We start from the raw sequence: 140,512 nt of genomic DNA on the forward strand, positions 1-140,512 counted from the left end.
CCGGCCCGGAGAGGAGGCCGCGACCCGCGGCCCTGCGCCGGCGGGCGAGGGGGGACGCTGCCCTCAGGGGCCGGGGCCTGCGGGGCGCCCGCAGCGGCCGCGCCGGGGGTGTCCGCCCCGCTGGCACCGGCGCGGGTCTGCCCTTGCGGGTGAGGGGGGGGGTGCTGTGTGTGTGCGTGAAGGCGCGGGCGGACTGTGAGGGCGAGGGGGGCTGCGCCCGCGGGGGCCTCACGGCGGGGCCGGGGCCGGCCCGTCCCCTCGGCGGGGCCGGGGCTGCGGCGGGAGCTGCCGCCGTCCCGCGCCGCCGCCTCACGTGTCCCCCTCCCCTCCCCGCCTCCCGCCTCCGCCCCTTCACCCGCCGCAGCACCGCCGCGGCGCCCTCCGACTTCCCGTAAAGAGTCCGCGCTCGCCGCCCGGCCCGCTGCCGCCGCCTCGCCGCCTCCCGCCGCATTTCCCGCCTTGGCTGACACCGCGGGGGGGTCCGAGAGGCGGCGGCGCCGATCGCCGCCCCCCTCCGCCCCGCCGCTCCTTTCCCCCGCCGGCCCGCTCCGGCCTTTCCCCCCACACCCCCCCCTTCTCCTCTCTCCGCGGATCCCTCCGCGCCGCGCTCCGCTCCCTCCGCCCCGCTCGCACTGTTTGGGAGCAACCGGCCGAGCCAGCGGCGCCCCGGCCCCGCCAGCGCAGCGAGGCCCCGCGGACCGGCCCTCGCCCAGCCCCGGCGCGCACCCCCGGCCCTCTCCCCTCTCTCGTCATGTCCCTCAAGCAAGCGGCGGCGGCGGCGCAGGCCGCCGGCAACAACCGCAAACCCCCCGGCAGCGGCGGCGGCGGCCCCGGCCTCCCGTCAGCCGCGGGCGGCGGGAGGCAGAACATGGGCAGGTGGGTGCGCGGCGGCGGCGGCGGGCCCGGTCCCAGCCTCGGCCCCGCCGCGGAGAGCCCGGCGCGGGCGCCGCTCCCCCTCCCCCGCCGCTTCCCCCCCCCCCTACCCCCTCCCTCCTCCTCCTCCTCCTCCTCCTCCTCCCTGCACCGGCCTCCATGGGCGGCGGCGGCGGCGCGGCCGGGCGGGGGAGCGGGGCCTGCTGCATGGCGGGGGACGCGGCCCGGCGCGGGGGGCTCCGCCCGGCGGGGCGGGAGCCGGCATGGCGGCGGGCGGGGCGCACGCAAGGCCCGCCGAGGGGCCCCCGCCGGTTCCGCAGTGCCGCCGGGGCGAGGCCGCGAGGCCAGGCCGCGGCCGGTTGCCCTTCAGGCGGCCGGGGACGGCGGAGGGCACGGCGGAACCTCCATTTTCCGCGGCGGGGCGACGGGCAAAGCCCCCCGCGGCCTGGCGGGGCCTGCGGCGGGGGCGAGGGGCGCCGCTTCCCCCGGGCCAACGTGACCCGCCTGCTGAGGAGGAGGAGGAGGGGGGGGCGGCGGGGGCGAGGCGCCGTAGCCGGCGGCCGCACGTGCGCGGGGGGACGGCGGCGGGAAGGTGCCGGCCGCGATGGCGGCGGCCTCGGGGCCGGGGGGCGGCGGGGTTGTCCCGGGCGGGGGAGGGGGCGGCCGGCCCGCCCCGGGGAAGTCTGCGGAGGCCCGCCTGCAGCGGAGCACCTTCAGCTTACCGGGGTTTATTTTTATTTTTTTTATATATATATATATTAAAAAAAAATTTAAATCGCAATAAAATTCTCGCGGGAAGGGAGGCCGCAGGAGCGCTCGCTGGCCTCGCCGGTGGATGGTGGTTCCAAGCACGGCTTCGCTTTTTTTCACGGATTTTTGGGGGCGAGGGAATCGGGGTTTTGCAGCAGGCTCATGCCCCTCCTCGCATCTCCCCCTCCCCACGCACGCTGCGGAGGCCCTGCTGTCTCATACTGCCTCGGGAAGACTGATCCTGCTCGGAGAGCGTTAGCTAGACAAATCCACACGTATTTCAGGGAGAGGAAGGGGGAAAAAAAAAAAACAAACAAAACACCCAAACTTTCTAGTGTTGTGAATTTTTCCACAGCTGTGGGGGTCATAACAAACAATCAAAGCAGGACAGTCACAGTTTTGAAGGTCATAGTCACTCAGAGCAGTTTCATTTCAAGTTTTATTAATCTTGCTCTTTAACTTGACTTTTATTCCTGCTCAGTTTTGTGCGCTGTCAATAAAACACAATTTATAGTGGTCCCATTGTTGGACATCACTGGAAAGAGGGTTTTATATTGTTAGCAGTCTGTGGAACTGGAAGCAGAAAAGCTTTGGTAGGGTTGAAAACGTCAAAATAAATAATAACAATAATACCTCAGCACTTCATCTCAATGATTAAATAGGTTTTGCATATGGCTGTTTAGGTTGAACATGATGTTTACTGTGTTTTGCTAAACAGTTATCCCTGCCAACACACAGTGGCACTGTGGAGGTTAACATGAAGGGCAACAAAACCTAGAGCATTTTAAAAAAAAAAATACCACTATGATGGTGAGCACTGTCTGTAGATCAGGGGGTGTGAGCTTCATTTTCTCCCAACTTCTAAGATTAAAGCCGCTGGATTTCTCTTACCAGTGTTGCCTTTCTAGTTTTGCTGGAGAAAATCCACTTCAAGAACTCCTTAGGGAGTCCTAGTGGGGCTGCTAAACAACTGACATGTTCCCTCAGAGGTATTCACACTCGCTTTTTTGTTAATCAATTTTTCGAGTTACCTCTGAATGGAGGGTCTGTAGAATGACAGTCCGTGGGCTGATGGAGCCCTGTGGAACACCTTCAGAGAACTTCTATTGCTGTCCTAAAGCAAAGTCTTGTCTTTTGGGGAGTACAAATTCAAAGATGGTTCATGCTGCAAATCTGTTCATGTAAATGAAAAGCTGAGTGGCTTTTCTGTTTGAAAAATCATTGGTTTTTAACTGGCCTGCATCTTGCTTTCAATTTGAAATATTATATTATTTGATAGAAAGTGAAACATCTCCAGTTCATGTCAAGCTTTCTTCCTAGTGCTCATTTCCCTGCAGCACTAATATTCTCTTTCTTATCTTCTTGAGATGCAAAAGAATTTACCTTTCATGGTTAAGTTGCTCTTAAAGGCTTAGTTTTGGGTAGAAAGCTCATTGATGGTTAACTGTCCTGGACCTAATTTTCTGCTGTGTGTTTATTTCTGTAAGATAATTGGGCTAAGCACCTGGTCCTGCTAGGACTGATAGTGAGTTGGAGGGTCAGCCCTGCTCCCTACGTTTGTTTCCATGGTTTCATAATGATGGGTAAATGTAATTTGTATTAGAAAAGGTAAAAATCTTGTGTGAACAAACAAGACGTTCCAGTATTTGTTTTCATTATATTATTAATTTGTTTTACATAAGGGGAAAAATCACAGGTGAAGGTATCTTTAAACAAAAAACAAACAGGAAGAATTGATACCTCTTTATATAAAGAGGCACTAAGTGAAATGCTGTGTGTGTTTAATCACAGCTGCATTTGCAATATGGCAGATGGGAAATGGGGCTGTAGGGGGGATGTCAATAGCAGGTTGAACTGTGATTGGAGAAAACGTAGACCTCATCCACAAACCTGCTCCTCTGTGCTAGTCAAAAACCCCATTATCTAATATCTACTCACTGTTTTAGTTCAGTTTTGCCCTTGTAGGAGCACAGGAAGGTTAGTTGTCCCGTGATTGAAAGTTGCATCTGTCCCAGTGTTCCTTCAAGCATGGCATCGTTTTTGGTTATCAATTTTTCCCTGTTGTTGTTTTGTCTGAAGGCAAAACACCTCAAACTCAGGTTTTGGATGGTAACATGTCTAGTTACAATTGTGGTAGAAGGTTTTTTTCCTTTTCATTTGGTAACTTTCTTGCCTAAGTGGACTTGGGAGTCCTTTAAGAATACTCTTAAGTTACCATCTTTTATAAATGGCTTTGTCCATGAAAAAGTTAAAACTGAGGTGATCCCATGTTGTGTCGCTTGCTTTTGAGACTTGACGCTTCTTGCCTGCTGTATTTTCCTTTTTCGTTGACATCCTTTCTCATTAGTCTAACTGAAGGCTTAGGGAAAGGGCAGAAGAGAGGTGTCCATCCTGTTCAGACAAGTGATGGTGGACCCTGAGTGCTGAGGTGCCCTGGTGTCACGGAAGGGACTGTTCTGGAGGTCTGATCACACGTGCCAGGCAGAGTTTTTCTAGTTTGTTCTAACATCTTTGTGTGTGTCGGTTTTAGCAACTGTGCTAAACTGCTGAGCAAAATGAATGGATAACCTGCAGGGCACTCTCCTTATCACTGATAATGCCCTTTAGTAGGATACTATATCCCTGCTTTTGAGTAAGTTTTAATTTAACAACTGATTCGTGGCAGCGTACACGAAGAGAGTTCCTCAATGACTAAGTCCATCAGCAGGTTGCAGATGTGCTCTGGGTCAGACTTGAGTCAGGTTACTTACATATTCAGACACTACAGGAGTTGTCATCTTGCAAGAAGACAGGAGTTGAGATGATTAATGTCAGTATTGGGGAAAAACTACAGAAAACAATGCTGCAGGACTTCTTGTATAATCTTAATTTGACAGCTTCGATTCATTTGACTTCTATAGACAAATACTGCACTTAAATAAAACTTTGTACTTCTGATTTCTCCCTTAGGAGAAAGCTTTACTAGCTCTCTGCACTTGTAATGAAAGTTCTTCAGAGTATCCTGTAAATTTGTTTTCAAAGCTCTAGTAATGTCAGCCGGTGCTCCAGAAACATCTACTCACTCTGTTAAATTCAACAGTCTTTGTAGTTGCACTTATGCTCTAGACATGAGTTGCAGTTTGTTTCTTAGTCTCAAGGTGAAGATGCTCCTGGATGGAAAGCCTGACACCTTTTCACATTCTGGAGAGACTTGGGTCCCTTGCATTAGTTTTCACTTAACTGGGAAAATATAAATGCGTGACCTTGTTTTTGCTTATACAGATGCTCTACTTGGCATGTAAACATTAGGGTGGGAGGTGAGGGATACTGAGGAATAGGATAGTAAATGCTCATAAAAATAGAAGAAAATTTGCAAGTTGCTGCAGATTTAAAATGTGCAGCATTTGGGATTAAGCCCTCATGGAGACTTTCACTCTTACGGTGTAACTGCTGGCCTGCCATGAGTTGGCCATGAGGTTTAATTGCTTGGTTATTACTTTGTCTGGTGCAACATTTTTCTGACTTTGTGACTTTGCTACCCCAAAGCAAAGGTTTTACAAGTTGGATTTGCCAGGCTGCTGTGCCTTCTCCCAGGCTTACCTTTAACCACATAGCTGCCGTACAAAATGTATTTTTTTAAAATTTACCATACTTACTGTGATCAAGATGTAGTTTTGGGTAGCAGTGCCAAATTGCTACTGACCTTTCTAATTTCCCTCACTCCAGTTTCTTAAGTGTTACTCTACCATTTTAAACTGTAAACTTCTGGCAAAGACCATCTACTTTCTGCTTTTGTAAAGGTCTTAGTTTTTTTTCATGCAATGCATCAAAGATGTGTCAAAGGATAGTTTGAACTTGAGTCTTCACCTGTTGGAATATAAACCTCAAGTTGATGGCCTTGGTTTTAGCAGAAGATGCAGAATTTTGATTGAATTGTAGCATTGGCAGAATTGGTGAATGTCTTGTCTTTTTTCTAATGGTTTGTGTTTAACAGTTGTAGCTGGAAAACAAGAGGTTGGGTCTATAAAGAGATCTGTTAGATCATAATAGCATATAGAATTTCTGCAGTTAGCTTACCTCTTGGTCTGATGTAGAAGTTAGGACCTCTTACCAGTGTGGATGCGCACAATCAGATTGTTTCTTAAAGAAATGTGGGTAGGAACAGTAATTTTGGAAATGTGGTAAGAGATGGATAATCTAGAACACCTAGCTTGATGCTTAGAGGGAATATTCCAAACTCTGACCAATCTGGCAACCCAGTTATTTTAAGTTCTAAGAATACTTGTAATTAAAATGGGACTGCTTTCTGTTTCAAAGACACCAAACTCTCACTTTTGGCCATTTCTGATGTAGAAAGGAGTATCTTCTAAAATCTTTGAGATCAACAGAGGGAACTGGTGAAATTGTTCAACCACCATCTTTGAAAGAATGTGTTGTTGACACTTTTAATTGTAATAAAGGGAAAAATTGGAACTGGCCTGTACCTCTCTTTGGGTGTTTCACATCTGGTGAAATGACTTTTGGAAAGAAGAGGATCATTCGTCTGAGTATTATGCAAAAATGATGTTCCAGGTTCACGAAGGGCTCCCTTCAGCACCCTGCTATAGGTAGCCATTTGACAACTGGCAGACTTAGGAAATGGTGAGACTTGCTTGTCTTCAGAGCAAGCTTGAAGTTGTGTAGCTGCCTTATGGGAAGTTAAGGCTGATAGGTAATTAAATAAAGGCTATTTGCGTTAGGGTTTTTTTTTGTGAGATTAGTACTCTGCAAGTACTCTAAAAAATGTCAGCTAGACATCCGAAATCTGCAGTTAGTGCCAATCAGCAAATGTCATCAGTGTGCGTGATGCTCTAGGAGACTACATTTCTGTTTCAGAAGCTTGTTTTCTTCAGCGAGTCAGGTGATAGTTTAGTGGTTTTTCATTTTCTCCTCATTAAGGCCTTTTATGGTTCTCTAATGGACTTGCTTATTTCTGCAGAATTTTTTTGAGGGGTATTTTTGGTCATTGGGAGAAGTTCCTTTGCTTTCTTGACTAACTCATGAGCCCTCTTTATAAAGGGATGTTGTTTTGAGAGCAAGGTTGTATTCAACCATGGCATAGTGTTTTCAAAAGCAGCTGAATGCAGTTGATGTTGAGTTGGATTTAGATTTCAATGTTGTTTGGGTATTCTGAAATGTAGACATGATTCTTCAGGTCTCTAATTAAATGGTTGCGCATCTGTAAGGTGAGTCTATTTAAAAAATGGATTTTTTTTTTTTTTAATAGAAGACTTCATTTTGCCTCTTGTTACAGTGTGCGCTCCTGAAGTCACCGTAATACAAATCTAAATCGCTATGACAAATATTTGAAACTAGGACTTCTTGATACAAGGAATGAACTTTGGAATAAGGCACACCAGTAGCATTGAAGAGCGGTGGCCATTGTGGACTTGGTAGCAGCAGGGATGCTGTGGGGACTCAAGTGTCTGAGGTGGAGGGCACAGAGTGTTACAGCTCAGTCATTTAAAAGCTTTTTGAAGTGTCCCGAGTGCTACACATTGACAGAGTCGCAATAGAAGTAGTTAGTGTTTTTGTGGGGATGGAGGGACTTAATTAGTTCCACTTGCTGGGTTGTGACAGTGGTTGTAAGCAACCTCTGTGTAGGGCCCTGCGGTCGGGGCTCCTCTGTAGCTTGAGCATGGGTCAGCTCTTTGGGTGGCCCTTAATCAGACGACAGTGATGATGTGCTGAGCCTCTAGTCTTAAAGAAGGGACCCTGTGCTAAGCAGGGATTAAAAGTGGGGTTTGATTTTGTGTGCCAGTAAGTTTTGGAATTTGCTTTAGTTACAGGATTCTGCTTAAGAGATAGTATTTTTGGATTTTTATAATGCCACAAGCTTAGTATTGTCTTAATTTTGTCCTTTAATTTATTGTAGGTAACCCTCTTGCCTACATACTGATGTTAACTTGCTCGTAGGCAAGTAGTTTGGAGGATAAAAGCTGTGGCCCCTGTAGGTGTCAAGTTCTGCTCTAGGGGAGTGCTGTTTTTCTCTGGTCCCATTCACAACACTAAATTAAGATGGGTTTTTGAATTCTTACTAGTTAAGAAGTGCACCAGTTTCAGCAGTACTTTTAACCATAACTCCTGTATGTATTTAATTTCAGAGGTCGCAGCAGTGGCAAAGGACCGCCTCAGCCTACAGTAAGTACACATTTTTTTCCTCATTGTACCACTTCTAGATACGAGGAATCAACTTACGTACACTGAACCCAAGTAAGAACGTAAGAATAGCAGATACTGGAGTATTCACTCATTTTTTTTCCTTTGGATACCGTGATGAATATTTTAGACCAAGATACGCTTCTCTAAAGGTGTAGCATCTTGCAATCATTTAAGTCTCCTGGGAGGGTGAAGGCAGGGGCTTACTTAAACTTTTGACTACACTAATATAAATCTTCTGCGTTTTCTTGCAATGATAGTTGTAGATACGGATAACATTCAACTTCACTCAGTGGTTTTGAATTAGTTCCTATCTGAAGATGATAACGTTGGTTTCTCCTTTAGACAGATGACAGTAAGACAGCATTTAGTTAAATAAAAATAACAATTCTGTTTAGCTTTACTATAAAATAGTAATTTTTTAGCTCTACTGTAAATTACTGTAAATAGTATTATCAGTAACCTGAATGTTTAGCTTTAGTTATTATCGAGGCTATATATTGAAGTGTGGGTGTGGCTTGACTTGTGGAACACAACTTTATCAAAGCTAAAGATGTGAATCTCGATTTAAAGACTGGATCTTTGAACTGCAGTAATCAAATATTTGCTAATTTGTTACTGGCCTGGTTTTCAAGGGTGACTAATTTTGGGGAATGGGACAGAAGTAGGAAGGTTTAAAAGGTCTACAGTTTACTTACGCAAATGTTTATTGAGGATATCAAGACTTCAGTAAAAATAAAGAAGCTTTGAGGAAGAGTGGTGAAAAAAAGTCATAGGCAAACACTACCATAAAGGTGTTAGTCTTTACATCCTCCGTAGTGAGTGTTGACCCTAGGAGCATCCTTAAACATGTCTTTTCAGACCGGGAAGGTGGCTAACATGCAGGAGTAAGCGGATTAAGTAGCTGACAGCGTAAAAGATACGTTGTCAGTTAAAAAGCTCAAAATATGGTGAAGTCCTTGCATGTTTCAGCATCTCTTTGTTTCACAAGCATGAGGTTGACAGAGAGAGATACCGGATGTTGCAACAAAACACAGACATCCTCACCACTTCGTGGATGCTTGGGCGAGCGTGTCATCTAGCAACCTGGGTGGTACTTGGTTGGCTCTTCTGGCATCTCTCCTAGGAATCACAGATTTTGATGCTGCAGTGAATTACTTCTGACTAATTTTATGATGGATTTTGTAACTCTTTGGTGTTCCACGATTTGATGACTTTAGCTTCTGCTAATGCCTGTAATCAGGTCTGTTAGATGAAAAGATGTAGTTCAGCAGGCCCTGAAAGCACCGTTTTAATTCTACAGCAGTTGAAACACCTTATCCTATTGATGGCTCCGAAACCAGAGAGGGATATTAGCAGGACTTTTTCAGTCAGGAGTCTGTGCATATGAGCTTCACCCAACCAGCAAGAGGATTTCCTTACTGAGTGGCATTAGGGCATTCTAACATCTCTCTCATTTGGAGGGGTGTTCAGATCTGTAATGATCAGAGAGAGGGGAAAGTGTCGTCTGGAAATCTTCGTGTGACCCAAGTTCTGTGTATATCAACCAAGTAAGGTTTCGGACCACTGTTTCTAGGAACTAGTATGTACTGCTGAAAGCCTGCATTATCTTTGGCACGCTGGCTTTTTGAATAGTTACAAGTCACAAATTCATGATGTCTTTTTTTTATTTTTCAGATTTCTTTCGATGGCATCTATGCAAACATGAGAATGGTTCACATACTTACATCAGTTGTTGTAAGTCTTCATATTTGGAAGGAGAGTCAACAGTTTCTATAGTGACAGAATTGTTACCTAGTCCACTCATTGTAATATAATGGAGTGAATATTAAACTCTAACAGTAGACATCTTTTGCCAAGGTGGAACTTTAAAGAATCACAGTAATAGCTATTCTGTATTTTTGGAAAGAATCAAATACAATTTGCAGATGTATAGCAAATCTGTTAGGTGCACTGGTCATCTTTTGAATTTTCTGTCTTTACAGACATTATGGATAAATATGAGTCTGTGTGCCTTTCCCCCTAGATTTTGAGGGAAGTCCTGACATGCCAAAATTAAGTAAGGCAGACTTGTCCCCCATCTGCTTGAGTCCAGGACAAGCCTTCACCCCTATTTCTACCCAAACATACACACAGATTTTGTTTTTGCCTGAAAACGTACTTGTGTGCATAACTGGTCAAGAGTTCTGTGAGTACCAAATATGTTTCTGGGAGTATCTTTAAATCCCTTTAGAGCAAATGTTGGTATACACCCAGCTGTTTGCACCTGCAGAACACAGTGGCATATTTATAAACGGGCAAATGTTGATTGAATAGATTTGACTAAAACCAGCTGTATTTTTACACATTGTACTTACGTAAAAAACAGAGCTTTGAGAAAATCACTCAGATGTCATTTGTCAGGCTGGTGGAAAGCTGTATTGTCATTTTTCTTGCATTCTAGGGATCCAAATGTGAAGTACAGGTGAAAAATGGTGGTATATATGAAGGAGTTTTTAAAACCTACAGTCCTAAGGTAATTTTTTTTCATTTTGACTCTTCCCTATTTTAAAAGATCCTAATGCTGAATAATCGATGTCTGATTAAAATCTGAATATTTACTTTGAATTATTGTGACTATTCATGTCTAGGTTTACACAAGCAGATTCATTTTTCTAAACTATTGTAAATGTTTTTTGCAAATATGAGAAGTTATTGAGAAGCTTATTGTGCATTAAGTTAGTGTATTCTTTTTATGTCTCTAATAGTGTGATTTAGTGCTTGATGCTGCTCATCGGAAAACTGCAGAATCCAGTTTGGGGCCAAAACGTGAAGACATACTAGAGAGTATCTTGTTCAAGTCTTCAGATTTTGTTATGGTGCATTTTAAGGATATGGATACCAATTATGCGAGAAGAGGTATACTTGTTTTTAAAGTTGTCTGTATCTTAGATCATAAGTCAGGATTTTCAAATTCTTTAGGATCCAAAAACTAAAGTTCGTGTTAAGACTCTTAATGAGTGTGGAACATCCAAATATCGCATTAAAGTCAATGGAAAGAGCAGGCTCTCAGCACCTCCTGAAATCAGAAATTTATCAAAATTTAAAAAATAAATTGAAGAACCTTTGTGAGGGTGCACTGTTTTAGGAAGCTGGTTTAGGTGTCTGGAAAGCAAATTCTTAATGGTGTTACAAAACATTTTACAGATTTTGTGGAAGGTTGGTTGGGGTTTTTTTAGTAAACGTCTTTCTAAATTAGTCTGTTAAAAGTTATATGAGAATCCGTGAGTATATAGATTCTTTATAAAAAGATAATTGTTCAGACTTTATGTATATGTAAGTCTATATTTAGTTAAGTAACTTTGGTCTCTAAACATGCATTCATATAAATACTCTTAAAATACTACTGCAAATGGAGCTAACAATTCGTAGAAAATCCACTGTTTGTGTTTTTAATTTTTGCTTTACTACTCGTAGATCTGTAGGTGAGGCTCTCCAAAACACAAAAGAACCTAGTGAAGTGGCAGGCAAGCGGGGTCTTAAAGTCTTGAAGAAATGTCTTGAAGAAATGGCTTGAAACTGTCAGAATTAAACAATTTTACAGGCAGTTAGGCAACCTTCTTACTTGTAAATCTGACCTCCAAGAAGCTAAATTTGTTGGAACCTCAGAGTTCTGACGTAAGTCAGATAGCTCTAGTTCTTTTGCAGATTTAGGGGGGTGGGGTGGGGGGCAGCAAATCTCAAGGTTTTTTTTGCTTCTGTGTTGATTTGCTGGGCTAAGGAATGAAAGCAAATACACAGCTTTCTGTGCCATGGAGTGAACTTGCAGATGTGTACGTTTTCAGGTTGATCAACAACTGTCACTGGGAGCTAAGTGGTTGTTGTAACACTCATGCTTTATTCGCATGTAGTAGTCCACCAGTCCCTACACATTTTTTCTAAGGATCTCATTTGATGGGATCTCTCTCTTTTCACCTTGTGTTTGTACATGCCTATGTTCTTGCCTGATTTAAAGCTGAAGAACGAGAGGCTTGTTGTTTCAAGGAATTTGCTTTTCCCAGAAGAAGATGCATAATGTCAGAGCAAATGTAGCATTGAAATGCAGATAAGTTCCAGGTTCTGGATGGGACTTTGAATTTAAATTACACGAGGGCTGGTTTATAATGGGTCTGCTATGAACATCACTTTAATGTAAATGCAAACTGGGCTCTCTGTTACTCAATCTTTATAGATTTTGAGCAGGCGGAATGAAGAATATACTACTACTTCTAGGAATAATTACTCAATGGAAGTTTTCTAGAAGAAAATGACTGCTTCACGTTGAACAGTCGCTCAGTTTGCTTTATTAGGTGGAATGTCTGAATCTAAATCTCCTGTCTGGAGAGGAGAGCTGAAATAAAGCGATAGAGACTTGAAGCAGCATAAACTGGAAGGCTGCAAAACTCAGTAACTCGTGGGTAAATTCATCTGCTTTCCATTTTGTCTCAGAAATGTATTATCTTGAAATGACATTTGAAAGTCTGTCAGTCTCTGATCACACCTGCAAATTAGAGCAATAAAGGGCTTTCTGCTTCTTGGGAATTAAATGTGAAGATTCAAAAGAATGGAAGTGTATGAACATGCATGCAGGAACTGCTGGCCTTTTGTTCTTATAAATAAACCCAAATCTTCATGGTACTGAGTCAGATAAGCCTGTGTGATTCACAGTAAAAGCTGAGTCTGAACTCGTAGGTGAGGAGATGGTGCTCCTTGCCACCTTTTTGTTGGGAATGGTTACTCTCTGGTGCCCAGAGAAGTTTCACAGTGTTGCATGTAGCCAGGAACAAATATTTTTAAATTGCCTAGCCCTCAATGTTTCTTGGCTTTCACAGAACAAGTTACTAGGCAATTTGAACATAGTTGGTTGGAAAGGCAGCTTGCTCTCACTTCTCTAAAAATGTAGTCAAACAAAAAGGCACTTCAGAAGCACTCTGTTGCCATAGGAGAGGCTTACCTGGAGTAGGGTTTGCTGTGGTCTCTGTATGTAGTTTCTTCTACCCCGTAGGAATCTACTAGACTTTTGAGGAGGCCTTGAAGTAAACTTAATTTCTAAAAAAGAAAGAATTTTCTGTTTCAGAAATTTTAGTGTATCCCAGTTTCCTGGTTCAGTGTAAGTATCTGGAGTTCTGTGGATTTTTATTCTGGGATTTGCTTCTCTGCCTAGCTGGAGGAGTGTGGACAAAGGGTGCTCCTGACTGTGGGTCTTGATCTTCTCACTTGCCCTCAGACTTGAATAGCAAAGATGTTAGCTGCGTTGTCTGCCTGTCTGACCGGGTCAGACAAGAGACTGGAAGAACACTGCAAAAGAGCAGCAGGTGGGGAGAAAGGGAACAGGATGGATTCTCCTTTCAGAAGAGTGAAAAATACAGTTGTGTGTGAAAGAACCATCTGCAACACTCTGCCAGGCACCTTTCATGGCTATCATGCTTGTGCAGCTTTGGGGCAGTGAGCTGATAATTCGTCCTGCAGCTCCATCAGTAGTCGAGTGCATGGGAGGTAACGACGGTAGAAGCTTGGGGTGGTGAAACCACCCTGTTTGGAAGCAGCAGTCTTAGATTTGCTTGTGCCAAGCATGACATTGCACCTTTAGACACACCAGTGGAGAAAATACGGTGCCTGCCCAGATTGTAGAAATTGGCGGGGTTGGGAGAAAAAATAGTAGGTCTGTGCAGATAGGGACGTTCTAACAGTTTATGTTTAAAAAATAAATCTGTCCGTACTTCCTGGGCTCTTATTTGCAACTCTGTCAGCCTGTGTGGAGCTTCGTGCTCGTGTAGATTCCTGTTAGGCTGCAGAAGGAATGGAAAGGAGTCACCTGAGGGGGTCTCGCTGTGGAATTAGGGCTTTCTGCAGTGCAGGCAGGCTGATGAATGAAACATGCATTGGAAAGCTCAGGTGAAGCCGGATTATATCCATCATCCCCCTTTCAAACTAGTCTGTCTGCATTTAAAGAGGGACAGGCACCCTCTTCTGCATGTGGCAGTGGCAATCGACTGCTAAAAATGGGCTCTGATGTGCAAGTTGAAATCCTTGGCTGTGCGTTAGCATGTAATGTCTTTCTGCTTCACCTTCGAGGCGAAGGTGAAGTGCCTGGATCTCGTAGTTGCTACATTACGTGGGCTGCATGATTGAAATATCTCCTGTGTTCTACAGAACGAGCTCCTAGGAGTGGTTCCTGTTGTCCTAAACACTGATCAGTCTGCAGTGCTGATTTGCATGTGATTCAAATTGGAGGAAGGCTTCAGAGTCGCCTTCTTGGCTTCTCTTAAAAGACAATTCACCATCCTAACTACTGTTAAAGTAAAAGGCTTCTACAGTGTTTGTATTGGTTTTTTTGGCACCGTTACTGCAGTCTGAGAAAAATATTACAAATCCAGTGAAAAAAAGGCAGAAGAGAATTGGCTATTTAAGTTTTTCCTTGAATTAGCACTGCGAGTGGCATCCTTCCAGAGAAAGTGTTGCAAGGGGAATGGCAGTGGGCATATTATGAACAAAGGAAGGAAACCTTGGCTCTGCAAAGCTGGTGGTAACTGGTTTTAATGTTTCAAATCAGTAGTAAGTAGTTACAAAACAATGAGAGTTTACTGTTGAAACCTTGGGAGAGATGAAACCTCAGTTTACTTTGGGCCACGCTAAACTTGATCAAAGCTTGCAGCGTGCGGCACAAACACCTTTGGCACAATATGCCAGTTGGTTTAACAGCATTTGAACTGCAGAGTTGCACTTAATTGTGTGTTTGTGCTCTTCACCATTAGTAGCTCAAAATATGTTTGTGAAAACAAGCATGTCGAACGCTGAAATTAGTTCAACCTGGACTCTTAATTGCTCTGTTCGGGCAGTTTTTTTCTCAAACTCATTTAATAGCACATACTTGAAGAATTTGCCCAGGCTGAGTTTTTTCTCAGAAGGTGTATATTTAATTTGCCTTTGCTTAATGTGAATTTCTGTTGCATAGAATTGTCTGTGGGATTAATTTTTTTTTTTTTTCTGGTTAGCAGGCTTTAAAACAAGAAGCAAGGTCTTTGATATCACACTTCTTTACTTCAGAGATGTCACATTAAGCAAGTACAGAGGCAGTGGGGGCTAATTGAGTGTTACAGCTTGAGCTCTTTGTTTGACCAGTTTTCATTTGATCTTTAACTTGAGTTTTACCATGTAGAAAAGGAATTGATTAAAAATTTGGCCATGTCAAGCTGTCATGTGAATTGCTCATTCAACAGCTCAGAGATACAAGACACCAGATAAGGGGGGGGGCTGAGCCTGAGCGGTCAGTATCTTGTCTGATTTTACTCTGCCAGTTGGCACTTGTATCAGTAGTTTATGTTTTAGCTTCTACTTGACTAATAACCTTAAGAGCAGTACTTTTCTTTTGGAAACAATTATTTGTAGAATTTATTTTTTTTTTTACATATGTTCTCAATTTTGTTGCTCATTAATTTTAGTAAAGTCTGGTTTGACTTGCTGCATTTTTAATCTTGGTGTCCCTTGTGCCTGCCTAGCTGTTTGTTCCAGGAAAATAGTGATCTGTGCCTTGAGGTACCGTTCTGCTACATTTAAACTTTGCCTGGATGCTCATGAGACCATATTGTCTGACTAGAAGTCTGCCTTTGTAGCTTGAATTTCTCCTAACTCTGGATTTTCTTTGAGTTGTAGAGGTTAAACTGATGTTACAGTCTCACTTCTGACTTTAATTCTAAAGTGAGAGAGAAATGAAGAGCAGTGAAGCTTCCTGTGCCCCTTGGTATACTGGATTCTGCTGGGAAACAGCACTGACTGTACATGTCTTACTCAGATCTGCAACATTCATTAGATAGTGGAGTTTTTGTTTTGACTTGGGTTTTGGTTTTCCCCCAGTTCATCTGTATCCTTACAATTTTTAACAGTACTCTGCTGAATGTTTATGTGGCTTTTTAAATAAGAAAATTAGTGGGTTGAGTAGATGAGTCTTGTTAAGCTAGTATTTTATTCACAGCATCCAAAATGGCACAGTTGTGTCTGGATTTTGTCTGAAGTAATTTAATAGAAATTAAGGAAACGCTCTTCTAAAATACAGAAGATTACCTCCATTGGTCCTCCCTAACTCATACTGATCTAATCCTATCGGAGAAGAGCTCTCTCTACTCCCAGTGGAGTCATGTAGAAGCAAATTTCAGTTTCCTAAGTGACATAAGCAGCCTCCAACTTGCATTTGGTGTACGATGTCCAATCTGAGAGAATCGGACATGGAACACAGATCTGATGATGGTCAGCACAGAAACAGCACTGGTCTGTCGGGGTTCTGGCAGCGTTAGCCACGGGGTATCCGTAAGGGCAACGCAGAGTTTCCAAATACAAGTGTCTTACTTCTGCCTCCCTGTTAAATGTGCTCTTTAGTTACTCCTTGACTGAGGAGTGAGGTAGCGCTGTGTTACTATGTAGTTTCAGATGACATTTAAACATATCTTCTGTTAGAGAATATTTTAAAGGCCGTTTCTGTGAAAGAAGACTGAGAGATGTTTTCTTTCAAGTTGGTATACCTTAGAAAATCTGTAGGCTATTCGCGGGGGGTTTTTTTTTTGAAGCAAAATGGGGAAATACATGGGGCTGTTAATAGGTGGGAACATTGCTGAGGTTTTACTGTGCAAATGATCTTTGCAATATAATCAGTTTGAATATGTCTGTGAGAGGGACTGAAAGAGTTTAGCTTTGCTTGAATTCAGCCATATAATGTGAAAAAATCCACCTGTATTTATGTCTGATGTCTTCCAATTTTTTCTCTCTCCATATCTGTTGTAGTTCCTTCAGAAACAGGTAACTTTTTTAGCAGTCACTCTGTCTCTGCATCTTGCCTTTCATAATGCTTTTGTTACCATAATATATAACAGAAACTTAATACCTTTGCTCGCACATTTATGGCACTATAAAACATGCATGCGTAACTTCACAGAATCATTTAGAGTATCTTCAGTTAGTTGATGCCTTCTATTCTCACCCTTGATTTTTACCTATTCTGAATGGCTGAAAATGCAACGATTGAAATTTTGGCATCAGCACGTAGGTAGTCCAACGAAACGATAACTGTTTCAGAACAGTTTACAAGTAATCCCAGAGCCTGCCTGCTCAAGGCATCGCAGTTAGTGACAAGCTAAAATATAATCTCACTTGAAAGTGTTAACCTCCAGCTGCGTTGGTGCTGTCACACAGACTGTGACATCTCGCCAGGTGATTGATGCAGGTTTTTTACAATTTGACGTGAGCCCTAACTGTGGTGTGCCACGTTAGGTGTCTTTCATTTGGCTTTCTTTTCTTATTTTACTGATTCTTTTCGATTTGAAACGAACGTGTAGCTAATAAACTCTTATTTTTCATACATCTTCTATAACATTTTGTTTCATGTAAGCTTATTAACAATGCTTAATTGCTTACCCATAGTTCCTTTGTGTATGAGTTGAGCGAGCATTTCATGAGATAGTGCTGAATGTTGCTAGACAGACTAAGCACCGTTAACTTTTACGACAGATCGTACCAATAGATGCGCAGAACTTCACTGTGAGATTGGGTAAAACCGGAATAATGTGTCGGCGTAATAACAGTCGTAACAGGAATAACGTCAACAGTCTCTAAAAAATCTCCAGTGATTGTTTAAAATCAGTGGCCAACTTCATATATTGTGAATTCTTTTAGTAATGCCTTTAAAGTTCATTTTTCTCAGTAAGATTTCAGATCTTGCCAAAAGTTAATTTAAGCCACATTCTTCCATATCTGGCACTGGCTGGTCGTTTGATTTCATCTTTTATAAAGTTCTGAAATGTTTGCTCCTTATTTTATCAGTAGAATGATAATAGGAAATTCTAGATTGAAGGCTTATTTATTTTAGGCTTATTTATTTATTTATAAGCTTATAACAAGCTTATTTTAATTTTTTAAAGTTCCTTCTGTTGAAGTATGGCAGCTCTGAGATCTAGTTGCTTCCAACTCTAAAAGCTTGGCTTCTTTGAATGGCTTTGAACATTTTTTTTTTTACAGCACTTTAACGTTGTAGTATTATTCCTTCTTAAGTCTGGCTTGAATGAAGGATGAACAAGTGAAAATAAAAACTCATGATCTTTATTTTTTTATGTAAGTTTTTATAATTTTTATAAAAACTAAACAGTAAGGGTCTGCTGTTGATTTTCATACGTTGTTGAGATCAAGAGGTAGAGGGCTTCTGAATCTTGCTGCGTGATTTGGGTTAGCTGTTGCTTGAAAAAACTCTTGCAGGAAACAAGATATCTCCGTTCATGTCAGAGCGAACGGATGCACCGAGCTAATGGATAATTGAGTTATGCTGCAAAGGGAGTAGAAGTGTGTGCATGCATGCTGGGGCGTTGAAGAGCTGTGGAAATAAAAGCAACTCTGATATTTGAAGGGAAACTCGTATTTTGCCCATTTAGGGAATGGGATTGGGTTGCAGTCATGCTTTTTTGATATTTGCATAATATGTTAGTGTGCAGTTGTGTGGGCTGTTTGGAAAAGTATATTATACAAGTCTTGGGTTTCCTAGAGGAATGGGGATCCTCAGGTAGTTTTGGTTTTGTTTTTTTTTTTCCAAAAAATATACATGTAGCTTGTATAAAATATTTTGAAATAACTAAAAGTAATCCCTGCTATTCTTTGATATATTAGAGTAACTGTAGAAGCACAGACTAATCCCTAAGTATGAAGCAGGCACCTTTCTAATGTAGTTCTATTGAACACAGCAGCTACAAGAGAAGGTGAATGATATTTAACGGGCCTGTGATTCAGCTGTGTTTGGTTGTTCCTCAGATAAACTAGTGTGTACGTCTTCCTGTACTTAACCAAATTGATTTCATCCTCATCCCTCCCCACTCCGTTGTAGATGCTTTTACTGACTCAGCCATCAGTGCTAAAGTAAATGGTGAACACAAGGAAAAGGATCTTGAACCATGGGATGGAGGAGAGACCACTGCTACTGAGGAGCTTGAGGCATTAGAGACAGATGTTGTAAGTAATGCTTTTTTATCATCTATGACAGCAAAAAATAAGCTATTTTTCTGGACATGTGTTGCAACAATTCCTTAATTTTATTCTAATAATGAACTTTTGACTAAAATTGCTGGCCCTGATTGTATGGGTGTATGTTCAGTCTTTGCTAGCAGCTGCCACGGTACTTTTTTACAATTTGAATAAGAATAACTGGATCTAAAATGCCACTTTTGGCAAATATTGACAAATGGCAGCTGCTGTGGTGAAGGATGTGTTTGACTCATGGGCTGGCTGAAAGAGGAGCTTTTATTAAGGACTCCATATTCAGCAATACACGGAAGTGATTTAGGTTTAATCAGAGCATTCCTGTTTGACTATCATTGCATTTGAAAATTACGGCAAAATTGTGCTTAGCTAACTGTCTCTGAGCTAAGATGAAGGAAATTGATGGAAGTTTGACCCATGACTTAATAAGCACAAATACAATCTCAGGAGATTATGCATCGTTAGATGAAGAATATGGTCTCAAATGATGTTTCTTTATATATCATAGCAATCAGCTTTTACTCAACCATGCACTCTTTTTAGTAAGGTATTCAGACTGCAATATGTTAAAGAAAGAAGGTAATATTTCTGATTAGAGGATAATCTAGTCATGTTACTGTGGAACATATTAACTTTGTCTGGGTAGAATAGTTATCCTGTCAGTTTTAGTGTACATATTGTACAGCTGAGATTTATTAGAATACTTAATACTGTCAATGCTTTTCTAAAACATTCAAAACATTTATCATTGTGCTTGAGGGCTGGAATACAAATTTTACTAAAATGGGGAAGTTGTAGAGATCAACAGGGGTCTTCTGCCTGTGGTGTGTGTGTCTCAGATAATTGCATTAGCAGTGCGTTTGAAAAGTTTCAGCACTTGCCACAGCAAGGGGCACTTTGATGTTCAGAAGTGTCAATTTGCACTTTTTGGAAAAGGCATTCATGTATGTATTTCTTGCTAGACAGTAATCTTCTAGTAGGGAGTGGGCCCGGTACTTAAAAAAAACCCTCATAAAAACAACTCGAATACACACAACGAACAAAAAAAACCTGGCTTTTGAAAATCAAATCTGTGCATCTGGTGAACAAAGTTCCCTGAAATAAACTGTGGCTTTAGTAACTTTGTTATCTGGACAGTGAATTCATAGGCCCAGGAAAAAGGGGCAAAAATTGTAACTTCTGCCAACAAGCCCTTAAATTTTAAGGGAATGTGTTTCCAGTGTCATTTTGAAAAACAAGCATCATTTTCTTCTAGTCTAATGGATGGGATCCCAATGACATGTTTCGTTACAATGAAGAAAATTATGGTGTAGTATCAACTTATGACAGCAGTTTATCTTCTTATACGTAAGTTCCAAAACATTTTGTTACTAGATTTGTATTTAATGTTCTCCCTGGTTTGACAAACTTTTATATTCTGAAGATAATTTTACATACTTTCTGAAGTTGTGAAATCAAGTAACTGAAAAAGTAATGAATGAATAGTGCTTAAGAAAGCTTGCCAGCATTCTGTGAAGAGTTAGATGTAGTAATTATTCTATATTCCCTTAAATGGGCACAGTTCATTCCCGTTGCAACATCTTTTCCGAATTTAGGCATGCAATAATGCTTATTTCTTACAAAAACTTTTTATCAGTAGGGTGGAAAATAGGAATTTGTGAAACTGTCTTTACATAGCTGCTATACATACAGTTTGTGTTTAAACTAGAAGAACAATTTGACTAAATCCTGATTTTACCAAGACAATTGTTCTGGTAGATATCGGAATGTTGAACTGTTGCTGATAACTAAGCGGGGGGGTGTGGGGGGTGTGTGTGTGTGTGTGTGTGCTGCAGATAGATGACTTGTTTAGCAGACTTGTCCAAATCTAAACTAAAGTTTTAGTTATAATATAGTAACAACTTGAATATAGAAGTAGCATAAAGCCTGCTCTGGCTACTTTGGCAGCGTGGACCTGTTCCCAATAGTCTGCAGCCATAATGTTAACTGCAAAGCAAATCAGTTGCAGATGTTCAACAGCCATTGTGAAATGTCTTTAATGTTTTCCCACTCTTTGAATGTCAAGGAACTGCAGTGAGCATTTTGATTTTTGTGTGTAGAATTGGAGCACTTGTCTACGGGTCTCTGGTTCAACTATTTTATGATTTTGTTTAAAACAGACCTGTAACGTGGTGATAATCAAAGTGTCTTAATCGGCTTACATTTGAATCCTGGGGAAGCTGTTCTTTCGTATACTTGACTGCTCTAAGTACTTTTTGTACTTTTGAACTTTAGTCTTCCATCTTTCTGCTTTATGGATATTAATGGAAACAGATTAAAAACATGAAGGTGGCTTTAACTTGCCACAGACAAATTCTGTTGTTTCCTAGTCAAGCAACTAGCTTTGCTTCTCAGTCTGCTAAACTGGGAAACTCTCTTCCTGGTTTTCCCAAGTATGTGATGAGCAGCAGTGTAGCAAAGTGCTTATATGTGCAACCGAAGGATTGTAAAGGATTTATTGTTTGATTGTTTTCTCTTCCTGGAGCTAAGCATTAGCAGGTATAGTTTATCAAACTGCATAAAGGTGCAAGTCTACTGCATTAGTATGTTGGTCACCTGCTGTTCGTGCTTCTCTCATCACCAGGTTCTGAACAGTTGTCATCTTGTTCATCCCCTTTGGTTCATCTTTCATGGCCTTTTCCCTGTTAGAAAATGTAAAATCATTCTTTTGCTTGTTTAGGTTGCTATCAGTGCTACTGCATACATCCCTTCATTTTTTTTCATTTTAAATAAATGAGGATGTATTGAGTGTTCTCCCTTCTTGTGTGTACGCTTTTAATACACAGGGTAAGCAAGGCCCGTGACTTCAGGTTTGTATGCATTGTGTTTGTGTGTATCTTAAGCCAAAGCTTTATGCTGAAGGGTAAGGTTTTTATTTAACATTCTTGCAGTTACCGTTGATAAGGCCAGTAGATGACTGGCCAAAAATATGTGTGTGGGGAAAAACTTGTGATGCAGTAGCTGAGTGCTGGCTTGGAATTTGGCAAAGCCACTTGTTTTCCTAGTTCTGCCACCAACACTTGAGTAATCTTGCATATATTGTTTCATGCTTGGGTTGTATCTCCACCTACTTTCTTCATTCTTCTTTTTTATATTATTCAAAATATGTGCAGTAGTGATTATATAATGCCCAGCATAGCATGGTCCAAGCCTCAACTGTGTCCTGTATTTGTATGTAGTTCATTCTAAAGTAAGGTTGGATGAAACAACTTTTGGAACTCAAAAATTGAAATCAGGGATGAAGCGCAAAGTTGTTCTATAAAACCTGATACTTTAACAAAAATCAGAGTAGATAAAAACCAAAGCCATGGGTGGACAGAAGGACGTGCCAGGTATGATGTCCATCTCTAGTATTTCAGTATTCCATTGCTCGTGTATTGAATTCCTCCTTGGTGGCTTTCCTAAGGGAGCTACATATGCTTTTTGCAGTATGCTGTTACTTAATATAGATACATGGAATGAATGGTTTCGAGGTCCTAGGACACAGCAAATGAGTCATGGGTTTCTGGTCCCGTGCTCTAATGTATTGCATTCATCTTTTCTACAGTTATTTATAACAGGAAGAGCTGAAATTCTATGGCTGGAATTATCAAAGGATTAAGCACGTAACTCTTTAATTTCAGTAGGACTGGGGATTCTTGTGTCTGTTGGGAATGTGTAAATAGCTAAAGAAATTCAAATTTGGTTTCTTATGGTAGGTTCCTATCTAAACAACAGACAGACTAAAGCTTTTTATTACTAATGTACTCAACTGTGTTAAAAGTTGGAGCCTTTGCATAGCTTTAGGGACTGGGGATTTTGCAAATCACATGGAAAAGCTCTGCAGCCTGACCTCAGCTTTCTAGCCAGGTAAAAGACACTGAATTTGCACATAATATCAAACTAGGCCAGGAATACTGGCATATTTGTACTGAAAAAGACAGCGTTTACTGCCTTAAAAGCAAATTTTCTTACTCTGACTTGGTTAGAATTAACGCTATGTAATTTTTGTAGCTCCTTTGTGCTTTTGAATGCAGTTGAGAGATTCTTTTCCTTTTCATTGTCTTTTAGGGTGCCATTAGAAAGAGATAATTCAGAAGAGTTTTTAAAACGGGAAGCCAGAGCAACTCAATTAGCAGAGGAAATTGAATCAAGTGCCCAATACAAAGCTCGGGTTGCCTTGGAAAATGATGAAAGAACAGAAGAAGAAAAATATACTGCTGTTCAGAGAAATGCTAATGAACGAGAAGGTCATGGTGTGAACACTAGGTACTTGCATACACTGTGAATAGTATTTTTATTTAAATGATGTACATATTTTGGTACAGTAGCAATTTACTCACTGAGACTGTGCTTTTTTCAGCAGGGCTGATTGGGTTAAGAACCTTGTGTAAACAATCCTGTGCTGTTTTTGGCACTTATGCTAACTTGTACACCTATGCCTGGCCCTGTATTATCTCTGTAGTGGAACAGACTTCCCTGTTTTGATGTGTCACTGGTGAATTCATACCAAATTACAGGGAAGGGCAGTGGTTTCGGTATGTCATGGAGAATTTCAGGCATTAGTACTAAATCATGCAGTGTCTGTGGGCTCATAGAAAGTGGACTGTGTGGTCAGTATCAAAAGCCAATTCATGAGGTGAATGTTAGGTCAACATCTGATAGTATTTAGAATTTTCCTTTAGCTTTACTTGAGAAAGATAGAAAACATCAGCAGAGCACTTGCAGCAGGTACTTCTCATTGTCTTTCAGTTCTGTCTTCACACTGATAGAAATTTGCTGTGTTTCAGAGAAAATAAATACATTCCACCTGGACAGAGGAACAGAGATGTCATGTCCTGGGGAAGTGGAAGACAAAACTCACCAAGGATGGGCCAGTCTGGATCAGGCCCACCAATATCGAGGTCTGGATCCCATACTTCAGAATTCAGTCCTAACTCTGGAGGAGATCAAAGAGTAGTTAACGGAGGCAAGTATCTGAAGTCTAAACGAGTGTGCCTTTATAAAATTGCAGTCAATTATCTAATTATGTTGAAACCGCATGTGGTGTGGTCGTAGGATATGTATTTCATAAGCTGGGTTAGCATTCATCATTTAACACAGAGGTTGTGTTTGATTCGGGTTTAACTTACAGAACATGGATTTGTCTGCACTGTACGTAGCCTTGCAGAGCAGAAATGTCACTTGTTTTTCTTCTCAAAACACCTTTGTCTTAGATGATGGTGCAGTATGCGGTTTTAAAGCTTAAAAATCGCTTTATGTATGAACTGCTGCTAAGCTCTGTGTGGAGGAATAGCAGTGCTGACACCTAGTGAAAGGGAGGTGGCAGCCGAGGAAGCATCACTCTTCCTTTCTGGTGCATGGATCAATTCTGTTTCCCATGAAAAAGAATAAAGCAACTGACTGACTTTGGAAAAAGAATAAATTGTTGGGAAAGTTAAGAGAAGTGTTAGGGGGAAAGGAACCAAAAGCCTTCTCTCCAGATAGCTATTTGAGTATTTTCTGCTATACACATGGGTTATATTTATAAGCAGACATCACTAGGCACTGTAGGAATCGGTGTTTCATAAATCAGACACCCATTTTTTGAGATGGATTTCAGCAGTAGCCTATCCTTGAGGCATTATTTTTATAAGTTAAAAATGCTATTGTATGAGATGGCTGTGAATAAATGAAAAACGTATAATACTCAAGTGCCTCTATCTGGAGAGGAAGTCTGAGAAACACCTAAAGGTAAGTGAGACTTCCTTTTTGAATAGAGTCAGCTGTATAAAGGATGTATACAGCTGAGTCTTGCCCCAACAGTGCTAACCTTGAAATTTATTTGTAGTATTTGTGGTTTCTGTCATCCCTATTACTCTGCTGAATGAACATCATATACCTAAAACATTCAGAATGGCTTGTGAATTCAGTTTCTTTGTTTTGGAAACAACCAAACCCTATATTCTAGATTAAAATACTACATTAATACTTCAGATAACTGATAAAGGCATAAATGTCAGGATTCAGACACTGAACACCGCTGTTTTTTGTAAAGATACAGTTCCTAGAATTGATAATTGCTCATCATTTGGTTTGAAAGTAGCAGTTTGTATAGTCAATACTATATGTGAAACGCTGTTTGAGAACCGCTGGTAGCTATTGAAGGACCTTGTCAAGAGTGATGCATACTGTAGAACATATATATGATAGGCTAACAGATCAAACTTTACTGTCTATTCCTTAGTAGTATTTGTAGATCCTAATTAACCCTTTGGGGAGTTTGTGACATTCAGATGTTAAATTTGACCTCAAGTGGAGGAGAGAACCTTGCAGAGACGATTTTATTGATTGCAGAAATAAACTAATCTATCCCCAAAGGGTTAAACATGAAAAATCATTTTGTCATATTTTACTTTTTTTTTCTGTTGACCTTTTTCCCCATAATTTTTCTTTAGTTTTTATACTTTCCTTCATATCATTTGTTCTGTCAGGTGTTCCCTGGCCATCGCCTTGCCCATCTCCTTCCTCTCGCCCACCTTCTCGCTACCAGTCAGGTCCCAACTCTCTTCCACCTCGGGCAGCCACCCCTACACGGCCGCCCTCCAGGCCCCCCTCGCGGCCCTCCAGGCCCCCGTCTCACCCCTCTGCTCATGGTTCTCCAGCTCCTGTCTCTACTATGCCTAAACGCATGTCTTCAGAAGGTACAATACCACGATTTGTTCATGTTTTTGTTTGTCTTTGTTTAACTCCTTTGTGAGTTTAATTACAAAATTGTTTTTCCTCTTCATTACTTAACCTATAATTTGTGTTTAACTTTAGTTTATCAGACTATTTCTATTAACCTTTTTATTTGAAGAACTTTACAAAAAAACAAAATAAAGCTGTGACATTTCCCAAGTTGGTATGAAATAAACTCAGCTTTGTAAACGCTGCTCAGTGTCTTAACCAACAACATCATGCAGGACCTGATCACTTTCGAGGGCATTTTTAGGAATATAAATTTATATAAAATATCAACTCTTTTAATACAGTTGTTCCACAAAAAGATGTTTTAAATTTAACTAATTCATTGGATTATCTTTTGTAAAAAAACAGTAACAGTAATAATAATACTACTACATTATGGGAAGTGCACTGTGGAAGGGGATAGAATAAGCTGCTTCAAAGGCAAATCTGTAGAAGACTTTAGATCTGTTTGCATTGAGGCAGAAAAACAAGTCAGCCCCCTAGAAGTCAATAATATGCAGAGAAAGGTTAACCCATGAGTCTTCGGTAACTGCATGCAGAAGTATCTGAACTAAATTTGTTTGACCTCTCGAGGGTACAGTAAGGAACACATTTTCAAATTCTTCTTTTATTTAAGTGCACTTAAAAACTAGCCTGCACAACACGATCTAGCAAGCCTGGAAAAATGCAAACTGGTTAGAATAAACTCACGGGAAACTTGCAGTCTCTGCCGTAGCTGGCTCCACTGGAGCCACGGGAGAGAGAACAGTCGTCCCACTAATGGAATCAGTAACACTGTTCTACAGCTCGCCTGATAAATGCTCAAGATGGTCCATAACCAGAAAGTGAATGGTAGTGGGCATGTCTGTATGGTGTGCTACTGTCAGTTTTATCAGTGTGAGCTTTTTTCATGTAGTGAGATACTGCGAATCCACATGTAATTTCAGTTATTTTTTAGCACTTGCCATTGATTTGTCAGGCATGCAGTGAACTGCTGCTTACCACAACATTTAATTTCTGCTACTAGGATTGCTGGAAAGTGTGTATTCTTTAAAATACTTGCCTGTATTTAATTCGGATTGAAGTCTCCTTTAGGTTCATGGTTAAAATAGAGACTGACATGTAATGATTTATGTAACCAGAAAGAGGTACTTGATATTTTAGAACTTTTATCTGAAACCAGAAAGCCATTATCTGAACTTTTCTTTATTATTGACCTACGTTAAAACCAAACTGTAATCAGCCAGATTTGTCTTCTGCTCATACAGTTTTTTCCTTTTGAAGTATAACAGTTGAGTCTGATCTAAACAAAATGTTTGTTAAGATGTAGAAACTTTATTGGTGCTTAGACTTGAGCATAACTATTCTGTGGCAGCTGTATAAGCTGTTCAGAATTCCTGTATTCACTTATGACTTTAGCTTCTGGCGTTAAACATGCATGACTTGAACCTTGGGATAACAATAACTTGTTTAGTTGTAATTTTGCTGACTTGTAAATGAATTGTGACCTGCTGCAGGCAATTTAGCCTCGGTGCAGAATGCTCTGCTGAAATTCCCCAAGAGCATTGGTCAGCCAGTGGCGACTACTCTGTAAATAAATGTTTGGTATCACTGACCACCTGAAAAAAGTGATGGAAATTTTTTTTCTTTTCTGGAGAATGTTTGATAGCCTGGAACTGTGCTTATCCAGAGGGAGCTGGGCCACTAACCTTTTTGGCTTGTCTTGCAGTAAGCAATATTGGATACTTGGATTCCAATATTTTAAATCCAGGACTTGCGTACCTGTTTCAATTCTGATAAAGCTTCTAAATATCAATGAACTTGAGCTGTCATAGCAAGGTGATGAGTGTGTTGGTAGTCTGGCTGGACCAATGGCTTGGCCTTTTTAGTCTCGTGGATCCCCGGTTCTAGTCGATGTCAGTGTAAATTGCTTGACTGTACTACTGCATTATTGAGAGTTAGATTAAATCCAGTTTTAAAAACAGATAGTATGTTTGGGTACTCTTAGTGATGGACGTTAAGTACTTATTGTGTGGGGTTGTCTTCTTTTTCTCAGGGCCTCCACGGATGTCTCCTAAGGCACAACGGCACCCTCGAGGTCACAGAGTCTCTACTGGTAGGGGTACAATTTCAAGTGGCTTAGAATTTGTATCTCATAATGCACCAGGGGAAGCATCTACTACTGCAGTGGCACGAGGCAGCCCTTCAGGTGGGACGTGGTCATCAGTTGTCAGTGGGGGTAGGTAAAGCTTGGCTTATTGCAGATGGCTTGCCAGGGGTACTTTAGAGTTTGAATGCAAAGCAGAACACTGCGTTTCTAGACAACTCAGGCTCTGAATAAACATTGGTCTGCTAACTTAGCTTGCTTAGATGAAGTGGGAGAAGGATATTCCCAGTTGGCTTAGTAAAATAGTTGGTGAGTCGGTCCTCCAAGTGCAATATTGTTCTAACTGTAGAGAGGTTAAGTCAGGTGCTGTGTGAAGAGAAAAGAGAGAAAAATGTGGGAATAAGTTGCTGAAAGAAGCAGTTTTCAGGGGAGTATTGAAGGAGGCACGAAAAGTTATATATGTTCCATTGCATCACTGCATTTGGTTAATGGCAATGTAACTGGGTTGTGGTTTACAAATGAAGGTTTACAGATGTTTGGATAGAGGAAAGCTGGTGTTAAAAGAGAAGATGAAATGATACTCAAGTTGGATATATTTTTTTCTTTTAAAATCATGCAGGTTTTAAGTGGTCATTTTGTGTTTGTCTAAGTACTGTAGTAGCAGATAGAGTCAGTGTCTTTTCCGAATCAGTTAAGACATTTTTTTAATATTTGACTTCAAATTTAAAGCTCAGTTTTGTGACACAGGCCCTAGTCTTGAGCTCTTGTAGTTGAGGCCGTGTTCTAGTGAGTTGTCAGCAGCTGGGCGCTTTCTTGAATCGAAAGGCAAGTGAGTGACAGTTGGAAGTCTGGTAACTTTTAGCAGTGCTAGAATTCTAGAGGAGTGTAGTGGGAATGGATTTTTTTAGAAAGAAGGTATGAATTAGACCCCCTTTAGACATGTTGCCTTGTGGAAAAGATTTAAACTCTTCTGTTCTGGCATTATCTCTGATTCATCTTCCCACCCTTCACTTTATATATTATTAACATGCAAGTAGGACTGTTAAACGACTTAATCTTTCTTTCTCCTCGCTCATTTGAAGTTAATATGTGACGTAAAGCAACTAACTAGCCACAGTGGGATGAGCAGGAAGCAGGAGGTACAACTTAGAGTTTAAAGAATATACAACTTTCCTTGCTGCTTTAACACAGGGGCAAAAATATACATCAAATAATCTTCTTTCAATAGGATATGTTGTTTTTTTTCCAGCTGGCAAACCTCCAAAAGAGGACGCTGTAAAATGGATGTGTTTTTTCAGCCCTTTAAAAAATGTTTTACATCTGTTTGTATGGAGACCTTGACCATCTTTTCAGTTCTACCTGAAACTGTGTTAATGTGAGCTGTTGTAGCTGTGCTGCTGGGGGGCTGGGGAGCATATTGCAGTTTCGTGGTGGGTCTACAGGGCAGTGATATATATTAGGGGACAATCCGCAGAAAAATGGCACCACTTATCTGAAATGCTGCGTTGTAAAGAACTAGGAGATGTACCTGAAAGGTAAACAGGTTTTCAATTACTATATAAAGTTCCACTAAGTATTTTAAAGCATGTGTTTAGTCATTTTAAAAATAAGCAAACTGCCGAGCAGATGAGGAAACTTATCCTATAACTATTTTTTCCTGTTTGTTTCTAGTTCCGAGATTATCCCCTAAAACACACAGGCCTAGGTCTCCAAGGCAGAGCAGCACTCCCACAGGACCAGCTCTGCCTTCTCCTCAGCCTGGTACTATTCCCACTGAGTCTGTGGCCATGCCTGTTCCAGCTGCCTCTCCTACACCTGCCAGCCCTGCCTCCAACAGAGCAGTTACCCCTTCCAGCGAAGGTAAGTTACCCTCACTAGCTTGCCAGTGCTCCCTTTCCCTGACAACGAATACACCTGTACAAGAGCAAAGCTGCTTTCTAAATGATGGGAAAACTTCTGATGTGTTTAATTTGACTGTGTAGCCAGCTCTGCTTTTCCCATGAAGCTAGTTTTAAACTAAGGTCAGAGAGAGGCTTTTGGATAAGTCTGTATGCTTAATTTCTTCTGCTCTGTAAGGAGTATGGGCTTATAGATGTTTGACTTCATTGTGGATTTTTTTGTTTTCAAACTGAGTTCCTGGCTGGTTTCTAATTCAAAGAAACATAAGCCACTGATTTCAAATAATATTTTGAGCATAGTGAAAGGAAGGGGGTGGGGGGAAAAAGCCATCAAGAGCACAGTCAGATGTCTTGAGAACTCTCAGATCTTTGTAGTATTCTGTATGAAGAGCTTGGACTGTTGAAAATAATTTGCTGACTTTATCGTTTTTTCAGCCTAGTGAAGGTTCTGTATATGATGAGGGATGTGTTTGGAACTTTTTCATTTGTCTTAAAGACAGTAGGGTGTGGAAGGGGAGAGGATAAATCCTCCAGGCCCTAACTAGGTAGCAAAAAATGTGTAACTTAAGGTTTTTCTTTTGTAAGCTAAACATGGTTAAATTTCTCTTGTGTTTCTGTCTTGCCATCTCTCTCTGGTCAGTTTGAGCTGTGTCTAAGAGAATAACTTTGGCAATTTCTTTCCTAGCTAAAGATACTAGACTTCAGGACCAGAGGCAGAATTCTGCAGCTGGGAACAAGGAGAATATAAAGCCAAGTGAGACTTCTCCTAGTTTTCCTAAACCTGAAAACAAAGGTTTGTATCAAAAGCTTTTCTATATACTTGAGTAACGTAGGAATTCCAAGCACTAAACCTCCTGTATTGACTGCTTTAGTTAGCATTTTGTGGAAGACTTGGAAGTGTTCTGGCTTCGGGTGTTCTACAGTGAAAATCTGGTCATGCAGTTGTGAAGTGGCAGGCCTACAATTTTAAATGTTGTTCTTGACTCATTTCATCAACACGAAATGTAGAGATGCTCATGTGGATGGTGTGATTTCTTTTTACTTGTTTTCTTCTTTCTTTTTTTCCTTTTTTTTTTTTTTTTTTTTTCCCTGGTTCACAAAGCTGTTTTTTAGCTCTCTTTGGACCGAGTGAGTGTTTCTGCTCTATGTTCACAATACTTCTGAGCATTGTGGTCAGCATAGTTTTTCATCACTGTACTTCTTCCTATTATGCCTTAAACTTGGCTTTCTCTGCAGCATCGCTTGTTCATTCAGTTCTCAAAAAAATCTTCCACGTTGTTGAACTTAATCAGCGTTTCACCTTTAATTGCTATGTCTTGAGACACTGGCATGTTATGTTTTGAGAGTTTTATTGGATGATTGTTTGTGTTCAGCTGGGTTCTGCAGTCCCTGCACCTCAGGGCTTCTGTCTTGGTGTGATGCATTAGAACTATAGATATGTTAGTTATGTAATGCCATGGTTTCACAGAGTATTTTTGTGTGCTTATTATACACATAACTCATGGAATTTTACCAAATGACAGATACAATAATATCACTGTATTTCATTTTTAGGTACATAAAAATTATCTTTATGCAAATTTAGAAATGTAAGGGTTGTATACAAAAATTACATTAGAAATGCTTGGACAGTGTTGGTCTTCTGTTTGGCAGGTGTATCTCCAATTGTTTCAGAACATAGAAAACAGATTGATGATTTAAAGAAATTTAAGAATGACTTTAGGGTAAGTTTCTCTGTATGTGCATTCCAGATTATTTTAGTGAATTGAATATATTGCATGTGTTAACAGGAAAACAGGTCCTTACTACTCGTGTTTAATTTATGAAAGTATCTATAAGAATTCATGCTAGATATTATAAAATCAATGCTGACTCTTGCTAACACAATTGCCTAATACATGTAAATGTGCATATTGACTGTACACTGAAAATAGTACTTGAAAACTGATCATTAAGTACAAATAATTATCACATTTATGCTCCATATGGAAGAGCTGTTCCAAAGTTAAATAAAGGGTTTTGCTGAGGAAAATTGAGGAATTCATACTACTTATTTCCTGGTTATAATGGTTTATTAAATCAGGTTAGCTTTTCAAGTGTTACTGTTAAATCACACAGGGGGATGAGTCCAGAGGGTCATCTTAAGCTTTTCTGTCACTTCCTAATCAACATATAGGTCACTTGAGTCACTGAATAGCTTCTTTCACAGTGTAGGCTTAAAACATTGTCAATGTTCATAGATTTCTTTTCCAGTAGAAATGGAAATGTATGTTTTTAAAGGTCATTTCCAGATGATTGAGGCCTGTGGGACTGTATTTTGCTCTGTGAATGTGATAGCGTTAGGTTGTCTCTTCCTCATTCTGTATATCAATTCACTGAATATATTCTTTGGGTTTTTTTCAGTTACAGTCAAGTTCCTCTTCAGATGCAGTGGATCAGCTGCTAAACAAAGCCCGAGAAGGTGAAAAATCAAGAGATGTAGTTAAAGAAAAGACTGAATCAACCCCTAAAGAATCTATCATAGAAACTGGCAGTAATACTAACTCTAATGGTGGCAGTAGCAAACCTAATAGTCCAAGTATTTCTCCTTCAATAAGTAATAGTTCTGAGCAAAAGCGAGGGCCTGAGGTAACTTCACAAGGTGTACAGACATCTGGGCCTGGAAGTAAACAAGATAAAGAGGATAAAGAGGAGAAGAAAGATACTTCTGAGTGAGTAATTATGCCTTTTAGAATAAGCACATCTGTTATTAGCGTTTAACCATTTGTAGAAAAAGCTGTTCTGAATGTGTGGTATCTTATTGTTTATACGGCTGATGTAAGTGCTCTGTTGTACAGAGAAAACAGGTGAAGTAACTGTACTGAAAGTCATCTCATGAGTCAGTGGCAGAGCTGCATGTAGAACTCTAGTCCTGTTGATGCCTAATTGACATCTAAATGCTTATTTAAATGTTTTCCTGGCTCATGTGAGCTGTAGTATCAACAGCAGGAAAACTTTTATGGATAAGTATAGTAAGAGTACTGTCAGTAAGTGGCTTTTTGCATGCCACGTGTTGTTTGAGTTCTCAGAAATCTGACTCACAGATGGAAATGAGGTATTTCATCTCTGTAAATTTTTAATTGCTAGGCAGTTCTGCGGATATGCCTGTAAAAGAATAATGCTGAATATCATCTTCTGTTCTTTATGTTTAGGCAAGTTAGAAAATCAACACTTAATCCTAATGCAAAAGAGTTCAACCCTCGATCTTTTGCTCAAGTAAGTTGTTTGATACTGTTTAACGTTGCCTTTGAGTAGATCTTTATAAACAAACCTTTTACTTGAAGGATGATCAAGCTAATCTTCCGTATGCGTTATTGAACTCTTGTTTATAGCCGAAACCTTCTACTACACCAACCTCCCCTCGTCCGCAAGCTCAACCTAGCCCCTCCATGGTGGGTCATCAGCAGCCAACCCCAGTGTACACTCAACCTGTTTGTTTTGCACCAAATATGATGTACCCGGTTCCAGTGAGTCCAGGCGTGCAGGTAAAGCACAGCACATGCTGCAAACTTGTTAATACTTTTCAGGTGATTGTCAGCGAGTTGAGAAGACTTAGGAGACCTAAGTTAAAACAGTGAAATCTATTACCCTTGTAAATAGGGGCACAGTTGCATTGTTGTTAAGTTTTAGCTGTGTAAATAGTGACTTTCCCCAGTGGTCCCTCAACCTAGATATTCTAGTAGTCTCAAACACTTGTAAATACCAGCAGCTCTTACTGCCATTTATTATCAGTCTCTGCAGATTTCCTCCAAGCATAGTCTTTTAAGTTTTAAGCTATTGTTTCTTCATCCTTGGCTTCCAGCTGTGTCCCACTAGTTTCTGGTCATTTTAGGGATTACTAGGATTTCAGATCTTAACTGTTGGAAAACTTGAGGTTGTACTGCTTGAGGTAGCAGTAGCAGCATTTACTTGACTGGTTGTCACAAACCACGTGGCCTTAGTTGTTTGTACATGCACTTAATCCCAGTGATCCAAGAAAATATCGTAGATCAGGCAGAGTTCACTAAACCATGTCCCTTAACAGAGTAAAACACCTCAAAACTGAGCGGGACCCTGTACTGAGGCAAACCACCACAGGCCCCCACACAGACACACACTCACTTTTAAAAGGAGTATCATCACTTCAACTTCTCCTTCTCTTTCAGCCTTTGTATCCTATTCCCATGACGCCCATGCCAGTGAACCAAGCCAAGACATATAGAGCAGGTAAAGGTGAGAATAATACTGCCTGTTTGGTTCTTAGTCTGCATGCAGCATGAATAAATTACAAATGTTTGTGTATTTTCTAGTCCATGTTAGTTCATTTTTGATTGATATTTTAAATGCCATTTTTAATAAAGGGAAGCAAGTGGGAATAGTAACGCATTTCTAGGCAAACTAATTCAGCCAGAATATGATAAGTTTGAGTAATGGGAAGTTGCTTGGTTTGGAATCTGATTTGACAAATGGGAAAACGTCTCTGTTACTTGCAGTGTTTGGGTAAGCTGGTCATCTCCTGTATTTCATAAATGTTACTGGTTTTTTTCAAGGGAACTTTCTGTACTAGTTTTCTGTACTGGTTTACAGCAGAACTCTGAATGGTGCTTTAATGAAGGGGGGGTTTTTTGTCAACAAGCAAAATTGCTATATCTTCAGAAAGAGTATGCCATGCTGCTCTTCTGGAAAGAGCTTACTGCTGGTTCCAGTTGGTTCTTTCCCATTCCTTCTGCCCCAGTAACTGAACAGCTGGACTAACAATACCATGTTTTTAACAAGTGACACCTGTGGCTGTGGAGACGAGAACATGTGTGGCGAGATGCGCTCTCTTCTGTGCAGTGCAGCGAAGGAGCAGAAAAATGATGGTCTTGTTTTTCTAGTCACGTTTCAGATAATGCTCTAATTCTACACAGTGCATGCTTTCTTGCAGTTTTATACAGTGGTTCATGATGATGGGTTCCAGTGCTGCAGCTCCAGTCACTGGAGGAGGAAATTGTTGAAAAGAGCAGTTCTGCTGTTTAGAAATAAACAAGTAGCCTTTATGAATGTAGGGAAGACAAAAACCTGCAATGTATTTCTGGTTTAAAGCACACTAACTTTACTGTGGCCTGACCCGTGAAATCTTTTGGTTGGTAGCACTGATTGTTTTAATCAGAAATATATTGCTGTGTACCCACATGCTGTGTGAGGCTGTTGTCCTGTTCCAAATTCCTTTTTTAAGTGTCATTATTTTCTGCATATCCATTCTGTGTGCAGCATAGTCCCGAAGGAGCTGTGTGGGTTAAAGTTCAGTGCCTTTTACGCCGTTCCAGTTGCTTTTTCATATTGTTGATTTGCGGTGTAAATACAATCATCACTGAGTGAATTTACTGACATCTTCAACGTTTCCCTCCTTTCCTCTCCCTCAAGGGCTCTGTCTGCATTGCACACTGCAGTGGAGTTTACAGGTGCTTGAGTTAGCGTAGTTCCTAGCTGCAGCCTCACAGCAGCAAGCTGGAGCTCGCCTTGAACTCTCATGCCCTGTTGCTTAGTAGGCTCAGTTAGTTTATTCTGAGTGCCTTGCTGCTGTGGTTTGGTTGGTCGTCTTACTAGGATAGCTCAGTCCCACACTGCAGTGCTCTGCTCCCTTAATCTTTCTTCCCTCTAATTATTCCTACTCCTCTTCTTCTTATAGGTTGACTTGTCCCCTTCAGTGTTGACTGTGACCTAAAAGTTGCTTTCTGCTATCCTGAGGGGGGTAGCACAGAGCTTAAAAGATGTGAATACCTCAGACTGCGGCTGCGTGGAGACCTTTATTCTGCTCTCCTCAGCCATAAGCACAAGTAATTTTAACAGACTCAGCTTTCCAGTTGATGGAACAGTTGCTGAGTAGTTCCCATAGAGGGTGAATTAAGCCTTTTGAAGGGGACAGGATCAAAATTGCTTAATGCAGGTATCCTGATACAACCTTTCTCTTCTGCTACTGATTCTTGCCAGCCTTTCTCTCCCTCCACCTTTCCTCCTCCTTCACAAAAAAAAAAAAGCAGGCCTGGGTTTGTGGCCATATACATGTCTCAAAGGCAGTGATGAAAATCAAGTGTTTCTTGGAGGAACTCCTTTTCATGCTGTTCCTTTTTGATAGAGCTCTAATATGTGGTTAAAGGTGAGGGGTGAGGATATTCCACTTGGTCACAGTGACATTGTAACGTAAAACCTTTCAGGGAGATCATCATTCTTCAACCTGTGTTTCTAACATGAGGCACTCTTTGCTTTGTAGTACCAAATATGCCGCAGCAACGGCAAGACCAACATCATCAGAGCACCATGATGCATCCTGCCTCAGCAGCAGGCCCTCCAATTGTAGCTACGCCACCTGCTTATTCAACACAATATGTTGCATATAGTCCCCAACAGTTTCCTAATCAGCCTCTTGTGCAGCATGTGCCACACTACCAATCTCAGGTAAGAGTCCTTTTAGTCCACGCGCTAAGTCAAACCAGAAATAATTAAGTGGCTCAGTGCTGAATACCCTCTTGTCTCCAGTCGTCACAAGTCACTCTGAACAGTTTCTGTGTTCTGGAGCGTACTTGGGGGTGCTGTAACGTGCTTCAAAGCCTGTAACAAATTTTAAGGTCAGTTTAGAAGTTGGCATTTACTGTCGATTTTGTAGCATTTTGAAGAATTCCTTTCAGGTCGTGGCCAGGCCTGGCTCCCTAGTTATGTGTTCTAAAAATAAAACCCATGCGGTGTACTCTTACTTCAGAGGCTTTTAAATATACATGTGTAATTGGATAAATATATAATTACATACATAAGCTTACTACATTATTAAGAGTAGCAAAAATGAGATATGCCAGTGTTTTTTGTCAGTTTCTGCAGAAAATATCCGTAAATTTTTAGAAACAAATGGGATAATTGTGATAGCATGAAATCTGTAGTTTGCTCTGTGTTTTAGCAAGGCCAAGCTATGACAGAGTTTCGAAGTACGTGATTATTGTTTAGCTGACGCTAGTTTCTTTGTAATAGTCCTCCAATTAACTGTCTGTTTTCTTATTTCTGTTGAATGCAGCATCCTCATGTTTATAGCCCTGTAATACAGGGCAACGCTAGAATGATGGCACCACCAACACACGCACAGCCTGGTTTAGTATCTTCTTCTGCAACACAGTATGGTGCGCATGAACAGACGCATGCTATGTATGGTAGGAAACGTTTTGTGTTATATGTAACTTTTTAAGTTCTTATGTTGTGCAGGGATGTATTTAATCTCAAGCTTCAAACGTGGGTATCATTCAGATTACACCAGTAGATGTGGTTTATATTTCATAAGATGATGAGCAGAGAATTGAAAACTGAGCCACCTGGTTAAAAATGAAAACTCAAGTATGCTGATTTCAGTAGGATGCCAGTGACCAAGATGAAATTTCAACCTGGGAGCTGCTAAAGAATATCTGCTGAAAGAAGTTTGCTCAAGTTCTCTTGATGCTCTTGACACAACATCCCTTGATTGTTTCTTGATTATAATTAGGACTTGTTTTATTGCAAGGCTATCACCTCAGTTTCAAAACTTGACTTTAGTTCTGACAACTAGTGAAATGCTGTCTTTATGATACTACTAGCATTATTAACAGTATGAACACTGCTGTTTAAGCAAAATAAAACATGTGTTGCTTACCTTTCTTTTTTGGTAAGTCAAGAATAAGTATATGAAACAGCTCATGTATTGCTCTGACTTTGACAATTAGTCTCCAGCATTACCAGATGGGCATATTTCACTTACAGTGAAGTGCTGAAAATGTGGGTTACCTTGTTAACAAAGTAAAATGTGAAAGAACTTCTAAAGCGTTATAAATGTATGATAAATCAATGCCCAATTCAGAGGAAAAACAAACTCACTGCAAAACATGCTATTGAAAGAGGTAGAATCAAGGTTGCTAGAAGACTTGGAAATTGTCATAAAATGTCAAAACAGCAGATGGTCTCTTGAAAACGTGGCATTTCAATACTTGTTATAGCATCTGAGGAAGACTTTTATTGGGTCACATATATTATTGACTTAGATTCTAATAAAAGATTTTCTGTACCTTTAGACATCTTTGTATGTTTTCCGGTGCTTAGTTTTACACTGCTACTTAATGGAAGTCCATGTTGTGTCATGAAAATTTAAAAGGCTAAGAATCTAAAGTTTAGTGTGAAATTAATTCTGATTTTAAAAAGTCTGTGTCTTACCCATCTGAAAACATCCTGTCAGATCTCTGCAGTGGTATGGTAACATAGCTAAGAAACAAAAATAATAGAGGGAAACCTTTTTTGACACTTGGAGGAAGAATGTTTCGGCTCATTTGTGCTGAAGCTGAAATGGAAGTTACTTGTAGAGGTTAAGTCTTTCTCTCACAGGTCCTTGCTAATTGTATTACTTTGATCTTTCCAACTCTTGTGCTTGGAGGTGTCCATGTAAACAGATCTTCTGTTTGCTTTTTCATTAGATTAAATAGAATTCTGATAAAGTGAATGATCAAAGGCTTTCAGACCTTTATTGGTGAAAACTCTCCTCTCAAATCCTAATTAAAATAAAACCAAACATGAGATAATCTGAGATTTGATTCAGAATGGTTGCATGTGACTTCCTAGCAATTTCCCATTGTGCACCATCCTTATCTTCTGTAACCAGTGGGTTCTACAGCACTGAAGTACAAGCCCATTCCCTTGGTTGGCTTTGATGTCTGTATAGCTTTTTCACTGATACGCTAACTTACAACTGCTAGATCTCATTTTGCGTTGGTTTTGCAGCTTGTCTGCTCTAGGTATGTGCTTACCTACCAGTGCAAACAACTAAGTGGGGTCAAACTTGAGAATTCTTTGGTATTTCCTGCCATGTAATTAAATACTACTTTTCTAAGAGCACCTAATTTAACAGAAATTGCATGTCCTCCTGTGTTCTTTCAAGTAGCTACTTGGTGACTCTTCTAAATATTCTCCCGCCTTCCCAGTAAATGACCAAACGCTTGAAATTCTTGTTATTGAAACCATTCAATCCAGCTGGATCATGAACTCCATATGAGACACTTTTTTTAAAGAGTATGTTCTTGCCGTGTGCAGACGTTTTTATTGCCTAGTGAACCCGAATTGGCTCAAATGTAACCCTTAACTTACAGAGTTTACAGTTAGCTACACATGAAATGACTTCTGATGTAGCGCAGCACTGTCTCAATTCAGATTTTTGCAAGTCTTCCATGTGCTGAGTACTTGAAGACCTTGCCTAGACGGCTTGTGGTTCCTCAGAATGTGTCCATCTGTAACATATTGACTTCAGCTTCCATTTATCGATACGTGAATGCTTGGGAAAAATGTAGAAATGCCTAAGGTGATAAATATAAGCTGCTTATGGAGTACATTGCTAAAGAACAACGTGCTGGAATCATTCACATCTGATTGAGTGACTATAAGAAAGTATCCATAACTCACGTTCTGTATTTTGGGAATCTTAAGTTTACCTACATTATCTTTGAACTAAATATACCAATGCACTTTGATTCTGGTCCTCTCTTAAAACTAACTTGAAAGTACAGAATAACAACTTCCTGAGAAACAACAACCACTGCTGCTTTTGATTTCTGGAGCACTTGCTCAAACAAGTTCTCAGATTTTTTCCTTTTGGCTCTTTAAAATTGCTATCCGATTTTTTTAAAAAAACCCACACTATTTATTTTTAAATTTATTTTTTTCTCCCATTGGTATCAGGATTCAGTGGGCTATACTGCCCTTTTATCCTTCAAGGTACTAGTGCTTTCTTTGAGATAATTCTTGCAAAATTCACTCAAATTTTTTTTCCTGCGTATGTGGTAGAGAGAAGATGTCTGCAAGGACAACCGTGCTGAGACGTGGGGGTTGGGGGGCACTGCTTATGAAGTGTTCTTAAGGTGTGAAATGTTTTCTGGTGAGATCTGAAAACTCCATCTTCACTAATGGTTTGGGACAAGTTGAAAATCTGTGGCAAGTAGTAACCACCTGCCAGCGAAGAGAAATGCCTGTTGATCCGTTAAGCGAACTGCCCTCACTGCCCAAAACTTGGGGTTTTGTTTTCCTTCCCGTCTCGTGAAGAGATAGCTGAATCCAAAGTACATACAGTGACCTACACTTGTCGATAAGTACTCTTCCATTTTAAAGAAAAGTATTTTTGTCTAATGCTGTTTAATGGGATATTTCTGCACTTCTGGGATTTCCTTGCCAGTCGTTACAGTGTCCTGCTTCTGTTTCCCAACCCGCTGTTGACAAGAGCTCAAGAGAAGCAGAGCAGCTGAGCTGTGTGGTCACCCGTAGACCCACCTAAACATATGAACGGAGACGTGTTTAAATCATTGGGTTTTCCCCCCCTCAAAAAACAATTGGGAAGGACAATGTTCAAGCGACTATCTTTCTGCCCGTCTACCAGCCAGACGATAAAAAACCTCTATTACACACTTCAGCTCGTAACTTCTGGAGACGTGAGCCACTTAGATGTCCTTGCCAAGGAGAGAGTTTGCCGTGCAGGCGCTGCTGAAGCAGAGCAGCACCCACACCTTTACCTGCCACACGCACATGCCTGAATGCGGAGCTGTCGTTCTTACCCTGCTAAACTGCACCCTGCTTTCAGAACCTACTGTCTGTCTCAAGTGGTGGCTCTGTGTGATCTCCCTGATGGCGCTGGGCTGGCAGAGTTTGCTGGCCAGGGTTTGCAGTTTGACTGCTTGGGCTGTGGCGCACAAAGACCCAAACTTGTCTTGTGCTGTTAGTAGAAAATTTGGTTATCCAAGTAGAGGGTGGATATATTCATTCCTGTGACAATGAACTTGTGTTAGTTTTACCATGTAGCTGAATTGCCTGTGTTTTCGGGTAACTGGAGTCCTCTGAAAAACTTAACTTTGGTGTTTAAAAACACTTGTGTAAAACCAGACCTTGGTTTTATACAGATGCATTTCCTGTTTTTTGTGCTCTCATTCCTGTCCCCATTCTCCCTTCCCCTTTCCCCTTCTGCATATGTTTTACTGGTCTGGTGTTGTCTCTAACTTTATCTGGTTTCTGTCTCAGCAGTAGAGTAAATTCTATTACCCTGATAGTACAATGGTGGATATAATATAAACTTCAGAGGATTCTCCAGGGACTAAGAGTGAACCAGTCACCAAAGGTGTCTTGGAACTGTTAAGAATGACAGTGATATAGCTGAAAAAGCAAGGGGCCAATTTCTGTTCTAGTGTAATTTCATTTTAACCTTCTTATTACAGTGGACTTGTAATAGACCATTAATTGACGTAAAGTTTGTTTTTGTGTTAAATGAGAACTGAAGACCTCAGTGTCACAGTTAAGAAGGAAGGCTTACTTGAGACTTGTGTTGTTTCATCTCCACTCATTTGTAAAATTAAGTATCCAGCTCTAATAGCACCTAAGTAAATAAAATTATCTGCATGGTTCTACAATCTTCAAAAAAAAAAAAAAAATTAAAAAAAAATGACGCTGACCTTTCCAGAAGACGGGAAGTATGCACGTGGCAAGAGGCTAATTTACCTTTCTATTTCCCAAATTCAGCATGTCCCAAAATACCATACAGCAAGGAGACAGGCCCTTCTTTCTACTTTGCCAGTGAGTTGGGTTTTTTGTACTAATTTTGATTGTACAGAAAAGCACTTTCTAAAGAACAGATGTTAAAGGAATGGGACGTGTTGAGGGAACAAGTTTCCTTGCACCAAACCAGTATGTGGAAAACGCAGGAAGGTTCCTTTCAGTGGATGGGGGGATGAAGCTGTTGAGCAGATTTATATGACCACAGGAAGCTGATTTGTCCATTTTTTAAAATGTATTTTGCATGTCGAGTAATCTCCAACTTCAATACTCAGTCTTTTCATCTGCAACCAGAAGCGAGCACTGCTTATGGATAACCTCTACTTAAAACCTGGGTGAACTGCCTCGCTCTCTTTCTTTCACAGCCCAAATGGGATTTTTTTTTAAAAAAACTTGGCAAGTTAATCGGCTTCCTAAAAGGAGAAGTATTTTGTGCCTCCTCTCCTTAAAAAGCTGTGGCTCAAGTGCTGAGCCCTTCGGAGGAAATAACTTGAGATGCAACTGAGGTGAAGGGAGCTCGCTGTAGAGTTACTTTGGTCCTCTGAAGGAGTGCTGTGAACAGTGTCCTTGTTCGTTATTGTAACAAGAAGTGAGGGCTCCTTGCCGGTGCGTAGCATCGGGTGCTTCCTCCTTGGCAGGTGAACATTTCCACTTACGTTCCCGGGCTCCGGTGCTCCTGTGTGGTGTTGCTGGTGACCTACGTCGGTGTAAGCAACGGGAGAGGGACTCTTCTCCAGGCTCTACACAACAGCTAATACAGGCTTCAGTCATGTACGTGTACTGGGAGAGGCAGATAACTAAAAAAATACTGCCTTGTATGTTGGCGTTCATCATAGCGCTCTGAGGAAGCTGAGGTTTGGGGCGGTGTGGTTGCAGGATGAACTGTAGCTGTCACCCAAGACATGGGAAAAGAGGACTTGCAGTTCCAGGGTATTTTCCTACTTGCTCCTGTCCTGCAGTGAGACTTGTTGCTATGTCTGTCTGCAAGTCCATGCAGCCAGTGCCAGGCACTCTGCTGGGATTTTTTTGAGTTAGCTCATGCAAGAGGGATGTGAGAAATACCACTCGTTCTCCAAAAATCTCTTCTGAAACAGACTTCCTGTGTTTCTTGTACAGAAATGGTTCTGCATGAACTAGTGTTGTAGGATGCTGACCTGTCCTGTTTTCATGCGTCTTGGTTTGGTGCACTGAAATAACTTTTAATAAGCTCGTTCCTTTCGTGGATAATCTTTTAAGTGAAGTCCACTCTACCTGTGTAAAATGACTTCTTTAAATGTTTGTATTATGAAAGAAACATTTGCTATTTCTTTGCTTCCTACCATTCAGGTCTTTTAAATGTAGTTATCCTCACCATCTTACTGGGTCTGGCAATAGTTTTGAAGTTTGTTCACTGGTCAGTTCTTGAAAATAGGCTCTTCAGTGCATCTTTGGACGATGACCAACGATGACCAGCATTGGCAGCATTGAAATTCCTACCAGGGAAAATAGGAAATTACATTATATGGTTTTTGCATATACCCTTGTAGCTGGGAGTTCTGCTTGATTTCTGCTGCTCTGACCTCTTTTGATTTCAGCTCCTTCTGTGGGTTTGATGGCTGACTACTGCTTGTTTGCCTCTCAGAAAAACGAGTTGCACTTTTGTAGAGTTGAATTCAGTAATTCAATCCATCTGATGGTTTTGCTCGCTTCATTACTGAATTGCTTGCCTTCACTGTGTATCCCTGCAAGGTTAGTGCAGTTAAATCTTTCACGTTAGGAACCAGCTTGATCAAAAAGATGCTGAAGTGAGGCAGGTTAGCCCAGGGAGTATTTCTGGGGAACTTAAGGCACAAAGGGTGAGGAAAACCAGTGTATTTCTGCTGGCACGAGCTGAGGTTACTTGCAGCAAGGAGATATGCAGAACTGTTTTGTCCTTCCCTAGAGCTTTCTCAGCACTTTCTTGGATGCTAGATGGCCATTTGGAAAATCTCCAAAGTACTGACAATTGGGGGAAAATGTTGGATAATTGGTGATTATTTTTTCTTTTCTGTTTTTCACCTGTCTTATCTTGTTTGCTATTTGATACGTGTAGTGAGCTGTTTTGATGAACAGGCAAAAATTCTTGAAAAAAGTCACAGTGGAAGTGCTTTAGTTACTGCTAAGGGAGTGAATTCCTCATGACTGTTTTGCAAGACCTCTTTCACAGGCTTGCCAGTCTTACAGATTTCGTTGGCTTGTCATGGACTTTTAATTGCACTAGCTAAACGTGGAAAACCTGTTACATTTCTAGAGTTGAAGTTTGAACTCTGGTTTTGAACTAACAAAGATCTGTGCACGTATTTTGGACTTGCTGCCACTTGTCCTGAACCATTTTTGATCTCTATGCAGTATCTGTACAGGATTTAGATAAGTGTCCAAATAACGTTTTTTGAAAGGCACTTTAATATTACTATTAAAACATAATTTGCAGCAGCATCTGAAATAGTTTTAACCGAACTTGTAGAGCTTATTAGAGTAATTTGCTAAAGAGAAAATGGGGGAGAGGAGAAGCTAGGCAAATAAAAATTCTTCAGTATAAAAAAATCTGGTACTTTAAATGCAAAGCTATGGATAAAAGATATTAGACAGTTAAGGAAGAGCTACTGCTATGACGAATACTTGATCCTCCCCTCACTTCTATGTCTATTCTTTAGGGTACTATTCCTCAGTTTAACTGGTTTCTTAAGAGAGAAATTCTTCATTGTGAAGTTTTATTGTATAATGTATCTGCTGCAGAATAACTTAGTTTATTATTCTCTCGGCTATAAAGAACTGAAAGATGAATTGCACAAATGGTTTAAGGGAATACCACATTATTTCGGGGGCTCTTAACAAGTAATGTGGCAGGATGTGGGAAGCCTTGAATATCTTACAACTTGGAATTAATTTTCATATACATTTTAAAACCTCGTGAATGGAGTTGAAGTTAATTTGTAGTCAGGCATGCCAGCTCTGTGGCTGAGGCAGTGGGATGAGAGCTGAAGAAGATTTCTGGTAGCATGCCCTTTGGCAAGCAAGTCAATCCCTCTGCATTTATTTCTATTGCTTTGACAGAGATAATAACTTTGGGCTTTCTTCTGAGTGTGTATAATAAGGAGGTTGAGAAATTTTCCTACTGTAGAAAGCCTGTAAAAATGATCAGTACAATCATACTGTAAAAATGATCAGTGTTTCCACTGATAATTTTCACATAGTCGTAAGGAGGAGTGATGTTTGAAAGTTAAATAGAAGCACGGTGGGGATGCTGCTGCAAAAGAGATTTTAGTAGTGATACGGAAAAAAAAAAAAAAATTCCATTTGAGTGTATCAAAGTGCTATGGCAGAAGACACTGATAATTTTGACAGTGTATATAGGAAATATTGAGGTGTTTTCAAAACTCCTCTCAATCCAAACTGCTCATAGTGTATCGATGTGCTTGTACTCTCCTGCTCACACATTAGGATCAACTCCAGACTGCAGGAATTTAGGGTTAGAACTGTATATGAAGTTCATCTGCATTAGTAGCCCGAAACTGTAGTGCACATCACTGTTAGACCATTTGCTCAGTGAAGATTTAGTAGAGCTTTCAAAACAGCAGGGTGGGATTAAATTAGATCTGGTAGGAAGTTATTTTCTAAAGGAGAGACCTTCATAGTAGCCTGCACAGGGGAGAAAAAAAATCTCTGTTAGGCAAAAAGATACTGTCTATATGCCATTCTAGTGAGTTGGAATATGTTAGAACTAGTATTTGTAAGCTCCGTAGCAAGCCTGACTGGAGGAAACGCAAGTATTTGCACAGGGTTGTAGTGTGTCAGGGCTGGTTACCAGAGCACGGTTGCTGTCTTTTTGAGATTTGCCTTTGCTGAATATCGTTGTGCTTTCAGATGCAGCTACATTTTTGTCCCTTTTCTCCACCCATCTTGTCTTTCATCTTTTATATACATTCAGGCAGTTCTTTGTGTTCGTGAACTTAGAGCCCAGCCCAGCAAAACTCTTCAGAAGCTGCAGCAGAGAGTTACTTGCAGGAGTGAGATAACACCTCACTAGCCATGGATGCATGGGGCAGGTGGTTGCGGAGTAACAGTTGCACTCAGAGTTTCTCCCTGTGCCCTGCTTTGCAGGCTTGTTTACCAGGGCAAGAAAACCCATCACTTCTGCACAGGTACGCTGCAGACAGGCACTTCGTTGGCCATCAAGTTCTCATAGAATACAAACCCCAGTAAAAAAGGTGTAAGCCGATAGTAAGCAGTAATTAACTTCAGTCAGAACGACAAAAAGATCCCAAAACAAATAAGGAACACTTGCAGGGAAAACTCAGGAGCAGGTTGATAGTTTGCTTTGACTGTTTTTGTCTTTTAGCACTATTGTCAGCAAAATAGGCTCTGTCTTGGCAAGCTGTAATACTGGAGAGAGTAGTGTGTGTTGTCACCCGCGGAAGCGTAGCTGTGAACTGTGGACTGGTTGTTGCACAAGATCTAAAAGCAGTAGAGGGGAGTAGGCAAAGCATCTTCATTTTCTTAGGGTCTGGCTTTCCGGTTGCATGCTTTGTGTTTAAAGGAAGGCTTGCTGTCATTATGGCCTTTTGTACTTTCTTAGAATCCCTCAGAAGTAAAAAAAAAAAAAAAAAAATAAATTTAGTGTGGCCCATTTTGGAGCAGAGCAGGACCCCTCAAGGCAAGACTTGTTGATACTAGTTTGTTGTTGGAGACTGGTATGGCTGTAGCAACAGATGTGGTTTCACTGTGGAAGTTTTATGTTGTTTTTTCCTTTTTTGGAATTTTGTACCTTATTTGCTACCGTTTCAAGGGATTAAGAAGTACATGGCAATGTTGAGAAGCTCACAGAATGGTGGTGATCCAGAACAGATTCTGTAATTGGCCTTGAGGGGAGAGGCAAGATAATGTTATTTTAGTAAAAGATACTGGCTTCAGCAAAAATTTGATGCTCAAGCAGCCTCAGTTTTCTCAGCTGTTACATATATGTATATACTGTGTGTCCCTATAGCTCTTAGGCACACATGCGGTGTATAAACTTTACACTGACTGTACTGTGAGCAATTTCCAGAAGAGTAGCATGGTGAGGTTAGCCAGGTATAAGGCCAAAGAATTTTTTGGATGGTGGAAATAAAAATGGCTTGTAACACCTTTGAAAAGTATATTTCAGGAAAAACTAAATTGTGTGAAAATTATAAATTTGATATTTTAAACTGGTCTGTTTGACAAAAAAAAAAAAAAAAAAAGGAAATACTGCTTTTTTCTATGTAGTATCTGTTACGTTGTCAAACTAGGGAAGATGAACTGTCTAATTATGGTTATTTATAGACTTTCCTGCAAAACCAAACTACACAAAAGCAAGGTAAGATACTCAGCTATTTGCAAGATAAATTTTTTTTTTTTTTTTTAGAAGGGGGAGGGAGTATATTTACAGTATGTTTTGAGATTATAGTGAAATCTTCAAGTGCAGATGGTGACTTGATGAGATGCCTGTTCTGTATCTGTTGTTAAATATTCTTCTTTTTCATCCTAGTTTCCACTGGCTCACTTGCTCAGCAGTATGCCCACCCTAATGCTACCCTGCATCCGCATCCTCCGCATCCTCAGCCTTCTGCCACACCAACTGGCCAGCAGCAAAGCCAACATGCTGGAAGCCACCCTGCTCCTAGCCCCGTGCAGGTAACAGCACTCAAGGCAGTGAATGTCTTTAAATTGTATTTAACAGGCTCTACTGGAAGGTGTTGCATCTGTCTGATGCTTGACGTCGATATATTGATTTCCTTGAGAGGAAACATGGTAGGATGGAGCAGTTGCACAGACACACTGCATGTGACACATCTCATGCAGGACTTGTCTGGATTCCCCCCTGTTTTCTGGAAGGAAGGGAGCAGAGCTATATAATTTAATTTTTCTCTGCTTGGGGTGTCTAGGACTTTAAGGTGGTAGGCTCATGACATAGTTTGTTAGATAAGCTAGCAGGGAAACTTGTGATGATCCCTTTTCCTTAGTAAGGACCGATATCAGAGTCCAGGCATTCATTTCTCTCTCTTCACAGGGTATGAGCGTGTTTCTGTGTCACAATTAAGGAAGGATCATAATTTTGTCAGAGCTTTAATACAAGTGGAGTTACGAGCAGAAATAGCAGATAAATGCTGAGAAGCATTTGGTTGTATTTTGTCAACAACAAGCAGCTGAAAACAAAACAGACCCCATGGTAGTGCTGCATGCCTTATTACCTACTGGTGATAACTCTGGGCTCCAAGGTGCAACTGTGAAGTATGTCAAGCTGCATGGTTGCAGGTTCTCCTTGTTTTTACCTGGCAGTCTAGGTTCTGTTTTCCAGATTCCTGCTCATACCAAGTTTCTAGTGCAAGGAGAAAATGAGCCCAGTGGAATTGAAATGAGTTTCCTCACAAACACAGGGATTGGTGATCCTTAGGTTTTCCCCTTAAAAGATTCACTGTTTAGAGCAGTTTCGCAAACCTTTCTCAATGCTAGCTTACAGAATAAACATCTCGCCTCTAGACCATAATCTGAATGATCTTCTGTCTTTTTTTGCAGCATCATCAGCACCAGGCTGCTCAGGCACTCCACCTGGCAAACCCACAACAGCAGTCGGCAATTTACCACGCAGGTCTAGCTCCAACCCCACCTTCCATGACGCCAGGCTCCAATACGCAGTCTCCACAAAATAGTTTTCCTACAGCACAACAAACAGTCTTCACCATTCATCCCTCCCATGTTCAACCTGCATATACCAATCCGCCACACATGGCCCATGTCCCCCAGGTAAACACAGTTTAACAACCTTCAAGACTAAATGTCTTAATGCCACAAAGTTAGGACAGTCGGGCCTGCTGAAGTGATTTCCATTCTGTCACCTCTCAGCACAGACTACCTGTTGTGTTATTTAGGTTTCTGTCTGTACATTGCCTTTATTTAGAATTTTACAAGATATTTGGACCTCAGCTTCCAACACCCAGTGCATCTACAACTGTAGTTTAATGAAGACATCTTAAGCTGGCACTGCTACTGAAAGAAATTGAGCTCTCTTCCCAGTTCCCGGCTCCCATCCTTGTCCTGCCCCACCATTCTGCTCACAGAACTGTTTGGCCATGCAGCAAACCAGACTGGGGACATGATTCAGCTGAAGTGGGCCTCCCCTACCCCCATTTTAGGCTATTTCTCAGTCAAATCAGTTCACTGCTCAGGTTCACTGCATGATCACAGCAAGAGCTGGCATACGGAAAGGTTGGAGGGGAGAGCTGAGTGGAGGAAGGCTGAATTGCTGCTTTCGGTGGCAGTTTTAGGCTCTGCATTGTAGTCAAACTTAAACAAGTACATCCAGTAAAGGATATTCCACAGGATGACTAGGGAGTAGCGTGTGCGTGTGTGTCTGTGTCTGTGTGTGGTTCTAAATGGACTGCTCATGCAGAAGATCCCCGATGATTGTTGGGCAACTAAACAACAGTCCTTGCTTCAGGGTCAGAAACCCACTTCTCTTAACTGCTCTCTTGTGGTCAACTCAAAAAAAAAAAAAAAAAAAAAAAAAGGATTTTGGGAAGGGAAGCACATGACTGATTAATCAAGAGCTCTGCGTAAAGCAGTGTTACAAAGGTTTTCTGAGGTTTGCTAAATCTCATGGATTTAGCGTGCTTTGTCAAGGAATGGACAGTTAATCAGTAATTTGCCTGCACAATTTCTTCTTCAGACTAAGTACTTGGTGTCTGGCTTATGCCTTCTCATACAGGTTAACCATAGTTTGGGATAGCATGACTAACTGCAGTTAGGGAGGTTAGTCTAATAGGTGTCCAGTCTCTTGCAGAATTCTGATAAAATCTTTGCTTTGGTCCCTGGGACAGTCAGTTAAGCCAATGAGTTAATAGTTATTTAGGAATTGTTTTACTGATGTTGAGTTTTTTTAGCTTTTTAATTCCATTAGGCTTTTAATTTCTTTGCTTTTGTACTGTGGGAGGATAAGGAGAGGATGCCCAGACTTGACAACTGCTCTGACGTCGGGCCGTGTCCTCCCAGGCTCTGGTTTAGGCCAGAAACAAGATCCTTGCTCTGCTCTGGTGGGATGACACTGGTGTGAATGCCCAGGTTGTAGAGCTGCTGGGGTTGCCTTGCCTGCAGCCCTTGGGAAGGGTCTTGCTGCAAGCTCCTGGGTTAGTGGCATGTTCGGTGCCGTGCCTTGGAACACGCGACGTTTCAAGGTCAGCTTAAAGGTAAAATTGTGCTGGACACGTCAGGGCCAGGCGCGTGCCTGCGCCGTGGGATGCGACCGTTGCCTTCCTTTCTGTGTGCCAAGCACTTACTAAGCAAACCTCGCTAAAGCAAATCAGATGCAACTTTTAGTCAGAACTGACTGCTCAGTCAGGAATTTTCAGCAATCACAGGCAAAGCCTGCTTTATCCTTGATTTTTTGACTTACGCAGTCTCTGCTGTAATTTTTTTGAGGATGAAAACTACAATCTGTAATCCATGATACTTACACCAAACTAACTGACTTTTCAAACTGAAGTAGTTCCCACAATAATCTCAAAGGGAGGAATAACTACAGTTCTGTAAGAAATTTTAAATGCATGTAATTATTCCATTGTGGGGAAACTAATCACTGGATTTAACAGTTTCTTAGCAGCCTCATTTCCAACTTCTGAACACAATTCTGAAATGCCATGCAGTAGGAATTTCAGTTCAGCTAACACAGGCAATCAATTGAATTTCCCTTTAGGTTATCAGATGAATCTCAAGCTGTTAGATATCTCACTGGAGAAACAGTACTTTAAAATTCATTACAGAGTACTGTCAGCTGCCAGTTTGCAAAGCGTTTGAGCCACAGCAGAAAATTTTTATCCGATGTGTGTATTGAATACAGCTGCTATATGAATAGCTGCTTTATAATGATGGCTGTGTAATAGCTTGTTTGTCAAAGTAAAAATGGTGCTGATCCTGAAAGGTATTTCTGTTTCACAGCCTTATCTTCTAAGCCTTTTTTAGAGCAAGAGTGAGATTTGAATTGCAGTTCCTGCCTGTAAAGGCTTCTCGAGTGCTACTAATACAGTGCAAGTCTGATAAAAGAGTTTGAGGAATGTCTGTGATGAGTCAAGTAACCCTTTTGTCTTTAAGAAATAAAATTGTAGCCACTATCTGCTATTTGTCTTTACTGGCCTTGTGAAACTTGTGAGGCTGCAGTTATTGCACCATAGCGCTCTGTTCGTGGGATGTGGTAGACGGACAAAACAAACAAGATACAAATGCTTTGCTTTTTTTTTTTTTTTTTTTTTTTTCCTTCCTTCAAGAGAAACCCAATCGAGAGCTCTAAGAGTTCCTTAAAGTTTTGTGCTTTTAAGAAACTAGTGTTTACTAGCTTTTTAAACCAAAAAAAATTGATGACCTCTAGAGTCACGAACTGCTCGGAGCTTAAGAAGCCACCTGACAAGTTACTGAACTTGTTTGCCAGAAGGTGATCAGCCATCATAAAGATTAATCTCCTTTTTCCGCTGAGACTTAACTCTGATTGCTTAGATTACACAAGGACCTTAACTGTGATGAGTTTAACTGGAAACAGAACAAAGCTGACCCAACAGTATAAAGGGATGAAATCACCCATCGTAGAATGACTGCTTAGATGGGCACAGGTCACTGGAGAGAGTGGTTTCCAGGGCAGGGAGCGTGGAAGAATGTGGAGTTGTGCAATGAGCAGCCAAGGAAGGGACGCCAGACTCCCAGTGCGTGTGAAGTTCCTATCTGTACCCGGTGCATTCTCCGCATAGGAAGTGCTTTGATCTAGGTTACTAACAGTAATGTTTTGAAGATTTGTTGCTGAGCTGTTTTTTTTTAAAAAAAAAAAATAAAATAAAACAATCCAACTGTTTAATGCTGGCAGTTTCTCCCAGCGCTCACTATCCAAATGGCTAAAATTGAGAATGTGACTCAGAGCCAGCAGTAAGGATTTGAGCCCTTTTTTTTTTTTTTAATTATTATTAATTTTTAATTTTTTTTAGTTATTATTTTTGTGTTAAGATCTCTGACTTAATCCCTATAGCTAATCTAGTTAAAATGGAGTAAATCTCTGGATTTACTGGTACAGCTGGAAAAAAAACAAAAAACAAACTTGACAAGTCATGTGGCCAGGAGTGATGCCTCCTTGTGACCATTATACTAAAGAGCTCTTTGTTTCAGGCTCATGTACAGTCAGGAATGGTTCCTTCTCACCCAACTGCCCATGCTCCAATGATGCTAATGACGACACAGCCACCTGGTGGTCCCCAAGCCGCCATCGCTCAAAGTGCACTACAGCCCATTCCAGTCTCGACAACAACACATTTCCCCTATATGACGCACCCTTCAGGTGAGGAGTGTGTGCCCGGGAGACCTGCACCGTAACTGAGCCAGGTCGTGGGAGCGAGGAGAACTGTTATGAACCAGATTTGGGGAAAAGAACAAACAAAACAAAACAAAAACCAAACAAAAAACAACCTTAAGATGTCCTTGTAGAGTGGCAGGCTGCCGAAGGCAGAGCCTTTCTGCATTTCGCATTTATACTTTGCCAGCCCGAATGTGAGCCTAGATAAGCGTGCAAGACTTAGCTAATTCAGCAAAGACTTTGCTTCTCTCTAGCTGAAGTAGAGAAACAGATAACTGTGCAGACACTGGCACTGTGGGACTGTGTTCTTCCAGGTTTTGCCGTGGTTTTGCCGTGGGGGATGGACTGTGTTAGCCTGTTATAATGATCTGGGGGTTTTATTAAATTTAAAGCGATCGGTCTTGAGGATAGGAGTGAAAATGTTGCTTGGGGGTAGGGCTCTTAGACTTCTAATGACTGAAGTAAAGTGACGCTTGAAGTCTAATCTTTAATTCAGAGTAACATTCTGCAGCTTTACTTTTTTGGGGAAAGTAGGTGCTGTATGACTTCTTTCCGTTTTAAATTTAACCTTACCTAGGTTTCTTTATTATTCATTTCCAAACAGCCTCTAAACTTTTGTAGTGAACTAGTTACCTGATTCTTGTTTCTTGGGGAATGTGTGAGCAGAACAAAGCTGCTATCTGAGGGTTTAGGTAGGGAAAAAAAAACCATCCAAAGGACATCTTGATATGCAGGGTTTTGTTTTGTTCTCTAAAAATTGAAAAAAAAAAAGAAAAAGAAAAAAGAAAAAATTAAAAGTTCAGCTCAGTAGTTGTCCTGTGACCACTTTACTAGCAAACTGTTGTGTGGCTTGCCAATTTATTATTTACATTTGAACTTTTTTTTTACAGTACAAGCCCACCACCAACAGCAGTTGTAAGGCTCATCTGGAATAACTGAAAGGCTGGATACCTTTTGTAGGCCAAATACCCTCCTTCTACTGCTTCTGCCAACTGGAAGCACAGAAAACTAGAATTTCATTTTATTTTGTTTAAAAAAAAAAAAAAAATTGATTTCTTGTAACATCCACTAGGAATGCTAACAGTTCATCTTGCAGTGGGAGAGATTCGGACTGAGTAGAGGCATTTAGGAACTTGTGGGCTATTCCATAATTCCATGCACTGTATCTGAGTCCTGCAAGTGCCCCAACTCTGCTTGCTGAAAACTGGAAGTTATTTATTTTTTAATGACCCTTCAAAGTTATGAACTCATCAGCTAGCAAAAGAAGTAACAAGAGTGATTCTTGCTGCTATTATCACTAAAAATCAAGACTTGGAGATCCCTTTTACTTCTAACTAAACTTGAAACAGGTTCAGTAAAAAAAAAAAAATTCTAATCGTCAAACTGATGAATTATTATTTATAAATCACGTTTGATGAGAATCACTATCGTGAGACAGTGATGTAACTTTTAAGTTAAGAAAACTTTTACTTTGTAGATAATATAAAATAAAAACTTAAAAAAAAATTAAAAAATAAAAAAAGTTTTAAAAACTGACCTATTTAGTGTTTGTGTCTTGTTTTACCAAGTATCTTTCTTTCATGTACTCTCCAGCTTTCGATCCAAATGGGAGAAAATGTTTTATTTAGCGTCAGGTAAGCTCTGCCGTGTGTGTCTGTCGTGTGCTGCTGCCCTGTCGTGTGCGTGCCCCCCACCATGAAACCAAATCCGTCGTATTTGCCTTGCAGGGCCGTGGTCAAAATAAGCAAAAGGTTTCAAGATGAGAAGTTTGGTCTGTAGGTTTTTAACAGTTCCTCGTTAGGAACCATTCCCTCGTGCCTCAGCCTTACGCTGCTCTGGCTGGAGTCACAGATGTCACAACTGGGCCTCGATGATAAAACAAGTCGGTGGTGGTGCTGGAGAAGGGAAGGAAGGAATCGGGGTAAGCACACCTTAAAATGACTGGTAAAAAGATGGGGAAAAGGGTGGGAGAAAGCAGTTGGCTCCTTCGGTCGCCTCCTTACGCTGCTTGTGGCCTTCCTAAGTGCGGCGCGGGCGTCCTGCCTTTAACCAGAAGATGATGCTGCTTAAACTGGGTTATGCAGTTGCACTTCAGCGGCAGAAGTCAAGTGTAGCAGCTGGCGTGGGCAGCAGCTAATGGCACGTCATGGCTTGACGAAAGACGTGTCGGGGAGCAGAAATCCTGCAGCAGCTTCTGTCTTTGCTCCTTCCAGCAGCGCAGAAAAACGTAACGAATCCGTGTTCGGGAGGGCAGCAGGGGGCACGAGACCGTCACACACAGTGATGGGGACTCGGGGCAGGACTCCTTAAGCCGAGTCTTTGGAGGAGGAACAGCTTGCTCAAGCAGGCTTTGGGCTTGTGTTTCATCTCTAAGGGAGCGTTTCTGTCCTATAGCATCCAATATCTGTTAAAAATGGTATCCAGGCACCTAGAGAGAATCAGACTAAAGACTAAAAGTGAGAAACAAGTTCTAAAAACAGTTTATTAAGAGCAGATTTTTTTTTTTTTTTTTTTTTTTAATATTATGGTAAAACTGCATTATTCAAGAAATAAGTTACTTGTACAGTACATACAGAAACAATATATAGAAAAAACCTACTATACAAGAACAACTCTTCCGTGCAGGTGAAAAGTAGAACTTTCAAATCAATACACTTTTCGTCCAACAAACTGTTGGCTTTAATCATCCTGCTAGAGAACGCACAGTTGCCTCCCCACCTCTGGTAGTTGCTGGCGAAGGTTGGGTCTGTTCGCATCGAACGAGCTTAAATTAAAATTTGGAATACTGTACTCAAACCTGTTAGTCAAGATTTTAAGGCTTTATATGTTTGTTAGAGTAAAACTGCATTGGTTGGATGACAGCAGTGTTCTGTGGTCCGGAGACTAGAAGAAACCAGAAGCTTTGGCCTCACCCCAGACCTGGAAGAAGCTTTGCCCCGAAATAATTCCGAAGTGAAGACAGACGGGTGAGGCAGTGGCGATGTCAGTGTTTGGTAACCTGCTCTGGCTTGCTGGTGCCGTTCCTCAGAGCTGGGATGCAGGAGGGAGGGATGGATGTAGAGATTAAATAATGCTTTGTGTCACCAACTTCTTCAGAACCTGCCACACGTAAGGACACGCAGAAGCCACTGACGGGGTGTGGGGGAACTGTCAGCAAACAGCAAGTGGGTTCCCAAAGCCTAAGATGGAGATGAGGAGGAGAAGGTCGGGCTGGTCCCAACTCTCAGATTACATGCTAAGCCTCATCTCTGCTGTCAGAGAGCGAAGGCGCTGCCTGTTCAGCATCTGTATTACCAAGACCAAACTGGTTTTAGTGGGAATGGGGCTTCCCTCCCCAGGCGGCTGCCGGGCAGCTGTCGGACAAGGGCTCCAGCCCCAGGCTCACCGCTTGGTTCCCTTGGATCCAAACTTGGGTTGCACGTGCCCATCTCCAGGGCCAGAGCGCACGCCAGTGGTCACATCTGACTTTTATTTCAGCTCTAGAAAACGCTTTCTCCTCTGTGGGAGCCCGGGAGGTGGCTGTACCTGTCGGGGGGGCTCTTCCCTTGGTTTCTCCCCCTCCCAAAACTCAATGCTGATACTTCATAAAGGCCAATAAAAGCCCACACGGGCTGGGGAACTAAACCTGCCAAGTCCTAGGCTCTTTACCCAAGTTACTAGCAGAATCTAAAAATTACTTTGAGTTGCTTATATTCCAGAGAACGGAATGGCTTAACGCTCTTTGCCCGCCACTACGATCGTACCTTACGGGCTGGATTAATTAGCTGAGTGTGCTGGCAGGAGCAGAGGTAGGGCTGCGTGTCAGGCTCTGACCTGTGTCACAAGCTTTCTAGGAGAAACAGAATTTCAAACTCAGTCCTCAAAGAGCTGAGGAAAGAGCCCAGAAAAGCCCTCAGGTCCTGGTGCAGCTGGGGTCAGGACCACAGCAGGTCTGAGCTGTGGCAGAGCAGCCTAAGGTGAGGAGATGGTGCAGCTGGGTGCCTGCACAGCACCTGCCTGCCTTGTTGGGGAGGTTTGAGGTGGAAATAACTCTATAAAATAATCAGAGCGACTTTCCCACTGCTCACTAGTGGGGAGAACGGGAGTTCGCATCCACTGGAGTTTGCTTGTGCAGGGGAAGTGGCTGATGGGGCGATAATGAACTCAATGTATATTTTTGCTAATCAAGCGCAGCAATTTCCATTTAAACTACGGAGAAACCCCTCGCAATTAAACTGCAGGTTAAAAATACCACATGCGTGTGCATGTTTAGTTGTTGGCGCTCGAACAATAAGCCCTGGCGTGCCAAAACAACCCATCCCAGCAGCAGCAGCATCTGATTTATCTGGCAAGGGCTGCACCGGCTGTGAACAGCAATCCCTTTTCCCAGCCCGTTCCTGCTTGCAGATGCTCTGAGCGTAGGATGATGCGGGTGAGACTACCTCATCTTTTTGGGGCTGCCTGGAGCTCAGCAGGACTAAAAAAAAAAAAAAATCAGCTCTATGAACCTGAGATTGAGCATGTGCAAGTGTTCTCTGAGGCGTGCATGAGCCGGGAACCAGGCACCAAGCAGGCAAAGGAGCCGACAAACTTGGGCTGTGCTTCATCCCCTTCCCCTCTTCATCCCTATAAACGCAACACCATGGGGAGTCAGTTATTAGCAATGAAGGGCTCTGACTTGCCTGGCACAAACCAGCCCTGGCTCTACGCTCCTGCCATTCGGTGCAGCCTTTGTGCTGGTTCAGGGAGGAAAACGGGCCGCGGATACGGGCGAGGAGCTCCAGCCGAGGACAGGGCTGCCTTTGTCTCCCCGGCAGCCTCGTCAGGTTTGGCAGCGCTGGAGGGGCGACCGGCCAGTGCAATTTGCTCTTAATGCTCCAGTTTTAAAGAGTGAGTGTGTGCTGAGCACCGGGAAACACCAATCCCCACCGAAATACAGGATTGCTCCCTGTGCGCCCATTTTCAAGTTGTTTTAAACAGAGGAAGGAGGAGGGGTGGGGTGGGGGGAAAGACCTTCCCTGCTCTGAATGTACAAAGACAGCCCGGGAGAGGGCTGGGGCAAGAGGTTAGGGGAGGCACAAAATGTAAATCCTAAGTGGTTTCTCAAGATGATGGGATCCAGTTTCTCCCAGCCTTCATCCTTTGACTAATAAAACCAGATTTGCTCTTGCAGCAGCTCCCTGAGCTGCGTTTGGCCCTGGCTATTTTGGCCCTGCCCGGTCCTGGCTCCTGCCTGTGCTGTATCTGCCCTTTCTGGCCCAGCCCATCACAACAACGCCGTGAACTCTCCCTTCAGTTCCTGACCTTGAGCAGAGCCCAAGGAGCTTCGCCTACCAACAAGAATTAACGGCAAAACCCTGCCTAGAGGCTGGATTTTTTTTTTTTATTTGCAAAACTCCCTAACTCAGCCCCACAAGGCTTTTTGTCTGCTTGCTTTCAAACTAATTCCTAACTGTTAACGCTCCTGAGGGCTCCCACTTCTATTGGAATTTCAAGAAAAAAATAAAAACAAGAGGCTGCCCTGGAAGGCTATTTCAAGGCAAGTTTTGAATCAGAAATCCTGGGGAGCACTGCACAGGCTGCACTGAGAAATCTGCAAGTTGACCGCTGCGAACATCCCCTCCTGCATGTCGCAACGACTCCAGCCCCTTCCTTATTCTTAAAATAACGGCAGCTTCTGAGAAGCGGTTCCTCTCTCGGCGCGGCCACGCCGGCTGCCCCAGGTAAAGCTGCACCAGGGCCTGACCACGGCAGCGGGGATGGGGGCACGGCCACGCTCCGGAGCTGCTCTCCTTGTGCGGGCGCCTCGGCCGGGGCTGGGGGGACATCGAGCCCCCGGAGTTTGCTGGATGCATGGTTGTTCCCGCGGGAGTTCCGGCAGCGCCAGCGTCTTGCTTGGCCGTGCGACTCCCGGGTTGAAGTGCCCGCTCTGAGTGACCTTACAGCCAGCAAAATGCCGACCCAAGGCACGTCGAGGGGTGCAGCCCCTCTGCGCGCTGGCTGGGAGAGGCTTTTCCATCAGGCATATGCCAAAGGGACCCCCCCCCACACTCCCCCCGCGCCTGCAAGAGGCCATTGCATAGCTTTAAATACCACCAAACTCTTGGTGATAGTGTTTTAGGCGGGGGGGGGGGGTGAAAAAAGGCAAGCAAGAGCAGGGTGGGCAGCCATCTGTGCTGGCGAGGTGAAAAAATGTTTTTTGGGAAAAAAACCCTCACTTTTGATTTGTGCCTAAAATGTTTCCATCACTAGGCTAAAACGCCTCCATCACTGGGATAAAACACCTCCATCACCAGGAGGAGTGGTTTGCTGTCAGTCTCCGTGTTAGTTCTCAGCTAGTGACATTATTAACGATGGAGCAGTTAGTGTTCACTTCTTAATTAGTGAGGCTAATGGTGTTAAGTATTTGGCTGGTGCAGGGAGTGACTGCCACTGTGCTGGGTTAAAAAAGAAGAGCGAGAAAAGCCAGTTTTTGCCTTATCTAAGAAATAAAGCCTAAACTCTGATCGTGATCAACATCTTTGCCCAACACGGGAGCTCAGCTCCGGCAGGTCGGGCTTTGCTGGAGGGTTTGGGAGCGGCAGCACGTGCCGGGGCGGGAGGATGGGGCTCGTCTTTGCCTGCACGGCCTGGAGCAGCAACTGGTCAATGAATTTATAATCTCTTTTTTTTTTCCTTTCTTCCTTTCTCCAATTATATGGGTGTAATGCAAGACCCCGGATCCTTCACTGGGCGCTGTCATGTCAGGGACAGGTGGGAGGCCGAGCCCGATGGCGTGATGCTCGGCACACAGGGACGCAGGCACGAGCGGCGTGTGTAAACAGTAACGAGAAAGCTTTGATAATAACAACAAGAAATAAAAAAGGCCCTTTAACAGGCCGAAGAGAGGGAGCGCACCCGTACTGGAGTGAAAAATTACCCCCTTCCTTGCAAAAATATAATAATCATCCCTAACCAGAAGGAAGAAATTAGTACATTCTTTCGATGGGATACTCGGAAGGTCTCTAGGATTCCTCCACCCGAAAGTGCATCCCAGTGCCGGCGTGGCGCCCATCACAGTGGTGTGTACTGGTTGTCGATGGCGCGGACGTGGCCCCGGCCCGGAGCCTCCACCTCGTAGTCCGAATCACGGGGCCGGGGGCCGGGGGCCGTGGCTGCCCTGCTGGGGCGCAGGCTCTGCGCCAACTCGGCCGGCGGTGGCACCAGGTGGAAGATCTGCTCCGGTGGGGGACCCGGGGGGGTCTCGTCGGGGCCACGGGGGCAGGAGGAGGCGATGGGGCCGAGGCTGAAGTCGGGGCTCCAGCCAGGGATGGGCAGGGGGAGATGGACCGTGGTGCCGGAGCCGGGAGCTGCAGGTGGAGGGGAGAGAGGTGGGTCGGTGGGATGCTCCTGCTGCCGGGTATTGGGAGGGGGGGCTGCAGGGAGCATCCCGCACGCCCCGGCCACAGCGGGGAGTGGCTGGTGGCTTGGGGCAGCTTCTCCTTTCTCGAAAGAGGAAGCCGGGAGCTCGGGAGTCACCTTTTGTGCCGCTTCTCGGACACTTCCACTTCCCCCCCCCTCAACGTGCAGCCAAAGGGCCCAGCTCTGCCCATCCCTGGGGCACCCACACCCACCCCGGGGACCCTCCCGCCGAGCCAGGACCCCCCACCCCTGCGCCCCGTGGGAAAGTCCCCCTCCCTCCGTGCCCATGTACCTTGCGACTGGGGCAGGACGACGACGTAGCTGGACAGACGGACATCACAGGCTGTCCCGCACTCCAGCGGGATGGGGTAGCGATGGAAGTGGTGCAGCATCTCCACGATGGAGGAGAAGCGGAGGTGCTGGACGCGGCACTGGCCCCGCTCCGTCAGCGCCAGCCGCAGGTGCTGCGGGGAGGAGCACGGACCTGTTACCCTTCCAGCGGCTCCCATGCTGGAGGAGATGATGAGGCACACGGGGATATTTGGTGTGTGTAGGGGGGGGGATATGGCCTTAGCATGGTGGGCTCTGCTTGCTGCAGGGGGTTTTGGCCCCCACCAGGAGCGGGTGTGAGGGCAGGGACCAGGCAAGGCGAGCATCTCTATGGGGTGGGGTGTGATGGGGACCACGCTGCACCGAGGAGGCTGCACGAGGGGCTCCTGTAAGATTCCCCACCCCCCCGCCGGCCCCAGCCCCTCTCCCGCCCGTACCTTTGCTCTGCCCTGGAAGTTGAAGGTGAGCACGTACTCGCCGCGCCGTGTCTCGCTCTGCCGCACGAGGAAGACGCCGTGGCCCTCCAGCCCCCCCAGCTGCACCAGCTGAGCCGCCTTCACGCGGGAGATGGGCCCGTGGAACCAGGGGCAGGAGGAGAGGAACTGCTCCATCTTCGGCCCCGCCGCCTCCCCCGGGCCCCCCGGCGTCGCCCCTGCCAGCGCACAGGGATGAGCACCCCAGGGACACGGGAAACCTGGCCCATCGTTCCCGGCCCCCTCCCCTCTGGCTCTGTCCCCCTGCCACACCATTTGGGGATGCCCGATCAGCCTGGCCGGCCGTGGCCAGGACCCCCCTACCCCCCTGCAGCAAGGGAAGCCCCCAGCCCCTCTGCCCTGTCCCCAGGGTCCCCTGGGCTGCTCACCTTGGCTGAGGGTGTCGGTGCTGGGGTGGGGGCTGGCGGCCGCGGGGTCGGGGTGCCGGCACGCCAGGAGCTCGGGGTCACCCACATCAGACCTGCCGGGGACGGGAGAAGCCAGGCTGAGCACCGGCGGCGGGGGGGCGGGAACGGTGCTGGGGGGACACGGAGTGGCTGTCCCCTGTCCCCATCCCCAGGGACATCCACTGGGCGCTTACCCCCTGCGCACACACGCCCGGATCTCGGCTGTCCAGGAGTTCAGCTGCTGCTCGTCCCCCGCCTCGAACAGGACATCGGTGGCGTTGGTGACCTGGGGGACATCGGAGAGGGACATGGGGGCTTCAGAGAGAGAGAGATGAGCATCCCCCTCCCACCCACCCCGCTCTTGGGCACCAACCCTGACCCCAGCTGGGGCAGAGCATCCCCCACTCCCAGTGCTGCGCCCCCCCCCGTGCTCCCCCTCTCCGGCTGGGAAGAGGAACTGAAATTTGGCACAGGGAGCTTTTAGCAGCCACATGCACCCGGAGGGTGGGAAAGGCCTCGGGGGCTGGATGCGGACCCCCTTGGCCGGGCCCTACCTTGAGGACGAAGGTGTGGAGGTTATCGGGCATCTCGAGGCGCGTGCACCTCCGCACCTCCTGGACGGCGGAGCAGGCGGCGTGCAGCTTCGGCTTGGAGCCCTGCGGAGGGGAGCACAGGAGCTGACCCCCAACACCCCAAAACACCACCCCACATCCTACAGCAGCTTTCGGGGGGGCGGGGGGGCAGTGTTGAGCCTGCCAGGAGCCACCCAAGGCACAGCAGCCAGCAAGGAAATACCCTGCTCTGCAGGGAAATACCCCACCGGCAAGGAAATACCCCATGTGGCAAGGAAATACCCCACCCGGCACTGCCCGGCCAGTTGGGGCACCCTGGGGGGGGGGGGGGGGGGGGCCGAGTGGTGCCTGGAACTGGGGACCCAGCTCAGTGGCCCCAGGGACCCAGCAGAGGGATGGGTGGAAGGGACAAGGGGATTCCCAGCACAGCGTGTGCCGGGGAGACTGTGTTCACCCCCGGGGAAATCGGGGTGCGGGCAGGAAGCACCCTGGTTAGGGGTGCGGGGCGCTGGCAGAGGGCTCGGTGGTGGCGTGCCGAGAGCTCCCCGCAGCCACCTGGCTGGTTTGGCGCCGAGACAGGCACATGACAAAACGCTGAGCAAACACTTCCAGAAAAAGGCTAATAATACCCCTCCCAGCAGCTTTCGGTTCCTCTGCCGCCCAGCGCTCCAGCCTGCGGCACAGGATCGGGCTGTACCGGGGTGCTGGGGGCCCTCCTGGGTGCAAAATGCCCCTGGGGTACCCCCGCAGCGGTGCTGGGCGATGGAGCCAACCCCTGGGTGCTCATCCCAAGCACGGGGCTCCGTGAGTGAGCCACCCCGTGCAGCCCGGCACAGCCCAGCCAGCGCCGGGCTTGCTGCCAGCGCGGCGTGACAACATTTTGGCGGGTTGTGGTTCCCACAGCGGCTTCAGCATCTCACGGGCTGAGTCACCCGCACCCTGCGCCGGCTCCGGGGGCCCTCGCCGAGCCACGGCCACTGTCCCCCCGCAAGGGCACCAAGCTGTGGGCACTTCACCCCCCCCAGTGAAACCAAAGTGCCTGAATTTTGCTCTGAGTTCATGATGCTCGTGGCAAAGCCACCCCTGCCACATCCCCAGCCACCGACGTGACCCCACAGGGGGTCCCCACCGGCCGCTGGGCAACTCAGCACTCCCCATGGTCACCCAACCAAACCATGTTTGGTTGCTTTTTTTGTTGTGTTTTTTTTTTTTTTCCATCCCCTCCCTTCTTCCTCCCTCCCTCGACACTCTCAACTGAGGACTCGGTGTACTCTGGGGCCGGAAACACAGCGTGAGAGGGATCAGCCCTTATCAGCGCCGAGCTGCGCCGAAAAGAAAATTCTTAGAAGTCACTCGCCGAACAGCATCGTGCGATGGGGTTGGTGCCACCGCAGCTGCAATCACTGTCGCCGGCGGGGCTGGGGGGTGCCATGAGCCGCCGCGGTGGCGCCGGGGCTTTATCCCGAAGGAGTTTAATATTTTGCCATCCTTGGAAGAGAACTGCGTCCTGTGCAAAGTCCTGCAGGGAGAAAGCAAAGGGTTGCCCATCCTGGCTGCTTTCCCACACATGGGTTGTGACGCCCGGCACGTCCCGGAGTTTGCCGTCGTGGCGGGTTTTATCGGTACGGCTCCTGATGGCGGCGCCGGGGTCGGCCTCCTGCTTTCCTAAGAAGTGGGGAATTCCAGGAAAAGGGAGTTCGGCGAAGCCCCCCGCGTCCCTCCCTGGGGAGAGCGCAGCTGGGGGAGCGTGAAGGGAGAAGGAAATGATGCAGCAGAGAGATACGGCGCCTGAAAAACCAGTCTGGCTTCGGAGAAGTGCCTACCGCAGGCCCCGTGCCCCCGCCCCTCGAACCGCCGCACCTGACCGCAAGATGCCCTGCTCGATGGCGGCTGGTACCGAGAAAGGGATTTCTTGGTAATGAAAACTGCACACTCAACACACCGGGTGTTCGCCCAGCACCCACGGGCTCCTTCTTGGCAAGGGAGGTGCCACGGCAGCACGATGGGGCTGGGTACCCCTCCCCACGCCGCTGCCGGCCGGGCTCAGGATGCTCAGGATGCTCCGGAGGGGATGGGATGCTCAGGATATTGCCCCAGCTCAGTGCCCAGCCCAACCAGCATCAGCTCCCACCCCAGAGACTTCACCCCACTGCTCCCCAAGTGATCCCGTGCACATGGGGGAAACCCCAGCACAAGGCTGAGCACCCACCCCCCCAAAAAAAAATCACTTGGGACACACTGTCCTGTAAAGCTGCACTCTCAAGCCCCCAGGACACAGCGGCCACCGCGCCAGGTCGGAGGTACCCCCCGGTCCCACCACCTGGCACCTAAAACGGGCCATCCTGGGGTGTGACACCGGTGATCTCCAGCCCCGGGGGCTGATGGCAGCAGGATGCGGCCCGGCTCCCCCAAACCCCCTCCCTGCAGGGCTGACCGTGGCCGGGCGCTGCTGGGGACATTGGGCCACCGATGGGGACAAGGGTCCTGTCGGCTGGGGGTGGAGGGGGCTTCAGTTTAGTGCTTGAGAGCGGGGTCCTCCCACCTGCAGTCTGCTGACCCCCAGTATTTGTATTTTTGTTCTTCGCAGGGTTTTTTTTCCTAGCTGCTAAAAATACAAAATTTCAGCCAGGTCAGAGCTGTCCCCAGTGTCAGGGGACACGGGAAAAACTGGCAGATGGAGGAAAACACCCCCAGGGTGAAACCCCCTCCTGCTCCCTGCCCAGAGCATCCCACCGGAGCCTGGGGGTGGGCAGGTAGGGGGGCGGACGGACAACACCCCCCGTGTCCCCACATCCCCAACCCCTGGGGGGTTCCCGAAGGGTGTCACGGGGAGCACCAGCACGGCACCCACGGCCACCACGCACCTGGGGAGGGCAAGTGCTGAGGAGAAAGTGGGGTTTGCCGCCATCCGCCAAATATAGGAAGGAACCCGATGCCAGCTTGGGGCTGTGGTCGCGCAGGGAGCGCGACCTGAAGGTCAGGCCAAGGTCACAGCTGCGCCGGGGCGTTGCAGGAGCAGAGAGGAGCTGCTGCGTTTCCACCTTGCAACCCCCCGGTAACAGCTCTCCCCGCAGCTCCTGCGCCCATCACTTTCTTCACTACCTGTGTTGAGGCGGGGCGGACGAGCTGCCCGTGCTCCTTCCGCAGGGATCCTCCTTCCAGCAGCCTCCACGGGACATCTTCGTGCTTTCACGTGTGAGGGTGGTGAGGAAACCACTGCCTGGCACAGCAGGACCTCCCCATGCACCTCTCCAATATGGATTATTATTTTTTTCTTTTTTTGGAAGCAAAAACTCCTCCCAGCCTGCCCACACGTGCTGGGAAAGCTCTTGCTGTGATGCTCTGAGGTGCTGCCACGACGTGCACGGCTGCACGGGAGACGCTGCTGATGCTGGGGGAGGTTTTTCAGCGGTGGGAAGAGGATGGCAGGCGGCTTTCCAAGAATAAGCACGAAATCCCACTGCCATGCTGCCCACACCCAGGAGAGCTGCGGGTGCCCCGAGGTTTGACCGGCACTGCCCAGGCACCAGCAGGGTGCTGGCACCCACCCAGCGTCCCCGGGCTCTGCCTTTTTCCGCCAGGTCCCCAAAGTGCTGCCACCACCCACGATGCTGGTTTGCACAGGAGGGAGCTGGAGCCACCCGCCATTCCCCGTGGATTCGGCCAGTGGCAAAGGCGGCGGTGACAGTGGTGGCATGACAATGAGGCAGTGGCATGGTGACAATGGCAGTGGCACAGCGATGATGGCAGTGGCACAGTGGTGACAATTGTGGCATGACGATGACGACAGTGGCATGGTGACGATGGCCGTGGCACAACGATGACAGTGGTGGCATGATGATGACAGCAGTGGCATGATGATGGTGGCAGCAGCCTGGTGACGATGGTGGTGGCACAGTGACGACAGCGGTGGCATGACGGTGATGGCAGCGGCACGGTGACGACAGCAGTGGCACAGTGATGACGGTGGTGGCATGAGACCCATGGTGGTGGCACAGCCATGGTGGTGGCACCAGCTGGCCGAGCCTGCACGCAGCAAATCCTTCGAGAGCGGTGGGTGCTGCCGCCGGCCCCTCCACGCGCTGGGGACTTCCCCACGCCGGCTCTTTCGTTTCCACTCTGAGTCACGCCGCGGGAGGCGGGGAAGCGCCACGAGCCCTTGTGCAAGGTCCTTGACGGATACGGGTGAGATTTGTCACTTCTTGTAAATCACAGAGCCCGCCATGTGCCTCTTACGCAAGGGACAAACCTCAGCCGGAGCTGCAGCGTGCCCAGGCACGGCTCAGCCCCGCCGGGCTGCCGGTGGACGGACAGACGGACAGCCACTGCGAGCTGCAGCGGTGCAGGCGCCAGGTTATGCCAACGTAAAAACCACATCCCGTGCAAAGAGCCCCAGGGAGGTTTTGTGAAGTTTCCCAGGAGTGTGGAGACAGGAAGCCCTGTGCCGGGGGATGCCAGGCGAACTGGAGGGGAAACACATCCCCTCGCCACAGCGTAGGGCACTGGGGGGGCACCGGGGGGGGCTGGAGGGGGCATCAAGGGGTGCGCTGGAGGGTGTGAGGTACCTGCTGCACCAGCGATGGTCCTCGGGGGTTTCCACCGTGGGTAATTTCAGCCGTCGTCCTCGGGGATTTTGCACCACAGATAAACCCAGCACGTGTCCTTGGGTGCTTGCACGGCCCAGTTAATCCCAGTGTTCATCCTCAGGGATTTGCACCCCAGCTAATCCTGGCACTGATCCCCAGGGATTTGCACCCTGGCTAATCCTGGCATTGATCCCCAGGGATTTACGCCCTGGCTAAACCTGGCGCTCAGCCTCGCAGGTTTGCAGCACGCCTAATGCCAGCCTCTGTCCTCCGGTGGCTAATCCCAGCACTCCGGGGGGTTGGTAGCACAGCTAATCCCAACGCTCCTCCTCCGGCGTTTGCCCCACAGCTGATTCCCAAGGGGACGGGTCCACCCCGGGCAGCCCCGGGTCAATGCTGGTGTTGGGGACAGGCTCTGGGATCCCTGATTTGGGCCATTTCCCCGCACACTCGCAGCTTCTCACTGCAGAGCCCCCCCAGCTCAGCTCACACCCTCAAAGCTTGTTGGGGAGGACCCTGGGGTGGCACACTCTGGCCTTTCTGTTTGCATGCAGAGGCTGTTCACTCTGAAACCTACTGACAGCAGCAGGGAGCGCCGCCATTATGGAGTTCTTTGTTCTGGGCTTGCGGCACTGGGCATAGGAGCTTTCCTGCCTCTGTTAAGCAGAAAAACATGAGAGGTGAACCCTGCTTCAGGCTCGGGCCCCCCCACACCCTGGCCACCACCTCCCCAGAAACCCCTCTGTGCCCACTCCAAACCCCAGCCAGCATCCTCAACCCACCAAGAGCAGAGGGACAAAAGATCTTCCAAGAGACCCTGTCTCTGAGCATCCCCAAAGCTCACGGCAGGGGACAGAGCTGTCCCCGAGGGGAACCGGGCTCAGCGGTGACAAGAGGCACCGTTGTGCCAGCCTGAAGCGCTGGCTCGGGGGCGGCCGGGGCACAAAGCACCTTCTGTTCCCATCTCCAGTGGCTGCCGAGCGCCGGCGAACGGCGACGAGAGAAAACACAGCGCAGACCCCCATCAACCCACTGCGCCCCTATTTCTGATTAAATTAAACCCAGGGCGCTGTGAAACGCAACCCCAAGAGCTGCTGGGTAAATCCAGACCCACAGGGAGGGATTTGGGGGGAACCAGCTAGAAACCCCTGCCCCATCCTCGGGGCCGATCGCTCCTCTTTGTGCATTGATAAACATCCACCAAACGAGGCGGTGGCCGCCCGTTCCACGCAAATGAGTCAACGCTCCCTCCCCAAAACCCAGCAAACCACCCCAAAACCAGAGTCCTGCAGCTGACGTTCACAGCAGGCTTTAGGAAGATGGGGACTATAAACAGGATCTGTAAACAGGCGGCGTTCGCCAGCCCCTTTATATATTTATTTTTTTTTATTTTAAGCCAAACTCGCTTCCAGCGTGGGCTGCTTTAATAATTTCCTGGAATAAATAACAAGCGCGGAAAGTAAACAAGGTGTCTGCGTGCAAGTGGGAGCCGGCTGCAGCCGGGGACTGAGTCACCCCAAAGCCTGGTGGTCCCGGAGGGCTGGGGAACACGGGGTGTCCAGCACAGACCCCATAAAATCCCCACGGCCCCCAGGATTCCACATCGCCCGGAGGTTTGGTGTCACCCAGGGGTCTGACATCACCCAGGACAAGGCAAGAGCTTCCAGAGCCCGTGTGGGAGCATCTGAACCCCTCGGGTGGGTATTTCAGTCCCAAAGCAAGACCCACCCCTCGCTGGGTGCTGCATCCTGCCTGGCTGAAGGAGGAAAATCTTGCCCCAAATGCTTCATTTTTAATATAATCTCAAGATGATGCTGAACATTACGATGCTCATCACAGGCATCAGCCAGAGCTGGGACCGGCTGCCTGGCGGGGAGAAGCGGGGTCCGCCCCGGCAGAGCCCCCGCCGCCAGGATAAATCCTTCCAGACGCTGCCGCTGCCGGCTCAGCCTCTCATAAATATTTACCTTTGAAAGAAGCAGCATTCAGCCTTGAAACAACCACATCCTGGGCCATAGAAAAAAAAAAAAAAAAAAAAAGGAAAAAAAAAAAAAAAAGAATAAAAAGAGACAACCACCCAAGAGACAACCACGCAAAAAAACACCACCGGGCATCTCACACCAGCTGCCAGGGCTGAGCAGGACCCAGCATCCTCCCACACCCACCAGCACCCCACAGCCTCTCACACCCTCAGCTGGGGGAGGGTTGGGGGAAGCGGCGCAGTCCTCGAGTGCTTTCGCAGTCCTTTTTCTTGTGATTCACTTAATATCTCAATTTTTCACTCACTTCTTGGCTTGCAGGCGGTGCTTTCCTACCCGAGCAGCTCCCTGTGAGCGAGACGGCCCCGACCGTGAGCAGCCAAGTGCTGACAAGCATCACTGCTGTGAGCAGAGGGGTCACACTGACCGGGCATCCCCCAGCCCCAAGCAACAGCAGGGTGGATTTTAAAGGATGGGGATAAAAAGAAAGGAAACCCTCCGAGCCCCTCTTCTGCGAACCCCGGCAAACCCAGCGCTCGGGGAAGCGGCAGGTTGGGGATCCATCCCGCACCCTTCCCCTCACAACCCAATCAAGCCCCAGCGAGCTCCATCCCAGCAACACAGTTTCCAAAATAAGAAACTCTGCTCTTCAGCAATTAACGCCGGGGCTGTGGTTACGCTGCTAAAAGTGTTTTTTCCGTGCATGACCAAGGATGGAAAAAGTTGTGGTTAATAAATGACAAATAACCTTTTGTCTCATCGCCCTCCCCCTGCGTGCCCTCACTCTGCGATACCAAAAAAAACGGGGAGGGGGGGGGGGGGGGGAATAAAAAGAGAAAAAGTCACCACCAAAATCTCGAAAAGACGAAAGGATGCCTGGCTCTGCCTTCGAAGAACAGCGAGCGGTGCAGGGGACGCGCTGCCCGCCCTGCTCCCCGGTGAAAGTCTGCGGGCGGGTTTCGGTGCAGCTCCGGGTGCCTTTGGTGCAGCTTTGCTTCTCCCAAGGGACTCGCAGTGCACCCAAACCCCTCCGGCTCTTACCCCACGGCGGAGTTCCCAGCTCCCGCCCTGGGGATGCCGAGTGAGGGACACCAGGATGCAGCTCTCCAGCCACACGCTGGTCCAGCTGCCCAGGGACGATGCAACAAGGTCACTCTTGGCTGGAGGATCAAGGCAGCAACCCCCGCCAGCCTGGGATTGTTTAACATTTCTATTATAACAAAAAGAGAAAAAAAACACACGGCATGAGCCGGCTCGGCCCTGGGCGAACCGTAGGGACCAGGGCAGGAGCACACATGGTCCAGCCCGCTCCGGCTCGCAGGATGCAGGACACCAAATGAAATCCAGACTGACACAAGCGTGCTCTTCCCCAGGCCAGCGTGATGACGGGACACTGAGATGCTTCCCATCACTGGCAAACCCCTTCCCGTGGGCACCCGTTGCCTGTGGGCTCCAGCAAAACCCCCCTGGGGTGCCCTGCTCATGGTGGCCCTGGGAGGAAAAGACCATTTTGCATCGTTTTTTTGGCAGGAAGAGAGGAACAAAGGGAGCTCATGGGGCTGCAGCGGCAATAAGGGCATTTGTGCATCCAACTTGGTGCATCAAGTTTTTAAGCATAGTTATAGGTCACTAATAAGAGGAAACGTGCTTTGGATTTGAAGCAAAGCGTTGTGTTGCAAAAGAAGTCCCTGCCTGGGATAAAGATGCAAACACAGCTGCTGCTGCGGGCCAAGACTTCCCAAAATGTGGCCTCTCCATCCCTGCGGGCAGGAATGGGCAGCAGCTCCCCCTCCACTACTGCCTCTCTATATATCCTTAGGTGAGTCACTTAAGGCCACGTCTGAACAGTCCCAATTGCTCCTGGAGGTATAAAGCAGCTCCAGGAGGAGCCAAAATGGGGATGAAGACCACAACACTGAGATATCCCTCACCCCACGCCTGGCCAGCTGCCACACAGAGCCCCACGCACTGAAAATCAGAGCCCGGCAGCGTAAGACCTGCTTGTTCAGGAGGTGGCAGTTCTCAGAAACCAGCTTCAGGTGAAAGGAAGGGGAAAAAGAAAAAAAAAAAAAAAAAAAAAGAAAGAAAAAAGAAAAAAAAAAGGAAGTCAAAGCAGTCTCAGGCTGAGCAGAGATAAAAATACAAAAATACTGCTCCTCCTGCGGCCACGGCTGAAGACGGATGAGCCATGACACAGGCACCACGGGTTTTCAGGGGAAGCAGCCTTCCCGACTCGTCTCGGCATGCCATCAATTTACGGGATGCGCTGGATTTCATTAAAACGCCATAAAGAAACCAGCGCAAATGCAAATCCCATTTCCCTTCCCCTTCCTGTAAAAACATCTGGTCAACAGAAACGGCTCGGGACATTTCCGTTGCAAATCACAGTTTTTTTCATGGAGTTTAGGACTTGGCCGTATAAAAGACACTTGGGGCTGGAGCTCAGCCGATGAACAGGGAGGGCAGCCCCAAAATCCTGAGGGGCTGGCCTGAAACGTGCAAACCTGTTTTGCCAGCTTTGGGCTTAAATTTATGAAAGTGGAGAGGCCTCGGAGCTGCCCAGTCCTACAAGTTATGTGAGAATAAACGGCGTGGTAGAGGAGAAAGCCCTTAGTGCCTCCACGAAAAGCAGGGAGCACTGGCGAGCATCGCCTTCACACTAAACATCAGAGAATCCACCTGGGCTGCACAACTAGGCCCGTACCCAGGGTGTCGCTGGTTTTCCTGTGCACGTGTACATGTACACCCATAGAGTACCATATGTACCTACACATACACCCAGAGGTACAGGCACTGCAGATACCCCGATATCCCCCTGCTCTGGGCGCTCTGCACCTCAGGATGGCCCCGGTGGTGCTGGGTCCAGCTCCAGCCCCAGAGCATCATCGCCTCACCCTGACACCGAGGGGTGGCACGACCCCCTCGCACCCCTCCGCTCCTCAGCACCCCCCAGCGTGTCCCCAGGGTGGGGATCTGGGTGCCCTGAGCCCACCAGTGCCCTGTGAGCGGCTCCCGGGAGAGCTCCGGATCCAAATCCTCTCCAAATCCCCTCCCTTTGCAACATCATTTTTCCAGCGCTCGAGGGAGGAAGGAGCGATGCCAAAAACAACCCAGCAGCGGCGGCAAGCACGGGAAGCCCCAACTCATCCGGCTGGAGCTCACCGGGCACATCCCGGGGGGATGGGGTGGGCACGCCGGGCAGCGCCGCGGGGACGACGCGCCGACACTCACCCCTTGGCCCAGCACAGCGCCGGCCGCAGCCACCCAAGCAGTAAATGGGATTAGGGCTTCTCCAAGCACCCTGCTCCCTTTGATGCCGGGCACGTTACGGGATTAGGCTGGAGGCCCCGTTGGAGCACACTGGGGGGGGAAGGAGCAGGCAAAATAAGATGAAAACTGCCAAAAGCAGCAGCCGAGCCATGGTGGGGCACGCGTGGGGCCAGCCCCCTTTCCGCACGCACCCTGCCTTTCCAAGGTCACAGCAAGGTACTGAGTATGTGGGGGCTTGGCGTGATGCTGTAAAGCCGTGAGGCTGAGCTGAATTCCCATTTACATCGTATTTTTTAAAGGGTAGAAAGGAAAGCGAGGAGGGCGCTTCTGGGGAGGCCTCAAGGGTGACCGAGCCTAATGGTCCAGAGACCAGTCAGGGATGAAAGCCCACAAGGATTGTTTTTTACAGTTGCTTACTTAAAACCATTTCTTCACGATGTTGCTTATCTAAAACCAACCTTTCACGCTGATCAACAGCATCTTCAGATCAGGAACAGATCCACAATGTGGGTGAAAGGCAACGGCAAAACCCCGTGAGCATCGCGGGGCCAGAGGATAGAGGGGAAGGGGCTTCCCACAGCCTTCCTCAGGGAGCTATTGGGTCTGATTTAGTTATTTTAAAGGAAAAAAAAAAAAAACACAAACAACAACACTAACAAGCTGTTCTGCTCCTACTGCTCCAGGGTTTGCCTCCTTGCTGAGTTTGGGGAATGAGACCCACCAGCACCACGCAGGACTTTCCACCGCCCCCAGAATTCAACCGCAGTTACTGGGAAAGAAGCTGGATTGATTCTGCCGTAAACGAGACAGGATCTGGCCCTGGCCCAGTTAATTAGAAAGGAAGGACCCGCCCTGAGAATATTTGCACAGGAAGCAATTTGCTCCGGAGACTCGCGAAATCCAGCGAGGAACATCCCCCCCCCCCCCTCGCCTTCTGTGGACCTGGCTGAGAAACCCCCTCTGCTTGGGGCCCTGGGGGGTTGCGGGGTCCCCGGCCTCGTGGTGACAAGGACTCACTGGGAAATCTCAGTGGGATGGAGACTTGTTGCAAACTGGAAGGAATAATGCTGCAGAGTGCTGGGTGAACTTGCTAAATGTCTTTTAAATGCCTCCCACCCGTGGGTCAAAGCCGGTCAGGGGCTGCGGGGAGAGGACGAATGTGCTGTGCGCTGGGCTTGCTTGCCAAAGGGAGGGAGGGGGAAAAAAAAAAAAACATAAAAAGAAAGAAAAAAAAAAAAAAGGGGAAAAAAAAAAAAGCAGCGTTTGCAAGCACCAAGTGCTGGGGGCAGGTGGGATGCAGCAGGGGCCCAACCAGGCGCTTGTCCCGAAGGTGCTGCTGCGGTGTGCGAGGGCCAGCGGTGCTTCTGCTCCCTGCCTGGAGCCCAAAAACCTGTGGGGGAAAAGCTTGACAGAAAGGATGGCTTGGCTCTCCCCGGGGCCATGCCAGGTCACCAGGCATTTTACCTGGTGTAGAATCAGCCAAATCCATCGCAGCCGAAGCCCCCCACCCCGCGCCGGGGAGCGCAGCCACCCCCCGGGAGGGCATCCCCTCGCTTCGCTTTTATTTTTGGCTCTTGCAAAGCCCCGATGAGGAGGAGCAAAGCCAGCAGCAGATTTGGCAGCAGTGCCTGAAATAGCACCAGCCCAACGCCTCCTCCCCGCCGGACGGGCCGTTCCCTGCGGCGGGGTCCGACGTGCTGGGAGCACCCTCAAAGAGCCCCAAAGTGATGCTGTTTGGAGCCAGAACTCCCTGTGACCCGGGATGGGGACACGCGCTCCCATGGGGACAAATATCCGCAACTCTGACCCGACGGAGCAAAACTGGCTTTTACTTTCAGATTTCACAATTTTGGTGTTGTTTTTTTTTTTTTTTTTTTTAATATTTAATACTGGAGTCGTTTGACAGAAATAGCAGGAATTTAGCCGGCTGCTCCCTGGCCCCGCTGCCACGGTGAGCAACAAACACAGCCCAAAGGCAGGGACAAGGCTCCAGTTCTACCCAAGGCTTCCTCCTTCCAAAGCACAAGCTAGTCGAAGTTAAACGAGCACAAAAAAAAAAACCAAACCAACAACCAAAGGAAAAAAAGAAAACCCAGCCCATCATGCCTGCGTAAGACCTGCCATGTGGAGGAACTGTCTTTTTAAAGATTAAACACCACGGCTCCCCCCGCACCGCTCCCCGTTCACTCACATCCTGCATCATCTCCGCTCCAGCCGGCGTCTAAGCACCGTGGGAGCTCCCCAGGGTAGCCGAGATCTGAATTTCTAGCCGCAAAAGTACTTACAAAAGTAAAATTAAACTCCCCTACAGGTCCCACAGGGAGCAGAGGAAGGCACAGAGCCTAATTTCTGTTTTCCCCTTCCTCTCCCAACTTGCCCAGGTGAGCAGATTCCCTGGAGCCACAGGACAGGGTTAATTTGGGGTTCGCCAGACACGGTGACCCCTCGCCTTGCTGGGATGGGCCCGTGGTGCTGGGAACCAGCGGTGCAGAGGCCACCAGCCCCTGTCCTCAGCTCTGAGTCTGAGGGCAAAGCAGGTGCTCGAGCCAAAAAAGCCAGGTTTGGGGTCCCAGCAAGGAGAAACACAATTGCATCTCGACCGATTGCAATAATCCGCGCTCGCATCGCCCGTGGCACGTGGACGTGGCATCTTTTGCCCCTGAGCGCGAGCCTGTGGCGGTGGCTCCCCTCAGAGGTCTCAAATACAGGGTGCAGCCTCTGCACCTCCCCACGGGACGCTGCCAGAACCTTGACACTGTCCCCGACCCGCCGCTGAGGGACCCGCAGCATCGCCTGGCCGCAACGGGCAGGACCCATCCTTACCTTGGGCGGGTCGAAGAGCTCCAGCACGTACTCCTCGCCCTCGGACGTCCCCGCTCGCCGCAGCACCAGCCGGCAGCGCTGCCAGCGCGTCCCGCTGTCCAGGGAGGTCTCATCCAGCAGCCCGTACTTGAGGAACCCCTCCTTGCGCACCTCGGGGGGCTGCTCCCGCGACAGCCCCCACGGCAGGATGCGCTTGCCCAGTCCCGGCTTAAGAGCCGCCGCTGGCTCCGCCGCCGCATCCCCATCCCCGTCCCCGGGTAGGGCATCCGAGGAACGGCGTCGGAAGAGGCTGCGCCAGCTCCTGCGCAGCTGGCTGAAGGAGAAGGGCCGCCGCGCCGGCCCTGCCAACTCCTCTGAGCTCCAGGACTTGCGCAGCCCCATCGGGGTGGCCTCAGGGGCTCGGCTGGGCTGTTCGGGGTGGGTGCTCGGCTCCGCCTCGGTTTTGGCAGCCACCGTGCCCAAGGAGGCATCCGTGTGCCGCCGGTGAGTCTCCCGGTAATCCCGCGCCGGGCCGGCGGGCAGGATGCGGAGCTGGTTCATGGCGAAGCCCTCCTTCACCTCATGGCAGAAGTACTGCTGGAAGAGGTCGGTGAACTGCACCGAGAAGTTCTCGGCGGCCAGGAGGTCATGGTGTGGGTGCTCGGTGGCGAAGCGCAGGTAGTGCCGCGCCAGCTCCTTGGCGGTGCTGATGGCGTGCAGCTCGCAGAACTCATGCCAGCCCCGGGGATGCGCTGGCGTGCCGGCCGGCAGAGCGTGCCCATTCATTGCCGTGGCTCCAGCGAGGCGGCCGCGCTGCAAAGACAGAGCACACCGGTGGCATCAGGGTGGCCCACACACCTCAATACCTCCCCCCCACCCCCTGTAGCCCCCAGACAGCATGTCCGTACGCCGCTCTGAATGCGCACCCACGGGGCAAGCGGCCAAGGGTGGCCGGATTCTGGGCCCTGCAAGCCACCACTACAGCTCGCCACGGGCCACACAAGACGCCGAGCGCTCAAACCCCGATGCGGCGCCTTGCATCCCCATCCCCAGCTGGCAGGGCCGTGCCTCAGTTTCCCCACCTGCGAGGTGGGGTGCGGGCAGGTCCTAGAGCGGGGCGTCTGCGGGGCTTCCTGCCAGCACAGCTGCCTGCAGCTGCCCGCCGCCCCGTGGGGACGCCCGTCCGGGCCGCATCCGCTCTCCTCCTGCCAAGGCTTCGCAGCGCCGATGGGTTTCCCTCCAGGGACCTATTTCAACAGAGCTGATAAAACTGGAGTGGGGGCGGGAGGGGAGGAAACAACATGAAAAGCTGCAGAAATCCAGGGACGGAGCTGCCTCGACTGCCAAATCCACCCGGCTCCACCGGCCCGGGGAGACGCAGCCACCCCACCGTCACAGCCGGGGACGAGGACGTGTCCCCAAGGGGATGCTCAGCTGCCACCGGGCTCTGGCAAACCACGTCGTATCTGTGCCCCGAGCAGATTTTGCTGCGAGGCCAATCTGACGGCACCCACGGCCAGCGTGCAGCCGCCCCAGTGTGCCCGGCTGTGGTGCTCCCCACGGCCGGCCCAGCTGCACCGCGGTGCTCCCCGCCGCACCTCGTGCTCGCCCGCCGCACTTATCGGGGCCATGCACTCCGCTCGGGCAGGAAACATCGGCCAACCCACCCGGATCCTGCCACGCCGGCACCGCCGCCTCCCCGAAACGCCGGCCGCTCAGCAACAGCACCCCGGCTGTTAGGAGGGGAGGGAAAGGGATTGCATTTGTTGTGGGGAGGAAAAATTTAAAATAAAAAAAAAGAGAAAAAAAAAAAAAAAAGAGAGGGGCCAGGAGGAAGTGAGCGGGGCGATGCGGAGCGCGCCAGCACAGCGGATCTGGTTTGCAGCCAGGGAGGTGATAACGCTGGGAAGCGGACCTCTATCTCTGCCCACCCGCCGCTCTTCCTAGCACGTCCTGCGAAGTTTCTAGGCGAGGGGAGATGTTATCTGCCCCCCGCCAGCCTCGCTCAGGGCCCGGCTTCTCAGAAGAGCCACCCCAGGCTCGGGGCCGGCCGGTGTGGCGGCAATGCTGAGCGTGCGCCCGGCTGCGGCCCGGTCGAACCCCCCGGCGGGGCCCCCGTCTATCAGCATCGCCAGCCTGGCCATGACTCAGCATCCTCCGGCCGCGCTCCCGCTTCCTCCCGGCACCCGGGAATCGCCGCCACGGCCGCCGGCACCGCCGGCACGTTCTGCGGGATGCTCCCCCCAAAATGCAGAGAGACGCCGGATGCCCACAGGGACGGCTCCTCAGGCTGGAGGAGGTTCCCAAGGCGGGGAAGTCGCTTTCCAAGTTTCCAGGCTTGCTCGGCGATGGCTTTGGGAAAGGTTTGCGGCGCGGGAAAAGCCGGGCTTCGCCCGCGCCACGCGGCGGGAAGCTGCCGAAGGCCGTCTCTGGTAGCAACGGGGTTTTTCCAACCGGCGCGACGATGGGAAATACTCCCTCAGTGCTTCCTCCTGCCGGCACAAACCACGACGCTGTCCTCCCTGCTCCTGCCCGGCACGCTTCTCACGTGGAAATGGTTATCCCGGCTGAATCCACACTTGAGCTACCGCAGCCGCATCCTGATCCTCCGCCCGGCCGCAGGTTTCGGCAGGGACATGCCGCAGGGATGCGGGTGCCTGTTGCCAGGTGGGCTTCTCCCTGCTCCAGCCCATCACGCTCCACGATGCCGGAATTCAGCAGCCAGAGGCTTTAAGTCAGACCTTGCATCAGCACCCCTTACACCCCACATGTTCCTGTGAGGGGCTCCCAGCCATCCTGCAGGTCAGCACCGAGCCAAATGACTCGTCGAGACGGCTAATTGCTTTAATTGGCACTGAATGGAGAATCCAGCCTATCCTTGGACACACTGCAGGCTGGTTGGGAGGTTGGGGCTAATGTCATCCCCCCCCTCCCAGCTGCTGGAAGAGCTGTACGTTGCCCAGCCTGCCCCGTCTCAAGGCTGTTTTGGGGTGCTGGGGTTATTTTGGGGTATTGGGGTTGTTTTGGGGTGCTGGGCCAGGAGCTGAAGGAAGAGCGGGACGAGACGGACCGGCCACGAGCTGGCTTTGATGCGGGCTGGGGTGGCAAGCCCCGGCTTGTGCAGGACCCAGCCCTGCAGCCCAGCCGCCCCCAGGAGATCTCAAAGTCTTGCCCAACCTGGTGAATGTTGCTGCGGCAGCGGGTGCCGGCACCGGCCGGGATGGTTGGATCCGGTGATGGGTTATTTGTGCCTTCATGATAGCAAAAATCCCGGTAAATGCTGGGATTTAGTTGCAGCCAATGGAGCTGGCAGCACCAGGGCACTGCTGGGAGCCAGCGCCGCAGCTCTGCCACCAGATCCTGGAGGATGAGCGGTTGGGAGCTGGGTGGCCCTGCCACGGAGGGGCTGCAGGATCCAGCCCACCACACGACAGGGGGCTGCGGCTGCACGGGAAGGGCCCCCTCCAGCACCCAGCGCTGCAAACCCGGCCTCGGAGGGAAACGTGAGGGAGCAGAGACCGTGCGGCCGTGCCCTGCGCGAGCCCCGCTCGCACACGCGCGTGTGAACAGGCAGCCCCGGAGCATGTGCAGCGCAACCAGCGATCCGAAAACGAAACCGGCCCCGGACTCCTCGCCGCGACTCTCCACGCCAGGAAAACACACGCCAGCAACATAAATAGAAAATTTGATTTATACGCTGGTTCTCCCAGAAACAACCGTCCCCCAACCAGAGGAAAAGCAGCCGGTGGCATTTTCAGCTCCCTTTGATAAGCACGAGGCTCTTCAAAATTCACCCCAAGGACTATTTTCAGGAGGGAGCGAAGCGAGGGGCTGGGAGACGCCCTCGGCCGCCCTGCAGCTCCCCGCTTCCCGAGTGGCAGAAATACAAAGTTCCCACAATCCCAAGAGCGGGAACATTGTTCCTTCCCAGGATGTCCTCCATGAAAAGAGCTATTCTGAGCCGGCAGCAGCCTTTCTTGGCACGGCCCCGCAGCCCGCTCGCGAGGCGGCTATAAAAGGCCGGGTTACAATGAACAGCACTTTTCAATGGGAGAGCATCCGGCGTGGGGGGTTCGGGGGGATGCGGGTCCCCATGGAGGTGGGGAGGGGGGTGCTCAAGGGGATGCGGGTCCCCCAGGGGATCCAGCCTGCCCGGGGTGGGCTTGTAAGGGCTGGGTGGTGCAGAGCATCCCCCTCCCTCTGCATCCCGATGCCCCCGGGACCGCTCAGCAAGGCAGGAGAGGGGCTGGTGCTGGGGGAGAGGTGGGAAAGGGGCCAGCTGCGGCCTCTCGATGTGGGGTAAGGGGCGGGGATGGAGGGGTGTACCCCAATTTCGCCCTCCTTCTCCAAGCTGGGTCACAGCATGACGTGTTCGTGGGACATTCCCGGTCCCAGGCACGCTCGGGGCAGAGCGAGCGCGGCCATGGGAAGCCGTCCTGACTCCACGCTCACGGAAAGCCCCGTGAAGTTTTATTGCTGCCCTTCAGCCGAGCCTCTTCTCCCTTCCAGCAGCCCGCTTTCACCAGTGGGGGTAACTATTGCTGATTTACCCCTGAGCAGAACAGAAAGCCACAGCCCACACACCCAGGGCAGCATGGGGACTCCATGGGAAGCAGGGAGGGCAACCAGCCCCCTGTCACCCCCCCAAAAACAACACCCTCATATTGACAGCATCTCTATAAACCAGCCAAGGCCACGTGCGAATCAGGCCAGCACAATCCACAGCAGAAACTGCCCGGCACGGTCCTGCTCTGCTCTCTGGGAGCAGCACCCCCCCCCAGAGCTGTGGATTCTCTGGGGTCTCGTAGAGGGTGATGGCACAGTACCACCACCCCCTGTGACCTGCCGGTTGTTGCCACACAAGCTGGGAGAGCCCAGGGTGTCTCAGGACCTTCCCTCCCTCTCCTTTGGCTGAACCAAACTGGCAAATTAAAAAGCAACAGAGGAGCAAGTTGGAGACATCCCCCACACCACACAAGCTGTGTTTTCTTAAGAAATCGCGTTAAAAGCCAGTGGGTTTGGGGAGGCTGATTTTGCTCTCCTACCCCCACTTACAAACACCCCCCTCTCACTTGACCACCTGGCTCTACACGACTTGCTCTCTTAAAGGCCGGAGCTGGCCTTAATCTACGGCTTTGCGTGGGCTGAGCAGCGCTGCAGAGCTCTGGGGACGTGGGTGATGTCACAACACTTGAAATCCAGGGGAAATCCACCCGTTTGCCTTCCCCTGATCACTCCAGCGGGAGAGATGGGATAGAGACAGCCCATCCCGAACCTATCTCGGGCCAAACGCAAGCTCCACGCTCGGTTGAGCTTGCAGAAACTCAGTGGGACGAGCCGCTGCGGCCAGCCCAGCTCCCCAGAAACCCTCCGCCTGCTCCCATTCACCCAAGCGCCCATCACCGGGGTGTCTGGCACCCTTGCAGGCCTGTTTACACCATCACTCTCTCCTTACACCCACCGCCTGCGGGGAAAAGCCCGGCAGCGGGGTGGCCTCTTTCGACAGGGTTTGTTTTGTTGCATGAAATGAATTGCTGTGGTGTAGGCGTGGGAGAAACCGGGCGCAGGGAGTGCTCGGGGGGGGAGTGACTGGCTGGGGGTCCCCAGCTTCACCCACAGGGACCAGGGGGGAGCAACCAGCAGCTCAGCTCCCTGCCAACCTGTCTCTCCCTCCCCAGGGCTGGATTTGGCCTTTTCTCCTCCCCGAGCCGCAGCAGCGAGCGCTGGCAGTACCACAAACCCCGCCAGCACCGAGCTCTTGCACTTTCGCTTCGTCTCACCCGCTGGGATTTGTCCCGATGTCTATCACAGTGCCGGGGTCAGCCCCGGGCAGCCCCGTGGGTGGGGAAGGTTTGCTCTGGGTGAGGGGGACACAAGACCCACTCAAAAGCCACCAGCACTTGCACCCCAATTTCTCCGGGGCAACGGCAGACCCGCTGCCCCGCGGGCTCCGGCGAAATCAAACCGCATCTGTTCAGATGCAGTAAATACATAAAGGCAAAGGAGAAAATAAAAGTAGTACTGAGGCGGGGGGAATGCACAGGGACAAGGTTCTCCTGCACGGAACGCGAGATAAAAAGAAATCTGAGACGTCGTCCCAAACAAGTCAAAGTGAAACCTGCCAGTAATTTCACGGGCCTTTAAACTCCAATCCCGTAACCTGCCAGCAAAACCCCACGGCAGACGGGGACATGCGAGAACAGGCAGCACCAGGTCCCCACGCCGGCCACCTCTTCCTCCGCCTGCTTTTCTACCTAAGCACAGCAACCCGAAAAGTCCCCGGGGCCACCAGCCCACAACTCCAGCACATCTTGAATCAATTTGCAACAACAATATCGAAATCGCAGCTCGACAACTCGTCCCGGTTTCCTTGACAGTAAATCCCAGCCTGGGCAGCGATGACCGTGTTATTGCTGCTGTGGGAGCCAGCGGGTCCGCGCTCTATGTGGGTGACCCCGCTGGGGCTTGGCACCAGCAGGACTGGGCACGCTGGCAGGGCATGGGGAGGCCACCGGGATGTTGCCCGTTGGTGCATTGGCCTCGTGGTCCGAGCCGTGGTGGCTGCCAAGGCAGGCAGAGCCCCGAGCCAACAAAGTCCGCAGGGAGCAGAAAGCCAGAGGAGCTGCTTGGCAAGCTCCGGCTGGCACCTCCGCTTGGCACTGGCAGCGGGCACGGGGGCAGAGGAGAAGGGGGCAGAGGGGTGGGAAGGTGGGGCAGGGCCCCCACGGGCAGGGCAGCACCCCACAACGGCGGCTGGGGCAGGTGGGCATCACCCCACGGGGTCCTGCGCCCTCCAAGAGGGGTCACCCCCATGGTGGGGGCTGCGGGGGGCTGCGGGCAGGCGGAGGGGGGGGGGGGGCAGGGCAGGAGAGGGGTGCTGGGTAACAGGGGACCTTGAGGGGGACAGGGATCCCAGGAGAGGGGGTGCTCTGGGGTAAAGGGGTCCTCAAAAGATGGGGGTCCCCAGGGTTGGGGTCACCCAGAGGGGAACAGGGCCCCTGGGACAGGGAGAGCCCCCGGGGGAAGGGAGTGCTGGGGGGGACAGGGGGTGCCCGAGGGTGACCACAGCCCCTGGGAAGAGCGAGCCAGAGGAAGGGGCTCGGGCTGTGTCCCCCCACAGAAAAGGGGTGCGGGGGGGGGAGGACAGGGCCGAGGGCTGCCGGAGGAGCGGGGCTCCGCGGGGGGAGAGGGTCCGCGCCCGGGGCTCCAGGGACCGCTCAGACGGGAGCTGCCCCCCCGCCCCCGACTCCGCCGCCACTTTCGCTTTGCAGCGGCCGCTCCGCGGTCCCGCCCGCCCCGGTCCCGCTGCGCGCCCGCGGTTACCTGCAGGAGAAGGCGACCGGTTGCCGCTCGCCCATGGTGGAGCGCGGCGGAGCGCCCGGGGACGGGACGGGACGGGACGGGGCGGGCGGCTCGGCAAGGCTCGGCTCGGCAAGGCTCGGCTCGGCAAGGCTCGGCTCGGTTCAGGACGGCTCGGTTCAAGCAGGAAACCGGGGCAGGCGGCTCCGCATTTCCGCCGAGCGGAGCCGCGGCGGGGCGCGGACCCCAGCCCCGGGCGGGTTATGTAAAGCGGAGCGGCGCGGCCGAGGGCGGAGGCTGCGCGGGGGCGGAGCGGTGCGGAGCGGAGGGGCCGCGCCGTCTGTCCCGTCCGTCCGTCCGTCCGTTTGTTCGTCCCGCCGACAGCTCCGCGGGCGCGCACCGCTCCGCGCCGCCCCTCCCCGCTGGTGCCTTTATCTTATCGCATCCGCGCCCGCGGAGGCAGCGGCATAAACAGCCCGGCGGCGCTCGTGGGGGTTGGTTTTAATTTTTAAAAGTTTTTGTGACTTTTACAACTTTCTCTTTGTGGATTGGGGGGTGTCAGGGCACAGCAGCCACACATTCCCCCCCCCCCCAACCCTCTCCCCGGCCTCAGCCTGGCCGCTGCCCCCCGGGGGTTGAGGGGGAGCCCCGGCACGGGGCTGTTTGGGGGTTCGGGAGGAACACACCCCATTTTCCCATCCCTGCCACACTGCGTCCTCCCACGGCTCGACGGGCTGGGACCCAGGGGACCTCTGCGGTGGCGGCAGTGGGCGAGCTGCCGTCTCAAACCCAGTTTCTCATCATTTTCCTCCGCCTTCCAGTCGAGGAAATCATCTTGCTGAGAAAGGCACCGCAGGGCACTGCCCACACCCGGCGGAGCGGGTCACGGTCACGGGGCCCACAGTTGTCTCGCACCGTGGGTGAGGGATACAGCTGTGACAGAGCTGTCACAGTGTCCCTCCGGTCCCAAGCAGGGCCAGGCTCGGCCAGCCTGCTGCTGTCCTGGTGTCATCCCGACCCGGGGGACAGGGGCAGAGCACACCAGCACCATGGGAAAGGGGAGGACAATAAACTTTCACGGCACCTTTTGCCAGGAAAGAGCTGGTTTGTGGTCTGTACCGTCACATCTGGCCCATCGACATCCCCCACCTGTGTCACCGGCTGGCCCAAGAGCTCCTCCAGGACCTCGTCCTGCCCTCCAAAGGATGGAGGGGCTCCTCTTGCCCCACAGACCCCCACGGGCCCCCGTGGCTTGCAATTGCTGTGGCAGAGCAGCCCTGCTCAGGGCACGGGCACTCGCCCAGCACGCCAAGCCGAGGAAACCCAGGGAAGCGGCAGCTGGGCTTTTACAGACACCACGCGATGGATTTGTGGGTGCTGGGAAGGTGGAAGAGCTGCGGGGTTTTGCCCTTGGAGAGCAGGTTGAGGCACGCTGGGCCGTTTGTGAACGGGCAGCTGTGTGCCGCCACCAGCGGGCTCCAGCCCCGGCGATACTTCAAAATACAGCCCAGGCGCTCACCCCATCCCTTCCCAATCCAGCCCCTTCCAACGAGGAAAAGCCTGAGATGGGAACAGGGGTCCCCGGGGCTGCTGTGCCCTGGGACTGGCCCTCCCCAGACCACAGACCTGGGTTGCTGCCAGTGTGGACACAGCCGTGCTGCCCCCCTCCAGCCCCTCCAACCCCCCCAGCCCAGACTGGAGCTTTCCTGCAGGGCTATAACCCCGCTCTCCCCTTGGGCATCGCCTGCTCCAGGGGTCCAGGCAGCTCTGCAACCACCCAGCCCTCCCCAAACCCTACAGGGAATGGCTGGCAGATCAAATCTTACCTTAAAAGCTGCTCTTTATTTCCTCCCACCGTTGCTTTATGCATAATTGCACCTTCTGGCTTTTTTTTTTCTGAGCACGGAGGAGCGGTTGGTGAGCCCGCTGCCTGTCCTCCTTCCCACGGGCGGCCGTCCCAGCTCACAGCTATTGCACACTTTTCTGTATGAGCTTCATCTAGTCCAAAAGCGCCCTCTCAGCGCCCTCAGCCCCCGTGGCCTGAGATTTCTCTTTTGTTTTGCTTCCTGTATGGATTTTCTACAGTCCCTAACTGCTAATTCACTACCACCGACTTCTGCTTTTTCTGTTTGTTTATGCAGAGCTGCGCAGATGCCCTTGTGCACGCACACACACACAGAGGCTGCCGCTTCCCTTCCGCTCTGCACCGGGTTCAGCTTTTAACCATTGCTGCTTTCTGCTCCTGTAAAAGCCTGAACCAGCTTCCAACCGCCCTTCCCACTTCTCTCTTTAACTCCCGCTCCGTTTTCGGGCTGCGTGGGGTGGTTTGGAAGTGGCACATCTGCTTTTCCCCGGGGTGGGATGTGATCGGCTGCGGGTGACCTCTGCCATCCCGCAGTGAGATGAGGGTGTCCCCTCTCTGCCCAGAGGGTGTCTGGGGGGGTGACATCTGGAAATGATTGGCGATGGGGATCTGTGCTGAGCTGGCAATGCCCCCCACCCCCCAAATCCCATGCTGGTGCTGCTTCAGAGGGCAGGGTAGTGATAGGCAGGGAGGTGATGGGCAGAGTGGTGATGGGTAAGTTGGTGGTGGTCAGGGTGCCGATGGGCAGGTCGGTGATGGGCAGGGAGATGATGGACAGGTTGATGATGGATGGGGGGTGATGGGCAGGAAGTTGATGGGCAGGGTAGCAATGGGCAGCAAGGTGATGGGCTGGGAGGTGATGGGCAGGGTGGGTGATGATGGGCAGGGAGGTGATGGTCAGTGGTGATGGAGAGGGAGGGTGATGATGGGCAGGGAGGTGATGGACAGGGTGGGTGACAATGGACAGGGAGGTGATACGGTGGCGATGGGCCGGGATGTGATGGTCGGGGGGGTGATGGACAGGGTGGGTGGCGATGGGCAGGGCGGTGATGGACAGGGTGGGTGGCGATGGGCAGGGCGGTGATGGACAGGGTGGCGATGGGCCGTGTCCCGCCGCCGTCGCTGGGCTCCAGCTGCCCTCTCCCGGGCCCCCGCCGCACTGCACGCCGCCTCCCGCCCTCCCGCCCTGCCTCGCCGCTCTGCCCTGCCCGCCTGCCCCGGCGGGGGATTGGGGGGGGCACCCGGGGGCAGCGCATCCCCGGCCGGTGCCCGACCCCCGGGCTGCCAGGCTGGAGACCTGCGTGGGACGGTGAACCTCGCGTGGGCCCGGAGCGGGACAGGGCTGCCCGCGCCCCAAAATGCGCCGCGGAGCGTCACGCCAGCCCCCCACCAGGGCTGCTGTGGCCCTCACAGCTTGTCTGCCCTGAACCCCGGGGCACAGCTTCTGCATCCATCTGGGGTCCCTGGGGACCATTCACCGCCGCCCACGATGGGGACCCGCACCCCTTCTCCTCCACGTGCCAGCTGGCGACACCCAGCAGCCTCCCAGTAACCCCCCCAGCAGCCCCAGATTTCCAGCACTGGCAGTGACTCAGAGCTCCCCGGCTCACCTCGCTGAGCCGGCGAGCACCCGCCGCTGCGTAACCGCACCACCAAGTCACCAGTCATGGGAGCAGCAGGAAGCAGAGGCCGAGGGCAGCCCACGTCCGAAACAGCGCCTGGCAGCCCCTCGCCTCTTGTCAGACCCTTTTCTTCTCCCTTTACCCTGCTCTTGGGCAAACTCAGCACAGGAATTCATTTTCCCATCTTGCCCAGCAAGACCTGGCAGGGGAAACTGAGGCACAGGCCGTGGGCTCCTCGCCAGGAGACAACAGGGAGAATATCACGGGGCTGCACAGAAGGGGAAGTGCTGGAGCCTTGTACAGCAACACGCGACTGTCCCAAGAGAGATCCAACGGGAAGCAAAAACCCACCGGGGAATTCTGCTGGTGGTTTTTGAGGAATTGGGGCGATTGTCCAAAGCAGCTTCCGAAGGGAAGTGGCTGCAGTGGAGTAGCAACCTCTGCTAAAGCGGCCGATGGGGCTGCAAGAAGCAGCCAGGGTTTTTTTGGACTCCCAGCAAAGGAAGGCAGAGCCGGGAGTACACCCACCTTTTTCCAATTACTCCCACTGGTCTAATAAAGATATTGCTTCTCCCCACAGTCCTTCCCTCTCCTAATCTTGCCGTGTGAAAGGGCATATCTCAGCAAGGGGGGGAGATAAGCAGCACAGAGACACCCAAGACTTCCCACCAGCAGCCTTGAGCGGAGCCACGCCGCTCAGGAGGGAAGATAAAGCCCAGATGGTTTTAGTGCTGGTTTAAATCCCTTTTTATAGTCTGAAAGAGAAAGCCTGCAGGTGGTGGGGAAAACCCTCAGCGATCTGAAAACCACTGCCATGAGCAGAATGTTGCAAAGCCCCGACTTGTAGGGCAGTGGGGGCATCTATGGGGGGCAGCGGTGAGGACCACGACCTGTCAGAGGTCACCAAGGGCAAGATTTCTTAGCTGAGGACCTGCAAAATGGGCACCAAGGCCTCGTTTTCTTCAATATACTCATTGCGGTGTAGCTGGGGAACAAAGAAACTGGAGGAAAAGGACAGCAATAAGGAGAGCAAATCCTTGACACTGGTATTTACTGGGACAGGGTGAGCACAGCAGTGCTGCCGAGGTGGCCCTCGGGCTGGTGACACTTCCAGCACGGAGGGCCAACTGGGAGCAGAAGTCAGCCTGGAGGCTTATCCATGCCAAAAGGTTTATGGTTGTCCTGGGACGTGGGTACCGGCAGGGAGAAATCCAGTCCCAGCCCCAGTGCCCAGCACTGCTGCACCCGCTCACCCCTAGCCCAGATGGGGCAAGCGCTGGCCACCCTGCCGAGAGCGCATCAGCGGCTCGAGTGCCACAGGGCTCCCGCGGTCAGGAAGGAGCGAGGGGGCTGCGATCTCTGCCCACGCGGTTGCACAACGCCCGGCAGCTCCAGCGCCCAGCTAATGGCCCGTCACTTCTTGCTTTACGGCTCCTTGTGCCAGTTGTCACCTTCCCCTGGCCGCCCACCCAGGTCACTTGGCTCCTGCCTCAGCTCCCTCTTTCCCCCTCGCCGGCCGCTTTGGGCCCAGCCTCTCCCAAGGACGTGGCTGAAAGCCCAGGGGAGCAGCCAGGACGTGCAGCCTGGTCCCTCACAGCATCTCCCCACCCCGCAGCACCAAGCTCTGTCCCGCCGCCTTCACCTCCAGCCCTCCCCGACATGCTTGTGTCGTCCACCCCATCCATCGCCCTCCGCCCCTTCCCTGCTCCTGGGCACCCGCTCTCTGCCCCAAAAACCCGACTTCAAAACTCAATGTTGGGCAGCCGCTTTCAGCACTAAGCTCCTGGGTTTCCCACCCATGCGTACATCCCTGCACACCTCCACACATACAGCCATGCACGCCTCCGCGTGTACATCCATGTGTAAATCCATATGTACATCCATACATACATCCCTGCCGACATCCACGTGGACATCTATGTGTGTACATCCACGTGCACATCCATACATGCATCCATGTGCACATCCATCCGTACATCCCTGTGTACATCCATGTGCACCATCCTTCCATCCATGTGCACATCCATGTGCGCATCCTCGTGTACATCCCTGTGTACATCCATGTGCACATCCCTGTGTACATCCATGTGCACCATCCATCCATGTGCGCATCCCCGTGTACATCCCCGTGTGCACCCCCACACACACTCAGGGACACGCGCATCCCCCTGAACCCCCAGATCCGTGCTCCCCTCTCCCTGGCACTGCCCGGACCTGGGTCCCAGTGCCCAGAGCTGTGACCCTCCGAGGCCTTTGGGCCGAGCCGGGACCCCTCAGCACCGGGACCGAGCTCCGGAGCAGTTTCTCAGCCGGGCCAAGGGCCCTCGGTCCCCTCCCCGCCGCAGCCGCCGCCCGCCGGGCCGCCCCGAGCCGCGGTGAGGGGCGGTGGCGGAGGAGGAGCCGGCCGGGAGCAGCGCTCCGCCCGCCGGAGCCGGGGCCGGGCCGAGCCGAGCCGGGGCGGCGGGGAGCCGAGGACAAAGGTGGCCGTGAGGGACCGGGAGAGGGGCCGGGAGCGGGGCCCGGGGGCGGGGGGGGGGCGCAGCGGAGCGGAGCGGGGCTGAACGGGCGGGAGCCGACCCCGGAGCGGGGCCGCCCAGTGCCGGGGGAGGGCGGTTCCCCCACTCCCAAACATCCCCAAGACTTTGGGGACACCAAAGAGGTCCCCAAGCTGCCTGGGGGGAAAAGGGGACCCCGCTTGCCCCACCGGCACTGGGCGCCCTGAGAGCCCCCCATCTCGTCTCCTTGAGCCCTGCGACGTGGCTTAATGGGAAAATAATAATCCTGGCACGCGTCCGCCCTGTGCTCCAGGGCTGGGCTGACGTGTGAAACCCGCAGGCGCTTCGGTGCTGGAGTGACCGGAGTGGGGACACCAGGGTGCTGGTCCCCACCACCCCTGACACCAGGCGACCCCGCATCCCACGGCTGCCACGGCCGCCGACGCTGGCGGCCACCGGAGACCGGCGTTAGAATCCAGGTAAGCAGAAAGCCCGGCACGGCGAGGCCACGGGTGGTTGGGGGGGATAAGGGGAGAGGTGGCCTTGCCCTGGTGACAAGGTTCACGGTCACGGCTCTCGGGAGCAGCAGGCGGATCTGCGGCGCAGGCCGTAAACGCGACGTGCCGCGGGGAGGAGCGCCGTGACACGGGCAAACACGGCGCTGGCGGCGAGGTCACCTGTGCCAGGTGACGTGGGGCAGCGGAACGAGCCCTGCCTGGGGGGTGTCCTCCGTGGGAAAACACTCAGCTGGGGGGAAAACCCCTCCCCAGGGAGCCCTGACACACCCAGCACCCTCTGGACGCAGCACCTTGGCTGGGAGCGGGACTGTCCCAGGGCTGTTTATTCACCGGCTCAATTTCCTGGGTGCCAGGGCTGGTGTCACCGAAAACAAAAAGCTGACAGCTTCTTACTGTGCAATTCAGGCGCGCTCACACCCCACCCCCCCCCCGTGAGCACCCGCAGGGTGCGGAGCCATGAAGCTGAACGAGCGGAGCTTGGCCTTCTATGCCACCTGCGACTCCCCGGCCGACAACGCCGGGTTCCTCTACAAGCGCGGCGAGCGGCACACGGCGTATCACCGCCGCTGGTTCGTGCTGAAGGGCAACATGCTCTTCTACTTCGAGGAACGGGAGAGCCGGGAGCCGGTGGGTGTCATCGTGCTGGAGGGTTGCACCGTGGAGCTCTGCGATTCGGCTGAGGAATTTGCCTTCGCCATCCGCTTCGGCGGCACCAAATCCCGCACCTACGTGCTGGCGGCCGAGAGCCAGGCCGCTATGGAGTCGTGGGTGAAGTCGCTCTCGCGAGCCAGCTTCGACTACCTGCGCTTGGTGGTGCGGGAGCTGGAGAAGCAGCTGGAGGAGATGCGCTGGGGGCCGGCTGGTGGATGCGGGGGCTGCCGGGGCTTGCCCAGCTCGTGGAAGCCGAAGCCCTCGGTGCCGGAGCAGTCGCCGGAGCGGCTGCCGGCTCTGCCCGCCATCCCGCCGAAGGAGAACGGCTGCGCAGTGTGGAACAACGCGCCGGGAGCCGGCCGGCCCCACGATGGCGAGGGGAACCCAAGGCCGCCGCCGCTGCCACCGCGCAGGCGGGCATCGAGCAGCGAGGCAGGCAGCGCCGGGGCGGCCGCGGCGGAGAGTTCATCCACCTTCTGCCGGCTCCACGAGCAGTATGGCCGGGAGGTGGCCCGGCTGCGGCAGGACTGGCTGGAGAGGCGGCGTGGCCCCCGGCCCTGAGAGGTGGCCGAGCCCTAGGGACCCGCCAGGACCCGTGGCAGGGAGGAGGTGAGCATCCGTGGTGCCACATCGGTCCCCTCCCCGCCCCGGGATGTGCAGTCCCGTGATGGACACCTGCTGATGGTGCCATTGAGGGCCCAGCATCGAGGGACACCAGTGAAACGCCAGCCCGGCACTGGTGGCAGCTGGGTTCAGCATGCCACCGGCCAGGTGTGAAACCCCTGGGCTCTCGGGGCTGCCAAGCTCTCAGGCAACTCATCCAGCTGTGCCCAGCTGCGGGTGTGGGGTGATCCACACATCGCAGACAAGCTACGAACCACTTGCTGGCTGATGCCTCCCAGGAATCGACCACTGCACTGCATCTGGTGGGGCCTCTTGGTGCTCTTGCAGTGGGATCACGCACCGACAATACTTTTGGAGGAGGATTTTGGTGGGATCTCGCCCGTCTGAGCCCCTGTGTGGGTGTTTCACAGCCAGGGAGCCTGCTACTGCCTTCCCCTCCCTGCCCGGCACAAGCGACTGGCTGAGGTCGGCTGAGCGCTGCCAGATGCCTCTGCTCCAGCAGGATGTGGTTTGAAAATGAAAATATCAGCGAGCACAGCCCTTCCTTAATGGCAGCAGCACCGCACACCCCGGCTGCCCAGGGAGCTGGTGACACCCAGCCCTGGGTGTTTCTCAAGGGGCGATTGCTGCTCGGTGAACCCGCTGTGGGGGGCAGAGCTGAGGGGAACGCAGCAGCTGCAGGCACTGTCTTGCTGGGCAGATATTTTTGGGGCAGGACATCATCCCGGTCCAGCTCGCTAAGGGGAAGCATCGCTCGCGGTGGCGAACAGGAACGTATGTGTCAGCAGCGGAGGGTGTCGAATGATTCATGTGCCGAACTGGAGGGAAGCCTGTGTCTCGTGCCGGTGTTTTTCTTTTATGTTCCCAATGTTTTATATCAGCGCGAAAGCTGCTGGCCCGGAGGTGGGGTGACCCACCCTGGGTCTGGGGGGGAGCAGTCAGGGTGCCCTGGGTTTGAGCTGGGTGCTCTGGCTCCCTTTGCCATCTTGGGACAGGCACAAGATTTTGCTACAATAAAAGTTGTTTCAGAAATTCCCTCCTGGCTCCGGTTCCCATTTGTGCCTTTAAACCCCTGGGGAGGTGGGGTGCAAGTGGGAATTAATTCTTCATTTTAATCCCACTTCTGTCCTCACCATGTCCTGGGCAGGGACTGTGTCACCCAAGTGGGACATGGCCAACAGTGGGGTCTTGCAGTGCCCTGGAGCAGCTCCACATGTGCCTGCAGGGATGGGATGGGTTGGGATGCGATGGAGTGGGATGGGGTGGGACGGGATGGGATGGGATGGGATGGATGGGATGGGATGGGATGGGAGGGGATGGATGGGATGGATGGGATGGGATGGATGGGAAGGGATGGGATGGGATGGGATGGGAGGGGATGGATGGGATGGATGGGATGGGATGGGATGGATGGGATGGGAAGGGATGGGATGGGATGGGAGGGGATGGATGGGATGGGAGGGGATGGGATGGGATGGGATGGATGGGATGGGAGGGGATGGGATGGATGGGATGGGAGGGGATGGGATGGGATGGACGGGATGGGAGGGGATGGGATGAGAGGGGATGGATGGGATGGTGCCACTCTGGGGACATCAGAACACACAGCACCAGGGTGGTCCCATGGCAGGGATAGCACAGTTCTGCCCTTCAGGACAACTTGAACAGCCAGGCACATTGACCAACGTGGGGGTTTGGGCACTGGAAAAGAGTTGGGAGGCTGAAAGAGCACAACCCTTCCACAGTTCCACTGGTGGAAATGGCACTGGGTGCCCTGGCGTGGGTTGCCGGTTCGTTGTATGCTCCATGGGGTGTTAGAGCCACCCCTCCAAACCCTGCGTTACAGGCAGCACCACATGATGCCACCCAGGTTTGGGTGGCCCTGTTTCCTCGGTGGGATGTCCCCAGACCTCTGCCAAGGGGTCTTAGCCAGGGACAAAATGTCTGTCCCCTTGCTGGGGCCAGTGTTGGTGCTACAGAGGGACTGGGGACGCTGCCCCTGTGGAAGCACCACCACAACCCCGTATCCCTGCCTGTGACATCCCACCTGCACCAACATCTCCAGGTTCTTGCTAACACAGGGCCTTGCAGCCAGCTGGGGGGATGTGTGTGTGTGATGCCTCTTGGGGAAACTGAGGCACAAAGCCAGGCAAGGTCATTTGCTTGCTGAGAGCACTGCAGAGCGTGGAGCCCTGCTCCTGGCGGGGCATGGCACCCCACTACGTGTTTCGGCATTTGGAGCGGTGCCACGGAGGGCAGCCGGGGTGCAGCGACGCCCGCAGATGGTTAACGCAGCCCCATCAGTCGGCTGCAGAGGAAGATTCTGGTTTCCATGGCAGCCGGCCCAGCTTCTCCAGACGTTCAGATATTCATTAAAAATAAATCCTTCCCAACATGTTAGCCGACAAACAAGCTTAAACAGATACGCAACATATGGATTTATTAATTCATCAAACGCAAACACCCCCGCCTCGTGTCGGAAGCTGCAAACTTGCCCGGCGATGGCCGGCTCTGAAGAAGAGCTGTGCTGGGCTGTGGCACCAGCGGGCAATGCCGAGCCCAACCTCACGCTGGAGGATGCTGAGATACCCCGGGGGCAGGAGCAAACCTGCACCAGGGATGAGCACAGGATGGCACGGGGCAGGATCCCACCCTGAGGTGGACTAACCCCGTTTAACGCCCTCTTTTTAACCCCCCGTCACCGGGAGATGTTTATGGCAGTGAGAGCTCTTGCCACAAGCCCAAAGCAAGGCTGGGACTTCAAAAAAGTTCAAACCCAGGTGCCCACCCCAGCTGCCTCCAGACAAAACACACCCCAAGGCCAGAGTCGTATCCAACTTCTGTATTTAGTGGCTCTTTACAGAACTTGTTCCTTCCAAAATTGTTAAACAAAGTTCATCGATCTCATAGAAACTTTTGAAGTACAGTACATGAGCCTAACAAAAACGTGACCGGTATGTCCCGCTAGCTTTAATACAACAGGATTGCCGCGTTCAAACTACCCTAAGTGCTTCCTCGAATCCCGTTCCACTAAAGCTCCCGCTAGCACACGACGGAGAAGAGCAGTCCATGGTCACGCCTCGACCTTCCGCAGCGCGGTGGCAGGGAAAAGAGCAGCCGTGGGCAAGCTGGGGCTCGCTGGGGCAGGGTAGGTGGGCAAGGAGAGCCATGCCTTCACAGAGCCACTTCTAGCATCGCCCATCGCCTACCACCCAAATATAAAAATACCTTCTCTTCTGATAAAAATGTATACAGTGGAAAATTAAGTCAATGCATAGCCTCGGAGCCTGGCAGGGGAGCCCTCCCGGTGACGGTGGCCTTGGTGGGTGATGGCTGATGCCATGCGGGCAGGGGACAGGGCAGAGCAGCCCAGCACGGGCCACCCCATGTCATTTAAAGGCATTTTGTTAGCAGAGGCCGGCTGGCGAGGGTGGGGTCAGGGGGGTGGCAGGGAGCACACCGGGATGGCGCTGAGCTCCTGCATCTTTGCCCAGGGTCAGCCCCAGAAGGCCAAAGCTCAATGGTGCTTTGCCCAATTTAGGCCTGAGCTTGCCCAATTCAGGCAGGAGCCTGCTGTGACATCCCAGGGCTCAATCCTGGCTTCATCTGCAGCCACCGCCTGGGGACATGGGGTGAGGGGGACGCTCCTCCCGCCCCGGCGCTCTCCCTGAATAAAAGTGCTTCAGCTGCAAGAGGTGGCTGTGATGCTGGGAGCAGCCTCGAGCAGGGTTGGGCCCCCCGCAAGCGGCTGGCTCATGATTTTTGGGTGCTCGTCCCCAAGCACCAGTGCCCCAGGGGCAGAGCTTGGAGGCTCCACCTCTTTTTCTTTCCCAAATGGACCACGGCAGAGCGTGGGGAACCGGGATCCCACGGACGTCCGCCCCCAGTGAGCCAGAGCCGTCCCCAAGCATCACACCCAGGTACCTCTTCCCATTTCGCTCCCCAGATCGCAAGCACGGGTTGCTTTCTTTCCTTTTACGTTATTTTTTCTCTTCCTTTGGGAGCTGGCAGGAGCCACGCCATGCCGATTTGGGGCTGCCACCGGTTGCTGGCTGGAGGAAGCGCAAGGGACGGCGTTCGGACCATGCTACATTTTGTTCCAGAAGGCTATTGCAGACATTTCTACAACATATACAACCGCACGGGACATTCTGTGTTACAAAGGTTTCAAAAAACATAAACCACCAGAACTAAATACATACTCGATGGCATCAAGGTTTTCGCTTTAGAGTCTTCAGGGACTATGATGCAGTCTCTGGCTGGGGCAGAAGCGATGCAGTGTCTTACAGACAGAGGTGGAAACCGCTCGGCAAAAGTTTATTAAATTTGGTCAGTCTCATAGTGCTTCTTGATGGCTTTGCTCAATAAGTCTTTTCTGTGTTTGTTTTTTTTTTGTTTGTTTTTTTTTTGTTTGTTTGTTTAATCTCATCCAGTGGCAAACTACAAGACTTCAGTGTACATTTAATGACACGACTGCTACATCATCTTGATTTTATAGCTATCTTTAATATCAAAGCAGCTTAAGCTGTTAATAAATTCCAAAGTATCCTTTTATTAAAATATCTAAAAGAGGTCTATAAATATTTTTTGTTTTTTTTTTTTCTTTTCTAAAATTGTTCCCAGTTTTTCACATTTAAAAGAAAGCCGGGGGGGGGGGGAGGAAGCCCCCGCCCTTTCCACGGGCGCTCCCCTCCGTGGTGCCATCCACCTCTTGGTGCGTGTTGCATTTAACAAAAAATATATATATATGTGGGTGTGTATATATATATTTAGGGCGGCGGGGCCTCAGAACTCCCACTCGAGGGCCTCCTCGCGGTTGGCGGCCCGCTCCAGGCGGTGGATGATGTTGTTGAGGTTGGCCATCTTCTCGTGGCGCCGCTGGACGCTGGTGCTGAGCCGGGGGCCGGGCGCTGGCGGCAGCGCCGGTGAGACCGGCCCGGCGGAGGATGGCCCCGGTGAGGCTGAACCGGCGAGGCCGGGCGAGGATGCCGCCGAGGGCGATGTTGGGGAGACCTCCAAGCTGCAACGGGATGACCCCGCGGAGGACTGGGAGCTGTCAGGGTGTGGCGGTGGCGGTGGTGGAGGGGGTCCCCCGGCGGCAGCACCGGCACGGCCCCCCCGCCGCGGGAGGCTGCCGGTGCTGGGGGCGGCGGCGTGAGGAGCTGCCCCCCGCTCCTCCTGGGGAGGTCCGGTCCCCTCGGCCGCCCCGGCCGGGCTGCGCGAGTCCCGCCGGCGGCCCCAGCTGCCCGCCTCCCCCTGCTCCTCCTTCACCTTCACGGGTGCGGCGGCACAGGGGTGCTCACCCCCCCCAAACACGGGTTTACGGTCCTCGGCGTCCGAATCGGGGCTGTGGGGGGCCCGGCGCCCGGGGACGGCCGCCCCACCACTCTGCTCCGGGTCCGTGTCGTTGTCCTGCGTGCCCTCCACCAGCATCTCCCGGCGCATCCGCGACCTGCCGGGACACAACCGCAGGAGGTCGGTGACCACCGACCGTCGCCCCGCGTCGCGGGCACCGCGCGTCTTGAAAAAGCATCTCCAGCCAGAAAAATGCAACGACATCGCTTGAGATGTAAAACCCCACCTTGTCAGCCTTTAAAACATTTTTTTTTGGGGGGGGGGGGGTGGGGGGGGGGTGGAAATTACTGCCACTTCAACACAGGGAATGGATTTTGCAACACTTCGGGCTGTTTCCAGCCAAACCAACCCAGTTTTGAAAGTGTTTTCCGCTACCCCTTTTTTTTTTTGTTGTTGCTGTTGTTGTTTAATACATAACATTTCTCAAAGGTTTATTTTAGGGCAGTTGTGTTTACTGAGAGCAGGAGGGGCTTTCCTGGAACCACTCAAGCGGAAAGGTCGCAGCTTTAAAAACCCCGTTAGTCAATATTTCACCAAAAAGCCTGATTTTTCAACCTCTCCCCACACAAGGGCTTTGTGCAAGAAACCTCATCCAGCTCCCATAAATATTGACCATCGACTTTATGCTGCTCGGGGGGAGTTGGAGGCAGTCGGAGGTTTTGCGGACTCGACACAAGCACTTACATGCCTTTTTATACTGGTTTATGTAGGGCAGGGGCACAACCCATCACCTGGGCTGTTGACTCAGAGTGGGCAGCTCTTGGTGTGGGTCTGGGGAGGATTCAGGAGTCATGTGTCCACCTGCAGTACTGCCTGAGGATGAAGCCTGTGCTGCTCCCCAGGGCTGGGCTGCTGTGGGGATGGAACCTGTGTTCCAGGAACCTCCATGAGGCTTTGCTCCACCCATCAGGGAGCTCCTGCTTGGTGTCCTGCACTGGTGAGCAGGTGGACATGAGCACCGTAACCTCTTTAGATGCTCAACATGACTTGGTCAAGGTGGTCAACACCTCTTGACCACCTGCCAGCCAGGGCACACGCAGCGTTTTGGCTGCAATCCTGAGCCTGGGGACCTCCAGTGACCACGCGTGGGTCTGCACCTCCCTGTCTAGGCAAGAGGGACTGGGAAGGCTGGAAGAGGAGCAGTGACACCACCATCAGATGTCTGAAGCCCGGGAGAGCCCGTACCTGTAGTTGTGGAACCAGTTGATGACGGTGTTGGTCTTGAGGTTGAGCTGGAAGGAGAGCAGCTCGATGGTCTGCTGGGAGGGGTAGGGCTCTAACTGGTAGGCTTTCTTCAGGGCTTCCTTCTCCTCTGGGGCCAGCACCACCCGTGGCTTCTTGATCTGGAGGAGGCTGAGGTCCTGCGGCTGCAGGCTGGGGCTGGCACACTCGGAGCGGGTGCTGGGGGACTCGCTGTCCGAGCCGGCGCTCATCAGCCCGTACCGACGTTTCAGGTAGGCTGCAGGAGAAAAGACCCAGCTGCGTGTCGCTCACCCCCCCAGCCCGGGGAGCCCTGCCCTCAGTCAGCACCCTGAGACCCGGTGGGGCCGCATCGCCCTGACCCTCACCTTTCTTCTCCAGCTTCTTCATGTCACGCAGCTTCTCCACGTTGTGGGGGTCGTTGAGCCAGAGCTGCATGCGGACGAAGGGCTCCCTCCCCTTCAGGCTCAGCTTGTGCCACGGCTTGGGCCTGGAGAGGAGATCGGACACCGAGCCCTGCGTCAGGCCCAGGATGCTCTCCCCGAACAGCCGCTGGCCTGGCGGAGGAGAAGCAGAGGTGGTTAGATCGGGGGAAAGCAGCGGGGCAGGCGTTAACAGTCCCCCCGCGGAGCGGGTGCACCCCATTTCCCAGACGGCATCCTCCCCCAGCGTGCCGGGATCCCCCCCAAGCACCCGCAGTGAACCACGGGGGGTCTGCGGCTACGGGAATTGGGGCGATGCATCCATGCAGCCTCACCAGCAGCTCCCGAAAACCCGGGTGGAGAGAGGGTCCGCACCTAAATTGTTGTCCGTCAAGACCTCCTTGACCTTCTTGGTGATGGAGTAGGTGTCCAGCTCGGGGGACATGGCGACGATCTCCTGGATGCCCACGGGTCCCTGGCTGTTGGGGTACGGCTTCCCACCCAACGCAGGCGTCGACCGGCTTTCAGGCTGCTGGTTTTCTTTGCTGCTCTCCAAGGCCAAGGTGAGGGGCTCCTGGCAGCCCTTCTCGTGCTCAGCGGGGCTGGGGGGCGGCGAGGGGGACGGCTGGGGCTCCGCCGGGCTGGCTGCGTGACACCGGGGCAGAGGGGTCAGCGGGGATGGTGGGAGGGGGAGTGGCAGGGACCCGGCAGGAGCAGGCAGGTTATTTTGGGGATGCCTGTGGCTCTGCCCTCCAGAGATGGGGGATGCTGCCTGACTCTCTCCGACAAATACAGCAAAGCGAGAGGTGCCAGTGGAATAATTAAAGAGGGAAAACATCACTAATATAAAAAAACCCCGGTTACTACTTTATGCCAGGCACAAAGCCAAAGATTTTTGTTGTGGTTTTCCTTTTTTTTTTTTTTTTTTTAAACTAGATGACTTTCAAAACCCGTTTCTGACAAAATAACATTTGAGGATGTGTACAACAGCCCTAAACTGTCTAAGCAACTAATTAAGGAGGTTCAAAATGAGCTGGGTGCATCAGAGGGGGATCAAAGGGGCTTCCAGGATTGTGGTGCGGGTGGGGGTGCTGGAGGTGGTGAGGGCAGCTCCCCCCGGTGCTGGGGTGGGAGCAGGATGAACTCGCCCCGCACTGGGATACAGGGATGGATGCAGAAGTGCCGGGGGCACTGATGGCACATGGGGATGATGGCGACGGTGGGGACAGCGGTGGGGGCACTTACCCTGGGAGGGTGTCGGCTGCTGGCTGATGCCTTGGCCCAGCTGGTCGGTCAGCCAGAGCTGCATACGGATGAAGGGCTCCCGACCCTTCTGTGTCAGCTTGCTCCATGGCTTGGGCCGTGACAGCATGTCGCTCACGCTGCCCTGGGACAGGCCCAGCACCTAGGCACAGCGCAGGGGTCACCCGCCGGGGCTGGGGCATGCTCCCCCCAGCGCCGGGCTGCTGCCTGCCCTCCATCCCCATGTCAAGGGAAGGGAAGCAGGTTGCCACCCACTGCCACGCTCACGGTTCCGTGGCACATCCAGACCCCTTGGCCCCAGCTGTGGGTGCTAGGACTGTGGTGGGTCCCCCTGAGATACCCAGCGGGCTGGGAGGATGGTCCCTGCAGCGCTCTGTGCAGGGGACAGGGCTTTCCTGGTGGGAAGTGCCACCAACCAGTTGGTGGTGGCTACTGGGAGACTGCTTGGGGTTGGGTCAAACACTGAGGACTCAGCGTCCTCCAAGGGGAAACCCACTGGGGAGAGCAGGACTGGAAAGAGCTGGCAGAGGCCACCAATGAGCCCGGGGCTCAGTCACAGAGCAGAGGAGACACTGGATCCCCCTTCTCCAGGCTGGTACCTTCTCTCCGAAGATCCTCTGGCAGATGCCGTTCTTGGCCAACTTCTCCTTGACCTGCCGGGTCAGCTCCAGCGTGTCCACCTCCCTGTACATGTACATCTCGTACTGCTCCGGCGTCAGTGGCGGCACGGTGGGCTTCAGAGTCCGCGGCACGTAAGTGGGGTAGTAGGAGAGGCGACCACCAGCCGCTGGCTCCGCGCCGGCTCCCTCCGCCTTCATCTCCGTCAGCCGCTGGGGCTCGTCGTCCGCCGGCGGCAGCTCGTCCTCGTTGGTGCCACCCTCGCCGGGCTCACCCCGTGGCCAGCCCCGGCCGTTGGCCATGCTGGAGTAGCTCGAGGAGGAGGAGGAGAGCGAAGGCGAGACGGAGGTGTAGGGTCGGCTGAGCAGGCTCCGCTCTGACGCCCAGTGCTGGTCGAAGTAGGAGCCGGCATCGCCGATCTCCGACTTCACCTTCCGGATGATGCTCTGGACGAAGGCAGCGGGCGAGAGGACGGCCAGGGGCGTCTGCGGGGGGCCGGGGCTGGCCCCGCTCCCCTCCTCCTGCTTGACGTAGGTCGGGACGATGTTCTGGTTGACGGTGGCCAGCGTGGAGCGCTCGGCGGGTGGCGCGTCCCCAGGGTGCCCGCTGCCCCCCGACTCCATCTCCAGCAGCGCCTGCTGCTGCGCCTGCATCTCCCGCCGTGCCTGCTCCAGGATGCTCTTGATGGCGTCCTCCGAGCTGCTGCCACCCGCCCCGTTGGGCACCGCCTGCGACGCTGACGGCGTTTTGGGTTCCCCTGGAAAGAAAAGGGGCGAGGGGAGCCCTGAGGCGCAGCACGCGTGGCTTTACCACACGGCCATAATTCAAAATGCAAGAGAAAAGGGATTTCATCCTGACGTGGCTCAATGCCCCACATGGCTGCAGATCGAAAGAAGGACCAGCAGCACCCGCAAAGCAAAACCTGTGACACCCCCAGCTCAAAGTGAGCTTCTTTTTTGACGATTGCAAAATAAATCCCATTACCAACAACAGAAATAGACAAACATGTTTGTTTACCCTGTCTGTTTTTCCACCGTTCCTGTCTAATTTAATTCTCTGGGATTCTGCTTTCTCAGCAGACTACCTGTTTTAATGTATTTCATTTCTTGTAATTGACTGTGAGCGCAGCTGCTTTAATGATTCCTCGTGCCAGATGGATCGCACATCCTCATTTAATCATCTGTTTTGGGGCAGGGGGGGTGGAAAGACTAGATCCAAAGTTTCTGAAAGCCCAGATACAACAGCCGCTGCATGGAGAGTCCTCCGTCCCTATTTACCAGCATTTCTTCCCACCACGCTCCAAATCTCTCTGGATGTCAGTGGGAGAAATGCCAAACAAAGCCCATTTTGGCCCAGGACCGTGTCACAAGTGCTTTGGCATGGGCTGGCTGACGTTTCTGAGGGGAGGAAGGGACGCCTGCGCTGGACGCTGTCGGTTTTACGGGTGTTTCAGCGTGGCGTGGGACCCGCAGTCACACGGCACCCAGCCACCAGCACCCCTCTGGGTGCTGCTCCCACGGGGGCAGAGCAGGGGGGGCTCTGCCAGCCACGTTCCAGCACCCACCTCCCTTCTGCGACTCGATCTCCTTCTTCGCCTGCTCCAGGATGCTTTTGATGGCATCGTCAGAGCCGGTCTCTGGCGTCCTGATCCGTGGCGTGATGCTACCTGATCAAAGAGGCAGGATAACAGCTTTGTCACCGGTGCTGGTTTTACAAGCTCCGCTTGTATGTCAGGAAGTATTTACTGCTCCTCATGTTCAGTTATTTTTAGGGATGCTGGTTTTAAGACAAATGTCACTTCCGATTAGTCGCTAGCACAGGGAGCCCTGGTAGCCCTGGCTGCCAGCTCTCGCCTCCGGTGTGGCAGCTCCCAGCCACCTTACTTGCCCCAACCAAGGGCACCCACTCCCCACCGGGGCGCAGGGTGCTGAGCAGAGACACGGGAACCACATCGCCCATCCCTGGCACTGGGCCCTCCCGGCTGTGCAGGCAAAGGATTAATGCTGGATGGGATCCAGGGAATCAGTTGGAGCCCTCTGGGTTGAAACACCAGCAGATGCACGGACTGTGGACCTGCATCGTCCAGTCCCTGTGTCACCGCGGGGACATGAGTGACCAGTCACCACTGCTGCCACCGCTGAGCCGGAGCCAGGAGCCACCACCCCTGGAGCCGGGCGTTACCATTGCATGGCGGTGTGGTCTCAGCACCGCACCGAGATCCCGCAGCATTAAGACTTCATTATTTTAACGAAACGTTCCCGAGGACATTGATTCATACGCCACGAAACAGCCTAATGAATAATTAAATGGCACTTGTCAGAATAAATGAGTAAAGCACGTCCGGGGATGCAGCTTCCGCAACGATGGGTTGTTGTTAATCGCTACCATTTGCCAGGGATCCATCCCACCGGGCAGCCGGTTCTGTCCCACCCTGCAGCAAGCACAGGGACCACTGGGGACAACTCCCCCGCGTGCCACCGTTGGCTCTGTGAGCATCCCTGCCTGTCTTGCCACCACGTGGCGGGCTGGCAGGCATCCCTGCCGCGGCATGGGGCACCCCGGGGTGCTGCTGGGGTGCATCAGGAGGGGATGCCACGGCACCGCTTGCAGCGTCCTGGGGCAGGACCCGTCGGCCGGGGCCACCCCAACCACTCACCTCTCTGGCGCACCTGGATAGTCCTCAGGGCCAGCACGTTCTGCTCGTCGGAGAGGAACTGCTTCATCTTGATGAACGGCTCCTTGCCCTTCACTGTCAGCTTGCGCCAGGGCTTGGGCCGGGCCAGGATCTCGCTGACGGAGCCCTGCGACAGCCCCAGCACGTAATGCCCGAAGACCCGCTGCCCGATGTTGTGCTTCAGCAGCTGCTCCTTCACCTGGAAGGCGATTTCGGCCGTGTCCAGCTGCTCCTCGTCGGCAGAGCTGCCGGCGCTGCCCTCGGATGCTTCACCGGGGGGGCTGGCCGCGCTGGCAGCCGGAGCGGTGCCGGGGGGCACGGTGCTGGTTTTGGCCCCGAAGAAGGTGGAGGGAAAGGGTGGCCCCCCGCCGGCACTCTCGCTCTTGTAGGTGGGCGGCGGGATGGGGGGGGCCTTGGGGTCCCCCGAAAGTCGCTCGCCCCCTGGGAAGGGGGACAGTGAGAAAGTCCGGGGGCCGTCGGGGGCCAGGCCGGGGCCGGGCAGAGGCGGGAGGGGAGTGGGGGAGGCGGGTTCATCCGCCGGAGCGTGCTGGGGGGATGGGTACGGCTGCTCCATGCCCAGCGAATCCTTCCCCGACTCGTCTTCGGAGTGATCCTCCTCTAGAGATGAACGAGAGAGAAGGAGACGCACTAGAGTCCCCCCGGCCGGCGGCCCCAGCACAGCCCTGCAGCGAAGCATCTCCTGCCTCAGTTTCCCTAGCTGGCATCCCACCCCCTGTCCTCCCCCCACCCCTCTCTGCTGGCTCCAGGCTCCCTCCCACAGCTGGAGCAGGATCCAGCCCTGCCACCCATATTCCCAGGGATGCTCCTGGTGGGACCGGGAATGCCGCGGGACCCACGGACCCTACCAGTGCTGGCCAACAGGCTGGGCTTCTCCAGCAGGTACTTCTGGGAGGGGTAGAAAGCCTCCTTCCCCAGCAGCAGGGCCTCCTCTGCCTTCGACATGCTCTGCAAGGAGCCAAGCCGAGGTGGGAAAGGGCGGCGGAGCCCCGGGCGGCAGGGCTGGCACGCGTGCCACAGCCCGGCGAGCGCGTCAGCGCACGCTGCGGCACTTGCCTGGGGAAGGCTGCAGCTGGCAGAGGCCACCTTCATCGCCTTCAGGATGCTGGGAGGGAGACAAGGGGGGTGACTCGGCGCACGTGGCTTTTTGCTGCCGTCAAGGCGCCGAGCGTTATGGCTGCTGGCGTGCCGTGGGTGCCAGCAGCACCCGGCCGGCCGGGGGACAAGCAGGCAACAGGCGTGGATGCCGGTCAAGCCATACCTCAGCTCTGTTTTGATCTCCTCGTAGTCTGCCTGCGCCTGCAGCTTCTCCTCCAGCTTCTGCAGAGCAGAGAGGGGGGAGTCCTCGCAGCCGGCTCCCGGCGCACACCCGGCACAGCCGAGCCTGTGCCCCCCCGTCCCCGGCAAGCCCCTAGCCCCCGTGGGCGCACCTCGATGGCTTCGTTCTTGGCGGCCAGTTGCCCCTCCAGCTCAGCGATTTGGTTGGCAGAGGACTCCTCCAGCTCCTGCAGCGAGCTCTGGAGGTGCTGGACGTCCTTCAGGAGCCGCAGGATCTCCCGGTCCTTGGCAGCCAGAGCTGCCTCCAGCCTCGACCCTGAGCACATGGAATAGTTCACTTTGTCCTGCTGGGAGAGGGGACACCGTCAGCTCCCGGCCGCCTGACGTGGGGACAGGGGCCACCCTCCCCATCAGACATGTTCCCACGGGGAGCAGGCGAGCCCAGAACTCAGCCCTGTGGGAGGGGGACCCGAGGTGACACAGCCGTGGGCAGGGACAGACCTTTCCTCTGCCCTTACAGGTCTCCCAGGTACATCTGCTCATTACTATGGGGGTGCAGGTAGGGCATGGCCAACGCTACCTCCTCCATGGTGGAAAAATGGCTCAATCACTGGCATTTCGGGCTTGTTCCCAAACATGGTGGGTGTTCCCGAATGCAAAAGGGTGCTCATGAACACAACAGGATGCTCCTGGCTGCTACAGGGTGCTCAAAGCTATGACAGGGTGCTCCCAAGTGCAGTGGGATGCTCCTGGCTGGGACAGATGCTCCTGGTTGTGGTAACAGGGTGCTGCCAGCCCGGAGAGGGTGCTCTGGGCCACGATGGGGTGCTGCCAGCCCCAAAGGGTGCTCTCACCCCGGCGGCGCCTGGCGGGGAGCAGCAGGCCAGGCGCAGGGAGCTATTCACGGCCGCCAGCTGCTCCCGCAAGCTCTCCACCTCCCGCTGCGCCGCCTCCGCTCGCTGCAAGAGAGCAGAAAGCGCATCAGGCCAGGCACCCACGGCTCATCCCACCCCACACAAGGCAGAGCGGGGCCCCGGGGTCTGCATCGAGCTGGGCATCCTGCTCCCACCACCATCACCATAAGCCCCCCTCAATTTATTTCATCTCCCCACATCCTAATGCAGTCCTCAGTCCCAATCCCTGGGCACGGGCTGCAGCCCAGCTCCAGGACTCTGCCTTTTTCCACCCAACAGGCCGTATTTATGTGCAAATTGCTCTTTATGCCTAATTTATTATCCACGCGCATTTATTTGTATCTACACTTTCAGAATTAAATAAAACTAGTGAATAGGAATGGATAGGACCAGAAGGAATTATGACAGAAACCAACACCAGGCTGGTGTGGCTTGTGCCCTGAAACACCCGGGAGAGGCCGGAGGTGACAAACGCTGGCTCCTGTGGCCAAAGCAGCCCAGTGGGACCCCCTGCCTCATGTTGAGGGTCACTGGTGTGCTGGGGCTCCCACCAGGCTGGTTTAGAGGAGCAGCTGGGTGAAGGAAACCAGAAGCCCACTTTGTAGGGCTTCCCAGTCCCGGAGCCTGGCCACCCCGTACCATTGTGGGGACAGACATCCACGCTACGTGGATGCTCGGGGCGCTGCGATGGGTGCAGTGGCTGGGGGGGGTCGTGGCTGAGCACGGTGGAAGGGGAGCACGGTACGTGCCCTGTGTTAGCTGAAAAGTCAGCTCCCAGCTCACCTGGTTGGCTTTTTCGAGGTTTGTCATGATCATGGCTACTTCGTCTGCCCTGTGACGAGAAAGCGAGAGGTGTCAGCCGGGACACAGCCCCCACGGCCAGCCAGGGCTCCTGCCTGCGCCGCAGCCAAGGGCACAGGCGGGCCTCTTAGATATCGGGACCCCCCACGACTTGGGGTGCTGCTGAAGTCGCCTCAAGCATCTCAGCTCCTCAAGTCATTCAGCAGCACCGCGGGGATGTCCCGGCACTGCCACCGGCGGCTTGGCTCAGCCTCGGGCACGCCGGCGGCCTCCGGGCACAACCAGGCATCATCGGCGACTTACTTGGAGGCAGCTTCTTCGTCGTATTTACACCGCAGCTCCAGCAGCTCCGTCTGGGTCGCCTTCAGCGCTGGAAAGAGGAAGAGGAGGGTGAGGCATGGGGTGAGGGCTTGGCCCCCCATGGCCGGCGGCCCCTGCCCCAGCCCCCCCCTACCTGCGTGGAGCACTTTGATCTTCTCCTCTGCCTCCCCCAGCCGAGCGGCCAAAGTGACCTGTGCTTCCTGCAGCCCCCTGCGAGAGACGGGCATCAGCCACGTGCCGGTGGCACCGTGGCCACGCCGACCCCACAGCCCCCCAAGGGCACACGGAGACCCCCCCGCTGCATCCCCATCGCTCGGGGAAAGACCCACCGGTGGAAGCCAGGATGTGTTCAAGCCGCATTACCCCATGATATTAAGGAGTTTATAGCCCTGGGTGTAAAAAAACTCACTGAGGGCTGATAATGGTCCTGATCCCTGGGGCTGAACCCCCTCCAACAGGGGGGATGGCAGCCCACCCCTGTCTGTAATTAATTGGAGGTGGGGGAAGCAATCAGGGAAAAGTTATTCTGCATTATTTATAGCCTGCACTTGCCAGGAACTTACTCGCAGAGATCTGCAATTTAGGGTTTAAAGATTCCTCATTTGTTTCCCGGTGCAGCGTGTTAAGGAATAACAATGAAGGCACCAAGAAAGCCGGGAGTCTCCAAATTAAAAGGCCATTTAATGAGGTTCATCCGTCGACCTGGCTTTAACCCATTTGTCCGAGCAAAGCCACGTGCCAGGGAGACGGCACGAAGGGCTGGCAGGAGCGACCTGCCCCGGCTCTGCCTGTGCCCGCCGCTGCCCAGAAACCACCTGGGATTGGGGATGGACAGACGGACTCGGGGAGTGCCCGAGATTGTGCGTCAGGATTCTGGACAAGATGAGTCCCTCTCAACCTGAGAGTAGAGGAGGTGAGGGAGGCACAGATGGACACCCCCGTGCACAAGCCGGGACAGAGCCACATGTTCCCGCAGCACCCCGGCACGACCCTGCATCCCCGTACTCACGTACTTTTGCTTTTCTGCCTCATTTCTCTGCAGCAAGGTTTCCGCACACGGTGCTTTGCCGTCGATGCCGGAGAGCAGGGGCTCGGCCGCTGCCGCGAGCCCGGCGGCCGGTGACGTCCCCTCTCTGCGCTCTGCGGGGGGGACACGTATCACACAGCTGCGTAGGGGACACTAGCGGCGGCCGATGGGGACCACAGGCCAGGGAAAAGGGGTCCTGGCCCTGACACCCCCCCCAGGGACACTCAGAGGCACGTGGGGGGACCCAGCTGGGGACTGCAACTGCCACCCTCGTCCGATGGGGCGGCTGGCGCCGGGGGGGTACCTTTGGTGCCGATGAGCTCCGGGTGCTTCTTCCAGGGGCGGCCGAGGTCCTTCAGTGGGGGCGGTTCGGGCTCGAGGCGCTGGAGCTGCTGCAGCCGGTCCTCCAGGCTCCGGGCAGCCTCCAGCACAGGAGCGGGGTCTGCGGGACACAGGACGCAACGGTGAGCGGCAAGGATGCCCGCCACCAGCCCTCTCCTACCTCCCCGGGGACTTGCCCACCCTCCACGCCACCCATCCTAGGGCAGCCACCCTTTGCACCCCGCTTAAAACCAGAGCGGGTGTCCTCCCAGCCCCGGGGCACCCCACGCCGTGCTGGGTGCCATGGGGACACCCCCTCGGTCCTGCGCTTTCCATCACCAGCCCCAAGGGACCGGCAAGGCTGGATGGAGACATCAGGTCCCCGAGGGAGCCGGTGGCACCCACAGCACCGGTGGCCCCGGTGCCGCCAGCGCCGGGCCGTTTGGGTGCAGACAATGGCGGTTTGTGCCGAGGTAAGCAGGTGCATTCAGAGCCGTCCGTCTTCCCTCTGTCAGCATTACACCATCATTAGCTAGTGTCTGCTCAGCAGGGTGTGCCATTATGTCTCCCAGGGCTGATGTAATTATACATTGACATAATTAACCCAGCAAGCCCATTAAGCAGGCCAGCTAAAAATTCATCTATAATTATTTGTTGTGTGCATGCTAATGAGTCCATCTGCACTGCCATTGTACAACATGAACAAATTAATTTACAAGTCTGGATTTTTTAATAAGTTCAAGAAAATGCCTCCTATTGAGCCAGGTTAATATAGGTTTGGGTTTGTTTTTTTTTTGGTTTTTTTTTTTTTTTTTAGAAAAGAAGAGGAAAGAAAATAGATTTAAATTCTCCAGGGTCAAAAAGTTAGACAAACAGAGAAGTGGGACAGAGCTGGGAGTGCTACTGTACAGCACGGACGCGTGGCAGACATCCAAGGGTAAAAAATAATAACGGTGATGGAAAAAAAATCACAACTGGCTGCCTCTGCTCTGAACGGGATGCAGAGCAGCTCTTCTGCTCAGCGAGTGCCTGGCTGAGACGGCAGTGGTGCAGGATGAAGGGGGCCCGGCACCACCGTGGCTGCGCCGTGGGATTCAGTGGCACAGCCCAACTGCAGCACCGGGTGTCTTTGGGGTGAACCTGCCCCAAACACACAGGATTTGGCCTGTGATCCTCGCTGCAAACACCCAGCGTGGATGCTCCTCGGAAACGAGTGGTGCCGAGACATGTAACCCCCCCCAGGTGGGGTTTAGGGGTCCCCCTGACCTACTGCTGCCCTCCCACCCCACAGCATCGCAGCCGCGTGGAGTGCAGGGCCCCACCTCAGCACCAGGAAAACCCCCAGAGCATCCTCCTCCGCAGGGAACGTTCCCCCTTTTTTCTGCTGGACATGAGAGAAACCCCGTGGACACACTGGGATGAAAGGTTTGTGCTCGGAGCTCAGCCGCGGGGCCCCAGGCAGAGGTGGGTGCTGAGCCCTGCCGGCACGCTGCCGGCCTTGGCCCTGGCCCGGTGACTCAGCTCCCGGGCTGCTGGTGGCGTTTGCCTGGTGCCGGAGCCGTGGCTCAGCATCCTTCAGGCGCATTCGCCATCCAAGGATGCAGGACTGCACCATCAAAGGGGGTTGCGGCGATGAGGCACGGCCCCAAACCGGGCTGGATGCTCTCACAACCATTAATAACACCCGTAAGTACACGAGCTGAGATAACGATACGGCTAATTAAACCCCGTGCTCCAGGGCCTCAGCTCACAGGCTGCAAGGGCCAGAGGCCCCCCCTTGCCTGCGCTCCCCCAGCCCTGGGGGTGTTGGCAGGAGGCTCCGTGCCAGCCCACGAGCTGCCTCTGCAGGGATAAACCCCGGGGCAGGACCCGTCCAATTCGTGCTGGCAACTTCTCTCGCCTCCGTGATGAGAAATAATACGGGAGGGACTGGCCTGAGTGATAAAGCTCCAGGGATTTTCCTTGGGTCAGTGTTTCCCCTTCTGTGAACCACAGCCCCACCGCTGAAATACGGCCGGCGCGATCCCCCCGCACGCTGCTCCCCGTTTGCAGCCAACAGCTCGGGATGGAGTGGTTGGGAGCGGAGATTTTCGAAGGGAAAAGAGCAAGTGGTGCTTTGGATCCGCTCCCTACGCCAGCCGGGGCAAAACACTCGGCTGGATTAATTCCATCGTGCTAATACCACCCGGTCCAGCGCCGGGGAAAGCGCTGGTCTGGGCTGCGGGGCCAGCTCCAGCGCTGTGTGAGAGGTGTTTGGATCCACCAAGGGGCTGCCAGAACTGGGAAACAAGCTCACACCAAGCTCACACCATGGTTGCACCATGCTCGCACCATGATCACACCATGCTCGCACCATACTCGTGCCACGTTTACACCAAGCTCGCACCAGGCTCACACCAAGCTCACACCAAGTTCATACCATGCTCACACCATGCTCACACCAAGCTCATACCATGCTCGCACCATGCTCACACCATGCTCGCACCATACTCGTGCCACGTTTACACCAAGCTCGCACCATGCTCACACCAAGCTCATACCATGCTCACACCAAGCTCACACCAAGCTCACACCAAGCTCACACCATGCTCACACCATGCTCGCACCATGCTCACACCATGCTCACACCAAGCTCATACCATGCTCACACCAAGCTCACACCAAGCTCACACCAAGCTCACACCAAGCTCACACCATGCTCACACCATGCTTGCACCATGCTCACACCATACTCATGCCACATTTACACCATGCTCATGCCACGCTTACACCATGCTTGTGCCATGCTTATGCCCTGCTTGCACCATGCTTACACCATGCTCATGCCATGCTCGTGCTGCCGGTGAACAAACCCTCCTGCCGCAGGGCCGGAGAAGGGACACGCCCCACAGCAAGCACATCATCTGCTCGCACCAAGTCACCGCGGATGCCACGTCCCGTCGCCCCCTGAGCCGCGCCGTAGGGCTCGGGACACCGCCCGCGGCGCAGGGGACAGCCCCGCCGCGCGGGTCATAACCCCGTGGGGACAGGGTGGAGGGGACAGGATGGAGGAGACGGCACCGACACCGCGGCCGAGCGGGCGTGCAGCTGCCAGCCCCACCGCGGTGGTGACGCCCCGGTGGCCCAGCCGGGTGACGGGTGATGTGGCAGAGGCACGTGTCAAAAGGGGACCTTGGGGCGCTGCGTCCGTGGCAGCTCCCGCACGCTCGGGGGCCACGGCGTGGCGGCACCCACCGGCCTGGGAGATGGCAAGTCCCTGCCGCAGAGCAGAGCCCGCTGCCCAGGCCTGCTGATCGATCGGTACATACACTCGCCCATTATATATATACATATTTTTTTAATACATATATATTTTTTTTATATATATATATATATATATATATAATAAGTGCTGCCACTAGCTGGCGTTATTGGCTGTCCTTTAGTGGCACCAGCCGCGCTGCAGCAGGGCCGGGGGCGGTGGGCCGGGATCCCTCCCGGTGTCCCCAGCCCCGGCGCAGGGAAGCGGGGCCGGGGGCCCTTCCCGGTGCTGGAGGGGTCTGGGCTGGCAGCAGACCCTCTCCCAGACATCCCCACCGCAGCACCGCGCAGCTTCTGCGCACCCACCGCAGCAGCTCGAGGCACCCGTGTGGCGGTGGGATGGGGCTGGAGGTGTCCTGGGTGCTCAGCACCTTCTCCTGAGTGTGCACAGGGAGCACCCATGTCCCCAGGGACCAGCAGCTCAGCTCTGGGCCAAGCCCTGGCCACCTGATCCGGCCCTCGGCGGAGGTCTCCGTGCTGGGGGCTGAAGGGTGGCATCTGCTCCACGGGGGCACCCACGGGATCACCCACGGCGCACCCGTACTCACGCACGGTGCATCCACGGTGCCTCCAGGGCGCACCCGCGGCGCCGTCACCTCTCAAACCGGGGTGGCACCTCCTCGGCCACCCCACCCCAACCTGCTCAAACGCATCCACCGGCGCCCTACGAATCCCTCCACGAGCCAAAGTCAGCCTTAAATCAAATCATCCCCAACAACAATGACATTAATTATGCTTTTAACACATTTTACTGCTTCCCCCCCTTCTCTTCACGCCACATCTGTGTGAACAATATCCAAAAGATTTACGGTTTTCTCCCGTAATTACAGACACACAGCCAGCTCACTTATCAAAATACTTGCTGAGCAATCAGGCTCCGTTAGAGTCTCTGCCAGAGATTTGTGTTGACAGCAGCCATTCAAAGCAAAAAAATGTCGAATCAGGACTTATGTGGCGCTTGTAAAGTATTCCACAAAGAGTTTGCCTGTCGAGAGACACACGGACATGTAACGGACAGGGACAAAACGATGGGCAGGAGGACCTGGGGAGCAGGAGGAGAGCAGGGAGAGAGGAGGAGGAGGAGGAGGAGGGGTGCAGAGACCATACGGGAGCAGTTTTGGGGTGTGCACGTGTGTGCAAGCAGGAGGAGCACGGCGGGTGAGCGCGGGGAGTTGGGGAGGGAAGATAACTGGGTTCTGGAAACCGAGCTGACATTTGGTTCTTGTAGCACAGGACAAATTTAATGAGGACAAAAATATGTCTCCCTAATTCCCCTAAGAAATCATTAAAACATTTTGTTATTCCTAAATGTCTGGAAAATGAATTAGTGGCCCTGCAGGAGCCCTTCTGCGTATCTTCAGCTGTTTGCAGCTCTCCGTCCTTACCGTGCCGGGGGATGCTGCGTGTCACCGTGCCCAGCACAGCCGACCCCCGGCTCGGAGCGTGGCAGAGCCCACGGTGGGGACGGGGGTCCCAGCCCCTCACCCAGCCCTAGCACTGACTCTGCCAACACAAGCCTCAGGCCTGCCCTGTGCCTCAGTTTCCCCCTCCTGAGCCTTCAAGCAGCGCCTCGGCCTGGGGGTACACCCCGGCACGGTGGCGAAACGGGGCGAACCCTTCCCAAGCCGTGTCCGGTGCCAGGAGGCGTGGTGCGAGCCAGCGCTCGGTCGTTTCGGTTAACTTACCCTCAAAAAGACAACTGGGGATAGCCGCAGTGTTATTACAAGGGCTGAGCAAATGTATTCCTTTCCTAATGTCAAGATGCATTTGGCTCAGGGGCTGAAACACAGCGATGGCAAAAGCTGTTTCCACTCCTCTCTTCGGCGGGTATCTCCAGAGCACCATGCGCGAGCGGAGGTCGGCGACGCCAGCCGCGCCGGGACGGGGACGGCAGCGCTGCCGCGGTCCTCGATGGCTCCTCTCGGCACCGGCGCCGGCGCGCGACTCGTTAGGCAGCCAGGTCGCCACCGCGTTTCTTACCTGGAGCTTCGATTAATTGCTTGTAAACGCTCAGGAAAGCCGTCTCAGCCTCCTTGCTTCTCTTACTAAGTGCAATCACCTGCAGGGAGATGGAAAAAGGGGGTCAGAGACGGGCTCGAAGGAGGGAACCGGCTCTGCCAGGCCACCAGGACCGGTGTCACCCATGACTGGCACGCGGGTGTCCTGTTCCCCCCCCGCCGGTGAGGCTCTGTGCCCGCTCCGTGCCCCGCACACTGCCTTTGGCCAGACTCCTCGTGCCGCTGCCATGCCACAGCACCCTAAATCATTGATGCGCTTTGAGTAAATGAAAATTATAATTTAATGTCGGCGCTTAAATAAGAAATAAAGAGGCCTGTCTGTTGTGCTTTGCCGGGCGGGACTCAGCACACAGCCCTCCCCAGCTGCCCTCCCAGTATGGGCAGAAATAACGCTCAGGCCGGGACTGGGACATCTCCTCTCGCTCACGTCCCCGTCCCCCTCGGCTGCCAGGGCACCAGGGTGCCGGTGACACTTGCGCTGGCTGGGCGGCAGGGAGATGGCACACTGCATCTCTAATAACCGAACAACATATTAATCTGCCGCACGCTCCCATCCAACATTTATGAGCATGAATCATTTACTCCCCTTAATTTTTCAAGGCACGATGACACCTCGGGGTGGGGGCTGCTGCCCACCGGGCTCTGGCACACTTTGTTTGCGGAGGGTCCACCTTGCTACCCCTCCACGTCCAGCCCCACCTGCAGCGGATGGGATGGGGTGTGGGTGGGACACACAGACCCCTGTGTCCCTACCGCAGGAGACAGGGATGGAGGTGACCCATTTCCAGCTGGAAAATGCCCAGTTTGATCCAAACTGGGCACCCGGTGACGGAGGAAGAGGTGCCCACCTGGCACTTGGTGCTGGCAGACACACTATTACCAACAGCAGACCAGTCAATTAAACCACTCTTAAGCCACTGACGGGCTAATTATCAAACAAAGCCTGAACTTTGTGCCTCAGCCCGGTGGCAGCTCCCACACTGGGGCATATTTTTCCCTCCACCCATCCCCTCCGTGCCGGTGGAGCTCCCGGCTCACCCTGCCAGCCCAGATTGCGATTGCTTGTCATTCAAACCCAAAGCAAACTGCTCATTTGTAATCCAGCAGCCACCTGAGCAAACCGCCTTCTCCTTCCAAGCTTGCAGGCACTGGAGCACAAAGATCATTTTTCTATTGTTAAAATTGTATAAGCCGGGCTTTTTATAGCGTCTCGTACACAAACCTACTTTCTCGGCGCCGTGTTTCCAGCAGAGGAGGAATTTGGGGGCTTTTCTTCAGCGTTCTGCAAAAACGCTTGGCTTCGGGGGGCTTTGAAATAATAATAATAAAGCAGGGAAGAGAGGGGGGGAGGCAGCAAGCACACAGCGAGCAGCGCTGCCTGTGTATTGTAGCAGGACAGCACTGCGTCTGCCGAACTTGCCAGCGGCACGTGGCACTGGGGTGGCACAGGGAGCCCTGCCCGGGGGTCTCTAAGGATGCAGAGACAAAGCGGTGCTGGGGTGCTCCATGGCATCAACCCTGCATGACACACGTCCCCCCCCACTTCCCACATCCTTCGGATTTTGCACGGGAGAGGAGTGGGAGCGGGCACGGCCCATGGGCACAGCTCTGCCGTGGGGCGACGGGGACGCCTGGACACACTGGAGCTGCTCTGAAGAGCTTCATCTCCCCTGGGACAGCCTCAAAGCAAAGGCTGCACAGCAAGGAGCCAGCCCTAACGTGCTCTCCATCACCCGTGCCAACCCCCCGTGCATCCCCAACCTGTGCCAGCAAGGAGGAGCCGGCCCACACCTCCAAATCGGGCTGTTTCCACTGAATTTTAGTCCTGAAGTCACATCATAGAGACAAAGCGTTTTTCAAAGGGAAACTTGAAAGCTTCTCCCTCTCCTTGGCAATCCTGATGGAGGTCCGAGAATGCCCCACCGGGAATGCTGTGGCTCTGGGGCAGGCTGGAGCCTGCAGCATCCCCATGTCATGGTCCTGTGGACCTCACCTCTCCATGGCCACTGGCCACGGGCTCACTGGGGACAGATCCACATTTCCATCTGGTTCATGCAAGGGGTCGACTCGCCGCTCATCCCACCTTCCCAGAGAGCGGATCCGTAACACTTTCCCACCCATTAACTACCATCGGTATCTTAATTGAAGCCACAGGACCCGCAATTTGCTGGCAAAGAGGCATTTGGGGCCATTTCATCAGCCTCGGCTCCTGCCCCAGCCCCTCGTGCTGGGCTCTGGCTCGGGGCTGGCACATTTCAGCCCACGTCAGTGCCAGGGCATCACCAGCACAGCTGGTCGGCAGGATGACGAGCCAGGAGTCCGTTCTGCTCTTTCAGAGTCCCACTAAACTTCAAGGAAATGTCAGTGAAATAAAGATATTTAAAATTTTCAGCGACCTTTTCTGGATGGGGATGATTCACCAAAATGTCAGGGGAGATTCCTGCCAGAGCAGCTCTGAGTCCTGCATGGGGAGAGTTCACCCCAGCCCTGAAACCGCTGTTATTCCTCACGTAGAGCTGAATAAACACCCAGAAAAAGCCCAAATCAGCCCTAAAATCAAGGTTTTATAATAAAAACCCACAAATCCTCGCTTTCTTGGGGCAGAAGCTGTGACCCAACCCTGTGCCTTCATCCAAGAGAGCGACATCACCAGCATCCTGCTAAAAAGAGGAGAAAATAGCTAAAAATGGAGCAGCTGAATATCCCCACAACAGCCTTGGCTCGGTGGGGTCAGGGTGGCATCGTCCCCGCTCCCCCCATCACCGCAGCGTCCATCGGTGACGGCAAACCTGCCACCAACCACCCTCCCTCTGCCCACAAAGTCCTCGGCGGCCGGCGGCGAGCTCTGCCTCTGCATTATATATCGATGTACTATTAATTTCTATTTTTCCCACCCCCCTCCGTCTCCCTCCGCAGCATCCACGGGCTCAAGGTGAGGCACGGCAGCAGCGCGGGATCGCCGTCGTGTGATAAATTACATTTACGCGCCGGGTCCTTTTCATGGCTGGTGACTTTCCAGCAAAGCAATTATCACTGTAGAATGCGTAATAGCCTAATTAATTACTATTGTCAGGCTGGCCTCTGTGCCATGATTATACCTTCCGAAGCCAACTTTTTAAACATTTGGAAGCAGAAATATTATTATAATTGACTGACAAAATGGTAAAACTCCCCCAGCGCAGCCGGTCCTCCTCCCGGCACAGCGGCGAGGACCGACCGTCTGAACATCTCCTCTCCAAAGGCGCGGGATTTGCATCGCACCGGCGGTGAGTTTATTCTTATATCCATGAGATCAAGTGCAGGATAAGTAGTGGGTTATTTCCATCTAAATACTGGTGGCAGTAAACCACAAATGAGCTCTTTTTCAGCAGAGAGGAACAGCTGTCGGGGGAGAAAGCGGCAGCAGAGACCCCAAATGTTGAAGAAAACTGATGAAAAAATTCATTCAAGCCTTTGCTATTTTCCTCGCTTTTTTTTGCTGATGTGTAAAGAAGTCGGGGAGAGCGGGCGGGCTGCGGAGGGGTGAGGGGGGAGAGCCTGCGAGGGAGCCGCTGGCCCGGGGGAGAGCTCCAGGTGACGGGGGCTGGACCCCCCCGTGTGGCACCAGCCGTGTGCCGGGGAGCCCCCGTCTCACACTGGGGCCCTTCGCTGCCTTCCCGGTGCCCCGTGTCCCACCAGCTCCTCAAACCCATCACACGTGTGCACAGCCCCATCGCAGACACCCACAAACCCATCACACCCCCCCCCCCAGCACTGCACATGGGCACAGACCAGTCACACACCCACAGAGACCCATCGCACACCCACAGACCTCCTGCACACCCACACAAACCCGGGGCACACCCCCACACACCCCCAGCGCACAGACATGCAAACCCACTGCGCACACACACAAACCCGGGGTACACCCCCACAGACCCTTCATGCGTGTGCACAGACCCACTGCACACCCATCACACACACCCACAGACCTGTTGCACACCAAGACCCATCACACACCCACAGACCCATCACCCACACCCAGAGACCCATCGCACACCCACACACACCCATCACCCACAGCCAGAGACCCACTACACACCCACAAACCCTTCACCCACACCCCCAGACCCATCGCACACCCCCAGACCCGTCATACACACCCACAGACCCATCACCCACAGCCAGAGAACCACTGCACACCCACACAAACCCATCACCCACAGCCAGAGACCCATCACACACCCACAAACCCATCACCCACACCCAGAGACCCATCTCACACACCCACAGACCCATCACCTACACCCACAGACCCATCACACACCCACAAACCCATCACCCCCACCCAGAGACCCATCACACACCCACAAACCCATCACCCCCACCCAGAGACCCATCACCTACACCCACAGACCCATCACCTACACCCAGAGACCCATCGCACACCCACAGACCCATCACCCCCACCCAGAGACCCATCACCTACACCCAGAGACCCATCACCTACACCCAGAGACCCATCGCACACCCAGAGACCCATCACCCCCACACTCAGAGACCCATCGCACACCCACAAACCCATCACCCCCACTCAGAGATCCATCACCTACACCCACAGACCCATCACCCCCACACTCAGAGACCCATCGCACACCCACAAACCCATCACCCCCACACCCATCGCACACCCGCAGACCCATCACCCACACTTGGAGACCCATCGCACACCCACACAAACCCATCACCACACCCCCACACCCCTCGCACACCCACCCCTTTCCCACTCCTTTCACACACACCACACCCCCCCCACAACTCTTCCGAAGGCAGAAGCAGCTCACAACGTTTTCACAAGGCCAAAAAGCAATTCATGTCAAAAAGATCGATAATATAAAAATAAAGCCTGAGAATTCTAGTTAAAGGGAACGTCATAGAAATATGTTGTTCACGTTCATGATTCGGAGATTAAAAAAAAAAAAAAAAAAAGAAGAATCAATATAAGTTCTTCAGATGATGTTATTTCTAATGAGAAATATACCAAGACTGCTGCAAATAACTGCTTAACGGAGAAAAAAAAAATGCATTAATAATTTACTTTATAAAGCATAGGATCCCGAACGCAAGAAAATTGCTGCTGGTTCTTAATTTTGTTGTAATACTTCCTGACAAGTTCAATGATGCTTTGGCAAAGTTCCTGAGAGCGGAGTCAGAGGATGTTCAGCTCATTAGGTTATTTTTTTTCCACCCCCCCCTTCTTTTTCCACAGCATCCCGGGCAGCTCCGGGAGAAGGTGCCCGAGCTCTTCCCTTTCTCTGCACCGCAGGATTTGCTGGGCTGAGCCCCCAGAGCGGCGCTGGCCCTGCCAGCCCCTGCCTGCTGCCGGGCAGGATCACCCTCCTGCCTCACCCACCGCCCATCCCCAGGTGAGCTACAGCCTCCGGCCACAACGCAGCAAGCACGGAAAACATTTCAAGCTTTTTTACTATCCTTCACCAACGATATTTAATACGCTTTTTTTTTTTTTTTTTACTGGCTGGTTTAGTTGGATTTTTTTCTGGATTTTTTTTTTCCCCCCCTTATTTTTTCTTTATTTATCTTTTCAGTGCATTTGCTGACAGTTGGCAACTCCAAACCATCTGCTAACGGCACACACGCCGAAACGAAAGGCTTCAGCATCGAACCCAACGTGGCTCGAAGGAGCGGGCTAATTTCCAGCCAGCGGCACGAGAAGGTGCCACCTAGGTGGGTTAATTCCCAGCAGAGCTGGATTTCTTGCAAATCCACAAGATTATTTTTCCTGCAAAATTATTTCCCTGCAAAAATACTTTCCTGTAAAATTATGCCCAGCTCCCCGGGCGGCTGGTGGCAGCGGTGCAGGTCGGCAGAGGAGATGGGCAGGGATGAGCATCCCTGGGATTCTGCATCCCTGGCACAGATGAAGTGGGGTGACAAGGGGGTTCCCGCTGGTCTCTGGGTTTGGGATGGAGCTGGGATGGAGTCGGGCTGCCCCCAGCACGCGGGCGCACCCCGAGCATCGCAAAATTTCACCTCCCATTTAGCAGAACAAAACTTTTAATTTAGATGTTTTCATCTATCTATCAGAGTTTAAAAAAAAAGTTTAAAATAATGACTGTAATAAATGAAGGTAATTAATTGTAGTTTGTTCCTTTACTGTCTAGTCAGCTTAATTTTACCTTTTCATCTAATAATGAGAAAATAATTTTTGTGCTCTGAGGGTTAATGATATGTAACTGCAAGAGCTGCTAATTGCATGTTGCAAACTATTCATCAAAATCCCCATCTGCGCTACTTGATTATGTTTGCTAAATTATTGCTTTGAATTATCTTTCATAAAGCAACTTTTGTAATTAGCAGGGCTTTCGCTTTGCTCTTTTCTCCGTCGCAAGGATATTCAAACTTTGTCCGTCTCAAGCTGTTGCCATTAAACTGCCATCGCGGGCAGCTTTTGGTGAGAGAAAGAAACTGCCCTTTAGCTAATCAGGGGGGGAAATAAAAGCTGGGTTTATTTGCCGTGGGTACAATTTATTCTCCTGGCACTGCTCCTCCTTCCTCGAGGAAAAAATTCTATAGGAAGGATATAGGGGCCTAACTGTATATGAGATGTATTTGGGAATGGCAGAGAGAAACGGCCCAAAAAGCCCATCCGCTGCCACCCGGGTTAATATTTCAAAATGTGGGGTTTTTTCCTTCCTATTTACAAGAAAAAAGCGGAGGGGGAATGCTTGCCATTCATCACCGTGCTTTTATGGGCTCCTTCCCGTGATGCAGATGATGTAGCGCTTTGCTCTCCCTGGTTAATATTCATGGGGAGTGCTGAAAAGTGTGCTTTGCAGGGAAAAAAATGTATTAAGGAAGTATTTTTTTAAATTTGAAAAAGAAGGGGAAAAAGATGGAAAGAGAGGGGAAAAAGAGAGGGGGAAGAGGGAAATGTGGGAAAAGAGGAAAAAGGGGGAAAAGATATTTTAAAAGAGAAAAAAGAGGAAAAGAGAGAAACAAGAGAGGAAAAATGAGAAGGAAAACAGAGAGGGGAAAAAAGAGGGAAAAAATGAAAGGGGGGAAAGTGAGACAAAGAGGGAAAACGGGGGGAAAGAGAGGGAAAATAGGAGAGAAAAAAGAGGGGGGAAAAAGAGGAAAAAAAGAGCACCCAGGGCCCCCACGAGCCTCCCCCCAGGAGAAGCAGCAGCACGCTGTGCCCACCTTACACCTCCTGGCACAGAAGCAGCCAAGAAACCAGACCTCAGGACCCTGAAATCCACCTTTTGGGACAAAATTCCACAAAAACTCCCGTGGAAAAACATCCTGGGAGGGAGGAAGGCGGCCGAGCTGAGGAAGCGGTTGCCACCGAGCCAGGAATCCCATCCTGCTCTCCCTTACACCCCCATAAATCCAGAGCCACTTGGGCGGAGGGACTGGCTGGGGCTCCCCGAAGGACATAGCTCATATTCTCGTAGCGGATCTAATGAAGACTATTGGAAAAAATGCAGTATTTAAAAGAGTGAAAATGTATTCCTATTGTTATCACTCTCTTTTATGTGTTTATGCATAGTGCATCGGAATGAATCAATACTGGATTGCCCTATAAATAAATGAGCATATCAGTAAACCCAGTAATAAAATGAAGTGATGAAAAATATGGAAATCAGTCGCATTTGTGTAAATCCACTTATTGTTTACTTTAATATTTTCTCATGCAGTTCCGTAGCTCCAAAGAGACAGATTTAAAATCAGGTAATGCTCAGCAGATGACAGATCCTAATGTGTCGCTGCTGGCAAGCTCAGAGTACCGGCAGCTCTCCAGGGGTTTCCATCGAAGCACATTAGAGGAGCAGAGAAAGCAGCCCCCGAAGAGAGAACATTAAAAAGCCAGGGAGAAGAAGAGGTATCCTGAAGTGCAATGCATCTCTCGCCAAGGCAGCCACGGAGCCTCCGGGGATGTGGTAGGGGCCCGGGCTGGGAGCACCTGGGTCAGGGTTGGAGGGTGGTGAGATGCCTTCAGCAGCGAGGCGGTGGGCTGGGAGCGTGTCGTCCCACCCCAGTGCTCGGCTGCTCCTCAGATCGCCCACTGCAATCTCACCCGGTGCATCCCAGCCACCTTGTGGCATCTCCTGGCCACGCCACGGCACCTCTAGGCCACATCGTGGCACCTTCTGGGCACTCCATGGCACCTCCTGGGCACTCCATGACACCTCCCGGCCACTCCATGGCACCTCCCGGCCACTCCATGACACCTCCTGGCCGCTCCATGACACCTCCTGGCAGCTCCATGACACCTCCTGGCAGCTCCATGACACTTCCTGGCAGCTCCATGACACCTCCTGGCAGCTCCATGACACCTCCTGGCCACTCCATGACACATCCTGGCCACTCCATGGCACCTCCTGACCACTCCATGGCACCTCCTGGCCACTCCATGACACCTCCTGGCCACTCCATGGCACCTCCTGGGCACTCCATGACACCTCCTGGCAACTCCATGGCACCTCCTGGCCACTCCATGGCACCTCCTGGCAACTCCATGGCACCTTCTGGCCACTCCATGACACCTCCTGGCCCCTCCATGACACCTCCTGGCCCCTCCATGACACCTCCTGGCCACTCCATGGCACCTCCTGGGCACTCCATGACACCTCCTGGCAACTCCATGGCACCTTCTGGCCACTCCATGACACCTCCTGGCCACTCCATGACACCTCCTGGCCACTCCATGACACCTCCTGGCCACTCCGTGGCATCTACTGCCTGTACCCCTGCCCACACATGGCACAAAGACCACCAGCACCGGCCAGCAAGGCGCAGCAGATGGATTTTATCGGCTGCAGAAACCCCTCAGGGGCTGGGGACAGTGACACCGTGCCTTGGTCACATCAAGCCGGGTCCAGGGCTCTCTCCTTCCCATTTGAATCCCCCAAGAGCCGACGGGGTGGGAAGAGGCTGGGATCATGCCTGGGACCATGGGGGGGGTGAGGGAAGGTCCTGCCCACTCCCCTGCCCACCTCTCCTTTGAGCTTCCCCCTATAACACTGCCAGTTTTTCCTCCCACCCACCCAGGCAGGCAGAAAACACCCCTCCCCACACAGCCTCTGAGAAAAGCTATTTTAGAGTTGCTCTTTTTTTTTTTCCCCTTCTCGTCTTTTTTTAATTTTTTTTTTTTTAAAAACAACACATCTCCCCCCATCTGGGCTGTGAGCTGGGTGCCAGCATCTTGGCTCCGAATGCTCAACGTTTGCTTTTTATAAACTCCTCGAAACCCAAAGTTTCCTCCCGCGCTGTCGAGATGCATCCAGAAGGATGCTGCAACCAGGCGGATGCTGTGTCCCCCAAATGTCCCCCTGCAAGGCCCAGCTCTTCCCATCCAAAGGCAGCAAAAGCCAGAAATCCCTATACCCCAAGGTTAGGGGCTATAATTTGTCTTTGTGGCTAATGAGCTTTCCTTCTTGCTAGTCACTTATATCTATGGTTCTCAAAAATCTAGTTGCCGGGGAGGGAAATCTGGTGTCCTGCAGAGATAATTCTCTAACAGCAAAATCTCCTATACCTCAGGTACATTTTTCTTAAATTCCCGGCTGAGTTCAATTAAATGTTTATGAGACTGTGCATTTTCCCCCCGCCACGCTGCCAGCGTCAAAGCAAGAGAATTAAACTCCTTCTGGAAGAAAACAAAAACAAAAGGAGAGGGGGGGGGGCAAAAAAAAAAAAAAGAGGGGGGAAAAAATAAAATAAAGGTGGTTTAGGAGGGCTGGGTTTTAAGATTGCAGGAATATAATTCCCCCGGACTGCTTCTGCTCTGCGTCACACAGGCACGGCGCGTTGGCAATATCGACAAGGGGGTTTATATGAATAATTGAAGAAATTCTGTATTCCCCGCAAAAGAAAAGGCAAGCCGAGAGGGTTGTTGAGATAATCAGGAGCTCGCTAATCAATATTCTCAGCCCCAGCCTCCTCCTCGCTTCTCCAAAAGGAGCAGTGCCATAAGCTCATCAGTAACTGTAAAAAAAACATCGCACTCCGAGTGTCAAAATAGTCAAGCACAGCATATTGTATTGCCAGATTTCCCTCCCGGTCCACCCCGGTGCCAGATTACATCCATCAGCGGGGAGGGAAGCCGTCCAACGATGACTTACTTATGCTTAAGTGTTCATAAATAAGGTTTTTAAGATATAGATGGCTTTTTAATTTTGGTGGAATGTGGAAAAAAATAAATAAATTAAAAACGATGGGGTTGATGTGATGTGAAGCGACCTCTCGGGTACTCCCCAGTAAATCCCACAGTCCAGCTGTGCTGGGGGACGCCCCGGTCCCTATCCGGGTTGTATTGTGGTGAAAACAGCCAGAAAAAATTTACACTGGCACCATATACCGTGGCAAAGCCTTTGTCTGATGGGGAGATACAGCGAGAGAACATATCCCTGCCATGAAAACCTCATTAGACAGATTCTAATTACTGCCCTGCAGTCGGCGGGAAGAGACAGAAACCGTAAAACCTGAGTGGGGGCAGAGGCTATTAATTGCTTTTTGATAAATTGGGGGCCGAGGTGCTGGTGAAGGGGGTCAGGAGGTGTCTGTGTGGGGCTCGGCTGCACCCTGATCTCCGACTGCTGGCGATGCACGTTCCATCCCTGACTTGCCTGATGCGAGCATCCCCCCGTTCGGCTCCCAAAATGAGCACTTTTTGGGCAAATCGGGTTTGCAACCAAAGGAGCCACCACCTCCAGGATCAGCAGCTGGTCCTGGATGTAGGATCTGCTGTTTGCTCCATCCTCATGTCCCACCAAAACCTCAGGACCGTGATCACCACGCTCGGCGTGGAGCCAGCCCTGCACCCTGGGATTTCAGCCACGACTGCTCAAATCACCAGGGACCTCCTCCTTCCTCCCCGGTATCACCAAAAACCCACCCAGCCGTGCCGTAGTGGGACATGGGGCAGGAGGAGACGTGGTGCAGGGCAGCTACCACCATCCCCTGGTATGGGGCAGGGGGGGTGACCCCGACCATCAATCACCCCCTAAGCCTCACGTAAACCCGTGATGCTAAAGACGTATGGAGCCAATTACCAGGGGTCACTGCTGGGTGTAAAATTCAGACAACGAAGCTCCCAGTCTCAAATGAATTTGCGCAAGATTGCAAGCTTACTGCCTTTTATTGGACAATATAAATATTTCACTGTTATATAAAAAAATATTGGCGAGAAAGCAGATAAACCCAAGTCCTGTGTGTATACAGAGAAGCAGGGAGTGAAAAACGGCCGTCAGCATCTTTTTAACGGCCTTTGGTGCGGTACAGGAACACGGGTTGTGGAGGGGGTTTGATGACCACAGTGGCACAGTGAGAGCTGGGGACCCCCGGGACCCCCATCCCAGACCTGCCGGGGCTCTGCCGGGGAGCAACGCCAGCACCACAGCCCGGACACACCAACAGTCCAAGGGGTTGGGTCTGGATCCGACCGTGCTGGAGAGCAACACGTGGGATGCAGAAACCTCGGAGGCTCGGCACCATTCCCAAGAATAAGGTGCTGCCTCCAAGCACGGGGGTGAACCTGTGCCCCCCACAGAGGATGCTCAGGAGGATTGGGTTGGTCTCACCGTATGGATCAATCCTAAAGGCATTTTTCCTAACAGTTTTCCCTGTTTGTCTTTCTGGGATCATATCTGTCCTCATCTGCACAGCCTCACCAGCACAAGCCATCCTTATTTCATAGTCACCAATATATCAACGCTTCCCCGTGACAATAAAGCAGGAGAAAAGAAAAAATAAAAAGCCTATAGGAATCGATACCTCTTTCTCTCACTCTCTACCTATATTTTATTAAAAACTTTAGCATCAATATTAATGTTTAAATCCTCACCAAGCTGAGTTTAATTACCTGTAAACTGCATCCACAGCTACATGGACTTTGCTCCTCACTGCTGTAAATACAACTGAGAAGGAGCAGTGCCAACATCTCTGAGCATCACCTTCCCGTCCCCGCAGGAGTGGCCACAGGAGAAGGGGAAAATTGGGATCCTGGGAAGAAAACGATGCGTAAATATAAAATATCTGAGGCTCTTGCTGCCAAAAGGAATCTGCTTTCAGCTACTATGTGAATCATATTTGGGAGGGGGGAATGAGGGAGAAGTATTTGAATGGAATCCATTAGTGGCTGAGGACGATGAATGACTCGCAGGCAGCTCCTGACCCGCCACCGAGGTCAGGGATGGCTGGCACGAACGGCCGGGAGCTGACGGAGAAACCAAGCAGGGCTGGGACTGGACCCACCTAACCCACGCAGCACCCACCTCCTCCCTTTGCCTGCTGTGCCAGAAAAGAGAAATACGGGTTCGTTGTGCTCTCCCGGCTGTTTTGGCCGTGCCACGCTCCCACACGTGCGGCCACATCCTTTAACCTCCAGCACACGTGGGCAGGGCAGGCAGGAGGGGGCAGGGATCGGTCCTGCTGCTGCCATTGGCCACCCCGGGACCCGTCCCAGGGCCGCTGATGTCCGTGGTCCCGCAGCGAGGATGCTGAGCCAGGAGATCTCAGCATCTAAAATGGAATCGGGGTTTACAGCGCGTTATCAAAGGAGTCGTAATGGGATCTCGCAGAGGGCGCAGATTTGAGACACACATCAGATTTCTATTCCCGGGGAGATAGGAAAAGGCTGTGGGTTTTTTTAAAAAAAAAAAAAAATATATCAAGGGACGCTATCTCACTTGTTGTATTGGTTGCTCATGGGCAGCTCCACCACCCTGGAGTTTTGCCACCCTGCTCCCTACCGGAGGCTGAAGAGGGGTTGTTGGAGGAGGCCAGCCTGGTCCTGCCCCCCCAGATCCCCCATTCCTGAAACCCCCCTGGCAACCCCCCCCCGCCACGCTTCTCCCGAAGCCTCGGCTCCTTCGTAAGGCCCTTCCTTACTACATCCATTCCAGAGGCTTCCCAAGGCCAGGGCTGGGACGGCGACGGCAGCGTTCGAGGGTTACACTTCCAGAATAATATTCATTACCATATTCATTCAGTGTTTATCTCGCAGATGTACGGATCCGTTACAATGGAGAAAAAAGAGAACTCAGAATTTGTTCTCAAAAGATATTCAAATTAGTTAATCAAGAGTCCTTTTATTACGTGTCTCATGTACCAGCAGCAACTATCCATCGAGATAAATGATCAGCTGCTAATAACTGATTACATTGCAGCAAGTGTTTTCTTATCCCTATTACCACCATGTTTAAAGACATTTTATAAATTTCTAATTATTGTAAATTGTTTCTCCTTTTGAAAACATCTTCCCATAGTCATCAGCTGTCAATTTTCCCTGAAAATCTCTCTCTGAAACGAGCTTATAGCAAGAGGCTCAGGAAGCAGAGAAAACCCTTCCAGCCTCCCCGGCTGGCGGGATGCAGCCTGGCCACCTCCACCCCAGGGCGGTGGGGGACCGGGATGCTCCTCCAGCCCTTTTGTAAGTAGACAGGACTTGAAAGAAAAATAAAAGCATCCCTAAATTGGATTAATCCTGGATGGTGCTGTCTTCACCCATTGAATGGTGCCAAGGTGCTGCACGGTGGAATGGGCCATCCCCCACGGATGGATTCACTCTTTAGCAAACCACAAAGAAATAAATAAGCCAGCAGTAAATAATACAGCTCTGACAAGTTCAAGGCACCCGCTCCTACAGACACTGGCATCTGAGGGCAGATCTGGGCTTGGGAGAGCCCTAAATAAGATCCCGCTTGCTTTCTGCGTATTTTACAGATGAAAGCTGAAATAGTTGAGAGGGTTTGAAGCCAAACAGGACTTTAAATCCAGCGGCCGGCCTCGAGCCGCTGCTCCAGCCGATTTCTAGGCTCCATTCATTATTGCAATCAATCGGCTTAAAAAAAACCCACCACAACCGCAAAAACAACAATAAACCACCCTCTAAACCCTCTTAGACGCTTTAATGGAAAAGGTTTCTCCTTCCATCTTCCCCGGCTATGACTGCGGGGCTGGAGCAGCAATCTATGTGCCACGGGCCAGGCTGCAGCCGGGAGGGTCCGTACCGTGCTGGGGACCACGATGGCACGGGCAGAGCACCTGTGTGCTCCTGGAGGGACCCAGGACGCAATGAGCCCCCCCACACCAGTCCACCACCACCCCCCTGGGTGATGGTGGCTCTGCTGGTGACATTCACTGCCCAGGGATGACCGGGACAGGAGCGCATCACGGCTGTGCCCCACGGCGTAGCCGGACCCTTGAGATATTTGCCAGTGTTTGGGCAAATGACTCCGTGGTGGAGCCAACTGAGCCAAAGCCGCCGGTGGCAGCGGTACCATGGAAGCACAGGATGGGAAGAGGAGAAGGAGGAAGGCTGCACGGGATAACCTCCCGGCAGAGGACCGGGGTGTCATCAAACACGTTCACTGGGCAGAGCAGGGCCCAGGGCTGCCAGGAAAGGGAGGAGCAGCCGGCGGGACACGGAGCCTGACACGATGCAGCCAAGGTCCTTCCCGGCTCCAGGGGGGCTCAGACCAGGGGAGGAGACGCCGCAGGCACCAGCCATGCCATTATACGCATTATTGATGCTGTTCTGAAGAAAGCTAATCAATATATTAGATTTCCCAAAGAAAGAAAACACCAGCTGCCAGCAGCACATAACTCCTCCGCCGCGGTGCATTTTTCCATCAAGCCCCGGAGCTGTGCGTGTCTGCGCAAGATGAGGTCACGTTCAAGAGGAGACCTCCCTCTCCCCCGGCAGCCAGGTCAGGGCCAGGGCCACGGCCACTGCTTTGCCAGATGGCAAAGCCCACGTGTCCCCCCCTTGGGTTGAAATTCCCCAAGTATCTTGCACCGGCATCACTGTGGGGTGTGGTGAGACAGCACAGCACCCAGCAGGACCAACCCAGCTGGGTCTGATGGGGCTCCACAGGGACACACCCCCCCAATTCCGATGCCTTTGCACCCCTGTGTTGACCTGCAGGCCCTGGCGCTCATTTGGGCTTCACAGAGGGTGTCCCATCTCAGAAACTGCCCTTTCCCAGCCACATTTCCCCGGCAGAGCCATTCCCGCAGCACCGACCGGTCCCAAACGCGGGCGCTCAGCCACGCACCAGCACTGCAGAGAAACTGGGAAGCATCAAACCGACGGATGCGCTTGGCAATAACCAGATCCCAGCACACGGATCCCCGGCAAACCGAACTGCAGTGCCCAAAGTGTCGTGCTCCCCTCGCTGCCACTCCAGGGTATTCATTCCTTAAACCATTAAAGCTGATGCCATGGCAGCTCCAAAAGCTGTTTAAAAAGGAGAGGATAAATCCACGTTGGCCCTAACGCTCCACACCGGCAGGAAAGCAGACTGACGTCACGGGGAATTGATTAGTGTTTTAATAGAATTAGATCATTGGGAAGGTGGCAGACCTGTTTCAGAAACCCAAATGTTATGCAGATTCGCATTCAAAACCCTAAACCAGGGCGCATTTAACCAAGGCAGAGTAAATGTCCCACATTTCCCCAGGATTATCTGAACCATATCAGATATAATCCAATGATCTGTAAAGTGATTATACCCAACTGAATATAAGAGATCTCTTCTGGTAATGCAATATTTCATCCAGCTGCAGACATTAGGAGGAGGCAAACAAAGGAGGAGATTTAATAAGTGGAAATAAAACTATAGGCAGAGATAGTTTTAAATTTTTTTTTTTTTGTATCGCATCTAATTGCAATCAACAACAGACATCTGACACAGTGACAGCATCAGCAAAATTGCTGCTGAGAGCACAGAATCTTTGTCTAAAAATAATCAGACATTCAGCGCGCCACTGTTTGTTATAATGGTAATCGATGCTGGAGGCTTTGAATTCCATCAATTTATAGATCTGCTCTGTTCTGCCTGGTGATTGTGTTCTGCACACATCCACTCCCGCTCGGCGCAGGCAGCGCCGGGGCACTGTGTGATTAAGATAAGCTCAGATTCCTTTCATACATTCCTTATCAGCTCTAATTCTCCACCAGGCAGAGATGTTCACAGCAGTTAAAGATTAGTTCAGCTTCTCAGACGCCAAATTTGAGGGTATTGATCAATAAATCAAATCACAGCAATCAATCGCCCGATCCGAAGAGTCTAGCCGATGCATTATTACTGGCGCCTTCGAAGCTGAGGCTTTTTCATGGGTTTCATCAAAACGCGGCTTCCCTGGCTCCCCGCCAGCTCCTGGGCTGCCTAATAGACTCCGCAGCAGAGGAGCTCCAGCCCAGCAGAAGAGCAATAAATTTCTCATCAAACAGCCGATAGAGAAACAAGATGAACATCTGTTTTGCTGCAATGAAACTCCTGTGTTCTTCAGAAGCTGCAAACCAGGTCTGACAGACCACCCCAAAGGCAGCTTTGCCTTCAACAAAGCAGCAAAGCAGAATATTTGCCGGTTATTTCAATCAGGTAATTTAAGAAGACTTTGCATTCTCCTCTCTGCAGCTGCCGGAGCTTTACAGACAGGATTCCTGCTCAGTCGATAATAAAAGCCATCCTGGGACCCTGTACTATGAAGGCAATTTTATGATACCCATTATGTGGCAATGTAACTTCATTAAAAGCTGTTTATTCCCTCTAAGCATTTTAAGCACTTTCCCTCACCCATAAAGAAGAGCCTCTCGGTGCACTGCAAAGGTTATTTGTGCCGGGTATTTCTTGCCAGGGATGAGGGTCGTGTGGGCAGTGGGATCCCCGGCAAAGGGGCTTCTCCTCCTGGCCAGCAGCGAGACAGGAGCTGCCGAGAGGCAGCCGTATTTTATTTTTATTATACACTCAAGATGAGCTATGTTTACTGCAGCTCTGTTTAGGTGACATTTATTATGCCAGCTTCTTTTATAAATTAATACAGACAAGTACCCCGAAAATTTGCCTCCGCTGCGAAGATGAACTTGCTCCTCTGCACACCCATTTGCTCTTCCATTTGGGACAATTTGAGGTGTTTCGGCCCTGAGAGCTTAATTTTCCAACCCAGCATTATAATTCAGCATCCAGAGATGGAGCCGCAATCACGGCGAAGCGGGAGCCAGACACCATCCTGCTGCCAACTGCATCCCTGCGGCACGCACGAGTCGCCTCGCTCCAAAGGAGGGACAAAATGAATCCTTAAAAACAACCAAGCAACCCCTAAATCTCAAATTTAATGCTCCTTATTCCTGATGGTAACATTAGCAAAAAAAAAAACAACCCAGCCCCCAACCCTGGCAGTTTGGTCCCACCCCAGGGCTCAGCAAAGTATGAATTTAACAAGTTCATTCTTCGTAAGCACAGCTGATGGACCATCATGGGTTGGGGATGTTTCTCCCCAGTGCTGCCAAAACAAATCCCACGTGGAGCTAAAGAGTTAACCCAATGCGGGGAGGATGTTTGCCTCCATCTGAGATTTAGTAGCCCCCTCGTCTCTCCAGGTTGGTAGAGCAGGTAGGAGACGCCAAACCAGCCACCAGTTCATGGCTGTTTGTGTTCTGCTGATATTCAAGAGTCAGTGAAACCACCCAGCAGCCACCTCCCCGTCTAACGACGCATCCTCAATTAGCCAGCGGGCTGGGAGAAATTATCTATAAGCAAGAAGGCCCACATTTGTAAATTCTACTTGAAATAATCTGAATTAAAGCAGAGAAAAGGTGAGGAATACGAGAGAGAAGCGATGGCTCTCAGAAAGGGTGTGAATCCCCCATTTTTTGCTCCTGGCAAATTTTCTCCTCCGGCCACCAAGGTTTTTCCCACTGCACAGAGGCCGTGATGTCTTTAGGGAATGGACCTAAACGTCCATTTACCACTGGACCACCACACATTGCTCTCGCATCCTCCTAAGTTAGTTCTTCCCAAAAAAACACCTCTGGGAACATGCTCAAAGGATGCAGCTGCATCTTCAGCAATTAAGAATCAGGATAACCATTGGAATGAATATGCACATTCCAAGAAAAGGGAGACTCTCATTACCTTCAAAAAACCTGCACCTTTCTCCAAATAAATGGGCAGAGACTCGCAGGGCTTGTGGGAAGAAAGCGGGGCAGGGCACGCTCCCTCGCTCCTCGCCCAGCACCGAACTCGACAGCAACAGTTCGATATTCTCCCATAAACGCACACACAAACATACACAAAATACTGTTAACGGCTTGGTATTTCTTTAAACAGAGTCGCCAAGGAAAAATAGAATTACTAGAATACATTTTAATTGATTTACAACAGCACTTAGTAACAGTGATAAAAGAAAAACTTGTTTTATTGGACCTCCTGCTAATTAGCTCGACTGACTCCAGCTTAGAAAAGCGTATCCCTCGCAACCGGCACAACCCCGACCGGCACCCGACACGAAACGGCTTTTATGCACAGAAAATCCTTTATAATAATCAGAGAAAAACCGCTGCCAAATGGTTATTGCCAAGAGACGACGGAGGAAAGAGGGCAGCTCCGAGGATGGAGCCACTGGATGGGATAAACCAGCCTCTCTGGCAGATTCAAGCAACCCCTTTCCATCCATAAACACGCCTTTATTGCGACTTTGATATATCCTTCCCTTAATGACTTTTAAGGGCAGCAGATAAAGTCGAAAGAAGCGCACAAGCAACCAGCAAATGTTTAATATTCAATAAATGTGTCAATTTTACATACGGAGGCAAATGGGGCTTTATTGAAGAATTGGTAAACTTCCTTGGAGGAAAGTAAGTGCGTTTTAGCCTTCAAGGGGTCCCCGATGAATAGAAATGGAATGTGATTTGTGATAAAACTCAGCTGCTCTATAAAAGACGTTAAATAAATGTTGCTGTTTCGCTAGGGATATACAGAATTGATTGCATTATAGACTGATTTGAAGATGCACGCTTCCTGCAAGCCACCCGCTTGCTCCTGCGCGCCGCGCAGACCGTTCCCATCGCCTCTACGTTGGCTTCTTGATACCCACACAGAAATTTCTGGAAGCTCTTTAAAACCACCCTTCCCCATGGTTTTGCTCTCTACAGCACCCTGAGTATTGGCTGCAGTGGCGCAGGGCCAGATCCACCCCAACCTCAGGGAAACGCTGGACTCTCCGGCACAGGGCGAGTGCCGCGGCAGATCTACCCCAGGCAGCTCGATTCCTCCCAAAACACAACATTCCCCTATTATTTGCATTGCTGCAGTTGACAGCACAGAATCTGGAATCACCATTAAATGCAAAAATAAGGAAGGACGAGAAACAATTAAAAACATTTTCACCACCAAGACCAAGTCAAGTCCCCAACCGCCCCGAGCATCCTCCACCGGTACTGGGAGACCTGACCCATCGGAGCGACAAGCGATGCCTGGGAAGGGCAAAGCAAACAAACCCATCTCTGACAGACAAATGAGAGGCCAACGGTACCACCGCGGCGAGCGCAAACTGTGATATAATTGCGCTGCTGCTACATCATCTTTAATCAATAACATCCAGGGCTGCCACCGTGCGCACAGCCCAAATCCCAGCCTCCGCCAAGAAACAGCATGTTGTTAAAAAGCCCAATAGCTTTTTCCTCGCTAATAGGTGGCTCATTCCCTCAACCCTGCTGATTTTTTAAATAAACCTAAATTCCAATAATTGTTTAATGTTTATTTTTATTTAGCTCTGGTTCACCTAGCCTGGCTTTCCATGTCAGAAATTGATATTTTGCTCCGGTGGCTGGGAAAAAAAAAATAAAAATAAAAAATTAGGAAACTCTTAGTTACATCTCGTCATAGTCAAGACTGTGCCGTTACCACAGCTCGGGGTGCCCTCCAGCATGCTGGAGGAACAGCTCCACTCCCCCTAAATTCATATTTGCTCCAGTTTTCCAGGGATCAGCTTGCCCCAGGACACTTGGGAAGGACTCCCAGCACACAAGGCCTTTCCCATAAACACAGAATTTTTATTTCTCCTATCCTGCATCAGACTGGATTTAAGCCCAAAAGAGATGCTCTCGCTTTCTAGGTGGAATCAACCCTTTAATACCCATCAGTGTTGCTCCTCAGTGGGGTTGAAGGTGGTTCTGGAAAAGTACAGGAAAGCTACAACCAATTCCTTTAGGAGATCCATCACGTCAGATTAGCAACTTAGTTTCTTATTAGCTATTTTCCATCCTATCATATTAATATTTGTTTTCGCTAATACAATGCAGGAGTCTTATCACATTAGCAACTTTCACATCACATTAGTGAAAACAAATACTAATACAATACAATACTAATATGACATGATCTGATGGGAAAGTACTAATACAATAAGACTCTCCTACCATATTAGTACAGAAACATCGTGTGTCCCAGTTATGGCTCTCTCTGAACCAGGTAAATACCCAACATTTCCAAACCCAGCCACCTCCATCATGTCCAAAGGTTCACGTGTGGGACAGGGGGATGTGCAGGGTCAGGCATCGAGGACAGCACTCTGCCCCGGCGGTGCAGATGATCCACAGTAGATGCATTAAATTGCAATCAAAATTCCTTATTCAGAAGTAAATTAGGGAAATTTGGGGCCCCCCCAACCATGCAACTGGCTCACCGGGACCAGCTCCCTCCGCCGTGGCAGCGGATGGAGAGCCAAGGCAGCCGCCACGACCCGGGGACACGGCGTAGCTCTGGGAAACATTGTGGCCTGAAAACTCGTACAAGCAATAATAATTTGAAAGAGAAATCCAATTAAACCAAAGAGCCTGTCATGCAGTTTTGGGGTTAGCAGCTGCCTCTCACCAAGCCCCCAGCACTCCCCGGCCCAAACCTCGTGTCGGGGCTGTCCCAAGGAACAGGAGACTCCAGAGCCACTTGGCGGTGGCAACTGGTGCGGGGAACACATCCGAGATGCCGTGGGGGGAATGTCCCCAGGCAGAAATGCCACGAGGAGAAGAAGGGAGAAATTCAGAGCTTAGGCTAAGGAGGAAGGCGGGACCACAGGAAGCCCCAGTGAGTGTTGCGGTCCCTGAGCCAGGGATGCTCCCCTGGACCTCGGGGAATTCAAGCTCAGCACCAGCCCAGGAATGAGCTATGATGCATGCGTTAGAAAAAACAAACATCTCAAAACACTTGGCTCCATCAGGCAGCCTCCTCCGGCTGGGGCAGACGGCCCTGGCAGGGAAGCTCATCCTCCCACGCCAGCTTTATTTCCCCCTCTCCTCCAGCACCTGGAGCCATTTTCCTGCTCTTCCGCTTCACTTCTCCCGCAGGTCCCACCTAACATCTCACAACCCCTGGTCGCGAGCTTCAGGCTCGGAAGCAAAGGGGGATTTCTCACCCCAGCTCCTCAGCAAATCCATCTCCAGAGCCGCTCCCCGGCTTGGCACCGGCACACGCCCAGGGACGCTCCGCGCCGCCCCGGCCAACTGTGCCACCAAGCGCTGCAGAAAACAGCTCGAGCACGGAGAGAGGCAGGCAGCGCATCTCCTTCGAGCAATGCCCAGCTTCGGCACGCTCAGCAATTTTCTATTCTCTCAGCAATTTTCTGTTCTACTGAATTAGTAGTTTGTATTGAATTAGTATTCATTTTCCCTAATATGATATATAAGCATAATCACGTTAGTGACTTTGATATCGCATTAGGCTCTACCGCCGGCGCGCATCCCGGCCCCAGCAGTGCCGGGTGGGGAGCACCGCGGCCAAGGAGGAGCCCTCAGCGGGAACATTCCAAATGTGGGGCCAAATCCTGCTCTCACCGACCTCCCCTAGAAGTCCCCCAGCCCCACGGTGCTGCGCTGAGGTCCCCGCTGAGGGCACAACCAGAGCAGGATTTCCCTGCTCACGATAGCAACCAAACCAAAATAAAGGGTGCTGCATCCTGAACGAGTAACTCGTTTGTCTAAAATAAAAAGATTCCCAAAGGTGAAAGCTGCAGCCGCACAGCAACAGCCTAACAGCACTCACCCCCCCAGGGACGTGTCCCCGGCGGCACTGGGTGCTCCTCTCCTCGTCGAGCTGTGGCAATTTGGGAATTAAAAGCTGAGCAGACAGCAGGATGCAGATGTGCAGATCAGGGTTACAGCAGGGATGGGGGATGCTCGCTCTGCTGCAGCAGAAAGTCAGCATCCTCCTGTAGGAAAACCCCAGCCAGCCCTGAGCCTGCCTCAGTTTCCCCATCAGGATGGCAAAGGGCTCTGCAGGGCTGATGAAGCTGCAACAAGCACAAACAGCGAGAGGGAGATGGGGGGGCACAGAGGGATGGGGGGGGGGGGAGGGAAGGGGACTGGGGGGGCACCCAGGGCTGCCAGTGGGCACAGAGCGGTGGCTCTGGAGCTGCTCCCACGGGGCTCAGGGCGCTTGGCAGCGGGACAGGAACAGGCTTTACGTCAGGATGAGCAGCTCCGGGGCTGCGTCGCCAGCGCACATCTCCCCACCGCTGGTGTAGAGCGGGCGGGTAACAGCTAGCGCTCTGCCGCATCCCTAATTAGCTCTTTTATGGACTCAGATAAATTGTCTTCGCATTAACATGAAGGCATGTTTCTTTTAATCCACTGCCCACGAGGCTCTGAGAGCACCAGGCCTGCTCTCCTCCAACCGAGATGCCATCACCCACCGCGGGTGGGAGCAGCACCGGGGCCGGAGCAGAGCTGTCCATCAAGCATCAGTCAAGATCAGAGCAGTCACACCGTAAGATCGGCGCATTTCATATGTATTTTTTAATACATATTTATTTTTATATATATAAAAGTCCCCTACCTGCTGATGGCCACGCAGACGTTTCAGGAGAGCCAGCAGCTCTCAGCACCAAGCACCCAACCCAAAGCCCAGAGGTAACCCCCAGAAAAGAGCTGCCAGCCACGCACAGATGCGTACACGTGCGTGCAAACACACACACAGACGCATATTTTCAAATCCTAAGAAAATCCTGAGTCTTCACTGTCAGTGCTGTATATCACTTTGAGATATATACCATATTAGCAAAAAGAACTGAATTATATTGCATTCATGATGCAATTAAACACTTCACTAGGAATCAATGTAAAACTGATGAGGCCTGAAAGTAGTGCATATGGCTTAGAACATTATAAAACATTACCTTCACTCAAATCCTTTTCAGTAGCAATTTAAATCTTCTTACAGTTACTGCTGCCAATGGTAAACCATCTACTGATTCATAACAGTGCATGGGAACGAATGAATTTTTTTAAAAATTTATTCAACTACTAAATTACCCATGAAACCGGAATAGCTGACAGGAGTAATCTGAATTATTATTAGCTCTGCAAGTATTCTGCATTAGCCAATTTAAAACCACGGCTCACAGGCAGAAACCAGTTAGTACAGGCAGGGTGTTAAATGACTGCCATAGTTCTTCATTTTACTGCTGCTTACGTTTAAAGGTCAAGAGATAAAAATTACATATGACTGCAAACACAGAAAGGGTGTTTATCTTTTTTTTTTCCTATGAATCAGGTCAACCAGAAACTTTAAAAACATTTGGAGATACAACTGTATAAACCACGATGCCTCTGAACTATCCCCAGGATTTAGGGTTGCGGAGGCTGCACCGAGGGGGGTTGTTCTTCCTCCTCCATCCTCCTCATCCTCGTAGATTTTCATGCCAGAAAAATGGGAGAAGACAGGGATGAGATGGTCCTGAGCTCTAAAACATGAGCGTGGCATCACGACCTGACGCCCAGCTGACCTGTGGCTGTGGGGATAAGGCACTGGATCACCCCACGGTCACGGAGGGTCCCACCAGCGAGGGGACTGGTGGCAGCTGGAGGGGATCTCTGACCCCTCTCCATCACCTCCGCCACGGAGCCAGCACTGGGACCTGCTCGCAGGAGGATGAGCAATTCAGCCCTGGTTGAAATCCCTGCTGGGCTCCTAATCCACGGGGTGATTAGTCAGAAAGCAAAACTACCTGGGGATTCAGGCACCGGCTGCTCCCGGTAGCATCAGCCGTCAGGCCAAGGGAGACCCTGGTGCCGCTGGAAACAAGGGGAGGGGGTAGCATGGAGGGGCAGGCACCCACTGCACCATAAATCCCAACGTTTATAAAGCCCTGTCATGGTGAGAGCAGCCCCCCCCAGATGCCAAACATGCCGCAGCCCTCGTTTACCTCTCACAAGGCAATGAAAGCCTGTCCACGGCAGAGGGAGGGATGGGCACAGCCCCCAGCACAGGCACCCTTGGGGTCCCCAGCTCCCCGCCTGCCTATTTGGGGGGCAAAGAATGTGTCTGGGCCCCCCCCCAAACAAAAGGCAGCGATGGGCAAAGCGACGCTGAGAGCTGCCCCGACCACACACACAGCCCACAAGGGTCTCGGCAGTCGCTTTGCCCATTTTCTGTGGATGAAGAGGGCAGGACAGGGCGGGTTTCCAGGCAGAAGCCCCTGGTGCCGGCGCAGAGTGGAGGCGGTGTCTCTTTAACTGACCATAACACTGCATCATCCTTTCTCTTCCTATTTTCAGTTTTATTAGCAAAGCAGCACAATGTTTATACTAGTGGGTATTACATTTGCCAGAACAATTACGGTATGACAAATGGCACATCAATGTAATCCATCAACTCGGCTGAGACAGGAATCCTTTATCCTGGGCTGCCATTAATTCCCAGCCGGGTCTCTGGGGTCCCATGTGTCAGTAACCATGACAACCTGGGGGACGCCAGGCGGTGATGGCATCTCGCTGGGAGAGACGGGCATCCCGGTGGGGCGCTGGGATTTCACCTCTGGCGCCGGCCCATCAGCCCTGGGACTGAACGTGGGGGGCATTCGCGTGGCGAGACCCCTCCACGCAGCACCTGAACCACGCAAGAGCCTGAAAAGTTACCGTGGAGACACTGGGAGAAGCTGTAGAGGATGGTGGCACCGGAAGGTGGTGGCATAGGAGGATGGTGGCATGGCCCAGGCTATGGCAGACCCCTCCCATGTGGATTCTCTAGTGTCTAATATGACGGCAGTGCTCACATCCCCTCTCTACATGGAGGAAAACCATTTATGGTGGTTTTCTCCAGCCTATTTTCCTGAAAGTTTCCAGAGTATCTCTTAAAACGCAACACCTCCAGTAACTGGGTTAAAATTAACTGAAGGAATCCAACATTACTGAGGGGGGTGGACAAGCCTCAGCCCTGCAGGAAGCCAGGCACAGGGAGACGGGGATCCCTGCCCCAGGGCACGTGGCATGGGCCGGCAGAGACGAACATCCACGTTACTCACCACAGTTGGACGTGTGACGGGCCGGTGGTGCTCCCACCACCAAGGAGCTGGCAGCGCATCCCACTCCGCACAAGTGCTGGTCAAGGGGTCAGCTGGAGAGCTCCTGCCCAACTCCCTGCTTGGGGCCACATCCCAGCTGGCTCTGAAGACCTCCAAGGATGGAGGTCCCAGCACCTCCCCGGTCCACAGCTGCATCTCTCCATGCGGATGAGCTTTTTCCTTCCATCCGCGTCCTCTGGGATGGAGACCCTTGCCCAGCACAGCGACGTGGGAGCACGCATCTTCAGGGCAAGGGCTGATATGTTTAGAGAAACGCACACTTGGCATGAGCTGACAGATTTGAGGCCTGAACAGCCAGCACAGATCCTTCCTCTGCTTCCCACTGACCATCTCTAGGAGGAAACTGCAACTTCCAGGTGTTTCCACAGCCTGTGGTGGGGCTGAAGCTGCGAGCAGCATCTGCAGCACAAGCCAGGATCACATCTGTTCCCTGAGCACCGAGTTTGGAAGCAACCATGCATCTCAGGTCCCACCAAGGCAAAAGCCATGACTGCACCAGAGTTCATTGCGAGATGAGATATGGCTGCGCCACCTCACAGTCAAAACCACCTGCCCCCTTGGTGATGCCTGGGCAGACGCAGCTGCTGCCGGACTCCCCAAACCCCACGCTGGGAGATGCTCCCAGATGCTCCCTTCCCACCCAAGAATGCACAACTTGGCCGCTTCTTTACAAAAAAATGAGGAGAAATTCCACCAGGCAAGAATTCCCAGAGGCCAGCACATCCCCCAGATAACAAAAAGATCCAACTGCTGCTCCTCAGAAGCCAAAACCAAGAGGGGGGAAAAAAAATAAATAAATTAAAAAAAAAAAAAATCAAACCCTCCCCATGGCCATGCTCTCCGAAATGCCAAGGGGTTTCTCTTCCTCTGCCAAATCAATCTGGCCTTGACCCAAAGAGTACGCAGACAGCCTCAACTACCTCCCCTGTTTTATTAAGCCATTACCAGAATCATCTTATCCCCATTTATAATGTTTGATACAGAAGAGTTCTCTAAGCCAGTAATTAGATGCAACACTTAGATGTGAAATCAGGAGGGTATTTTACACAATTACACAGGATATTCCAAGGGTCTGTCCCAATTTCAACCCCTCAAGGGCCGACTGTCACTTGCATCCCACACCCAGAAAGGGCTTGACTCACTTTTTGGAAAGCAGATGGGTTTGTGGGGTAATGCCACCATCCCAAACCCTCTTCACCTCCGCTGGGGTCCCCTCTCATCCCAGCACAGAGATAGGCAGAGCACAGATATCCAGGAATATCCCCAGAGAGCCCCAGCACAGACCCCATCTCTCTTCCCATCCATCCCCAGCCAGTGCTGAGCCAGCAGGAAAATTAAGGTTTTTCCCATCTTTCTGTAGGTTTTTTTGTAGGTTTCTGCGGCTGCCACAATAAAACCATTTTCTCTCCAGCCTCTCCCACGTGCAGGGCCAGGAGACGGCTTTATCCCCCTGAATCCTGTAAATCATCTCAAAGCCATCCTCTCAATTTATGGGTAGGACATTAAACATTATAGCCACTGACGGCATCAAATTACACTTGAAAAATTGAGTTCTGCTGGAAAATGAATTTAAAAACTAAATTAAATTAAAACCTAACTAAATTAAAATTAGGTTTCTAAACTAAAATGACTTTTTAATATTTTCAGGAGGAAAAAAAAAAACAACCAACCCTTCTGTCAACTAATAAAATTTGCCAGTGTCTTTTATAGCTGACAAGTCCTGTCTGAGAGCGATTCTGGTTATGCTGCATAATAAATAACTGGAACAGAAAAGGTGGCAGAGGATGGGACGATCAGCTGTGCCATCTCAGCTCCTTCAAAGGGGGCTGGGAAAGGACAGAAAGACCCCCAAGCAACTTAAAAAATAACCATAATTTAACACGATCTTGAGCAAACAGCTCAAGATGGGGCAAATCCAGCCTCAGTCACTCCACTGTACCGATGTCCAGTCCCGCTGTGCTGATGGGACGTTTGGGGCCCATCACAGCCCATGGATCATGCACCATCCCACAAGGATGCTCAGCCAGGGGTGTTGGAGGGAAGTTTGCCGATTCAGGACCCAAGGGATTGGGGAAAAGATCTATCTAAACGCCCTAGTGTCTGCTAGGAACGAGAGCATTTAGATATACCCTTCCCCAGGTCCATTCCCTACCAGAGATCTGCAGGGACTCATCACACCCTACAAATTTTGGTCGGTCTCATGCGGACGGGGACCGTGGACCACAACATCCCAAACAACGAGCTGAAACCTCAAGTGACGAAGCACCGTAAGATACCACCTACTCAGTTTGTCTCATGCTCGAGGCTCCACACCACCAGCTGAAGCTTCCTAAAGTCTCTCCTCAGTCATTAATGGCGGTAATTAATTCATCCTGCTTTTTAAATAGCGTTCGATGTATGAGCCTGCCTGCTCGCATCTTGATCTTGTGTTGTCAGGGCTTTGATAGAAGAGATACATAAACAGCCTGGGTGACCATACGTCTATTGATTATTAGTGCGGGCAGATTTAACACGAACACCGTAATAGGACACATCCAAACGAGCTTTAGGAGATGAGAGAGATCAAGCACGGGTCTACACAGCCTCATCTGATCATTCCCAGTATCCAGGAGGAGTTTGCAAGTATTTAGCCCTGCAAAAGGATCCAGAGGAGTAACGCCAGGAGGGTGCTGCCGGATCCTGAACTGGCACAGTCCTCATAGCTTGAGCCAGGGAACAGAGGCTCAACCAGCAACGGCAGCACTGCATCCCTTTTTAAATGCTCTTTTTTATCTCTTGATATTATTTATTGCTCCGTTAAATTGGCAGTTCCCTCGGTGGGGAATATTTTCCCCCCCCCCGACTCGCTGCTACTTCACAAGATGCCAGACTCGGGGGCTAGCCTGCTAGACGCCAACCCAACGGTCCTCTTTCAACAACATTAATTATCTCGAGCTTTCCATAACAACAACAAAAAAAAATCTTGATCCCACTGGCTGCCAATAGTGGAGAAGCTCGCGGAGGAAAATGCTTTTATCTTCGCATCTCAGAGAAGAGCCTCGTGTTTGATCAGTCGGGGTTTTTTTTCTTCCCTCTTTGTACATTTTGAACTTTATAGACTGATAAATTCCTCCTATGGCGGTAAACTGCTGTGTATACTCTTGAGTGTTGACTTTATTTTCTTTCTATTAAAAAATAAATATCTTCATAAGAAATTAAAAGAGCTTAGCACATCTTTGCTCTGTAAGCAAGTTGGAAAGAACCTCAGTCTGGAATAGTGGGATGGAGGAGGGGAAAGAGGCAAGTTGAAAAGATTTCTTTATTTTAAATTAAAGTTCAGGATTAAAGGCATCAAGCTTTCAAGAGTTACTGTGAAAGCCTTTTTAAAAGTCCCAAGTGGATAGTCCATAATCTTCTTTTAAATGGCTAAAATTTAGAACAAGAAACCCTCCAGCCCTTCAAACTCCAGTCCTCTACACCTGGCACATGGCACCAGCAAGGGCTCAGTAGCTGGGGTTTGGTTTTTGGTTTTTAGGGTTTTTTTGTTGTGGTGGTTTTGGGGTTGGTTTTGTGTTTTTGGTTTGTTTTGGTTTTTTACAATCACCGTTTCACAAATACCAAACAAGACTCACACTATTTTTGTAAGCCTTGGGTCCACAAAGCTCAGCTTTCCTGAGCTCAGTATCAATAGGATAACAAATAAGCACCTGTCCCCACTGCCCATCAGCACAAAGGATGAAAGTCAGGAGAAAAAAGATTGGAGCCATTGAGTTCAAAAGTTAATTTCTTCAGCTAGGCAAGGAAGGCAGAGGCAGGCACCATCCCCAATATTGACAGGCCAGATCAAAGATCCCATTTATTGTAATTTATTCCCTACTTTTTCATTTTGCCAAATTATCTTAACCCTTACCTCTTATCACAGAACAATGGGCTGGCTGGCAGAAACTCTGAGCTGGTCACAGAAAATACAGTTTATATTTTACTCTCTACCTTGCAGTTTAAGCTCCTTAATCGTGTCTAACAAATAAAGGATATGACTGAGTTCGCAGCTATTTCAGATAATAAATACTTCCAGATTTATGGTATTTATTCATGCAAGGACTACATTACATGTAAATCAATACCATAAAGAACAATTTGCTAAAAATATAAATACCATGTTTAGGCTTTAACAATATTAGCAAAATAGGATTATTCGTGACTGTATGTAAAATAACTGCACCTGTTTGAGTGCCCAAGATGAGATCAGAATAGCGCTCAATGCTAGCCCACCCTAAAAAAAAAAATAAATAACAGCAACACCTGCTCTTCCAAAACAGCTCCAGAAGCCCTGAGGTTCTGGGGGACTTTGTTCTCCATCCACATGGATGTTCAGTTATGGAAATCACAAATAATTGCAAATAAATGCAAAATAATTTGCAAATAAATGCAAAAGCTGCTGCAAACCCACCTGCAAGGAGACGCCAGCCTTCTGTAGAGACCTGCCCCTCTATCTCCCATTGCAAACTGGAGCTGGACCCCTCAGCGCCACAGAGCTGGGGGCCAGTGGCTTTTCCACCTTGAGACAGACACCCAGCCTGGGCATCACCAGCTGCCTCCTCGTTTGGCCGATTACAGAGGAAAGTAGCAGAGAATTAGGGTTTATTTTTGTTGTGGTTTTTGGTTTTCCTGCTCCGGCCAGCGCTGGGCATCCCCATCCCGCAGCTGGCAGCGAGGTGGGATGTGCCACCCACACCCAGGCAGGGCAGGCACGGGGAGAGGGACCCTTCCCCGTGGGACCGAGGGCTGGAAGAGAGACATCTCTCCCTGTAACTACATAACTCAGAATAAAAAGCCGAAGCTCGAACACAGCACAATTAATGCAGGAAGCATCGATTTCTGCACAGCACCAAGCTGGCTCATTAATTCCAGGTGCTCCTACAAGCCAATTCCAGCACCGGCCTCCCTGCAACAGGAGACAATCGGGAGAATATCAAAGGCTGAAATTCCTTCGTGCGCTGACCTTTTATCACCACGGAGCTTCAAAAAAAAAAAACAAAACCAAAACCCAAACCACGCACCCTCCACTGCTCCCCTCCCTAAAACCTACATTTCGTCTACCAGCGTGGCAAAGCCACACGAGCCACCATCCTGGGAAATGCCACCACGGGCCACCATTTCAAGGGCAGAGCTGCCTGCAGCCTCCTGCCTGCCTCCGCCAGGGTCTGGGGAGATGCTCGGATGCAAGGGACAAGCCACCTTCACGTGCCTCAGCTCAGCCCCGGCCACCACAGCCTCGCCAAACCCCCTTAACCCCTCAGTCTGCCCAGCAACACCCTTTTACCCCCAGCATGAGCACAGGGCAGTGGGGTTGGGGGCATCCCCCGAGCTTTCAGGGAAGCTGCTAGAAGTCACTTAACCTCCCCAAAACCATCCAAGACTGACGCTGCTGCCCCAGTGCCACACGGCCAGGAGAGCATCTCCCCATGCTGGGAACCTGC

At 51.0% G+C, this 140,512-nt stretch overlaps 4 protein-coding genes across 16 annotated transcripts in view; 2 read left to right on the top strand and 2 right to left on the bottom strand.

Annotated features, from left to right (window-relative positions):
* The first annotated feature begins 624 nt into the window (after positions 1-624).
* ATXN2 (ataxin 2) lies at positions 625-52,579 on the top strand. Of its 8 annotated transcripts, none has more exons than XM_074920841.1 (25): positions 625-876; positions 7,746-7,782; positions 9,478-9,537; positions 10,244-10,315; positions 10,548-10,698; positions 18,677-18,801; positions 20,084-20,175; positions 22,918-23,115; positions 23,637-23,815; positions 25,320-25,529; positions 27,611-27,793; positions 29,333-29,521; positions 30,245-30,352; positions 31,213-31,283; positions 31,963-32,270; positions 32,751-32,814; positions 32,931-33,083; positions 33,744-33,810; positions 35,831-36,015; positions 36,623-36,755; positions 41,116-41,169; positions 46,673-46,818; positions 47,701-47,928; positions 51,325-51,493; positions 52,399-52,579. In XM_074920841.1, exons 1-25 carry the CDS (start codon positions 752-754, stop codon positions 52,425-52,427), a joined length of 3,336 nt encoding a protein of 1,111 aa, XP_074776942.1. In that variant the 5' UTR covers positions 625-751; the 3' UTR covers positions 52,428-52,579. The 8 variants fall into 8 exon arrangements, with proteins under 8 accessions (XP_074776942.1, XP_074776944.1, XP_074776941.1 ...); XM_074920843.1 differs by having other exon boundaries at positions 33,744-33,804; XM_074920840.1 differs by having other exon boundaries at positions 51,325-52,579.
* A 1,386-nt stretch (positions 52,580-53,965) lies between these two features.
* On the bottom strand, positions 53,966-82,493 carry SH2B3 (SH2B adaptor protein 3). Of its 3 annotated transcripts, none has more exons than XM_074920850.1 (8): positions 82,433-82,493; positions 73,329-74,120; positions 60,653-60,754; positions 60,293-60,384; positions 60,081-60,172; positions 59,656-59,870; positions 59,181-59,352; positions 53,966-58,836 (listed from the first exon to the last, which is right to left on the bottom strand). In XM_074920850.1, exons 2-8 carry the CDS (start codon positions 74,091-74,093, stop codon positions 58,541-58,543), a joined length of 1,734 nt encoding a protein of 577 aa, XP_074776951.1. In that variant the 5' UTR covers positions 74,094-74,120; positions 82,433-82,493; the 3' UTR covers positions 53,966-58,540. The 3 variants fall into 3 exon arrangements, with proteins under 3 accessions (XP_074776951.1, XP_074776949.1, XP_074776950.1); XM_074920848.1 differs by lacking the exon at positions 82,433-82,493 and adding an exon at positions 80,631-80,939; XM_074920849.1 differs by lacking the exon at positions 82,433-82,493 and adding an exon at positions 74,390-74,714.
* Positions 82,494-86,533: 4,040 nt separating this feature from the next.
* On the top strand, positions 86,534-88,684 carry PHETA1 (PH domain containing endocytic trafficking adaptor 1). Of its 2 annotated transcripts, none has more exons than XM_074921268.1 (3): positions 86,534-86,572; positions 86,928-87,066; positions 87,511-88,684. In XM_074921268.1, the coding sequence occupies exon 3, from the start codon at positions 87,562-87,564 to the stop codon at positions 88,315-88,317; it is 756 nt and encodes a 251-aa protein (XP_074777369.1). In that variant the 5' UTR covers positions 86,534-86,572; positions 86,928-87,066; positions 87,511-87,561; the 3' UTR covers positions 88,318-88,684. The 2 variants fall into 2 exon arrangements, with proteins under 2 accessions (XP_074777369.1, XP_074777370.1); XM_074921269.1 differs by having other exon boundaries at positions 87,542-88,684.
* Positions 88,685-92,304: 3,620 nt separating this feature from the next.
* CUX2 (cut like homeobox 2) overlaps positions 92,305-140,512 on the bottom strand; it is a 67,736-nt gene continuing 19,528 nt past the window's right edge. The window contains exons 2-20 of one of the 3 annotated variants that reach the window (XM_074920802.1): positions 109,873-109,951; positions 104,576-104,713; positions 104,258-104,384; positions 103,378-103,454; positions 103,227-103,293; positions 102,906-102,954; positions 102,063-102,167; positions 101,361-101,552; positions 101,192-101,250; positions 100,987-101,035; positions 100,779-100,878; positions 99,895-100,530; positions 98,803-98,904; positions 97,220-97,995; positions 96,603-96,762; positions 95,733-96,002; positions 95,304-95,492; positions 94,921-95,194; positions 92,305-93,832 (exon numbers count right to left, since the gene is read on the bottom strand). In XM_074920802.1, the coding sequence (XP_074776903.1) occupies positions 93,166-93,832; positions 94,921-95,194; positions 95,304-95,492; positions 95,733-96,002; positions 96,603-96,762; positions 97,220-97,995; positions 98,803-98,904; positions 99,895-100,530; positions 100,779-100,878; positions 100,987-101,035; positions 101,192-101,250; positions 101,361-101,552; positions 102,063-102,167; positions 102,906-102,954; positions 103,227-103,293; positions 103,378-103,454; positions 104,258-104,384; positions 104,576-104,713; positions 109,873-109,951 (4,116 nt within the window). In that variant the 3' untranslated portion in view covers positions 92,305-93,165. Of the gene's footprint in view, positions 93,833-94,920; positions 95,195-95,303; positions 95,493-95,732; positions 96,003-96,602; positions 96,763-97,219; positions 97,996-98,802; positions 98,905-99,894; positions 100,531-100,778; positions 100,879-100,986; positions 101,036-101,191; positions 101,251-101,360; positions 101,556-102,062; positions 102,168-102,905; positions 102,955-103,226; positions 103,294-103,377; positions 103,455-104,257; positions 104,385-104,575; positions 104,714-109,577; positions 109,952-140,512 lie in introns of all 3 variants that reach the window. The other 2 variants (XM_074920801.1, XM_074920800.1) reach the window with 2 other exon arrangements.

Source organism: Athene noctua, chromosome 17, assembly GCF_965140245.1.
Source record: "Athene noctua chromosome 17, bAthNoc1.hap1.1, whole genome shotgun sequence".
In the NCBI taxonomy this organism is placed as follows: Eukaryota; Metazoa; Chordata; class Aves; order Strigiformes; family Strigidae; genus Athene; species Athene noctua.

What these genes read in the sequence shown, in the direction of transcription:
- SH2B3 (XM_074920850.1), bottom strand. Translation starts at nt 74,093, where the DNA reads ATGAATGGGCACGCTCTGCCGGCCGGCACGCCAGCGCATCCCCGGGGC. An exon ending in AGCTCTTCGACCCGCCCAAG is followed by an intron (nt 60,755 to 73,328) that starts GTAAGGATGGGT and finishes TCCCCTCCGCAG; the next exon opens with GGCTCCAAGCCGAAGCTGCA. An exon ending in CGTCCTGCCCCAGTCGCAAG is followed by an intron (nt 58,837 to 59,180) that starts GTACATGGGCAC and finishes CTCCACCTGCAG; the next exon opens with CTCCCGGCTCCGGCACCACG.
- PHETA1 (XM_074921268.1), top strand. Translation starts at nt 87,562, where the DNA reads ATGAAGCTGAACGAGCGGAGCTTGGCCTTCTATGCCACCTGCGACTCC.
- ATXN2 (XM_074920840.1), top strand. Translation starts at nt 752, where the DNA reads ATGTCCCTCAAGCAAGCGGCGGCGGCGGCGCAGGCCGCCGGCAACAAC. An exon ending in AGGCATTAGAGACAGATGTT is followed by an intron (nt 18,802 to 20,083) that starts GTAAGTAATGCT and finishes ATTTTCTTCTAG; the next exon opens with TCTAATGGATGGGATCCCAA. An exon ending in TCCTAAACCTGAAAACAAAG is followed by an intron (nt 30,353 to 31,212) that starts GTTTGTATCAAA and finishes TCTGTTTGGCAG; the next exon opens with GTGTATCTCCAATTGTTTCA.